Raw genomic sequence first — 144,179 nt, 5'->3', positions numbered from 1 at the left:
CCCACGAGCTGTCCTTGAGAGCCATTTGATAGTTCTTTGGTTCAATCTGGCTGATGAAGCAGTTGTACAAGCATTCGTTAATGATGCCTGTATCTTTAATGCTTATGTAAACACAGGTGTGCTCATTCAAGCTTTGTCTTGTTTGTACACCGTCGGACAGATCACCTATCACGTTCTCCAAAGAGTGATTTTTGTGAACTCTCGTAGTCGAAACCGAACTGACTTGCAGATTGTCTTCCAGGTTTGAAGGTAGCTCATCAATGGGTGATTGTTGTTGAGAGTGAAACGGATTGAAGAATTCCTCTTCTGTAGAGGCAGCAGGGGTATCAACAGCATTTGACGAGGAAGGCTGACATTCATCGTACTGCGGTCGTTGCACATAATTGTCTTCCTCATCATAAAGCATCTTCGTAGCAATTCCCTCATCAACTTCTGCACAATCCAAGTAAGGCATGTTAAAATATTTAAAAAGCCTATCATAGTCGAAAGCCCCAGCGGGTCCCGTGCTTGGTTTTGGTGATTTGTAACTTGTGATATCAGTGTTACACACCACCTCAACCTTGCTGGTCGATGTATTAAAGACTCGTCTGTTGGGAGTCCCAACAACATATCCGACTAAAATACCTTCATCGGCTATTTCACCAAATTTTGAGTTTGTCTTTAATATCGAACACGGGGACCCGAATGGTTCGAGACCACTCAAGTTAGGCTTTCTCCCATGTATAAGTTCATAACATGTTTTATTCAATCTTTTAACAGTTAACACTCTATTAAGGATATAACAGGCTGTTGCAACAGCTTCAGCCCAGAACACCACAGGAAGTTTCGAATCAGCCAGCATGGTTCTGGCTCCTTCAATTAACGTTCTGTTATCCCTCTCATCCACCCCATTTTGTTGCGGAGTATACGGGGCACTGTACTGGTGGTCTATCCCTTTCTGTAAGCAGAAGATCTCCATCTGATAGTTTTTGAACTCTGTCCCATTGTCACTCCTGATGTATTTAACCTTTTTCCCCATAATATTCTCAACCTTGGTAATCAAATTTATTACCATCTGCACCGTTTCATCCTTTGTCTTCAGGAAATATACCCAAGAATATCGAGAGAAATCATCAGTGATCACCAAACAGTATGATGTTCCACCTAGGCTTTTTACATTCACGGGACCGAAGAGATCCATGTGAAGTAGGTCTAGGGTACTGACTATTGAATTAACCTTCTTGGTGTGATGGGATTTCTTGTGTTGCTTTCCCTTTTTGCACGATAAGCATTGGTCTTCAAAGTTGAAATTTTTCAAGGGAACACCCAGCACCAGCCCATTCTTGACAATGTAGTTCATTTTCCGAAGATGAATATGCCCCATTCTTCGATGCCATAACTCGGACTCTGATTCAGTTGCTTTTGACAGAAGACACGATTCTTCTGTTGCCATCTCAGTCGACCTCATGTCCATAACATACGTATTCTTTTCCCTTGGAGCCTTCATTACTATCCAATCCTCTGGTATCTTGAAACCAGGATACAGTACGATCGCTTCATTCTTGGTAAAGTGCACAGTGTAATCTTTGTCACAGATCTGCGATACACTCAGCAGATTATGCTTCAGTTCTTCAACGAAATTCACTTTCTCTAACGTCATTTTACCATTAGTCACCGTCCCAATTCCAGTAATCCTTCCACCACTCTCTCCAGCAAAACTCACTCTTCCTCCCTGAACAGGTTTCCATTCGTGTAACAAATTCTTGTTACCCGTCATGTGCCGGGAACAGCCGCTATCCACAACCCATAGATTGTTTGCAGCCCTGTTCAACTGTTCCTGCACGATTAAAGCAGAGGATTAAAATCTGGGGACCCAAGACCTATTGGTCTTGGGTCGATACATCCCGTACTTTGGCTGTCCAAAGTTAGTATTAGTATGATTTCTGTAAGTCCTAAAAGGATACCTTCTTGTAGATTGACTATGAGGCCATCCAAACCTTCGTGAATTAAATGAATTATTACTAATGGTTTGGTTGTTAACAGGGAAAAACTGAGATCGATTTCTTTGAAAACCTGGATTAGTCCAATATCTGAACTTTGATGAATTTTCATTTTTACAATTATAGTGATTACTGTTAGCTCTGTTCTCAGTTTTCGAAGGCCTCATACCTCTGAATCTCTGCTTCAGAGGGCAATCAGCAATCAGGTGTCCTATTTTATTGCATCTGAAACAACTCCTGTGTTCAACTTTCGTCTCAATAGTTGTTTTAGATGTTGAGGCTGCATTACTGCCCGTTTGTCTAACATATGGTGGGACATACGGGTTTAGTGGAGAATTCTTTTCAGTTGGTTTATGTTCCTCCCCACGTTTTGGTAACACTGCCTCTTCTTTTGTCTCACTCGACTCGGATGACTTGTCCGAATTTGATGAGACAGGACTAGGAACAGAAATCTTAACATTAGAAACAGGCTTACTCGTTTCGCCTTTACTAACTTCTAGATCTTTAATCGTAACCTTAACCGGAACTGTCTGGCCAATTTCAACATCAACGGATTTCTGATTACTAGGATCATAAGTGTAGTTATGATTATAAGGTGGTGGAACTTCATTATATCCAATTCCTCCCCTTTTAACTGGGGAACGTTGATCACTTACAAGGTGATCAAGTATAGCAGAGGAATTTCTAAATTGCTCAAGCTTTCTGTTAAGTTCCACCATTTTCACCTGGTGATCAGCTATCTGTTTATCCCTTTCAGCTATTAGTTTGGTTTTCTCTTCTAACACTTCATAGCTAAGATCAATTACTTGTATTTTTTCAGCTAGACTGGCTTTAAGACTTCTGATATCTTTCTCACTAACTTTTATTTTTACCTTGTAACTATTTTCTCTAGCTTTAGTGTAATGATGATCTTCTTTTAATGTTTTAAATTGAGCATCTAAACTAACAAACTGATCAGTTATTGTTTTCAATTGTTCAGACAGATTTTCACATTTCGTACAAGGGAGTTTAGTACTTACCTCGGAGAGCTGATCTGTCACTTCTGGCATGTAAGCTTGATTTTCTCCAGTTAGTTTCTCACTTCCTGCAGTTTCGATGTTCGCCAAATTGGCCTGTTCGAACACTTCCTCAACATGCAGATTCCAATTGTATTCTCCGTTCTGTCTGGATATCATTGCCCTATTCTCACTACTTCCACCACTCTGTTGTGTAGAATTGTTCTGACTACGTTCAACTCTGTCATTTGTGCATTCTCTAGCAAAGTGGCCATTCTGTTGACAGTTGTAACACCGAACCTTTGACTTATCAAAACCTGGTCTTTCACCAACAAACTTTCTACCAGTCTTCTTCATAAACCTTTTAACCCTTCTTACAATCATCGCCATCTGCCACTGCAGATCCATCTCTTCCAGATCATCAGCATCGATCTGATCATAGTCTTCGTCTAAAGTTGCAGGATCAACAATCTTGCCTTTAATGTAATTTTCATATGAAGCAATGAAAGATGCATAGAGAGCAAACTGCTGTTCAGCAGATTTAACACTCATGGGCATCTGAGAGTAGTTGTTTTTCGGAACACTTGAAGAGAAACTACCCTTGGTTGCTTGAGGTTTACAAGCATTTGTACCACCAGCTACAAAACACACATCACCATTCATGTTGAGAGATACATGACCTTCATGTGTTGAGTTAGTGCCTGAGTCTCCTTTTGAGTAGTAAGCAGATGATTCAGACTTCGAACTTGAACTTGAGTTAACCTTTGCACCATACATTCTCGGATCCTGAACCTGATCAGTTGGTGTCTCTTTTCGAACCATGTTAAGTTCAAAAGTTCGTAGTTTGTTGACTGCTGTTTCCAAGTCATAGTCGGCAAACTCTTTATCTCCTCTCATCAAGACAGTGTACATCTCCCATTTCGGTGGGAGAGCATCAAGAAGTTTTTCCACGATCTCCTCTTCTTTGTAAGCGATGGAATAATTGCTGAGTTCGGTCATCAGGTGATAATATCTCATGATGATATCATCAAGTGATTCATTCTTCAAATACTTGAACACCGAGAATTGGGTTTTGAGTAGTTTAATCTTGGATGCACGAATCCCCACATTACCTTCAAATCGGTTTTCAAGTGCTTCCCAAAGCTCTCTGGCGGTTTTATACTTCCTGAAGGTGTGAAGAATCTCTTGTGGAAGAGCCATTGTTATCGCTGCATGAGCTTTGCTTTCAGCCTCATACATTTTCTTTTCTTCCTCTTCCATCTTGTTGTATTTCTTAATCTGTTCACGACCCTCATACAGAGCAGTTGGTGGAATGTATCCATCTTGAATGCACACCCAGATCTTAGCATCTTGGTATTTAACATACTGCTCAAACCGATCCTTCCAAGCCACGAAATCGGTACCCTTTAGCATCTTTGGTGCCTTAGTAGCTGAACCCGCTTCCACTTCCATCTTCACCAGTTCCGTAATATTTATTGAAGTCATCTTTTACGAAACGAAAACACAAAGAAACCTGAAAAATAAAAATTTTATCCTTAACAGTACTGTAGGCGAAGTTGTGGATAACTTCGCTTGAGTCTTAACTTCGCTTGAATTCTTAACTTCGCTCCCTTTTTAAATTCGCCTGATTTGGCGAAGTTGTGAGGTAGGCGAAGTTGTGGATAACTTCGCTTAACCTTATATCTTCGCCTAAACCCTATAAACAGTAGCGGCAACTTCGCCTGATGAACACGATGATTTTGCAGGTTTGATTTCTGGATTTTGCGAGGTATGCGAAGGTGTAATGGGTTGTTTTTGATGGTGGGAGGTGAGTAGGACACAAAAACTCGGTAAACTCGTCCCGCGAATAGTCGAACGGAACGATTTCTACACCCGCGTGATAATCCCGAACCACACAATCACGAGCAAATGCTCTGATACCAATTGTAGGTTCCCAGCCGGATCTACACGGAATATCTCGTTCTACGTAGGTGCCGAATCCCTACGTAAGACGTTACGAGCGTAGAAGACGATACACGTTAACACGATCAAACACACGTTACAATAAACAAAGACACGTTGTATTGCAACTGGAAACACGTGATTCACTGATCACCGATTACACAAACTGAATAACTCATAAACTAAAACTCTTAACTCGTCTCACGATCTAGTCGTAACCTAGCAGTTTATATAACACGACAACTTCGCCTAGCATGTTTAGGCGAAGTTGTCCCTAACTTCGCTTGTTCCACAAGTTCGCCTATATCAGCGAACTTGTGAGAACTTCGCTTACATCCAAATACAAATCCAACTAACTCGATTACAGACATTAGACACTGAACTACTGACATCATGTACCAACAAATGTGAATATCAAACCCGACTCGTCATATTTGAACAATTCCGATTACTCAACCGAATAACCAACCCGAACAATTGTCTTAACCCACCTGACAACTATAATCCCAGAGTAACAAAAACTAATCTGCCCATAACCCGGTAACTCAACCATTTTCACAAATTCCATATCGATCCTAAAATCCCTCCATCTACTTTAACAAACTAACACACGAACCCAAACTTCTAAACAACCATCCCGCAATTACAACTCAATAAACCGAAATAAAATAATATAATAATAATAATAATAATAAAACTTACCTCGATGTCGGTGCGGAAAGTAAAAAAAACAAATGATAATAATAGCGGAGATGGCGGTGGGCAGTTGGTGGGGTGGTGGTTGTGACAGTGAGAGGGTAATGGTGAGTGGTGGTGGGGGTTGCGGTGTTGACTGGATGGAGATGGTGACAGGGGAAGACGGCGAGGTGAGGTGGCGGGTGTATGGTGGTGCGGTTGAATTGGTGGACGAGGTTGGACGGGATGGTGGTGGTAAGTGGGAGGTACAGTGGTGGAGGTGAGTGTTGATGGTGAGGGTAGCGGCGGGGTGGCTGTGATGATTCGCCGGAAAAGAGAAAGAAAGGAAGAGAAGAAGATGGGAAAGAAAAGGAGAAAAAAAGAAGACGAAGGGCTTTATAAGGGCCGGGTCAGGCGGTGCCCCATGACCCATCGCATACCGCGATGGGTTCACATGAACCGGGCGCGTACGGCCGCCTACCACCGCCCAAATAAAAAAAATTAGGGTTTTGCCCCATCGCGGTACGCGATGGGGTGATGTGACATGCCCATCGCGTACCGTGATGGGTTCAGACATCAACTTTGAATTTTTTTCAAAAACGCGCCTGTGTTGGCATCCCGACATCACCCTGGACACGTTCAAAACTGAAAATACCTTTACATACCTGGATTGACGTGTGCTAAACCCATGCTTACCGAATTTCTCTAATTTTCCATTCTTCAACGAGCTTTCCCACACTTGGTGTTTACTGCACAAAACTCGAGACGACACTAAGTACAAGACTCAATAAAATAAAAACAAAACTGGACAGACACTTACAAACCCCGGGTTGCCTCCCGTAAGCGCTGAATTTAAAGTATACAGCTCGACAGTGCCTCGAACTCAGTTATCTTCATAAACCGGTGAAGTCACAATAAAATTCACCGATTCCTTGTACAGCTCATGTATGTCCTTCATCTCCAAATACGGCTTCAGTCTATAGCCATTTACCACTTGCCTCAAATGATCATCAAAGTCTTCAATCTCGTACTGACCATTCAAATACGGGCCCGTCCACTTACTTTTCAACTTACCCGGGAAGAGTTTCATTCTCGTGTTGTACAACCACACTCGTTGACCAATTTCAAATTCTTCAACCGGATATTAGCATCATGAACTTTCTTCATTTTCGCCTTGTAAGCGGATGCGCAATCGTACGCCTTGTCTCTCAATTCCTCAATCTCGCACAAAGCCAATTTTCTTGCTTTACCTGCATCATCATAATCCATGTTAACCTGTTTAGTAGCCCAAAACGCTCTTTGTGCAATTTCAACCGGTAAATGGCAATCCTTTCCATACACAAGTCTATAAGGAGTGGTTCCAATTGGCGTTTTATAAGCGGTTCGGTAGGCCCATAAGGCATCGGTCAACTTGGTTGACCAATCCTTTCGGTCAGTCCGAACAGTTTTCTGTAAAATCTGTTTAATTTGCCTATTGGAAACCTCAACTTGTCCACTCGTTTGTGGATGGTAAGGAGTTACAATCCTATGATCAACACCATATCATTTAAGCAATTTCACGAATTTAAAATTCTTGAAGTGGGATCCCCCAAAACTAATGATGGTTCGGGGGATTCCAAATCTCGAGAAAATATTAGATTGAATAAAGTTGAAAACGACAAGATGATCATTCGTCCTAGTGGCTATCGCCTCAACCCATTTAGACACGTAGTCGACGGCCACTAGGATGTATAAATTACCATAAGAGTTCGGGAATGGGCCCATGAAATCGATCCCCCAAACATCAAAAATATCAACAACGAGGATCGGGTTCAAAGGCATATCATCCCTCTTAGAAATACTCCCGAGTTGTTGACACTTTAAACAGTGTGTCGCGAACTCGTGAGCATCCTTAAACAATGAAGGCCAAAAGAAACCACTCGTTAAAACTTTTCGAGCGGTTTTCTGGCCACTGAAATGACCACCACACGCAGACGAATGCGCGTGTTCCAAAACTGATCTGAAATCCTCCTCGAGTATGCATCGTCTGATCATCTGATCTGCACCAGTTTTAAACAAATCCGGATCGTCACAGATGTACTGTTTAGCTTGGGTCATCAACTGTTTCTTCTTTCTCCTTGGCCAATGCTCTGGTAAATCACCTGCAACTTTAAAATTAACAATATGAGCGAACCAAGGATTTTGCGAAACTGCCAGAATATGCTCGTCTGGGAAGGACTCGTTAATGGGCCCATCAGTGTTCCCATTTTCCACCATAATTCGGGATAAGTGATCTGCAACAATATTTTCACTCCCTTTCTTGTCCCGAATCTCTAGATCAAATTCCTGCAACAGCAAAACTCATCTGATAAGTCTCGGTTTTGCGTCCTTTTTGTCCATGAGGTACCTGACAGCAGAATGGTCAGAATATATAATAACTTTACTACCCCAAATATAAGACCGGAATTTATCTAGAGCATATACTACTGCTAGTAACTCCTTCTCGGTTGTGGTATAATTTAATTGAGCATCCGAGAGAGTTTTACTTGCATAGTATATAGCAGCGGGTTTCTTTTCAAGCCGTTGACCCAAAACAGGCCCGGCCGCATAATCACTTGCATCACACATTATTTCAAAAGGTAAACTCCAGTCGGGTGATTGCAAAATCAGGGCTTCAACTAATTTCAATTTCAAAATGTCAAAGGCCTTAGCACATTCATCGTTAAAATCAAACGGGGCATCCTTAAGCAATAAATTACATAAGGGTTTGGTAATGTCACTAAAACCCTTAATAAACCGTCTATAAAACCCGGAATGCCCCAGAAATGATCTAATGCCTTTAACATGCGTGGGATGAGGTAAAGTGGAAATAACTTGGACCTTAGCCCGGTCCACCTCAATCCCTCGACTCGAAACAACATGGCCCAATACAATTCCCTCTTGGACCATGAAATGGCTCTTTTCCCAACTAAGAACCAAGTTCGTTTCGACACATCTTTTCAAAACTCTTTCGAGTTGGTTTAAACATGACTCGAAAGATGTGTCGAAAATTGAAAAATCATCCATGAAAATTTCCAAAGACTCCCCCACCATATCTGAAAAGATACTCATCATGCACCTCTTAAAGGTGGCAGGGGCGTTACATAACCCGAATGGCATTCGCCTAAATGCGTATGTGCCATACGGGCACGTAAACGTGGTCTTTTCCTGATCTTCAGGATGAATAGCTATCTGGTTGTAACCGGAATACACGTCTAAAAAGCAATAAAATTTTTGACCAGATAGCTTTTCGATAATTTGATCGATAAACGGAAGCGGAAAGTGATCTTTTGATGTTGCCGCGTTCAGCTTACGATAATCAATACAAATGCGCCACCCGGTTACCGGCCGGGTGGCGACCTCGTTACCTAAGTCGTCCTTGACAACTTGGATGCCCGCTTTTTTCGGTACTGTCTGTGTCGGGCTCACCCATGTGCTGTCTGATATGGCAAAGATAATGCCAGCATCTAACCATTTCAGCATCTCCTTCTTCACCACTTCCCTCATGTTCGGGTTCAACCTCCGCTGAGCATCATGTGCGGGTTTGACAGCCGGATCTGTTAAATTTTGTGCATCACAATTGAGGGACTGATTCCCTTCAAATCCGCTATCGTCCACCCGATTGCTTCTTTATTCGCAACCAGCACCTCCATCAAAGCATTTTCCTATTTAACAGATAAGTTAGAAGCTATAATAACAGGCAATGTATTATTCTTACCAAGAAAAGCATATTTTAAATGCTTTGGGAGCTCTTTCAGCTCGACTTTCGTTGCTTCCAGCATTGACGGCTTCAACCCGGTATCAATCTTCTCGGGAAGCGGTTCCACCTGAACTGACCATGGTGGACGGTCTCCTTGCACAGCTGCGATCTCCATTTGTTTCTCTTCCTCTTCCAGCAACTTGTCTGTTTCCACCTGTAATCTGTCAAACAAAAAACACGTCTCTGCTGTGCCATCCGAACTGACGACAGAGTCGTATAGTGGAATGCACTCGTCAATGACATCGGCCATAAAGCACTCGTCATCGACCGGAGAGTTATCTCCACGTGTGAAAACATTAATTCTCAGCTTACGGTTACCGAATGCCATGTTAACAGTACCATTTCTACAATTAATGTTGGCATTTGCGATAGCCAAAAATGGTCTACCGAGGATAACCGTAGGCTGTTTAGTCCTCTCACCCGAAACATAATCGAGAACTAAAAAGTCAACTGGAAAGTAAAAGTCTTCCACCTTGACAATAACGTCTGTCAATATTCCTCAAGGCAGTTTCGGTGTCTGGTCAGCCAAGACAACCGTGGTGGCAGCCGCACGAAGCGACCCAAAATCGTACTGGTCGTATAAACTGCCTGGGAGAATACTGATGCTAGCTCCAAGATCTAGAAGCGCCCGAGTCATTTTAAAATCACCCACTTGAATGGGTATAATGGGCGTTCCCGGATCTTGTAGCTTGGGTGGAAGATCACCCGAAAGAATTGCACTCACATTGTCGGTAAAATCAATCTGTTTAGGAATCTTATGACTCCTTTTCTGTGTGCATAATTCTTTTAAATACTTAGCATAGGCTGGAGTTTGTTTTATGGCATCTAAAAGAGGAATGTTAATTTTGACTTGTTTAAACGTTTCCCACAATTCTTCTTGTTGCGGGCCTCGTTATGATGCCATCTTCGCCTTTGATGGCGCCAACAAAGCATCGGGATATGGAACAGTTTTCACCTTTTCCTTATCCTTGGAGTTGTTGTGTTATCCTTCGGAACCGATTTATTATTTTTAATTTCACTTTTGTTAGGTTTATTTAATTCAATCGGTTCCGGCTCGTCATCACTAACGAGATTTTCATCAATCTCTTCCACCACCCCATCAACCAAAGGTGGTGGACCCCCAACCTTGTTATCATATTTCTTACCATTACGTAAAATACTTACCTGGTTGACGTGCTTTTTCGAACTGGAACTGTGATGATTCGGGTTGACTGTGGTGTCACTCGGAAGTTGGCCCGCATTCTTTTGTAATTTCGCCATGTCTGAAGCGAGCTGACCAATTTGCTTCATCATTGCTTCCGATGATTTATCCCGTAAATCGAACTGTTATTTCGTCTCGGCCTTTTGATCAGTCATGGCTTTCAATAATGCATCCAACTTCGAGTGTACTGACTCGTCCGAATTACCCGAGGACCGTTTCTGCTGATCATGATTACCCGAAATATTTTCCCCCCGGTTACCGTCTCTGTTATACCCCCGATTCTGATTACTCAAGCCCTGCTGATAACCGCTCTGGCGGTAATTACCCTGCGATCTGTTCTGACTCGATCCCTGAAAGTTCGTGTTCAACTGAGAAGACGCTTTCTCGTAACGAAAATTCGGGTGGTTCCTCAGGCCCGGGTGATATGTGTTAGAATTGAGCCCTTGGCCTTTGGAATCCCCGTAAGCATAATTAACTTCCTCGGTGTCATCCTCCTCATCATCATCATAATACTCGGGGCAATTACACGAGGCCTTAAGATGCTTTCGGTCCTCGTACGTCAAACCATCAACACAGCACTTTACCAGTTCCCACAGTTCGATATTGTGATGTGGGCATTTTCGGATCATATCCTTATACCTGGTAAAAGCTTCATGGAATAACTCACCCGGTAACTGTGAAAAGTGACGAATGTCTGAACGGGCCTCGGTAGTCTTCGACTGTGAATAGAACTCGTTTAGGAAGACTTGTTGCATCTCGGCCCAGTTTATGATACTGTGTGTTGGTAACGAGTTAAACCACAGTTTCGCTTTGTCTTTTAATGAGAACTGGAATAACCGCAACCGGACTTCATCCTGATCGAACGTACCATCACCAATAGACCCGCAAACAGCCGAAAAATCGATCAAGTGCGAATACGGGTCTTCCGAAGCCATCCCGTTGAAATGAGGAACGATGTTGATGTTGGATGGCCGGGACTTAAAATTTTGATGTCCCTGCACTCGTTCCTGTGGAACCAACGGGGATGCTCCATCTGAGATAGCCGGTCTAAACCGACTGTTAACACCATGAGCCGGGGCTATGTAATTTCTCCTTTGCCCCCTGGGGTTTCCCATACCGCCCCGGTTAACCGGAATACCACGAACTCTTTCGGGCCATTCCACCCGATTAACCCTGTCTCGATCCCTTCGATGTCTGTTAACGGGTTCAGCCCGTATTCGAATTACCGGCTCTTCCACTTCTTCTTCGTAGTGATTATCACCTTCAGCCTCTGGTTCATCAACCTCATTCTCGGGCTCAACCGCTCGATTCCTCCTAACCCATCGATCAACCTCATCATCAGCTGCCCGAAAACCCTCGTTTCCATTATTCTCTTCACCCTCATCCTCATCTTCAGTCGGAACACTCGATCTGACATCATCAATATTTAACCTAACTCGACGGTTGGGGTTATTATTTGGAGCAGATGGTCCGGCTTGGTCAAAGTTGAGGTTTAAGTTTTGGTTAAGGTTTCGGTTTCGGTTTTGATTTCGGGTTCTAGAGGCATGAGCTGAGTTGTTTTGGTTATTCTGGTTATTGAAGTTTGGTGGGTCGGGTATATTGTCTGGGTGAAACATGTTGGTTCGTGGAAGTGGATCTTGGTTCTGGTTATCGTTATGGTTCTGGTTTTGGTTTTGGTTCTGGTTTTCGTTTTGATTCTGGTTCTGGTTTTGATTTTGGTTCTGGTCTTCCATTTGTGAGTTTCTGTTTTGTACTCGGTTCTGCCGAACTACTCTCTCGATTTTGGGCTCGTAAACTAACAGAGACTGTCGGCCCGAATGGCGGGTGCGCATAAACCTTTAATCTGCACAACTAACACAACCCGCGTAAAATGAAAAAAATACAAATAAAATAAAACTTAAACTAAAAACTGAAAATTAAATAAAACACGAAAATCAAATAACACAAAAAACAAAAGGCGCACTAACTCCCCGGCAACGACGCCATTTTGATGACCGTCGTTTGAGTCAATCAAAAACCTAATTATTCTAAATAGATAGAGAAAGTAGGGTATCGTATCACAAGGAGTATGTGGTCAATGCAATTCGTGTAACAGAATTATAATTATGAAGTAACTGGTTTTAGTGCTGATCACACAAGCAATATTTTGAATTAAGAGAACTATGCAACGAACAAATAAACGAGTTGTAAACAGTTAACAAAGCAAATCACACCCGGGAATTCAAGTAAGCAACCAAACAGTATCTCATGTAACCTAACAGATTTATTATTAATGATTAACTGAAAACTGATCAACCAGAAAAAACCTTAGACGTCAACAATTACTTTACACACGACACTGGTTATCAAACAGTCATTGCCAGTGTGACTCAGTTAAGGATAATTGTACGTTTTATCGTATTCAATCTATCCAAACAGTTATATGACTAATTATCTAGCAACTGGTAACAGATCGTTCAGACCAACGTAAACCTAACCGACCGAACACACAGAAATACTAAACATCAATAATCATATATCAATCTTTCAATAACAAAACATAAGTATTCTTAATCACATGAGAAAAACTGTAAATGGTTACAAACTATACATCCCGCGTGCGATTCTAGGAGATTAGCCGAGCCGAGACATCATCAGATCTTCGATACGGATGATATGGATCATGTGGAAGGTCTTGGCACAAGCTATAATGGTGGAAATCGCCTGTTGGAGCTGCTGGAATCGCCTATCGTTCGTCAAAACGGAGTTAGGGTTTCATATGATGGAAGATATGATATTAACCAAAAAATCATGTCTACACACCCGTCGCGGTACGCGACGGGGTCTTCTAGGGCCTATCGCGTACCGCGATTGACCATTAGTCAACACATCATTTTATCTCCCATCGCGGTACGCGATGGGGACTTCAGCGCACCCATCGCGTACCGCGATGGGTCTCTGACACAGCAACCTTCACTTCTTTTATCGTTTTACGTGCTGGACATCCCGTGTCTTCATTCCGTGTCACAACAGGTCCACAATGAGTACTTTAACGCCTTTGACCTGAAATCCAATAATACACGTATGAAGTATCGATAGTTCTAGAATAAACAGTTAAAACTAAATAATAAACGAACTAAAACCTAAATAAATTAACCGACCATCAGTGGGGTGGGGGAAGGTTAGTTCTGATTGCTGGGTTTTTTATTTGTTACTTTTTTAATAATAATAATAACAATAATAATAATAATAATAATAATAATAATAATAAGGTAATGATTGTTGGGGTTCCATCCACTACACCCATTTTAACCATAAAGCCCCTATTATGATGTGACGTCACATGACGCGTAACGCCTCCATAGAATTTCATCCACTATACATGGTTAAATAGGATAATTTTGGCTATTCTTAACACCTACTTGGACATTCTTTCAGAACTTCTCTATTATGACGCTCTTATTTGGTCTAAAGTTTTTCTACAAGAACTTGAAAAAACATGTTCTTTGCGGTAAAGTAGGATGCAATGTTTTAAAAATCGGTATTCTACTCGTATCGGATTTAGTTTAAAAATGGTACAACCGGTTGAACTGGAATGTAACGGGAGGTTCAACCGGGTTGAATAATTTACCTTGTAATTCGATATAAATATAATTTCAACTCAAAAAATAACCCGAAAGTGCATTAATAAGCATCACACTTGAACCAAATATCACACATAAACAATGGCCAAGTTAAGTAGAAAGTTTGTACTTTGTATACGAGATTAATCAATCACAAACAATGTAAATAAACCAATATTGAATTTGCATGATTCAAAATTGGTTGATTAACGAATTATCGTTCACCGTGTTTACTCTTTTCAATTTTATCTCTCTATGTTAAAAGTCATTTTTTTAAAAATATGGGTCTAAAAAAATATCAAAAATTTCTTGGATTCAAAACCGGTATACCGGTTGAATCCGGATTAAAAAAACGGTGGTACGATGTTTTAGCAAACCGTCTTTAAATACCGGTTGTCTTACGAAAATCCAGTATAACCAGTTGGTACGTACCGGGTTTTAAAACATTGGTAGCAGGTGATGGGCCAAAGGTTGAGTTTTAAACTTTTAATTAGAAAGACCAACATATAAATTGTATATGAATATATATATATATATATATATATATATATAAGTTATAAACAATAGATTGATACATTAAAGTAATTAACTAATTTAAGTTTAACTTAATATTTTTTATTAACAAACACATACTTTCTACTCTAAACCTACCCTACTTTTAAAATATTTTTTACTTTTAATAAGAACTAAAATTTCCCTTAACATTTAAATATTGTTCTATATGGTTTATTAAAATAAAAAGATTGATAATTAAAATAAATATTAAAAGTGGTAAAGATGTAGCAATATTTTTGGGCTTCTTTATTGGAAAGATTTTTAAAGATTTAAAAGAAATGATTGTTTTTAACGTAACAGCTGATAAAGCACGTTCTTAGGTATTCTTTAGGTTCCATATTGGTGATGCTTTAATATGTGATCTAGAAGTACTTTTTATAAAATTAATATAAAATTTTCTAAACTTTTACTATCGATCAGACACTAATTACCTACTTTATCTTTTAGTTCAACCTTTTAACTTAGTGCGACTATGAAAATCTACTTTTTTTTTCTGTTTGATGTGGGCGTTCCAAACTGGCACACAAGACCCTACCATGGGAGCTACCCCCTTCATCGAAAATCTTAGTAGTCTTGAAAAGACGTCTACTTTACAACTTCTAACTCTTATTGATGTTTAACCATATGTCCTTTGATATTAAGTAAAGTATGTTACACCCCCAAAACCCAAGGATGTGACCGACAATCCGGTTTACTTAATAACACGAATTTTTATTACAAATCACACCGGAAGTCATAGGTCCTCAATAAGAAAAGTACAAAAAATTCTTAGTAGGTAATTAGGCTATGTGTAGTGTATGGGCTACAAAATAGGGCGACTTGCACCATGTGACGCCCAGTCAGCAAATGGTGAGTTTTTGTTTTAGGGGTGCAATGGTGTTGTAATACAAATACACACACACACACATATATATATATATATGATGTATAATTATTTATACATCTTTATTGCATCATTTTATACTCGATTCATGTTATTATCATGATAATATTATTGAGAATCGGTTCTAATAAGCCTCTATTTGTTTTTGTAGGAAAAATGAGCTTAGAAAACCAAACATGAAGAAAAACAAAGAAAAAATCAAGAAAAATGAGAATCTGTCAGCTAAGCATGGGCCAAGCCTCAGCCAGGCATGCCCCATTTCCATCTGAAGACACATCAGCTAAGCATGAGGCTGTGCCTCAGGCAGACACGCCCCACGCCTCCTCAGAAGATGACAAAATAAAGTACACAGTACATTGTCCCCCTTTTTGAAGACACACAGGGTCATGCCTCAGCCAGACATGCCCCATGCCAATCAAGTCTGCCAAGAAAGTACAATCAGTAGCATGCGCATTTAATGCTTGGGAGACCAGCATAGCCCATGCCGAGACCAAACATGCCCCGTGCCTAGCTAAATTCCAAAGAGAACAACCAGGGAGCACGTGGTGTACTACATGGGGACCAACATGGGTCATGCCCTACTAAGCATGGGTCATGCCTTGTGCACATTTAGCCTAATAAAGACCATGTATGTTGCTCATTTGGAGTGCACAATTTTGGAGAAAAACACTCTAATTTCTACTCTCATAATCCATAGAATTAAAGAAAGAGAAGCTCTTGAATCCTTCATACAACATCAAGAAGAAGTCTTAGCATCATCATAATTATCTAGCTTGGTTAGATTATCTTAATATTAAACATGAATGCTATATTCTTCTATTTTTGTGTATCTTTTATAATTATCATGAGCTAAAACTCTTTATATCACCTTAACCCATGATGAAACTTGACAACTTTTGATGGTTGGAATTAATATATGATAATTTTATGTTAAAATAATGACTAGTTCTTGGTTATCTTTAGATGAAATATTGTGTTTAAACAATTGAAAGTAACATACAAGAATTATAAATGGTACATCTTGTTATGTTGAAAGACTCTTGATTTTATCATTTATTTATAAATGTTGTTCATACAACTTTATAACTTTTAATCTAGAAATAGTTAAAATAATTATTGTATGCTACATGAAGATTGGTTAAACACATATCCTCATGTTTAGATTTGAAAAGATTGAACATTTGTTATGAATTGATATTCTTGTTAAGTAATATTATAAATAATTTGTTAACACAACTATTTTAATATTACACTTGGGTTGAAAATTCATAAATCAAAGGAATACTTGAACTTAGTCTAATTTAATCAACCATAGGTGGATTATGTGTTGTTCATGTAATCTTTCCGACCGGTTGTTAGATTTGAGTTTCGTAATTGAATGATAATCTATATCTTTAAATTTCAACATAAAGGTTCACTTACATTATAGTATGATTTGAGGTGATTAGTTCGTATAATTCGTACTAAGTTTTCCAAAAAATCATTTGGATGGTTATCTATAACTAGAAACTATTCTTTTTAAAACAAAATAGTGAATTTATCATATATTTAAGTTTACCATCATTAGGAGTCAAGTGGATTCTAAGTTAAGGTGATAGCTTCTTAATTCTTGTTTATCTCCATTATCGTGTTACTTGCTTTAATTTATTGTTACGATTTTTTCTAAAAAATTAATCTTAAAAAAAATCAATTAAGCTCATTTCTCACGGTTATTATATTTGCAAAGGTTTGATATTAAAATTTACGTGTCCATGGATTGATACCCGGTTCTCGCCGTTACTATATTACCACACGACGGGTACACTTGCCTTTTGTGTGTGTGGTTAAGTCTAGGTGAAAACCATTTTTAAAACCCGACAAAGTGTGATAAATCTTTAATAAAAATATATATATCTCACACCACATCAATATATAACACAAACAATTATAGTAATAAAAAAAAAGCATGCAGGGCGGCAAATAGACACCCCCCCCCCCACCCACACATACATTTCGCCCTATGACATTCGTCATTTTCGGTTTAAATTGTATTTGTATTCGTATCGAAAACCCGGCCCATTTTGTCTTTTGGATCATTCGTTATTAATAAAATATTGGGTTTTATGTTTCATTTATGTTTCACAATTTTCGGATCAAGAAAACACCCTTTACGGTGCCTTAAAACACCCTTTTATTATTAAAAACGACTTAAAACGAACTTCAGGGACCCAAATCGCCAAACAACCAAAGCTAAATGGTGTTTTAAACTAATGGATAACCCTTACTTTTTCCACCACCATCCACCTTGTTTGACAATTTTGACCAATCAAATTGCATGCATAACTTTTATGGGTAACCTTTGCTTTTTCCACTATAAATACATGTCCAATGCACCCATTTTGGTTTGCTCTTTCTTCTCAAAACTCTCCCAATATAGATCTAAGTATTCATCTTTCAAATTCTTGATAGTTTGACTTCTTAAGGTTAAACTAATGCTAATCTTTGTGTCTAACTAATTCTTGTTACTTAAAGCTTGTTATTATAGTTTGTTTAAAACATATTCCCTTTATATCCTTGGTTTTCCCTTCTCCGGCGATAGTCGGTTTAGGTGCATTGCTAAGCAAGGCTACATGGAGGACTATTATAGTCCTTGTTAACACTTTAATTCGTTTAAGCTTACTAACATTCGTTTAAAACATATTCCCCTTGTTTCCTTTGCTTTCCCTTCTCCGGCCATGGTCGGTTTAGGTGTATTGCTAGGCAATGGCTACATGGAGGACTATTATAGTACTTGATAAACACTCTAACTTATTTAAATTTATTATTATTGTTTAAGATTATTATTAATGTTTAGTGTCTATTCATTTTAGTTTCCAAATCATTTAATGAGTTCTATGGTATTGGGTATATGGCAACCATCCTTGGTTTCATTCTGTTTCAAGGACCGAACCAAAACCGAACTCTTGTTTAAATACTTTATTGTTAACATGTTGTAAGTAAAACTTGAGTATTATCATTTCTAAGTTATTTTAATAAGTTCTATGGTATTGGGTATGTGGTAACCATCCTCGGTCTTATTCCAAGTCAATGACCGAACCAAGACCGAATTAAACCGGGTTCACTCGCTTAAGACACACTAGTTGTGTTTGGGCCACCGAACCTCATATTTTCCTTTAAAACGATATTATAAACTAATTTTAATTGTTTACTCAAAATACTTGGTATGTCGGATCCAACTTGATCTTATAACAAGTTTGGACCGACAAAGCCAAACACTCGCTTAACGGACGTTAAGGTTCTTCCTAATAGAACTACACACTTGGTTAAGCTTCTTTTGATTTCATTGAGTTATCTCATAACATTTGTCACTTTGGAATCTCGGCTTCGGGCTTGGTCAATTATCAAAACTCGAACTGACAAATCCGAACACTCGTAAAATCTCGTCTTAGTATCTATTTAACAAAGGGTCTCGCAATATCGCAATTATACCCAAATATTTATTTAACAAAGATTAAGTAAAACTAATAAATAGGATACCGAGACCCGATTTTGAGTAAGCTTACTTTTCTAAAATCATTACTTTAATTCTTATGTATCTACAATTTAACCCTCAAACTTTAATTATTTATCTGACTTGTCATGTTATTTTACTTTAAAGCTTTTAAGACCATCTACTAACTCAATACCCTTTTTTTAAATCTAGGTCTTGCTCGTTGAACTTACCTTTCCATTTTATCGCAAACTAAATCTTCAAGTTACTTATTTCACGTGAGTACATTTCATCCCCCGTTTTCATTGTTATACTTTGGGGGTAACATGCATAATTATTCAAAACAAGAATGATTTAATATACTCTATCCTCAAACCACAAACTCTAGGGTGTATGATACTTAAAATACTTGCTCTATTGTGTTTTATATGTTTCATATGTTTTACGTGCACGGGTGTTTATTTTATTGTTGTTGAGCCTCAATAAGTATGATCATACGCACCCCTAACTATTTTAGCCTTGTGCTAGTAGAATAGGGCCTCATTATCCAAGTATGCTAGTTGTTACCAATTAGAAAGGATCCTCATTTATTTATGATTTATATATCGCAATGGTTTCTTTTATTTATAGTTTCATATCCGAGTTGTGGATTTTGCCTCATATTATATGTACTCAAAACTATGAAATTGCTCACCAACATATGTGTTGACATATTATATTTTATGCATTGTTACCATTTTTATTATTGGTTGACTGGAGTTTGAAGACGCTATTTTATTTTGAGACCGTTTAGGTTATTAGAAGAATGAAACAATTTATTTCTTACATGTGGTGCTATTTTGTATGAATGATGTTGTGTTACTTTTGATGATTAAATGAAGTGAATGAGTTCCTTAAATATTGTCACTTTAATAGTGTCGTGTGTTCTTGAGAAATCCGTTAAACCCCTGCATGTTCCGCCGGCTTTGGTCGGGGTGTGACAGATTGGTATCAGAGTCATGACTATAGATAAGCGATTAGACATAACGGCCTAATATAGTTTTTGCTTTAGGGTCCTTATACGTGTTACCATACTTGATTGTTCATTACACTTATATATTTATTTACTTATTTATTTCATTTAATCCCAAAAATATACACATGCACACACTCTCATAGTATTCCAAGGTATCCTTACCTTACCGCAAAAAGTAGAATTTTTTATGATGTTTTTATGGATCACAAACTTAATTTGGATCCCGATATTTATAATCTCCTTAAAGCTTGACTCAATGACGGGTTTGTAGCCACATTAGGGGGCGAAATACTATGAAACGATCATTTGACAAAAAGATTCCAAGAATCGAAGGTGATTTACTTACCTGGGATGATTGAATTGTTGTGTTCGTTTTCTAGGCCAACAAACCATGTTATACATGTCAACGACTTTAAGTTATCGAATGCAAGCGTTCCAGTTGCCGACCTCCTTATATTTTTTTGTTGGAAGCATAAGAGCCACGGTGATATGTGGACTAATGTTTTCAACACCTCAATTACCTCATTGTTTACTTGTTACTGTTATTATTATGATATTTGGGACAAAACGTGTAAAACATGGTGATTACGTGCACGTATTCAACTCCCCACTTTACCATGATTTTTAATATTTAATATTGGGACAACAAGTCATGGTGATTCATGCAAGTTTTCCCGATTTTAAATCCTAACACATTATTTTCAAATTTCAAATATTTAAACTATTTAACATTTCATCTATTTATTTGATTTACTAACAAAAGGAAAAACAAAATTTAACATCCCCATCCTCATAACTCTAGGACTCACAATCATTTAACACCCCATGTTTACATATCATCCTCATACTTATTTCAATTACTCCAAACTTATATCATTTCTCTTTTATTATTTTAGAATGCGTCCTCTACGTCGCCACACTCGCAAGCTTAACTCCGGTCGTCGGATGGCCGCTATGGTTGCTAAAGAGATCGCCGTTGTGATTCCCGGACTGATAACTCAATTTCAAGCCACCCAACCCACCGTTACCCAAGCCACACCTAACCCCGCACCTTTCGCCTTGAAATAATTCACCGATGCCAACCCATCCTCATTTATGGCAAGAACTGTGCTACTACCTTGTTGCAATGGTTCGAAAAGATGGAAAGCGCTTTCAATCTTTGTGAATGTACCAAATCCAATAAAACCACGTACGCCTCAAGCATGTTCGAGGAGACCGACTGCACTTCGTGGAATAGCAAAATGTTCACCAATTGGACGGAAGTAGCTATGGCCTACTCATGGACCAAGCTCAAGGAAGTCATGATGAAGAAATTTTGCCCAAAACATGAACTCCAAAAACTCGAATCCGAATTTTGGGAACTTAAGCAAGAGAGTGGTGACAACTCCGCCTACTCCAACCGCTTTCATGAGCTTAGTCTCTTGGTTCCTCACTTGGTCACTCCCCTCGAACGAGCGATTGACAAGTATGTCGGCAGTTTGCCCATGCAAATCCACGACTCGGTGATGAGTAGTAAACCGCAAACACTCCACGATGCAATTATCTTAGCCGGTGCTCTTTCCGAAAACCATGTCAAAACCGGTACCCTCACTATCAAAAGCTCCAAGAAACCCAATGAAAAGAGTACACCCGAACCATCAACCCTCACCAAAGTTGACCCTCAACCTCAATCCATAAACTACTTCAACTCATCTCACCACTCCAAGAAGAAAAGCAAACCCAACTACCGAAACTATGCCGTCACTCACCCATCTCAACCTCAATCTCAATCCCAAGCACCTCAAAACTGAAAACTGTATTCCGGATCTCATCATTTGTGTAACACTTGCCAACGCCATCATCCCTCCTACTCAGTTTGCCGCCATTGCACGAAGTGTAACCGCTACGGTCACCTTAACAACGTGTGTCGGGAAGCCTTCCATGGGAAACCCGCTCCACCAAGGTTTGCTCCATCTAACCAAAACCGCCCCGCCCCTTTTGCTCAAAATCCTCCTCCTTAACCTAGAGCTTGTTTCAATTGTGGAGCCCCGAGTAATTTCCGCAATGCTTGTCCTCGACTTGTGTTTGTTAACCAAGCCCAAATCATGCTCACACCATATTACCAAACCCAAGCCTATCAAGTTCAAACCTATCAACCTCAAGTCCTGCAACTCTTGGCTCCTCCGGCTCAACCGATCCAAGCGATGCAAGCCCTCCCGCAAGCAATGCAAGTTCTTCCTCCTCCTCTGGCTCACAAGTCAACCACGACCGAAGTCGTAGTAGGTATGATCATACGCACCCCTAACTATTTTAGCAATGTGCCAGTAGAATAGGGCCTCATTATCCAAGTACGTTGGTTGTTACCAATTAGAAAGGATCCTCATTTATTTATGATTTATATACCGCAATTGTTGCTTTTATTTATAGTTTCATATCCGAGTTGTGGATTTTGCCTCATATTATATGTACTCAAAACAATGAAATTGCTCACCAACATACGTGTTGACAAATTATATTTTATGCATTGTTACAGGTTTGATTATTGGTTGATTGGAGTTTGAAGACGCTATTTTATTTTGAGACCGTTTAGGTTATTAGAAGAATGAAACAATTTATTTCTTACATTGGTGCTATTTTGTATGAACGATGTTGTGTTACTTTTGATGATTAAATGTAGTGAATGAGTTATTTAAATATTGTCACTTTAATAGTGTCTTGTGTTCTTGAGCAATCCGTTGCACCCCGGCATGTTCCGCCGCCTTTGGTCGGGTGTGACACGCCCCTTTGCCCTCATCGCCCCTATATTATCAGCCACTACATATGACCTTACACAAAAAAGCCCATCTATGACAAATACTGCTCCTGCTAAATAGCTGACTAATATCTTCTAGTACAACACAATATGTCTATAACCTGAAATCACATGCTTAAAGGCTTTAGTCAAAAAAGATGATGAGAGCCATGTAGACAGACAATGAGCAGTTAGTTTAATATAATATTGCAATCAAAACACAAACATGTTATCAATTTAATTCTCATTCCTCAAGAAAATGTGTAATGGTTTATATACTTTTCATATGGCTCTTAAGACCAGAACAATCCCTTGCAATGATATACGTAGATGCGGTGCCATACTACAAGTATTGTTGCTCGAAGTAAACGTGGAATGATATTATATTTGTATAAGCTTCCACAACATACGAGTGTCTCGTAAACATCATTAGATTCCTCATAAAATGGTTGTACTTGAAATAAACATTTTTGCATGTATTCTTGTCCCAAAGCTATAAAACGGGATTTTGTCAAGAAACACCTTATCTTCTATTAGCATTTGACTAGTCTGTTCCATAGTATCCTGATTACCTATAGCTAAGATATCTTAACAACGTCAATCAAAAGTTAGCTAAGTAAAAGTATCTTTACAATGATTTTTCCTAAGGATCAAGTCCACAGCTCAGTTATCACCTACGGTTTAGTTCAACATTGTCTTTACGTTAGACTACGCATCTATGCATAGTCTAAGCACTATAGGCACAATACACATGTCTATGCGCAAGCGATCAACTACAGACATGCATTTGACACAGTCGTTCCTACACGTATGTATGTGCACAACCAGACTACTGCTGGCACAATTGGCCATTTAATACTACATGCACATGCCGATCTTTAGGGCTGCGTAACACTGTCGGTACTTAATGCACAATCGTGTTCACACATAGCCCCAATCCCCAACACAACCCAGCCATAGCCTAGATACCATACTAATACTAATTATCTAAATTAAATATAACCTACAAAGCCTAAGCTAAAGGGTTTCTTGCCTTCCAATACCGCTCTTCACTAATACCAGGGCCGGTTTTTGGGCTGTGCAGCCCGTGCAGTAGCACGAGGCCCAAAATTCCAAAGGGCCCAAAGGTTTTAAGTTTGTTTTATTACATATGCTTTCCCAAAAAATGTGAAAACTAGGTTACCAGGAGTTCAATCATTGAAAACTAAGTTACCAGGGAACGAAGTATGATTTCATCGATTGGAGATTTGGAGATAAAGGTGTAGTGATTAGGTCACGGGAATCAAAACCTCGAAGGTATGATTTCTCTTTATTTATGTTAGTCGCGAGTTTGACCTAATTTTCTTTTTGCAAAATTGAATCTGGATTTTAGGCGTTGTTTGATATAAATTCTACACAAAAGTATGATTTTACTTTTAAATTCTTCTTAATTCTAGAAATAAAATGGATTTTTTGTTTATCCGGAATTTTATGATGAAATTTGTATACTTCATTTTCATCGAGGCACTTTTGTTCGATATTTAAACTGGCCATTTTTTTGGAGATTTTTTTTATTATCCGGTTATCGGGATTATTGGACCAAGATGGTTTGGCGGGATTTTGATATTTAGTGTTCACAAAGATTAACTGTTTTTGAGAGAAAGTGTTTTGTTTTTGTCTAATAGGAGTTTGTCTATAAATTGCTTTTGATAATTCAGTAACAGCGGATAAGCTTTTCAAAATTAAAGTTGTTGAAGTCTTAGATACGAATAAAAATTAACATACTGGTAATGATATCACACCCCAACCTAAGGCGGAAATGTCGGAGCGTGAGCTGATTGCTCATAGCTCTCAAGATACTATCATGCAAAATTTAAAATGATAACATCTATTATCCAATTCAATAATCCAACAAATTTCGAACAACCAAAGTACATAATTCCATAAATAGGAGAAGTAAAGATAATAAAATTTTAAGTTCTTGTATCTTCTTCTCTAGCATGCAACCCTAAGTTTCTTCTACAAACTTGATAATCATATCATACGTTGACCTGCATATGCGTTAAAAATACAATAATTTTGTCAACACGAGGTTGAATGAGTAAAACACCATATGAGTGTATATATAATAAGTATAGAAAAAATGTGCAAACTATATCAAGTGAGATAAACAATTTAACCAAATGAGCAAATAAATATGTTGTCGGTAAGCACGATGCGAGATGAACTGGACGATGGCTAAATAAATTATCGCTAAGCACGATGCCAGATGAACTGGACGATGGCTACTCCGACAGTCGTATGATCATACTATCCTGAGATTATGATGGACCTCTTCGGAATGTATTCAAGTAAAGCATATAAGCATATAACACGTTAGGCATAAATTGATAAACAAACATGATTAGCAGTTGCAAGTTGAGTATTAAATAATAATAAAGTATTTAGAAACACATATGTCCCCAAAACAATAAAAATGAGTTAAACGGGGGGGGAGTGAGATACTCACCTGATTAGATGAACGAAATACAAATAAGGATGATGTAAGAAAAATAAATCATTCGGGATATACCGTCAAGGATTCCTAGTTAAATAATAATAATAATAATAATAATAATAATAATAATATGAGTTTGTTATGAAAGATATAACACGAATAGTGGATTCAAGATTTCGATGTGAATTGAATCATATTGTGATTAGAATGGTTAATGTTTGATCGATTGATTTTTATAGTTAGAATCATTAGTCTTATTAATTATAAATTCACCATTTATTATCCTTGATAAAATATATAATTAAATACTTAAATAATTTAAACAATTAAGATATAAAATATTCTTGTAATAATAAAATCTAAATAAATAAATAATTAAATGTACAAATTAAATAAAATAATTTGATTAAATATAAACTAAGTTATACTTATTATTACTTGAGTAAATAAAATACTAATATATAAATAAATAGACAATCATAATAATAATGTGTAATTATTTAACTATAATATGTAGTAAGATATAAATAAATATTTTATTTAAATCTTTTAAGGAAAATCTATTTAATACGTTTATTATGTATAATATATATATATATATATAGGGGATGGATCTTGCGAGAAGTGATATTACAGCGAAAAGTGCGAGAAGTGAATATATAACCCCATTAATCTCTAATTTCACTCATTTTCATATGATGTTACATACATATATGTAGGTTGATTGTATTTATTTCTTAATTACACATTCAAACCTACCTACAAACATATAAATGTACCGAGCCACATTCAAACCTATGTACCTACACACATACAAACATACATACACATATACAAACATACGTACACATATACAAACATACGTACCTACACACATACATATGCACCTACACAACGCACCTACACATAAGAAATGGAGTGAAATTAGGGATTAATGGAGTTACACCTTCACTTCATGCACTTCTCGCTGTAAAAAAACTTCTGAAATGATCCAATACCTAGGGGATGGTTCATAGAGAAATCATTTTAGTGCGAGAAGTATGAGAAATGAATTATGACCATTGATTAAATTGATCAAGGGCCTACAGTTGTTATGGTAGATAATTTGTAAATATTGGTAACTAGTTTTAATGACTTTTAATTAAAAAGGTCAGTCTTGTAATTTTGTTGTTATGTTAAATTAAGAAACCTGATTATAAACAAAGAGGATCATTTCCTTCATGCTAGTGTCATGTGTGTATAAGTCCAATAAAGTAAAAGCTTTATGTATACATACAAACGTTTTCCATGATTGATAATTCATGCCTAAATTAACTCAAATTATATTATACTCTAAAATTTATAAACTTTTTTTTAATTTTAATACAGATCCATAAATTCTTCCTACATGACGTCAAGTTCTTCCTACATCTCTGAATTACTTCCTACTCGTTTATATTGTTCCAACAGACTTCAAGTTTTTTCTACATCTCTTCAAATTCTTCCTACACATCTGTACATTTTTCCTAGATACCGTAATTTATTCCCACATAACTACTATTTCTTCATATACAACTACGATATGTTACTACACAACCATAATATCTTCCTACATTTATATCCTACACATGCCAAGGAAGTGTAGGAGTTTTTCTCTTTTATAAAAAAAACTAATTCTTTCATTAATATAAATTGATTTTTTTTTAAAACAAGGCACCGGCAATATTATAAATGGATTATCTAGTAAGACTTTTTGATGATTAAAACCAAAAGAAAATCAAGAATGAAAATTCTCACTATATGAAGTCAAATTAATTTATAAATATTTTATTCATGCAGAAATAATGAATATATACATGTAACTCAATTCAACATATGATTTGAGCTGAAATATGAAAGAAATAATTAATTTATACAACAGCTATCATTTTTTTTAAATAAACGTATTATGATTTCTAATTAAAATTTCAATATCGTTTATGAAAACAAATAGTTTGAAATTTCTAATTAAACATATTAAAAGTTCTAAAAATAAGATTAACAGTTTTCATATAAACTTGTTAGGAAGTTTTATCATCCTGCCCCTATAATTAATTAAAAGAGAAAAAGAAAAAAAAAAGCTGATTGGCTGCATTGACTTCTCACACTTCTCGCAATAACTTGATTTCCCTCCTGAACTTAACCCTATACACACACACACACATACGGAAACTTGTAATGAGATTAATTGACAAGGAACTCCAACTTAAAGGTGTCGATTAATTGACTCGGACCCGCGACATCAGATAAACAAACCTTAACCAAACTTGCACCTACTACTGAGGCAGGTGTTTAACATGGTTAGGGAATAGAAATAAACTTTTAAATACAATAACTGCTCACACCCATATGATTATAAACCCTAGAAAACTTAATTGTTCAATCTGATAATGGTCTGGAAAATTAAGGTTATGGTTAATGGGGAACGTATCAAGACGAACTGTATTCATATATTAATTACCTATAAACGCGCTCTTGTTTCCTAATTCATATCATCGGTGGGCCGATTAAGGAATGGAGAATCGTATGCACTAATCAATTCCTTGTTTAAGACGTGAATTAAGGTTCAAGAAAGCTAAACGGGTGCGATATGGGTCGGGTTAGCAGGGTTGGTAACGGTAAATAGGTTTGGATTATAATATTTCCAAATTTGCAGATTAGTCCCTAAACTAATGAGGTGGAAACAAAGTGGGGTTAAAATTTAGTTTCGGTTAAAAATATATATTTTTCAAAGTTGTTTTAGCAATTAAATAAATATTTAAATAATAATATTAATATAATAATAATAGCTTGATACACGCGATATTTTACGGATAAAATTTCCCGAACAATAAAAACGGGTCGGGTACTGGATAAAATGTTTAAACGAAAAGATCCGAGTTGTTACAAATGATATATATTGAAAACGAAATATTTGAAGGTATGGACATAAAGACATGATCGAGAGTTTTGCTTCACAGAGCGCTAAGAGGGCCTCAAAATTCGCTTAAGTAGGTTCGATCATTTTCATACACTACTTTTGTTTTGTTCATGATATAACAATTGTATTCGTGTTTTAGTTTTTTGATATATAATTGACGAATTTATATTATAAGAAAGAGGCCCAAATTTTTTCTCGCACGAGGCCCAATTTTTTTTTGAACGGCCCTAACTAATACAATCTAATAATTTCACCATCTCATAATTCATACCCACACTTTCTATGTAAAAGGGATTCTTAGTATACTAAGAATGTTTATCAAGATGCTTTTCATTTGTCATAATATACACACTATACCATGACACACAGATAAATGGATGCCATATTAAAAATGGTTCCAACACTCGCTCTAGCGTTAGAATCAGAAAATTTCTCAAAAAGAAGCTTTTCCTCACCCTCCCTAAGATAGATTTAGTTAAGGTTGTGCCACGCTCCGATAGTTTTATTAATTGTTTACGCAAAGCTGGATACTGGTACACTCATGCGTGTCTATAAGACGCATGGAGACACATGGTCAATCATGTGTGCTTAATGCATGCTTGTGCCAAAATTCTAGTTCCAACTAATTAAAATCACTTAATAGAGCTAAAATCATCAGACGGTATCTGAAAATTATAACTTTCAGCATCAACAATTACTTTTTAATTTATGTCAGTACTGTTGAAATAGATTTTTTTTAAATGTTTTCTTCCATGGAGGTGTTTGCATACCGGTTTGTAATCATTGTTTATGGGCATATTTAATTATTATCCGTAACTTGATTTTTTCTTTTCAATTCCCACATGTATGTATATTTTATTTCTCAATAACCAATCGTTGTGCACGCCAAACATCTTCTTTTTTGCATGTTAATAACACAAAACATCTCGCAGAATCCTAGGCCACTTGTATGGTTGTACTATGCCAATTTGCTTCACAAAAGTCAATTGATATTGTTAGAAGTCATTTTTCTTAATGACCAACAAGGCAAAGCCTGGCTTCCGGCAACCCGTGTACACCCATCGATGAAATGCCATCCACGCCCGCTATCAATTCTTATGGGAAGCCCATCGTCAAAAGGCTTACTACGGTAAAACCCTTAGCTCGTGTATAACATTTTGTCATGAACAAAACTCGAACCGTTGACATTTTCTAGAGAAAGTCACGAGAGTATCACTAGAGCACTACTCTTTTAGTTCGAAATTATAAATGGTTGTTTTGAATAAAATATATTACAAACTTTATCATCATTTTTATGTAATGAAATCCCTAACTTGGTGTTTGATGCAAAAATACTTAGTTCATTATTATTTTCGGGTTATATAGAAAAGATACGATTTCAAGTATCAACATTGTATAACTGCAATAAGTCATATGAGGTGGTGAGGTGGTGAGGTGGTGATGGTTAACACTTGAAATCTTAAGGTCTTAGATTTGAAACCTAACTTAAGGTGTTTCCAACACTTATAGGTTTCTTTATTGATAGTGTTCTTGAGTGTGCCGGGTCTGTCTGGAGCGTCAAAATCAATATTAACGGTTGACATATATCTCAAGAAGACTGTATATTGGTGGTACACGTTGTTATAAAAAAGAATTAAAAAAACATTGTGTAACTTATTTATTTCGTTATTGTTGAAAAAGAACAAATTTTAAGTGTTATTTCCCCCATCGATGCATGTGCATGTCAATATGTTGTCACCGTTTTCGTGCATATATATTAGTTTATTGTTGGTAACTTGATTTTGTTTTTCCAATTCCCACTCGCCAAATATCTCCTTTTTGTATATATATACCACCTTGTATTATGGCAATTCTTCGTAATTTGTCTGGTTCTATCTTCACCCAAACACAATGACGTTTTCAGGAAAACAATTGTTATGGTGTAACCATAGGTGGATTCATTCATCAAGCTTAATATGTTAGTGAAATCCAAAAGAAACCGCATGCCCCTCAAGACAAAATTAAGAATGCACCTTGGCTTTTAGAAAGTCCAAATGGAAATGGAAAATATCAAATCAATTTCTTGTTTTTTTTAAATGAACTGGCTATAATATCAACCCTTAAAGCAATAGCATGCATTAATTATTACTTTTCTTCATATATATTTTTGATACGCGGGTAAGTGGGTAACTGACGATGGAGTATATAGGTCTATACAACCACAGGGCTCTTGAGTCCGGATATAGTGGCTATTCATTTTACATGTTATTTTCTTTAAGTTGAATTGATTTATGCAATGTAGCTTTTAAAATCAAAACTTGGACAATCGACATGCTTTGACCCATTATACTCGACCTGTTTTAACCCGTTACAACCGAGTGTTTATATCAAACATAATTTTCCCCCCACTGGTGAAAGTTCCTGGATCCGCCACTGGGTGTAACTATCCATTATATAAAATTATAATTTATTTAAACACACATTATTTTTTCTTAATTATACAAGTCAACTAAATCACTATTTATGCGGGAAATTATAAACCAGCTATCTTAGGTTGCGTGTTATGAGATAACTAGCAAAAGCTAGTTGTTGTGCCACGCCAACAAGTAGCTCCTCCTTGTTTTTTGCGTTGTGGTATAACTAGCATTAATAATAATAATAATAATAATAATAATAATAATAATAAAGGAGTAATGGTTGGGATGTGTAAATTAAAAAACGAAAAAAAAGGAGTAATGGTGCTGTTATAGGGATGGCCCAAAGCCCCATGGCGCCTCCCATTTGTTTGGCATGGCGCGGTGTGAAGTACGTCAGCACACCCACATAGTATGGATGATGCATCCACAACACATTACCGTAGCAATAGCATATGTAACTTGAAAACATAACAGGAGTCTTCACAAACTTATTTGACATGAGGATAACTAAAATTTTCACATAATGCTTTGTGTTATATATTTTTCCAGTTGGGACTGTAAGCATTTTAATTATAAAAGTATGAACATCCATACGTAAGCCAGCTTAAGAAATCATGGAGTCTATCTTATCATATTACATATATATGACATTGGAACTTCAATATACAAATATTTAAATCCATATCATTTTGACCAAGTATTGGGAATGCAAGTTGCTATGTGTTTTGGATGTTCTGTATATAGTTGTACGTATGGTGCAATATTAATACAACATATATTTAGATAAACCGTTTCCGTATATTTAGAATTATTGTTGATTTTCTATCTTAGAAAAGTAGGAGATTGCAATGTCATTATTATAAATAGTGACTCAACAGGAAGACAAGGATAACTAACTAAATTTGTGGGTATAAAAAATTGCATTTACTAAGGGCTTCTAGCTTATTAGTATTGTTGTTATTAAAATGTTCCTCCCCAAGTTATGACAAACATATGTATAGATTTAATACTAGATTTAGAGTATGCAACTATGCAAGTTAGCCTTATAATAACATAAATGCATTATGGTTTCTTCATAAAGATGCCTCGAAACTAACTTTATGATTGGGATCTTATTGAGTATGTTTGTTTCTTAATAATGTTATAACCGTTTAAATTATATATATATATATATATATATATATATATATATATAAAGTTAGTTACATAATGCACCCTTATATAATGATGGCTAGATATAAGTAAAATCATAAATAATGCAAAATATATTAGTAAATATATGTTATCGTGGTTCTCTACTTAAAGTTATATGTATAAGTTTATTGTTAAAATAACTCATTCTTCAATTTAATAGCAAACACCCATGGTTGACTCAACCCTTTTGGAGGTTTAAAACAAAATGAGAAATCTAAGCATTTTTTAAAATTTATTGTTATAAAACAAAACAATTAACCACGAATATGTTTGTCTTTCAAAAACTTAATACTCATTTTGATAATTTAATATGTTTATTTTGTCTATTTCAATCTAATTCTCATCATGTAGTATGCTTTTAGTCTAATTTAAGTATAAATTGGTGGTTTTATTCAAGTGGGGGCCTAAAACCCTAGCTTGATTTTAACCCCCCCCCCCTAAAGACGACACTACAGACACATTTTATCTACATTTTCTTTTTTTTTATTGTTTTTGGTTTATTTTTTCATATTTGTGTTGCTAAGATCTTTATGAGTTTATCTATCGTTTGGTTGGCTAATCAATACTTGTTAATGGGATCAAGAGTGCATTAGTGTGTTTATTAGCCCATCTCTCAAAGACATAATATTAAAAGAAATAGACGTAGTTAGCTATTTGAAAGACATTAGCAACAACCGGAAAACCTTGGATGAAAGTGATAAAAGTGACCAAACCTCAAAGACGATTTTGACTACTTACTCTTTTTCTTTACACCTTCAACTATTTCGAACATTTATCTTTCAACTCTTTTTTCGCTTTTTCAATTCACACACAACTCATGAGCTATAGTGATAATTGAACTCCGCTTACTTCACTTTCCTCAAATATACCATTTATTAATTCAGCCGAAATGTTGTTAGAAGAATTGATGTTTGATCATTTTGAAAAGCTACACCATATCGTCGAGCGGTCAAGTTCTATACGGCCAAGAAGGAAACATAGATTAGTAGTAAGGAGTATTAATGTAGTTTGAGAACCGTCTTCGGATGACCACTTTTCCCCTGTTCTAGTATGCCCTGATAGTTATTTTAACATAATGTAAAATGATACTAAAAGACCAAAAATATGTAATCAAGCCAAATCATAACTCTAGACAGTAGGATGACAATTGGATCATTTAACACAGTGTAAAATGCTATTAGAAAACCAGAATTATACTATAATTTTAACATGTAATCTATGTAAATTTGTGCAACGGTAATATTAAAATCCATGACATTGGAGAATAAAGACGACATGTAATGAATGTAGATGAGGTTAGTTATATGAGCCAAGCTCATCGTCTTCGAACTCAAAAATATTCGAATTGATTTCAAACAAACATTTTATCATTGGAAATTTTTTTTAAAAAAGTACTCGGTCCACATAAGTGTAAGCTTACAAGAACAAGTTCAATCTACAAAATTGAATTCACACAAAGGGATTCTATAAACTCAAAATTCTTCGAGATTTAATAAATCCAAAAGAAAACTAGAGCAAAAACATATAACAAATCCCCACTAAGATTTACACTCTTTTAAGTGCAAAAACCCTAATCTTGATTAGAGTTTGCCACCTTAAATAATTACAAAAAAAGGAAAAAATATTGTGTCAAGAATCATAGCATGCACAAAACTTGCTTATTGCTTCCTACTTTTGATAAATGCATGAATTCTTGATAGTGCAATTTCAAGGGTTTCTTCACTCATATTCGCAAAGCAAACTCTAAACCACCCTGGCTCGGAACAATGACAAGACGATCCAGGTGATATGTTTAGCCTTACTTCATGCATAATCGTCTTCCAAATCGCTAACTCCCCGTTGACTGTGGGTTCATCCAAGTAAGGGCTCAAGTTCATCCAACAAAAAAGCCCTGCATTCCCTTTTAAGCACTCGATACCGGCCTTTTTCAACCCATTGATGATCATGTCGTATCGTTTCTTTAATCGTTCACGGTTTATTTGTATGTATTTCCGGGTGAATTCTTTATCCGACAACATAGATGCCAACAAAAACTGTGTTTGGGAAGAAATTAAAGTGAAACTAGACATTCTCCTTGCGGTTGTCACAACTTGATCATTATATGAATATACGGTTCCCACTCGAAACCCTGGGAGACCAAGATCTTTTGAAAGACTGTAAACAATATGACATCTTTCCGCGTCCTTATAGTTTCTTGATTCAAGAACTTCTGCAATGCTAACGAATTCGTCTGCGTAGAATGCGGATCCCGAATAGATTTCATCGGAAACTAGATGAATGTTCTTTCTTGTTGCGAAATCTAGGATCTGTTCTAGAACCTTTCGTTGGATGGTTGCACCAAATGGGTTTGAAGGGTTTGTAATGAGCACTCCTCTCACTTTTATATTCTTTGATGTCGCATGATCATAAGCTGCTTCTAGGGCTTCTGGAGTGATTTGAAAATTATTTGAGCTTTCACAGTGGATTGGAACAATTTGCACACCAGTTCTCCACCTTAAATCTCTATCAAATCTGCAATATTTAAAAATAAAAAGTTAGAAAAGACTGTAATTGATCAAATTTCATATTGAACTCAAAATAATCTTAATATAAAAGGCTACCCACCCTGGATAGTAAGGGGTTGGGACCAACAAAGCATCACCGGGATCAGCCAAGATAAAGGTTAAAAGCTCGTTAGCCGCGGTTGCTCCAGCGGTCAAGACAACGCGTTCGGGGTTGAATTTTGCTTTTCCTCCCCTCACTTCTTCCATGAAACTTGCCATCGCCTGAAATAATCAAGAATTTAACAAGTTAGACTTTTTGTTTCTTGATCAGTCTTTATAACATAAGACTACAAGAGTATTAATTTTGGGTTTGTATATATAATTATCAAAAAAGGTGGTACCTTTCTAAAAGATAGAAGCCCATGATAATCTTGAAACAAAGCATTCTCTCTAAAGCCAGAAACTTTTTGGCCCCAGTTGGTTGATTCAAGATTTGTTTCCAAGTATTCTTCAAGCAAGTCAAAAGACACCTATGGAATTAAAGAGATTGTTAGCTCACTACAACAATTGATATTAAACAAAAGAAATGGATTCTTGTAAAGTAGTGTCATTGCTTACTTGATTTTCTGCTAGTCCCATCTGAATGACCCCAGAAGGATTATTTGTTTCATGATAAGGGTTTTCATCATAAGCCTTCCATCCTGCAAAATAAGGAGAGTCTTCCCCATGGGTTTCTGAGAGTGCTATCTTTGATAATCCAACACTATGTTGTACAATCTCTATTGACATCTTTACAAATCTTTTGAGAATTCTTGAATTCAAGTTGGTGTTTTGGGAAATTTAGAGAGAAGAGGAGAATGGTCGAGAGGCTAAGAGAGAAGAATAAATGTGAATAGAAAGTGTTTGATGATAACTTTGTCAAAGTCACCCTATATATAGGAAGTGTCTCAGCCCAAAGTATGCAGGCAACTATCAAAAGGTACTGTGGGGCACACTTACAACATGCCAATATAACTTCATTTATAAATAACTTGGAAAAAGGTACGTAGCAATGATTAATTGTTTAGAATAAGGTAATAAGATCAAAACCAAACTCTTTAAAAATGTGTTATTAATAATTTTCATTACAATACATATTACTCCTGAAAAGGTCAGCATTAATATATTTTTTCATATTCTTCTATGTGTTCTAAATTGTGTGGAATCAAATGGGTTTTGGCTTTTCTTTGTTTTTCTTTTCTTTTATTTTTTGAATCTAGGTTTGTTTAGAAAATAGAGGAATAGGAAAGTTTATATATCCACTCGTAAACGATGACGAGTCAAGGAACTTTTTACTATAACTTTTGATAACTAATCGTTGTCAATTGAATGTCGTATGCATAAATGATAAATTTATTTGTCAACAACTCTATCTAGTTAAACCCGCTTTGGCCGGTGGCCTTTAGCCCATAGCTAACTTCTTTGCTAGATGATATCGAATAGTACGACTAGAAAATCATAGTATGGCTACATGGAAAGATTAATATTGATAACAAGTTGATGTCACTGAAAGCAAGGGAAAGATTAATGTTGAAAACAAGTTGATTTCACTGAAAGCAAAAGTTAATGTATTAGTTAATTTTATTGAAAACAAGTTAATGTGTTGATTTAAAATGCATGGTATATTCGATTAGATGATGCTTCCCATGCCAAACGAGCCCATTCTATATTTTATTTCATACTTATCAAACTCTTAATTTACATTATATGACAGCAATATAAAACTGGTGCTTCGAGCTTGACATTCTAAAATTGTAGTAGACTTTTAATTAACTAATATGTTCGTGAGCTTACTCTTTATAGATTATTTAATATCATAATCTTAATTAATAAATTTGCTAAACCCATTATAGTATGATTACGTGAAGAACATTAACACATAATTTTCAAACATTTTAATTTGAAAAATAATCAAACTCAACATGAGAAAAACAAATAATAAATCCATTACGTACTTAAACATACATTTTGAGTGTGATGATTGTTTATATGTTTTTCAAATTAAAAAAATAATATGTTCAATTGACAAGAAGTTTGACATCTACGAAAACTAATAACATAAGATATAGAATATGCAGATCATGAGTAGATAAATAATCACGATTTATAATAATTATTTTCTTTTAAAGTCAAGAGGATTAAGTATTGGAAATTAAAACTGAGGTTTCAAATGGAATAATGACAGGTTAGTGACAGTATAAAATTAAACCTTAAAATATACGAACTAAATATATTTTGTAGTTAATTTCTTAACATTGTGATAAATCACTCGTAATGCCAATGAACTTTGATTCAATTGACATTTGAGTGTAAGTGAAGATTTGGGCTAGAGGATGCAATGTCTTAATTTGAATCGCATTCCAACGAGGTTTTACCATATTAGGCATTTGGGCGAAGGGTATTTCCCCGGAACAGGAGATATTGGGTTCGGACTACCTACCATTGTCTATGATCACGAACATTTGGGGTTGCATTTTGCTATTTGGTTAACGCGGGTGACAAGACTTTATTCGTTAGTTGGTCAAAAAAATTAATAATAAATCACTCTAGTTTTTTAGGTAAACAGCCATTAAAATTCATTACCTTACTTAAAATTCGTACTTGATTATGTCTGGGGGACAATAATACATTTGATTTGGTTGAAAGTTAGACAGGATTTATAGTATCAAAACTTTTAACCAAACATGACAAATCTAATAATGAACAGCTAATTATGTGTCCTTGATTTGAAGTCAAAGGACAAAGTTAGATTCCTTCAATTATAATATGTCATGTACTTTTTCTTAGGATCTCCAACAACAACAAAAACACGCTTCAAAGTTCAAATCCCTCATAGATTTGTATCAAGTAGACCTATGGTTTTGTTGGTAATTATGCTTTTCTGCATAGAATCAAAGTGAACTTTTGAAATCAAATATTGAATGTAATTAAGTTTAATTAAATCACTATTTGATAATAAGAGGAGGTGCTCTGATATGCATTTTTGTATCAACTAGTATTAAACCCGCAAGCACTTATATATTTTGTTAAAACGTGAACAAAAATAATGTATTATAAAATTTATAAAAACAAAACTTCTACACAAACCCACTCTAAAAAACACATGGAAAATTGGACGGGTGACATATTGTAATTCTAAAAACAATCATTGGCAATCACAATCCTTGCAAAGTTTAAAACTCTCAAAATCAAATACATAATTTCTAGTGATTAAAGAGGATAGCATATGAATCTTTTAGATAATCTTTTTTAGATAAATTTTGATTAAAATAACTTTGTGATTGTCCGTAATAATAGTTACTACGTATCTTGCAACAACTATTTAGCTATTTCTTCAAAATCCAAATGTTTTCTTAAAAACTGGATGTGACTTAACTTGATGGAAGAGAATGAATACTTAAAACTTCATGTCGCAATAACCACATTCAAATAACACATTCAAATGGATATTAAAAGCACTTGCATAAAAGCACACTTACTAGTTGAGATCTCTAGATATTTTAGGTATAAAGATCACTTATTATTGGAAGATCTAATGGTTTTTAAATTGTGTATTATCATAACAACATATAAGCAAATATAATGGTTTAAAAGGCGATGAATATCTGATTTAATAAATAAACAGGATCTTGTGGCAGAGATGGTGTATCTTCCAATGGAGCATATCTATGGGTGGTTAAAATATTTGAAGAAATACGGATCCACTCCCCGGGTATGGGTCCTGGATCCAATGAGTCCACAAGGTAGGATATGATAATTACAACCAAGATATGAGTACAACCTTCCAAAGTCCAGTGACCGGAACCTGCAAAACAGACACCGTGAGTCTCGTTACAGGAAGGACAAGAGGGGGGGATCTTCCTGTAACCACCCTCCGGCGTGAGAATCAGTAACCTTCGTAATGGAGAAAGTACTGAAGTATATAGACTAACTGTAGTCAGAATATAGGTGAGTGAATGGATACCCCCATACCGTTTGACAAGGTATTTATAGCCGAAGGATGATGGAAGTTGATTGGGGCAGCTGTCTTCTTCCAGAAGACCTTTGATAACCGCCTAGACACGTGTCCTCTTGTGATAGGTTGAGCTATACGTCTCATGTGCATGAGCATAACAACCTGGACACGCGTCACCAGCTGATAGGATGGATCGCGCCCTGGCCATGTGCACGGTTATAACAACCTGGCCATGTGTCCTTTGTTCATTGGTTAGCATGTCACGTATTCCCCAAGTAAGAATCATAAGCCTTCTTCTAGAGAGTACTTGAATGGTGACAGCTGTCCCGCTGGCATTATCCTCCAGTTGTTTTATGCGGACAGATGTCTTGTCCTGCGGATGACTTTTGAGGATGCCCGGATGCTTCCGCGCGTGTTATGAGGACGTTCCTCCTCTATCGTGATATGCGGGTGATCCGTATGTCCCGCGGGTGACTTATAAGAACATTCTCTGTGACCCGCGGGTGGTACTTAAGGGTATTTGGGTCTTTTTGGTACCCTACCTCTACAAGTCCCCCCAGTCCAGTGTTTCTTCCGTGTGAAGTCTTTGTGCCGGTGAAATTATGGACTTGATGTATGTTGGGGATTTTTGTTGTTCGGAAGTTAGGTAGGAAATATCTTCTGTTGGTATGGATAATCATGAAAAAGGACAAGTTAACCACTCGCAGACGCGTGAACAGATGATGGAACGTTTTTGACGGATGTCACTGTACCCGACTGTACAACTTTTTCTCTTTTTCGAATTTACCGCGTGACGTGGCAAGTACTGGTTGGGTGGTGTTTTTCTCTCTCTACTGTTTATATCCCATCGCATTAATTGCGGTGGGTATAAATAGGGAGATACTCATTCTTTTTGAAATTTTATTGCTCTTTTGTTCTGATTACCTTGTTAATTCTCTATGAGTTTTCCATATATCTTTCTATAATGTCGAACGTTCAAACTGATGTTGACGAGATAGAAGTTTCATGGGACTATTCTGATTACGAGAAACTGCTAGAGACTTACGGCATTCCACCAGAGTGGGAACCAGAGTTCCCAGCCCCTGGTTCCATAGCCAGTTTCCCACCGCCTGGGAAAATGGTTGTGTATGCTGATTACTTTATTTATGGGAATTTCCGTTTACCCATTACGAGATTTCTCCAGAAAGTGTTAACTGCTTATGGGATCCACTTATCTCAACTACATCCCCGTGCTATGATGCGGATTCGTCATTATGAATTTGTATGAATAGCACGTGACATGGTGCCACATATTGATCGGTTTCCAGTTTTTTACCGTCTTACTATCCGCAATGGTTGTACACGTGTCAAGGGTTTTCTGATCGAAGTATCGGATATGAAGTTGAAAAGGTATCCAAAAACTGGCGGAGTAAGTTCTTTTGGGTTTCTGAGGACGTGGTACCATTAAACATGGTTCGCCGCCCGGTGAATTCTGCCCTTCCTGACGTTGTTACCGCTGCTCATGAGGGTCAAGAATGGTATCGTGTACTCACAATGGAACCGACACCCATGCGGGCCTTGCCGGAAGAAGCTCTAGTGTGGGCAGGCATGAGCCGTTTGTGGCCAACAGAATTTATGGAGCCCATTTTCGTAGACTTAAATGAGCGTAAGTTACCTTTTACTGTCTCTTTGCTTGCTTGAATATTTTTATGATTAAGCTCCTATATTTTTCAGGTCGGAGTTCTATGGAACCATTTGAGGACAGAGGGTGCGTCCGAAAAAGTATCCGCGGGGCGGGAGACCAGCCTATTCTTGAAAAAACTATGTCTCAATTTTTATTTCCGAAAAAAGTTCGCACTGAACCTGTAACCTCGGATGCCACCTTTGAAACAGGTGCGTATGTTCTAAACGCTCTTCCCCTTACTGCCGTTGCTTTCGACTGAACGATTGTCATCTTATCATCAAGTGATGATGATGACAATGTTTCTCAGTTTTCTGATTCGGAAGAAGAGGGAGATTCTGATGAGGGTGCTTCTGAATTTTCCTCTGTCTCATCTTTATTAGCAGAACTGGAGAAAAAGAGAGCTTTCATAGCTTCTCAAACAGGTCATTCGGACGTGAAGGCTGCGGATACTGAGGCGGGACCATCTAAGAAAAAACGAAAAGTGAAGGCTGCGGATCAGCAGGATATTCCTGCTGTTAATGAAGAAGGTTTGAGGAATACGGAATCTCCTCCTCGTCCTCCTCCACGACAACCTTTTTCTACCCCGTTTCGCCATAAGCCTTCGAGTTCCCGCTATTTTGGGGATATGAACCTGGGTGACAGTCTTGATTTGTTTGTCCCCTCATGGGACATTACAAATGGGTCCCGGTTTTCACACCCTGGGACTTGCATGGATTTTGTTGAACATTGTATGCCGCCTACTGAGATGGCGTATCAACTTGATCTTTCCCGCCATAACCTTCATACCAATGTGGCCTACCACCTGGCCAATGCTTTAGCCGGTAGCCAAGAAGTCCTAAATGAGTGGCGTACTCTAGGCGGGAAAGTAGGAGAGGCTCGACGGGCCGCTGAGGCTGCTAAGAAAGAGGCTGAGGAGCATCGTATTGCTGCTCAAACTACTAAGTGGAAGCAGGCTGATGCGGAGAATGCCCTCAAAAGTGAGCAAGATCGTAATGCTAGTGCGGCACGTCGATGGAATGAAGCTTGTGAGAAGCAAAATTCCCTTCTTGAGGCTGCTCGAGCGAAAGCTCAAAGGGAAAAAGATAACTTGGTCCGGGCCCAAGAAACAAACTCAGCTCTGGAAAATCAAGTGGCCCTTCAGGGTGCACGAATTTATGATCTTGAGACGGAGCTGAAGTTACAGAAGGATCGAGTCGAACTTAAAGACCAAAGTGCTGCTGAAATTCAGACTGCTTATGACTCTCTCCTTCAAGCCCATGAGGAAGCCATTGCGGAATCAAAGGAGTTTCGAGCGCGGGCGGAACATGCGGAGCATGACCGCCAATGGTTCCTTACTCGGGGCGTTGATGCTGTAAGTTATTCTTTATTGCTTGTTATTTTACTCTCACTTTTTGATACTGGGGAACTTATGTTTTTGTCTTACCAGGTCGTCCGCCATATCAAAGGAAGTAAGGAGCTAAATGACAGTTTTGCCAATGTGATGGCTGCTTCTTCATCACTTGGGCATGTTACGGGTTTCCATGAAGGAGTGAACTACGCGCGAAGTAACCGCACATTTAAAGGTCATCCGCTCTATGGCGTAAATGTCAAACAAGATCGTGTTGACCGGGTCATGGAACATGACGCTTTAGTGTTTCCTTTACAAGATATGCTTCCGGAGTTTGCTTCCGTATACGACGGCGTACAACATTTAAAGAGTTATCTTGGGGAGGAGTCTGAGGACGATTCTTCAGAAGACACATCATTGAAGGCTCCGGAAGACCCAGCAGCCTCAAACCCTTAGGGTAGGCTTTAATGTTCCTTATCTTGTAATATTTTCTTTTCCTTCTTGTAATTATTTTTTGGATAATTAATGAGGACGATTTCTTTTGTCATTTGTGGATATTTTACTTGTCTGATGGAAATATCTTTAGAAAATACTTTTGATAATTTACATCTCTTTTTTGAGTGTTTGAAAGTTTGGATAACTATGGTGACGTGGCGGAGAGAGAAGTTCGTTGAGGACAACTGATAAGACGTGTGTGACACTTTTGACAGCCTGTTTTCATTATCTTGAATTTCCCGCCTGACGTGTCAGCCATCTGGTGGTCCGCGGTTTCTCTCTCCTCTGGCCCTTTATTGCGATGAGTATAAATATAAATATAACCACTTGTGGATTTTATTCAACTTTTATCGCTTTCAAATTTCCTTCAAACACTTGAGACTTCTGAATCTTCTCTGAGATTTCTTCACCCTTCTAAGAGTTCTTAATCTTTTCTGAAATTCCGATGACTAAAGAAAAGAAGAGTAACCCCACTATCCACGAAGTTGTCGTCTGCCTTAAAGAAGAAGACTATAACGATGTTGTTAATGTTTATGGATAGACGACAGAGTGGGAACCGGAACTTCCTGCTAGTGGTTCTATTGCTACTAGTCCGCCTCCGAAGAAAATGGCTGTATACATAGACCACTTTACAACAGGGAACTTCCGAATTCCGGTGACCAAGTTTGTTGAATCGATCTTGACCACTTATGGGATTCATCTCTCCCAGATCCACCCTTTTGGAATGTTGAGGATTCGACATTTCGAATTCTGTTGCCAATCTCGCAAACTTGATCCGACTGTTTGTATGTTCGCCGTCCTTTATAAGATGACCTTTCGTGATGGATGGTACAGTTTTGCATCCATCAAAAAGAGGACTATCGGCACGGAGTGGCTCCGTAGCCCTCATGGTTGGAAGCTGAAATTCTTCTGGATCCGAGAAGACGTCATTCCTTTCAAGATGACGAAACGTAAGGCGGACGCTCCCATGCCCGTGGTTCTTGCCAGTGCTCATGAGGGTCGGCGTGGTATAAAACGCTTATCTCCACGCCAACTCCTCTACGCCTAATTCACGAAGGGGCCATGGTGAGCGCCAAGATGAGCCGTTTATGGCCATTCCCCAAGTTAGAACCATATTACGAAATGACCACCAAGAGTAAGCTTTGTGTTACATTTGTATTATTGTTTTATTGCAAAAACGCTCCCTTTCTGACTTGTTTTATTGTTTGTACAGGCGAGGGTTCCGCCTTCAGCACTTTGTTGGATCATGAAGGAGGGATGATGGTGCGCCGCCCCATATATAAAAGGGATGCGTCCTTTCTTGAGCGCACCAGTTCCAACTTTGTGTTTCCCACAGCTTTCCGCCCGGAAACGAAAGTTTCCTAGGCGATGTATGCCAAAGGTGAGGCATATGTTACAGATTGCATCCAGATAGGTGAGGGCATTTTAAAACCCAAACCTGTGACTGCTATTACTTCTAACGGAGTGATTGTGCTTTTCTCGTCTAGCGAGGAGTCATCACTTTGTGGAGAAATATGTTCAATTGATGTTAACAAAGTTGTGGGCTCAACTGCAGGTCTCACCCATCAACGAGCCACTGTTAGCCAGGCGGCGGGTCAAGATGATGCTGATACTGCTGCGAGCGTCAAGGGTCCAGAAGCTGATGATGTTGCCGCTGAGGGTATACATCCGGTCATTGGTGCGGGCGCTTCTAAGGTGGCGGGCAAACGTAAGGTTAACCCGGTAAAGATTGTCTTAAAGAAGAAAAAATCCAAAAAGAAAAATCATGCCGCCTTGGAAGCGCGTTTGGAACAGCTTGACGCTGAAGACCCTTCGTTGGGTATGCAAACCTCTCTGTACTTTGTTATTTTATTTGCATTGGAATATTCCTAACCTTTCATAAATATTTTTACAGTGAACCTAGATAACCTTTCTGAAGGTGTGTCTGGTCTTAAAGATTCACCTGTTCGTCCGCCACCGCCGCCTCCCAATACTGCTACGGATCCGGTTTTGAGGCAGATGATTCCCCTCTGAAAAATAAGGAGGCCGACACAACTGATCATGCCAAGAAGTCGCCTTCTTATTATGTTCATCATTTCAAGGATCAAGGGGGTGCAAGCATGTTTCCTCATGCTCCTCTAACTTCCCCTTATTTTCAGGAGGAAGATCCCACTCCACATCAACCATATTGGTCTTTACGTCGGGATTCTACATTCCGTGACGTGGACCTTTGTTCAGAATTTCTGCGGGAATGTCTTCCGCATGGCGAGAGGGAAAGGCGTCGCCGGAGTATTCGCCAAGAGTTGCTGAACTCCCATTCTTACTACTTGGCGAATACCATTTCTACTAATCATGAAATAACCAGAGACTGGTTGGCGATGAACGATCTATGGGATGAACTGACAGCCGCTGCCTCTAATGCCAAAGATGAAGCTCTTAAACCTATAAACGAAGCTAGGGAAACTAGCCAAGCCCTAGAGGTGGAAAAGGCTACTCGGCCCGCTGCTGAAGAAGCCAAGGCTGTTCTCCAGAAGCAATTGGATGAACAATCCAAATTGATGGAGGCCCTTTGAGCTGAATCGGTGGCCAAGGACAAGCGTCTACTTGACCTTAATGCTAAGAACCGTGATCAAGCCTTGGAATGTGCCAAACACAAGATGGAACTTGTCCGGACCAAGGCGGACCAAAAATGGCTATTGGCGAAAGCTATTCCCAAGGTAAGTACCTTTTACTTGCTACAAATAATCTAAGTGTTTTAGAGTTATTTATACATGGTTATTTCAACAGGTCATTGATGATGTTCGAGCAAGTGATGAGCTTGGGAATTGTGTTGCTATCCTTCTGAAAGCTTCCAAACAAGTTGGTCGCCAACTGGGTTTTCAGGAAGGTTACCAATTCTGCTCAACTTCCAGGCTTCCGGAGGAGTATGTCTTAACTGGTCAGGATACTGTAGCCATCCTTAAGCAGAAATCAAAGGATTTCGATTCGTTGAAATTCTCTTTGACGGATGAGATATCCGAGCTTGCTGATAAGGAAGACAGTATCCAGCAATTAAAGACTCTTCTTGAACTTGATGAAGAAGATGAAGAATAAGAAGATGCGGGAGGCAATAATGCGGAACATGAAGATGTCGCGCCATAGATAGAGTTTTCTTTTTTCTTTTTAACTAGGCTCCTCCATATTTTGTAATCCCTTTTTGTATGAATAAAGAAGGTTTTTTATTGCATCCGGCACACTTTGTTTATATATTTTTTTTATGTTTATATAATATAAGTGTTTTCAGAGGATCTTCTTTGTGTACAAATAAAGGATTATATAATAATACAAGTCTCAAATGACTGAAAAGGAAATTTTCATAACTGAGGCATAAGCCGAATTACAAGAAACGAAATTACAAAGGTTTTTAACATCTAGTTAGGCTCGCAGGCCAAAAGACAAACTTACTAAATGTAGCATTTCCTCAATTGGGCCCCATTCCAAGTTATAGGGACCTATGTCCCGTCCAACCTTTCTAGTTTTTAGGCACCTTTAGATAGAACTTTCTGGATTCTATAAGGTCCTTCCCATGTAGGGGCCAACTTGCCCGGAGGCTTCATTATTGCGGAAGACAAAGTCTCCCGCGTCGAATTCACGTCTTTGAACCTGCGAGTCATAATATTTTTGCAACTGTCGTTTGTAATTATGCTCGCGGATCGATGCCATTTCTCTCCTTTCCTCGAGGAGGTCAAGGTTCATCCGGAGTTCATGATCATTATCCTCAATCATAAAAACTCTGGCGGATGGGATACCAATCTCGGCGGGAATCATGGCTTCTGTGCCATATGTTAAACTGAAGGGGGTTTCGGAATTACTGGAATTCCTTTGAGTGCGGAAGGCCCATAGTACATGGGGCAATTCGTCCACCCATCCCGTTCGTTTCGTTCCCAATCTCATTTTGATTCCTTCTTTGATCGTCCGATTGGTTCTCTCGACTTGACCATTCGCTTGCGGGTGGGCTACAAAGGTGAAGACTTGAGAAATGTGTAACTCTTTCAACCATTCTTGCAACCCACTGTCCGCGAATTGTGTCCCGTTGTCACTAATGAGCTCTAGAGGGAGGCCAATTCCCACAAGAATTTGTTAACACTTGCTGCTGTTATAGAAGCAACTGGTTTGTCCTCCACCCATTTTGTAAAGTAGTCAATGGCTACTATCAGGAATTTGACACGTCCGGGGGCTTCAAGAAAAGGTCCCATTATGTCAACTGCCCATTTCTGGAACGGCCAAGCTGAAGTGACTGGGACTAACTCGTTCTTTGGTCGAAGCGTGTTAGGAGCATGGCGTTGACATGAATCGCACTTCCTGATTTCACGTACAGCATCCATATGCATCCCCGGCCAGTAATATCCAGCGTTCATTACCTTTTCTACGACCATCCGCGGACCCGCATGAAGACCACAAATGCCTTCATGAACCTCTCTGATTAAGTAATTCGCATCCTCGGCATCCACACATCGGAGTAGTGGGCCGAGGAAGGAACGTCGGTATAAAACACCGTCAAGTATCTGGTAGTTCAAGGCTTTATGCTTTATCTTCCGGGCCGCTGCTTTTCCTTCCGGAAGTGCTCCAGATGACAAGTATGTTATAATGGGTGTCATCCAGGATTCTACTCCCGTTTGGATTACTAAAACCTGATGTTGCGTAACAGACGGGCGATCTAATACTTCGATGCGGATTTCCTTGGCTAAATGTTCGAAGTTCGTTGAAGCCAATTTACTGAGAGCATCCGCTGATTTGTTTTCACTTCTCTTTATATGAATGACTTTGCAAGAAGAGAACTGGAGCATCAAATCCTTTGCCTGTGACACATATGAAGCCATGATATCATTTTTTGCTTCGTATGTGCCATTAATTTGTCCCGCAATCAACATGGAATCTACCCGAGCTTCCAAATGTTTAACCCCAAGCTTTTTGGCTACCCGTAAGCCTGCCAAGAAAGCTTCATATTCTGCCTCATTGTTGGTACTTTTGAAATCCAACTTTATGGCATATGTAAACTCATGGCCTTCGGGATTGACTAGCCTGAGTCCTGCGCCACATCCCTCACTGCTTGAAGCTCCTTCCGTGAATAAAGACCAAATCTGTCCTGATTCCGGAGGTACTTGGGGTTGTTGCTCGATTAAACATTCTTTTTCTTTGTTATGTGGGACTTCTGTGATGAAGTCCGCCAATACCTGCCCTTTGATTGCTGGCCTAGGTCTGTATTCTATTGCGTGTTCACTTAGCTCAATGGCCCATTTGGCCAAGCGTCCAGACAATTCTGGTTTACTGAGGACATTTTTGAGCTTGTATCCGGTTAAAACATTGATGGGTTGTCCTTGAAAGTACCTGCGGAGGCTTCGGGTGGCATAGACAAGCGCCAACACAAGTTTTTCAAGCATGGAGTATCTTGTTTCCGGGTCCGATAGTGTTCTGCTGACATAGTAGATCGGCGTTTGAACGTTTTTTCGGTCTGTCAAAAGGACGGCCCCAATGGCAATGTCTGAATACAACGTTAAAGGTTCTCCCGCGTGAGGTGCTGTTAACGTGGGAAGCTCCATTAAACATTTTTTTGACCTCCAGGAAAGCCTGTTCCGCCTCCGCGGTCCATTTGAATTGTTTTCTTAATGCAGTTTCTTAGTGTTGAGATAAACGGATGTGATTTTGCTGCATGGTTTGCCAAGAATCGATTCAAAGCAACCAATCAACCATTGAGCGTCTGAACTTCCTTGAGAGAAGAAAGAGAAGGCATGCGGGCTATAGCTTGAACTTTTTCTGGATTAGCTTTGAAGCCCGCATCCGTAACAATCACTCCGAGAAACTTTCCTTCTTCCATTTCGAATGAGCATTTGGCTGGATTCAGCTTCATGTTAATACTTTTTAAAGTTTCGAATGTCTCTTCAATGTCTCTCAACATCTGGTCTTCCTCGGCACTTTTGATCACGAGTTCATCCATATATACTTCTAGATTTCGCCCAATTTGATCTTTAAATGCTATGTCCATTAGTCGTTGATATGTAGCTCCCGCATTCTTTAATCCGAAAGGCATCATTTTATAACAAAAGGTGCCTTGATCGGTTCGAAATGTCGTTTTGTCTTCATCACCCGCGGCCATGCGGATCTGATGGTAGCCTTTGTAAGCGTCCAGGAAGCACTTGAATTTGAATGGTGCCACAGCATCAACTTTGAGGTCAACTTCTGGCAGAGGATAACAATCCTTGGGACATGCTTTGTTTAGATCTTTGAAATCAATGCACATCCGCCACGTTCCGTTGCTCTTGGGAACTATGACTTGGTTAGCAACCCATGTCTAGTAGCGGATTGGACGGATGATCCCGGCTTGTAAGAGGTCCTGGACTTGCTCGTTCATTGCCTTTGTTTGTTCCGGACCCATCTTTCGTTGTTTCTGAACAATTGGTGTAAACAACGAGTTTACCCTTAATTTGTGTCCCGTGATAGTCCGCGGGACGCCAGTCATGTCCGTGGGCTACCATGCGAACACATCAACATTTTTTGACAATAACTGTTTCAGGAAAGTCCGCACTATCTCGGAGATAGCAGGTCCAATTGTTATAGTTTGATCGGGGAAATCTTTGTTCAAGACCCACTTTTCTGGTTCAGTTCTCAAAGTTTGTTTTAGGATCTTGCTGGGTTTTGAGCTCTCGGTTGCAAAGCAATGTCGATTGACGTGAATTATTGCTGTACCGGTGCAGGTCGGAACTCCTACTGAACCGTGTGCTGTGGACGGATGAGCATTGAAGTCACCAATTGCTTCTCGTCCGAGAATAATGTCATGTTTCGATATTGTTGGCAAAACCATAAATTCGACCTCCTCGGTCCTCGAATGAATTCCGTCGCTCAAGGTAACTAGGAATGAAATTACCCCTCGCGGATGCATTATTTCCCCTCCAAATCCCGACACTGGAGCGTGGATGGATTTCAATCTTTCTTTATCTTCTTCGTCAAGCTGTTCAAAGCATTGTTCATACATGATGTCCGATGTGCTGCCAGTGTCGAAGAAGACGTAATGAGAACGATAATGCCCGAAAAGAGCAGTGATGATCAGGGGATTCTTATTGTTCGGACCTCCTTTAATTCGAGGGAAGATCACTGGCTCATTCTTCCACTCTTCATCATCAGATTCTTTCCTCTTATTCCCTGTATGGGACTCGCCTTGTATCATATGAACGTTCAAATCTTTAATTTGCTTCTTACTCGAGCCTTGGATGTCCCGAACGGGCGCTTTACCATTATCAGGTTTCCCATTTTTTACCAGGTGCCCGTGTTTTCCAGATTTAACAGCCGCCTCAAGTTCATTTCTCAATGATCTACATTCATTCGTATTATGACCGATGTCATCATGATACAAACAATGCTTCTTAGCATCTAAGAATGACCTTCTTGTTAGTGGTTGTGGCTTTCTGAAACTTATATTTTCTGTAGTGAGAATTTCAGCAGGAGTCTTTGAAAGAGGATTCCAATTGTTGGGACCTCGGTTTGCGGGTCCCGCTTTTTTCTTGTTGCCTATGAGGGATCTTGCATCAAATGGTTTCGACACTTCCGCACTTGGCTGAAGTCTTGACCAGATAGGGCCTTTCGCCTGTCTATTAGGTCTCGGATTCTGAAATTCGACTTTCAATTTTTGCTTTGGGTTACCATTCCTCAATGTTTTCTCAGTGTTAGCATACACCTTTGCCGCAGTCATAAGATCGTCCCACTCTTTTGGCATTCCATCTCTGCCAGTGAGGGTGCGGACTAGATCATCGCACTTGACGTTTTTTCGGAAGGCACCACGGAGCATGTCCTTACTTATCCCACCAATGTTCAGGCTTTCATCGTTGAACCTGGTGATAAAATCTTCTATGGATTCGTTGTCGCGGCGGACGACATCCAAAATTTCTGACTGGTCTCGCGTATGCTTCTTTTGCTGGCTAAACTGCTGAGAGAATTTTTTCACCAGATCGTCCCAACTAGAAATTTCACCGTCGGGTAACTTTTCAAACCATTCTCTTGTTGCCCCTGTTAGTGTCAACGCGAACATATGACACCAATAAGAGAGCGTCCAACCACTGACACCACCTACTTCCACGAAGTTCTGGAGATGATCACTTGGATCAGTCATACCATTGTACTTGCCTACTGATGTAGGTATTTTGGCATTGACAGGGAAGGGTGCGGTGGCAATTGCTGCTATGAATTTCGATTTTTCGGCAAAGGCCGTCGGGCGATACGGTTTAGTGAAGTCTCGTTCCGCATTGCTATGGTATTCGGTGTGGCGGACTATGTCATGCGGACGGCTGCTTTTTGCCTGAGAACTCATCCTACTGTCACCGATATACATACTGTAATCTCCTGGGTGGTAGGATGAATCGTAACTATCAAACTCTTCCAAGTAAGATGGCATCCGCATATTTATACGAGGACGAGGGCGTAACCTCGGTAATTCACCAAACTCTGGTTCCGTCGATTGGCTGTAACGAAGCTGACTTCCTCTTACTGTTGGTGGAGGAGAAGGGGATCTCCTAAGAGATTCCTCATAATTTAAAGTGCGGGCATGAAATCGTTCATCACGTTTTATGCGCTCATATTCAGCCACCAAACTTTGTTGTTGCATATGAAGCCACTCCTCAGGAGTTAAATGTCCTCTAGATTTGGAATTATGTTGATGAGATCTCGCCACGTCAGAGTCACCTGAATCATCTTCCAGATCCAACACTGACCGCTTTCGGCGAGTTTCTTCCGTAATCCGTCTGAGGTTACCCAGATTTGAACCTTCTGGTGCCGAACCACGTCCCATATCTGTAGGAGTGGGACCAGTTGGTGTTGTAACATTCTCTAGGGTAAAACCCCCAGGTGTTACATTGGTGATTCTTGACCCCGGAGTTGTGACACGCTCAAGAGTACGGCCACTTGGAGTCGTAATACGTGCAAAAACACTAAGACCCGGAGGTGCTTCTGTGTTAGTTACACGTGAATCAGGTGCAGGGGTTCCCGTCGGCCCTTCAGGAAGTTTACTCATATCAAACGAACCAAAAAACCAACGAAAACTATTGTTGTTCTAACAAAAAACACGGATGGTGCCAATGAAGAAACACGGATCCACTCCCCGGGTATGGGTCCTGGATCCAATGAGTCCACAAGGTAGGATATGATAATAACAACCAAGATATGAGTACAACCTCCCAAAGTTCAGTGACCGGAACCTGCAAAACAGACACCGTGAGTCCGTGAGTCTCGTTACAAGAATCATGAGCCTTCTTCTAGAGAGTACTTGAATGGTGACAGCTGTCCCGCTGGCATTATCCTCCAGTTGTTTTATGCGGACAGATGTCTTGTCCTGTGGATGACTTTTGAGGATGCTCGGATGCTTCCGCGCGTGTTATAAGGACGTTCCTCCTCTATCGTGATATGCGGGTGATCCGTATGTCCCGCGGGTGACTTATAAGGACATTCTCTGTGACCCGCGAGTGATACTTAAGGGTATTTGGGTCTTTTTGGTACCCTACCTCTACAATATTGGTTATGTCACAAGATTTCATGGTTTAACAATTCAATTTCCTCTTATCTTCTTATGTTCATATCCCTCACCAAATCCAACGGGAACATCCAGCCTGTTTCTAACCTTTAACCTACGAAATAAACCAAACAAGGTAACATGTGCATACAAATTTCGAGTTATAAAAATGCACGATGCTAACTTTTTACTACATCAAACTTTTGGTAACATGTGATTTACAAGCACCCTTTATCTTTTATTGATACATTAAATTGAAATTTTTAATCTAGCACAACTATAAGAAAATCATTAACATGTATAATTAACATTAACATGCTTGTTTTATATGTTTATAAGTATTTTTACTTTTCTTTTAACATATAAGCATTCATAACGAATGTTAAACATGATATGAACAAAAAAAGAAGAAGCACATTTTGGAGTAATTTTAATTGTGCATATATATTAAAGAATGTGTTACACTTGTAAGAGAGATAAATGACTAATATTTTAGTGTTTCATCACAGCATATATTCCACTTTTAGGTTTTATAGCTTGTTACTCTAATTGTTTGGATAACTCTTTAAATCACATAATTCATACTCGGTTTAAAATATTTAAATGGTACTCTTAAAATTTTAATTAGATAATTCAGAAAGAAAACAAAAATGGTTGTGTGTTTCTTCTGTTATAAAAACTGGAGTAAAAATATACTAAAAAAATTTGTTTTACAGTCGGGGAAACGTCTAAACATTTAGTTGAAAACTTGAAATGACATAATGTTTCATGAAATAGTGTGTTGGTTGGTTATTAAAACAGTTGACATTCAATTCGCTTAGTGTTAGTAGTAACTTATTTATTGCTAGCTGATTTGGGCTTCTATGGTTAGCAACTTGGTTATTATTGATCGAGGTTAGCGTTAGTTTATATTAATCATCTAGTAGTTGTTAATAGCATAGTTATTGATGACCACACAGATCCTACTAATAATAAGTTCCTATTAATTATGAGTTCCTACTAATATAGTGCTAATCTAGTTTGACCAGAAGCATATTTCAAAGGCTTTCAATTTTGAAAATATTTTTTCTTTCACTCTATTGTGGGAGTTGTTGAATAGCCAACTAAGACCCTACCAAGGGTATTAATCCCCTTTGCCGAAAATCTTAGTAGTCTTGAACAGACGTTCACCCTACAACTCCTAACTCATGTCGATGTTTAACCAAATTTCCCTCTGATATTAAGTAAATATGTCACACCCCGAAAACCCAAGGACACGATCAACAATTCGATTTTTTCAAAGGCAACTTTATAAAGATCACAAACCCGGTTAGCCAAAAGCTAACCCGGGACAAAACAAAAACGTTTACATGATAAGGAGAGGATTTTTAATCCACTCAGTCCAACCAACAAAAAATTAACACTACGACTAGAACACCACAAATACGACAATGAAATAATGGAATCAAATAGTTCTCTGTTTTGACTTCCCGTTGACCGAAAACCTTACCATTTCGAAACCTTCGAATACTCCGCCAAGCAATATAAATAATCGCCTCAATAACCTCTCTCTATTTTTCTTCGTAAAAATAAGTGAATCTAACCACAAAATCATCAAATGAGGAGAACGGATAACCGGAAATGAAATATCCAATCATCTACCAATACAACTACATATCCTATTTGCAAGAGTACATTCACCAAAAATATTATCCGAAGATTCAATCGTAGCTGAACAAATAGAGCAAACAATATGTTGAATGTCAAAGCCCCTCTTACTTAAGTTTAGTCTAATCGGAAGACGATCCAAAAGAATTCTCCAAACATGAATGTTTACCTTCCTCGGGATAAATCTATTCCATTTAGTAACATGACTCCCATCTGAAAGATCTTTACTATCGATTTACTCGATAACACAGGTTTTATTACCAATAACATAGGAGGTCATAAGTCCATAACTTGACAATACATGCTTAAATGTGTTAATTAAAAAGTTGGTGAGAGTCGTATAGACATACAATGAGCAATCAGTCTAATATGATGCATACAATTTCAAAACACAAACATGATATTAGTTTAATTTGCAATCCTCATGAAAATGCATGATGGTTTATATACTTTTCATATGGCTCTTAAACGAGAACTATCCCTCGCAAGGATATAGATAGACGCGGTACCGAACTAAAAAAATCCGGGCCTATGGCCGTCGACTACCATGCCATACCTTAAGGTCGGCCCTATTCATTTGTCATAAAATCCAACACTTGCGCCGGTGTTAAAACCGGAAAGTTTCTCTAAAATAAGATTTTCCTCACTCTCTCTAAGATAGATTTAAGGTTATGCCACATGGCAGTGGTTTTACTTATTGTTCATGCAAAACTGGGTGTTGGTACACCCATGTGTGCATCTAAGACGCATATAGACACCTGATCAACCCTGTATGGCTTAAGTTAAGGCATGGGTGTGCCCACATTCCAACTAATTAGAATCACTTAACCATCGAAACATTACATGAAAGTTGTAACTTTCATCACCAACAATTACTTCGTAATTTATTTCAATATTGTTGAAATGGAAAAAAGAAGGTTTTCTTCCACGAGCGTGTTTGCATACCGGTTTGTAATCATTGTTTATGACTTTATACGCATATTTAATTATTATCCGTAACTTGATTTTTTCTATTCAATTCTCACATGTATAGATACTTTATTTTTCAATAACTAATTGTTGTGCATGTCAAACATCTTCTTTTTTGCATGTTGTTAACACAAAACAAACTTATAACTTTTCTAGCAGAATCCTCGGCCACTCGTATGGTTGTACCATGCCAATTTGCTTCCAAAAGTCAATAGATATTGTTGGAACTTGGAAGTCACTTTCTTTAACGACCAACAAAGCCCGGCTTGAACCCTCTGGTATACCGATTGGCAAAAGGCCACCATGCCCATGAGCACAAACAACTTTGATGACCCGGCCCACCAGTAATTTCACGAAAATCCGAATACAGAAAACCCATTATGGTAAAAATATCTTACTTCATGCAACATTTTGTTATCGAAAGTAAAACAAATTTCTAAAAGTTATTTCCTCCATCGATGCATGTGCTTGACAATATGTTGTCACCGTTTTCGTGCATATATATTAGTTTATAATTGGTAACTTGATTTTGTTTTTCCAATTCCCACTCGCCAAATATATCCTTTTTGTATGTACTATATTCTTAATTAAATTATACCACCTTATATTATGGCAATTTGCTTCAGAAATACCGGATCATGTGTCTAGTTTTGTCTTCACCAAACACGATGACCTTTTCAGGATAACAATTGTTATTGTGTAACAATCCATTATTTAAAATATCATTTATTTATTTTTATCAAACACATATTTACTTTTTCTTGATTATAACAAGTCAGCTAAATGATCACTAATTAAGTATCTGACCCACGGGAAGGCTATTAACCAGTTACCATAGTGTGTGTATATATATATATATATATATATATATATATATATATATATATATATATAAGGGTTCAAATAAGAATAAGGAGTTTCTTAAGAATGGTAAGAACCAACAAATTTTTGACATTTGGCATTACAAATTGTAGTGAAAGAACAATTCTAGGAAACTATGTCGGTTATTATTAATTTTAAATCTCAACCATTGATTAACATGATCCAATGACTATGATTTATTCCTAGTCTTTCTAGGAAACTATTTATTTTTAGGATAACCCTCCCCTATATATATATATATATATATATATATATATATAAAGGATCCAATACAATAATGGTTTATCATACAATACGTACGCGACTCGTATACCCGTCGATCTTCAATTTAACGCGATGGCAGTTTTGTAATTTTCGTCAAATCTGATCCACTGCTCCCATTGATTCCGTCCACCTTCATCGTCACCATTCAGCAATCTTCATCGTACAACGATTTCGTCCATTGTCGAAGCCACCATCCACAATCATCATACATCGTCGTCTATTATTTGTTCACAGGTTTGTTAATATTTTGATAAAATTGAAATTGAAATTGATGAACCTATTTCATCAATTAACCTTTAAATTGATCTAATTAATCATCAATTTGAAGATTCGGTAGTGGGTTATGCCTGAACGTTTAAACTCTTTTGCCTGAACGTTTAAACTCTTTTGCTTGAACGTTTAAACTTTTTTGCCTGAACGTTTAAAGGTTTAACATTTGGAAAAATACAACATTTAACATTTGTTAGTTTAGAAGTTCTGTTTAGAAGTTCTGAACTTCAGGTGTTTAATTTTTTTTTGTTAGTTTAGAAGTTCTGTTTAGAAGTTCAGAACTTCTAAACTTTTTTCAACACCCAGAACTTTTTAGAACGTTTAAAGATGTTCATGATTTTTGAACACCCATAATTTCATTGAAAGTATTAGAACGTTTAAAGATGTTCATTTTTTTTAACACCCAGAACTTCATTGAACGTATCAGAACGTTTATAGGTCTTCAGTTTTGTTTCAGAACATTTAAACATAACATTTTGAACCCTAATAAGAGCTCGATTGAATGCGTTATTTTTGCAATCCCATAATCGTTTGATGATTCTAAATACTTCTACACATCAATTCGATTGATTAAAATCATCATTTTGGTGTTTATTTTGGTCAGAACGTATAAGCTTTGAGTAGAACGTTTAAACATGAACCCTAATAATAGCTCAATTAAGTGTGTTAATATGTATTTTCATAATCGATTGATGATTCTAAAGCCTCTTACACATCAATTCGATTGATTAAATCATCAATTTGAAGATTTTTAATGTCCAGTGCCGTTCTATTTCAATTTTGGTTTTTGACTTTTGAGATTTCATACTGTAAGCTGTGATTAGAGTTTAGAAATTGGATTAGATTGAGCGACAAGTTCCGAATTTGGATCAGAGTTGATTTGTAATCGACGAATTTTGATCGCGAACTACTGTTGGGTTATTTATGAAATATCAATACTCATAGATTAATCAACAATAGTTACAAAGTATGTGTTCTTAATACATGAGAAAACTGAAAGTAATACAAACTTTACATCCCGAATATGATTCGAAGTTAGCCGAGCCTCGACATCACGAAATCTTCAATTATGATGAAATGTAACATGTAGGTGATCTCGGTATGAACTAATATGATGGATTTGCCTTCTCTTTGCTATGATAAACTGCCTGGAACGAGTTAGGAGAAAATAGGGTCGTCCAAAGAATAATATAACAAAAACCCTAATTTTCCCGTCTTCTCCACCCATCGTGATACGCGATGAGATCTTCTGGGGTCCATCGCGTATCGCGATGGGTCCCTTCACCAGCAATAAAATATCCTTTTCATCTTTTCACGTGTTGGACATCCCGGGTCTTCATCATGTGCCTCAACATGTCCAAATTAAATGCTTTAATGCATGTGACCTGAAATACAATAAACATGTATGAAGTATCGAAGTTCCCACAATAAGCAGATAAAAATAGGAAATAAACGAACTTAAATATATACAAATTAACCGACCATCAAGGAATTCAAGATTAACTAGTTAAAATCTCGAATCGAGTCTACTTTATTATTTATATAATTTTATTTAATATGTAGAGTTCTTTTTTAACAATAGTAATGAAATTAAACGATGATTTCTCATTAAACTCAAAACGATTAAAATAAAGTTTCAGGCAAACGGTCAACAAGCTGCACCGCAACCCCCTTTTGTTAGCAATATTGTTATATGTTACACTTTATACACATTAATTACATGTGTCTTTTTATACATATTTTGATAGCATAACACAATTCCATAACATGCTCAGGACAACTAAATTTATCATAGTGTACAAAATGTTGATTACAAACAAAAAGGAACGTTACAAACATGCCTTGTGTTGTTGGAAATTAATTATATATGCGGCCAACGACAATGACCCAGATGCGGAGAGAACATGATCACAAATTTTGAGCGAGAGGTTGTACTACTGTTCCACAAGTCCACGAATTATAATCCACAAGTACTACATTTATTTTCATATATACCACGTCTAATGAAAACGACAATACCTTCTGCAGTTTCATCTCATTTACTTATAAACAGATTGCTTTTATTTTAACTGGTCAAATTTAAACACCTAAAGACAATAGGTTGTGAAGTTTCAGCTTGTTTACTTGTAAACTAGGAATGTTTTATCTTAATGGAATAAATAAAAACATCTAGCCATAAGGTCAAAAGTTGCCCAAAAAGTGCTTCTAATACATGCCTAGATTTTATTTTTAAGAAAGGATTTAGATTATCATTATCGTAAGAGAGTTTTTAAGAAAGGATTTTAAATTGCCAATTGAAACGACGAAACTTAAGATAATTGTTTAACCCACCAGACAAGTGCTGACACGAATTACAAACATTTAAGGTATTGCCGTTTCAAATGGCGAGTGAACTAGAACCCAAAAGAACATTTTTCTCTCTCCTAGTACATATCTTTTTAAACTATTAAAAAAAATTCATGCGGGCTAGTGCATATTTTTTAGTTATGTTTTCACATGGACATGTTTACTATGATCATCATGTGTATAAATAATTAAATACATAATGCATTCAAACATGAATGAATTACATTCTGCAAGTGATCACATTTAGTTATTTTCAGTCAAATAGATATTCTACCTGCAACCTATATATAAGTATAATAATATGACTATATAATCATCAGTTCTTTTCTACAAACTATAGAAAAATAATATGTAACTAGTTAATCAAAAGTTGAGATCGCCGAGTTGGTCTAAGGCGCCAGATCAAGGTTCTAGTCCGAAAGTGCGTGGGTTCAAATCCCCCTCTCAACAAAACGTTTTTACTTTTCTATTTTGTTTAAATTGATTATTAACGGTGTGTTTTCTACAAATATAATGAATCATTTTTACTTTAAACACCTTTTTTTTGTTTCGTGCGGTTTGGCCCATGTGGCATGGCAGGCCATTTCAATTTGATGTAAGGTTCCACATATTCACATTTAATATTCGAGACCTTCACCAACATAAATTCACTACGTTCCCGATGAGGAAGGCGAAGACGCATCATGTGGTGTGTTGTTTCGTGTGATGTTTATAGAAGGCGAGAAATGGTGTTTAATGGATTTGTGGTTACAGTGACAAGTGTGGTGACGATTTTTATTGCTTAACATTTGGGTCATAAATAGGCTGCGCGGTATAGTGGTGTTGTGGAAAGATTGGCACAGATTAAAATGTAGTGTGGTGCGGTGGCGTTGTTTTCTGGGTGTATTTTGTCGGTTGTATTTGCATTAAGAAACTCCAAACACAGCCACACTATCAACGGGTGATACTATAACAGGTAAAACACACAGCTTATTTATAAAATTTTACCCAGAATATTTATAAAACACTGCAAATTTAAAGCAAGAAATGTTCAACTCCAACCGAACCACCCACCCGTTTTACCACATCTATCCCATAACAGCATATAAAACTAAAACAAGTCAAACTGTTGTAGAAAGTACACACTTGCATCATAAGATTACCATTCAAAAATCACATTTTCACATAACTCAAAATTTCAAACTCAGTGCAAACAACACCATGTCTCATTTGATGCTATCTTTAACTTAACACCAATAGCAACTACCGAAAAATTCAAACCTTAGGTTTTCCCAGATCTTCAATCCAATTCTTCACAAACTATCACAAACCTTCAACTTTTATGGTGTAGATCATGTTGTTCAAGCAGCAGCATTAGCAGCAGGAAGATTGCTTTCAATATTTGAAGGCATTAAGATGTTGAAACCATCAGCAGCTGTAGATATGAGCATTCCAGGAATCTGTGTGTGCCAATGAAGTTCTTTCATGTCTTTCTGACCCTGCTCATGTACAACCAAAGAAAAAGTCAATAAAAAGTCAAAATGTTTTAACTGGTGACATTAAGATTCGAAAGGGTAATTAACCTGGTGAACAAAAATAAGCTGTGGTGGCAAATCTGTAGGTGCGTGTACTTCCTCTTGCGTTTTGGCTTTAAACTCAGCTTCTTCTTCCTCATCCCGTTCTAAAGAAAGATCCCAAATTCTGGCATTTAAACAAAAATAATGTTATGTCACGGTCATATTGTAAAAATCATTCAAATAATTTTTTCAAATTTACTTCAAAAAAATACTTACGTCAGCTGATTATCAGCTGATGTAACTGCCAGGGCGGACGCTTCAAGTGGGCTCCACTCAATAGATGTTATTGGATGCTTATGGTACTGAAAGTGAGCCACAACAGAATCACCTTCCTGCACACACAAAAAACAGTTTAATTATATTTATTGGTGTAATAATAAAATAGTAGTAACATTTACCGTTATAGAAAACAGTTATATAACTAAAGAAACTACCATCTAAAAGAAGTTTTCTAACAACATACCTTAAGCATTCTAAGATCACGAATAGAAAACGCACCATCATCACTACCAGATGCCAACATACAGCTTGCAAGCCTAATAAAAATCAGCAAAACAAAGCGTTAGATTATCATATATGTTCATAAAACCTTTAAATAAACAATAAGCGTTACAAACCTGTTCCAAGAAATAACATTGACATCTGTTTCATGTGCCTTAATAGTAGTTGCTGGTGATTTCCCCATGCGGGTGTCCCATATTGCTATAGTTTTATCAACTGAACCGGAAGCAAATACAAACGGCTCCGTAGGGCTCCACTGCATCAACAAAAAGTTAAAAATTTAATTTCTTTTACTAGATTTTGGAAATATATTTGCATATGAAGTGCTAAAAAATTGATAAGATACCTGCAAATCTTCAACACTGGCGGTATGTCCAACAAACGGTTTACTATCAACATTCCATGTTGTGTCGGAAGCGGGCTCCCATAAGTGAATGGAATTCTTACAGTCCCCTTTTAAAAACCAAATAACAAAATAAACTGTTAATTAAGATATTGAATAAAATACATTCAAGATTCACTAGTTTAGTTATTTATAGTTGATACCAGAAACAAGCCTGCCAGGGACTAAAGGACTCCAATCAATTGCATAGCCTTCATCTTTGTGACCAGTAAATTTAAGTAAAGGCGGTTCATTAAATATTGTGGTAGCATCTTTGCTAACATTAGTTTCTGATTCCGCCATTGCATTTAGATGAGAGCTAACATCCCAAATCTGCATGATATTGGAAGCAAAAATTTTGACAAAGGACCAAAGGGGTATATTATAATCTTTTTGACATTAAAAAAAATATGAAAGAAATACACAGATGACCCCTATGATTGAAAGAAATACACATGACCACTATCTCCCCAAGATGCATATATATGATAATTTCACAGTAATCCTTTCATAATGCAAAAGAACTTCACATCATCATCATCATCATCATCGTACTCAGTATATCCCACCAATAGCAAAGCTATGGTAGGGTCTGAGGAGGGTAAGATGTAGACAGCCTTACCTCTACCCCATAAGGATAGAGAGGCTGCTTCCGGTGAGACCCCCGGCTCGATAGTAGTTTTGCATCAAGCCTTGGACATAAGGCACATAGCACTCAATCATCGGGACCGGCTGATCGGTGCATGTACCCTTGTCTTTCGGCTATCAACGCCACTACATGATGCCTGATTAACCGTCCGTCACTTTTAACGTTATTTTCACGAGATTAGTAAAATAACGTCAAAATTAGTGCAATTTCACTTTTGCCCACCCGAGGGTTCACACATATATACATCATATGTGCGCACCGCAAGCAGGGCTAAAAGTTAAAACACAAAAGAACTTCACAGTAGATAATTATACCTGCACATGACCAGTATCTCCCCAAGATGCACATATATGAGGCTTTTGTGTCATAGCACGAATCCTGTTTACACCGCCTTCATGAAACACCTTACGCACCTATAAAACATACAAAAGTTAAAACACAACCAAAACTTTAAAAAAAGATGAAGTTAAAAACCTCAATGACAGCATTATTACCTGAAAAACAGGAGCCTTTGGTCCATCATTCTCATCATCATCGTCACTATCACTACTGTCACTCTCCATATCCGTGTCAGCATTGGATGTTTTCGTTGGTACCAATTCCCGCCGTTTCCCAGAAATATTTGATATTTTAAATATTCCAATTGAATTTGGAGCATTGTGTGCCTAATAGATTAAAGACAGAATACCATAAATGAATATACAAAGAGATATATCGTAAAGCAACATACTAACCAAACGTATTTAATAACAATACAACATACTTCATTATGCATTTATGCCTACAAAACATGAAGTCAAAATACAAAATAGGGTGCAAAGAGCCGAGCCGCTCGCTGCTCGAGATCGAATCAATAATAAGATCGAAACAGGCAGTGCTTTTTCAAGCTCGAACCAAGCCTGAGCCTCAAATTAACGTTGTTTAGCTATCAAGCCGAGCTAAGGCTCTTTTAAGGTTTTTCTCATAATAATTTAAAACTAATATAAGTAATAAACGGGCTTAGCAGAATCTTGAAAAACCGAATCACGAGCCAAGCTCGAGATTTAACAAAAGTGATTAGCCGACGTCGGGCTGGTTTACACCCCCTGAATACAAAGAAAGTTGAGAGCTGATAATTAGCATGCATTACATTACCTGAGTTCCAGTGACACAATAAACTGTGTGAGGAAATTCAGTCCGGACTAACCCGAGCGAATCGCGCACAATATCAAAGCTGAGGAACACATAATAAACAAACAAAGTCATAAATACAAAATTGAGAGTGTGAATAATAATAATAATAATGAATAGTACCTTAAGCATGGCCAGCCAATGTGAAAAGCATGAAGAGAATTGTAAGCAGAAGGATCACACTGCAGCTCTTCACCTTCTTCTAGAGCATCAACACCTGGCTGCCATACCTTTGCAGGCATCGAAGGTACAGATGAAGAAGAAGATCCATCTCCTCCTGCTTTCTTTGAACCCTAATCAATCATAACAGAGGATTAATTCATTATTATATCAATTGGAGAATTAATAATAATTAGTACTACTACCTTGTTCTTCCGCTTGGCTTTCTTAGGGTTTTTCAAGCTTCGAACCATCTTTGATTTTATTAATTTCGAGCTAAAAGTGATATGAAGAAGGTTATTATTATTGCTGGGGTTTTTGGTTATTATTATTATTAGGGTTTTAAAGGTTCTTTCAGAGGCTGAGAATCGAAAATTATTGGCGTAGTCAGGCCCAGCCCATTTCCGATTTATATTGATTATGTCATGCCCGATATAATAATTTCTTCAATTAAATAAATAATGATAATAATAAAATCGAAGGGCCTAATCACTAATGATCCAATCGTAGCTCAGTGATTTTTCTTTGTGTGTTCCAAGTTTCTTTTTATAGGCTATATGTAATGCGTTAGTTATAGTTTTATTTTTATTTTTTTAATGGGTCATAGCTATGGTCTTATTATAATGGGCTTTTAGACGGTGGGTTTCCCATGAAATTGGTGATGGGCCAGGTCGTCAACGTTGTTTGTGATCGCAAGCGAGGGTGGGGCCTTTGTCCGATGAGCCGTTTGGCCGGGCTTTGTTGGTCAATTAAAAAAGAAGTAGAAAATATGTAGACGGAAGGAAATTATACAAACAAATAGTTGGTTTTATTTCATTGTTGAGAGTGAAATTGCTTTGCTAGCACAAATCTCGCAATTAGAAATTTAGAATGACTATGTGCTTATATTGGAAATTGCCTTGGGAGTTTAACATAAGTTAAGGTCTTGTTTTAGTTAGACATAATGATTTTAAAAAAGTTACAAATATTTTGTAGGCTCTCTAAGATACTCCAAGTCAACAAAATACATAACTTCTTTTGAGCAACAGCACATACATCTTTCAAGTGAATTTTAGTCTCAATGAACATCTCTATACATACTACCTTTTATTGTTTTTTTAACATCAAATGTTACCCATATTACTCCCTTGTCCAAGTTTTTACCTAGGCTAGTCCCATATTGGCTACCTTTTGTTACTCATACTACTCCCTTCCCGTATTTAAAAATGCAACCTCCGTTCTAACTACCTTTTATTCTTTTACATAGGGTTATGCAACGTGTACAACCCAGACCGAATTCGAAATATATATACAAATTCTCAGAGAAAACATGAAAATATGAAATTATTTTATTGAACCATGCCTAATACATGGTCTCAACAATTTTGTTTCTACACATTTTGGCATGTTAATTGTAGTTAAATTAGAGGTTCCTTTTATTATTGAACTTTTTTGTTATTCCTACTGTGGTTTCTAAAATTGTGAGCATTATTTTTTTAATGTGCATTTTGTTATGAGGTGTTTACAAAATATCTTAGTGTGCTCTAGCAAAACAAGAGTATATTGTTGATGGATAACAACTATCCAAATATGTCTATACGTGACATGTGAGGGTTAAAAGATGGAAACTGATGGCCTACATTAATGTTAGCACAGTGGAAAAAGTTCAAACCTAGTTGAAACATGAGCACAACAAAACACACGCCATGTGACATAATTTTTTTTAACGAAATAAAATAAATAACAGCCTAACATAAAATTATATTATTAAGCTTTGTAGGGAACCATAAAACTTAATTATCAAGCGTAAACAAAGTAATGATATCCTAACAACATTGAGTTATCTTAGAGGGTGATTGGGTGAGCTTTTAAAATTGATAATTTGCTTATTTGTTTTTTTTTAAAGCAAAAGTCATTTTTGAAAAGTTTCAATTTAAAGCTTTTTGTGGAGCTTTACTAAACACATTTTATTTTTAACAAACAGATAGCAAATAAGCAAGTTTTAGAATCTCACTAAAGCACCCCCTTAATGTAACTTGCAATCCAATTGACGAACCACCCACCCAATACGTCGATTTAAGATGGACCTTATTTTAACAAAAAAAAAAAGTTGATAAGTCATACCGCCAAATAATCGTATGTGATCATCTCACTATATTATTGTTACAATTAGGCTATCACACTTTTCACCCGCTGAAAACGCCATGTACATGATTATGGTTTTAGCGTGTCTGTATTTGTTTATTTGTTGTTTTTTTGCACAATTACTAGTTCTTTTTTGGTTTTTAACAAAACCTAATCCAACCGATTATAGAAAAACCCAAAATCAACAAGACCTTTAATGTTTATTCTATCGATATCAGATTGGATATCTAGTGTAGCCCGTTATATGTTTGCCCCGATTTTCGTAACACATTTAAATAATTTGGTACGCGTATTTGTTTGTAAATATGCATCATAAATCATAGTTAGCAAATGAAAATTTAATATTAAAGTTTAAACTAATCATAAAAACCTAAAGTTTGACTTTTAATCTCAAATAAAATAATGAGATTCAACCCGTGCGTTTATTGAAACTCGGCGGGTATTGATTTGATTCATTGTGGAACATGTACGACACTGTCACTCAGTTAGCAATCGAAAAATAAAGTAGTAATGAATGTGCTAAAAGTAGTATAAATTTATTAACTAAAAATACGTTATTCTAAACACTAAGTAATAATTCTAGACTTTTAAAACATAACTAAACTACTAGCTCGCAAGTGTACCGATCGACTCTAGTACAACTAGGTGAGTCCGGATATCGAACCAACAGTACTCTTTAAATTACGTAAATTAGTTAATTTGACTCAATTAACTGACACAGCTATTTATTTATATTATTTTAGGAGGGTTTTACTAAAAATTAAATTTAAACTAATTAAGAAAAACAAGTTAATTAAGCAGAAGACAGTTTATATGATTTAATCAGATGATAATGAAAAACCACATAGGCCATAATCCTCAATGTATCAGTTTTCAATTAACATGAAAATGTTATGTTATGGAACTGAGATCTTAAAATAATTACTTAATGAGAAACCGAACAGAACCCTTAACCCTTCTCAAGGAGACACCTATGGAACCATAATGAGTTATTAAAATTATCAGTTTAATTAGACTTCCTCATGGTCACTTATTTATTTTATGACAGGTCCTTTTATACGAAATCCTACCTCTCAGCGCAGAATTCAAAGATGGTTTACTGCACTCACTCAACTAGATAGACAAAACTGATAAATCAAACTTAAACAGACTCCTCACGAAGAACTAAATCTAGCAATTTAATCAACCAATACATGTCTTATAATTTATCACATCACAACTATTTATATTAGCAACACACTTAGATCTACTTGATTAACTATATTGTTTCTATGATTTTATTGCAAATCAACTTCAAACTAGTCAACAACACACTTACGTTGTGTTCCTGAATTCATTTATGAAAATAAAGGCAAGGAAAATAAAGTTTTCATTTCTTATCTTTTCTTTTGGTATCTCCTCTTTCTCTTCAATTTATTTTCCTTCCAAATTTTTCCAGTTTGGATAGATACATATTTTATTTTATTTTACTCATCATTTTCTCTTCTCTCTCCTTCTTTTCTTTCTTTTAATGAAACTCGAAAACACCTCTTTTAATTTTCCTTCCTTTTCCATTCTTAAATGAAACTCGAGAATACAACATATTTTTTCCATCCCTTATTTTCCTTCCCTCTCCTCCTTTAAATGAAATCTGGGAACTCAGTGTAAATGACCTAAAGAATACTGTTATATGAAAGACATTCATCAAAGACTTTGTGAAACAATAAAACTCATCAAACAAACTTAAGCACACACATGCATCAAATGAATAACAATAAACCTTTTACTTAGTCACAAAGTCATAATCAAAGGCATAATCCAAAATAAAATCAAACTTCAACAATAGTTCATCATAAGTCTGTGCAATTTATAAAGTTTAGCCTAGCATGATTGAATCAAATAAAACAAGAACAAAAATCATGGTGAACATTAAATTTAAACAGAAAATGAAGGAATGATGCTAGACTGTCGCTATCTAGTAAAAGTAATTAAAATTGGTTCATAATCACCTAAGCAAGCTAGGGTAAGTAGGGTGTCGAACCACGATGAGTATGCAGTCAGTGTAACGTGCAACCAATTTTATAATATAATGAAGTAATAAAGTGTAGTGCTGATCACACAAGCAAATAATTTGGTTTTTAGAATGATTAAGCAATTTAACAAATTCAAGCAATTAATAAAAGCAAATCACACTTAGGGTTCAATAACACAAACAAACAGTAATCTCATGCATCATAACAGATTAACTATTACCGATTAACGCATACTGATTAACGAGCTAAACCTTAGGCATCAACAATCGCTAACACACGACACTGGTTATCAAACAATCCATGCCAGTGTAACTCAACTAAGGGCAATTGTATGCTTCTTTGTATTCAACTAATCAAAGCAATCATATGAGCAATCATTATAGCAACCGACAAACTAATCATTCTAATCAACGTAAACCTAAACCGACTGAATGCACAACAATACAAAATATCAATACTCATAGATTAATCAACAATAGTTACAAAGTATGTGTTCTTAATACATGAGAAAACTGAAAGTAATATAAACTTTACATCCCGAATATGATTCGAAGTTAGCCGAGCCTCAACATCACGAAATCTTAAATTATGATGAAATGTAACATGTAGGTGATCTCGGTATGAACTAATATGATGGATTTGCCTTCTCTTTGCTATGATAAACTGCCTGGAACGAGTTAGGAGAAAATAGGGTCGTCCAAAGAATAATATAACAAAAACCCTAACTTTCCCGTCTTCTCCACCCATCGCGATACGCGATGAGATCTTCTGGGGTCCATCGCGTATCGCGATGGGTCCCTTCACCAGCAATGAAATATCCTTTTCATCTTTTCACGTGTTGGACATCCCGGGTCTTCATCATGTGCCTCAACATGTCCAAATTAAATGCTTTAATGCATGTGACCTGAAATACAATAAACATGTATGAAGTATCGAAGTTCCCACAATAAACAGATAAAAATAGGAAATAAACGAACTTAAATATATACAAATTAACCGACCATCAAGGAATAATAGTGATAAAACCCATGAATCTCTGGTCCCACTTGATTAGCATTTCACCAGATGATTTCTAGCCTTCGAAAACTCTAATCCTGACTTCAAATTTTGTCCTTGATGGTTGTTGGATCGTATGATATATTAGGGTTGTGATAGTTGTGATTATTTAGGAGATTAAGGCCACAAAACCCTCACACACGTCCAAAAATTTCTGGAATTTTGGGCTCCCGCGTCCAAAAACAACAGAACGGCTCCCCTAGACCACGTTGCGTCGCGTGGCCTGGATGGCAATGTGACGTGGCTTGCCCATATTATCTCGATTCACGTGTTGGTTCAACTTGGATCTCTTCTGATTCTTTCTGGTTCTTGGTGTTAGCTCGTTTAGCCTCGTTACATGCTCTTTATAACACCTTTTAAGTCCCAATACCTATGAAACACAAGTTTATTAGCAGTATACAAAGTCTAAAAACGAACGAAAACTAATAAAATACAATACAAACTATACATGGGAAAATATGTGTATTTAGCAATATATTAGTAATATATTCAAAAGTATCTTGACACGTGTTCGGTTTGTAGGTATTTTAGTTATTTAACTTAAAATAAATAAAATTGTGTTTTCCTTTATGATGTAACTAAAAATATATTAATGTAAATTTAATTAATTCAACATTAAATTATCATTAAATTAACAAAAAGTTATTTAGTTAAATAATTATTAAAATTCCTTAATTAGTAAGAGAACATGACAATAAAATCCCAAAGTTAAAATGCAAATTAAGTTAAATAATAAAATAATTTAGGATATATAATAACCAATAAAAAAACATTTTCAAAATTATAAAAGTAATTTCGAGTTAAATATTAAAAGGAAAAAAATAGAGACCAAAATAAGTTAAATAATAAAAGAAAATAAAAAACATCCGGCCATGGGTAGGGCTTGAACCCTCACATAACAAGTGCACATTTATTAGCAACCAGGTTAAGCAAGCACTTATATCTCATATACTATTGTGACGATACTGTTTATACCAACCACTAAATTTAACAGGTTATGTAAAATATGATTAACTTGTCACCCTTATTTTTACTAACACATACAATATATGAGTATCCAATTTAATACAATTTCTTTAAAAAGAGGATGTGCTTAAATGGTCAAAAGGTGGATATCTTCTATAAACATGATTACAAATCATGTATTTGATAACAAAAAAATAATTATGTAGTATTAAAAAAATGTGCTCACACAATTAATTTTTAAAAAGAAAATACCATAAAACGTGTGATAATTCAACTTAAAAATAGGCAAACGATTTACAATGAAGTGACAGGTAAACGGGCAACAAGCTGCGTCGCAACCCCACTTTTGGATAGCAAAACCAATCCTATAAAAACAAAGTTTCCGTTCTTATGGGCCGATAAGTTACTATAATAATATAAATATTTATACATGTTTTAATTACTATGTGTATAGTTCTAACGTAACCCCTTACAACACTTGCTTTATGACTTGCACTAAATACATCGAATAGTGCATACATGTATTTTACACGGTTCTTGTAGATTTGTACGTAATTTAGTTTGTACCGGACATGACTCATGTTCTTTGTGAGTCTACCAAACATTGTTTACAAACATTTGATATCTTGTAGTTTTGTATTTAAGAATGATAAACAAATCTCATCTAATATTCTAATGTATAACAAACTAGGAAGCTCTCTCATCGATCTAGCGTGAAAAATGTATATAGCAAAACAACATAAAGTTTAATTATAACAATACTATATTTAATTACACAAAACTGTAAAAAGTGTCTTGTGTAAGCAATATATAAAGGCATAATATTTTAAAAAGAAACGATATGCGTGTGTTTTATATCAATTGAGTAAAAATATTAAATATCAAACATTAAATAAAAAAAATATGAAACACTAAGAAAATATTAAAATAACTTAAGAAACAGAATTAAATTATTATACAATATCTGAATCATTAAAGAAAATTAATGACGATATTAAAAAAGTAATTAAATTATTAAAATCATTATCTTAAATGTAAATATAAAGATTAGTAAAACTTTATTAGTTTTGAATTTGTTATTACTAAATTTTAAATAATACATTCTTCTAAACTAAAATGTTAAAATGTAAAAAAAATAATAAAAACATATGAGGTCGATGATTTCTCATCTAGTGTTTGAATCTTGTAACACCCCGGCTATGACAGTATAGATACCTAACCAACAAAACTGGTTTGTGTTTTGTTTGATTTTAACAAGAGGTGACATTTAAACAAACAAAAAATTACTTTTTACTTTTACAAAATTACTTTTTGAAACGTCAACTTCACATACGCTCTCCATCTCTACTCTTTTTATACCCACTCCTAAATATACACATTTACCATAAGAGACCGAGCACATCTTTACTACATTTGCTTTTGTTAGTAAAAAGAATTGCTAGTAATAATATAATAATATGGCTCAATGGTAGAGTACTCGTTTTATTAATGAGATGTAGGGGTTTAAACCTCACTACCACTAATTTATATGGGAGATATGAGGGATGACACTGGCTTGCCAGGGTTCGAGTCTTGATCTCACCCAGTTTTACTGGATCCTCGCTGTCGTACCGTTTGGCGGGCGTGGGGGTCGGGTTTTATCCGGTGAATCCCTCAATAGGTGGACCGCTAGGGGCTCCGTCCGTCCGGACTAGTGGCCGGCTCGGGCTACCTTTAGCCAATAGGGGCCGCGTACGATGTACCCGGCGTTACTTAGTTGGGGGTTAAAAATAATAATAATAATATAATAATAAATAATAATATTACATGTTATTACAATTTACCATCATTAATTACAAAAAAGTTACAATTGAAAAAATATTAATTAATAATAACTTTAGGGTAGTTAGAAATGAAAATGGTCTTCTTGACCTTCATTCCTCATTTTCATCAATCTTCTCTTCCCTTGATCTCCGGTGTTATTTATTAGGTTTTCTTACAGACACCACACCAATTCTTTCGATCACTCATATTCAGCTTCAGGTACGTCTTCAATTTCATATTATTTCACTCAATCAAGTTCAAGAAATAGATCTTATCGAATTCACGCCCGATCTCGATTAATCTTTCGTTTTAGATCATGGGTTTTGTTTGTTATCGATTCTTGTTGTGTAAAAATTGAATCTTGATTCGATTCAGTGTGCGATTGTTGAGGATTTTGAATATTTGTATTGTATTGAAACAGGGGTTTTGATGGCAACTCCCGGTGGACCTAGGCCTGGCAATTTACCCCCTAATTATAACCCCAATTATAACCCCAATTTGGTTACAGATAATATGCAAAACCTCCAGATTAATCTCCCCAACCAGCCCCCAAATTCCGGTGCTGGACCGAGAGGTCCGGTTCCTCCGTTTGGACAACAACCGTCGCCTTTTTCCGCTCCGTTTTCAGGGGCTACGCGTCCCGGGCCGCCACCGCCGGGTGTGGTTCCCCGAGGTGTAGTGCCGCCGGCTACTGGACCTCCGCAAGGTGCATTGCCGCCTTTCGTGGCTCCTAACCGTGGCAATGCACCTGCCGGTGGTGGTGGTGGTGGTCCGCCTGGTGGTAATCCGCCTCCTCCGTTTGCTTCAAGGCCCATGGCTTCTGGACCGGGACCGTTGTCTTCTTCGGCCCCTGGTGGTCCTGGTCCTCGACCTGGTCCTTTTGCAGGGCCGCCTGGGCCACCACCGAATGTAGGCGGCGGCATGGTGAGTAATGGACCTCCGATGTATGGACAAGGTGGGCCTCAGTTTCCTCCGGGTGGTGCTAGACCAAGACCGTCTGCTGTACCTTCACCTGACCCACCAAACATGGCGTCACCCGCGGGGCCCTTTTCAGGCCAACCGGCACCGTTTTCTGGCGGTCCGCCAGACCAGCCACCAAGAGGCCCTGCATCACTAGCACCTCCCTTTTCGGCTCCTCCGAGAGGACCGCCATCATTTTCGGCTCAGGCTCAAGGCATGCCTCCACAAGTTTCTCCTTTTGGGGCTCAACCATGGCAAGCACAATCTCGACAAGTAAGTATCTTATTTCAAATTTGAAATTTTTATGTTTTTGTGGAAGTTAATTGATGCTACACTTTAGCTGCAACTTGCCAATGATTATCAATTTATCATATTGAGATGTGGCGTGTGTGACTCGTTTTCATGTGAAGAAATTATTGTTGATACGTTATTATATTGATGATATCACACATTTTGTTATAAATGACTAATTTCATTGTTTCAATTACAAGTTAAGAATTAGAAAGATTATCATCAAGGCATCAAGCTGTATGAAAACGTTTGATGAGCATAAGCTGAAAAAAGAGGCTTAATTTAGTATTCCAGTTGTAGTTTTAAAATACATGATCAAGCAATTACTTGCTGTTGGCTTATCAAAGCAGTGGATGATGACCAATAGTTAGGCGTACAATTAAGTTGCCATGATTAGTAGAAGCGTTATGAGGATGTTTGATGCATAATGTTTATTTGAGAATTTGGATGATGAAATAATGGTTTAACTTCATTCTGAGATTATTTTGTATGTTATATGCAACAATTCTAATGACCTAGGTCCACCGCTTCAGGAGTACAAAGGTTTTATCATTCTTAAACAAATCCAAATATTATGTATTTAAATGCCCTATTTGTGAAACCTTGAGTTACATAACTGGGACTACGATATATCAGTAACACATTACACGTTTGACTTTAAACTTATGCAAAAAGAAAGGGAAAGTGGAATGGAAAAAAAATAACATCACTTTTTCTATGATGCACATTTTTTTCTTCTTTTGATCACTTCCATATCAAGATTGAGTTATGAATTTAAAATTGTATCAGAATGTACCACCTCCTCCAATCCCTGGTGCGGGTCAACCACCACGAATGTATGGCATGCCACCACCACATCCAAATCAACAAGCAATGGCTACAATATCACCGGCTATGGGTGCTGGAGGCACTGCAGTTACAGGACCATCAAAGATTGATCCTAACCAAATCCCCCGCCCTATTCCCAATACCTCAGTGGTTCTTCATGAAACTCGTCAAGCCAACCAAGCCAATCCTCCACCGGTATTTCAGTTTTTCTAGAATTCAAGCAGTGTGCTTTATTTACATTCATTATTGATCTTTTAAATTTTGCTTTATTCTAAAGCCTGCCACAAGTGAATTCATCGTAAGGGATACTGGAAATTGCAGTCCGCGGTACATGAGGTGCACCATCAACCAGGTGATTTATACTTCCCCTTATATACTTTCTGTTCAAACATACTAGCTAGTTGGTTTAATGTAAGATTGTTGTCTTGTTTCAGATTGCTTGCACTACCGATCTTTTGACCACTTCCGGGATGCAGTTGGCTTTGTTGGTTCAACCTCTGGCCTTACCTCATCCATCTGAGGAGCCCATTCAAGTAATTTTTTTTTCCTAATATTGTTTTTTTAATTAACTAAAACTCATCAAATGCATTGTAGGCATATCATATATGATACATCTAACATGTCTAAAATTATAAATACTAATATTTCTAGATAGTGGATTTTGGGGAAAGTGGCCCTGTTCGTTGTTCTCGTTGCAAAGGGTACATCAATCCGTTTATGAAGTTTGTTGACCAAGGAAGACGTTTTATCTGTAACTTTTGTGGTGAGTGTTGATATTTCCTGCTGACTGATGGCTGATTATCTTGTGTAAAGAGCATGCAGTTTTCACAGTGTGGTTTATGGTGCTTTTTTGCAGGTTTCACTGATGAAACTCCCCGTGACTATCAGTGCAATCTAGGTCCAGATGGTAGAAGGAGAGATGCTGATGAGAGACCTGAGCTTTGTAGAGGCACAGTTGAATTTGTTGCTACTAGGGAATTTATGGTGTGGAATTATACATACATGCATACACATATATTTATATTTTTATACATAGTGAATTATGTTTAACCGGTACCCTGTTTCTTGTATGTTCCCAGGTGCGTGATCCGATGCCAGCTGTGTTTTTCTTCCTAATTGATGTATCAATGAACGCTGTACAGACTGGCGCGACAGCTGGAGCTTGCAGTGCTATCAGTCGAGTTATTTCAGACCTTCCTGTAAGTCTGTTTTCATTATGCTATGCTCAAGGTTATGAAAATGTTATATGTAGGATTTGTATGATTCTATCCAGATAATATAAACGTATCCATGACTTTATTTTGAAATGGTCAACAAACTGATTATAACATGTGAACCTAATTGATGTGATTATAAACTACTTTTTAGTTCGTGTAGTTGACTTATATTAATCTGATTGGTGCAGGAGGGTCCTCGGACGATGGTGGGAATTGCTACATTTGACTCGACCATCCATTTTTATAACCTGAAACGTGCATTACAGCAGGTTTGATGCTTTGACTGTTAAAACATGAAGTAATAAAGAGAAAATACGAGTTTTGACTAAGTGTAGTTTTTTTCTTGATTTTGTTTTTGCAGTCGTTGATGCTCATAGTTCCCGATGTACAAGATGTTTACACTCCTCTTCAAACCGATGTTATTGTTCAGCTTTCAGAGGTTTGTCATACAAATTCTTTACATCTTTATGGGTTCTTTATGAAGCATAACTAATATTATGTTTTGAGGTTACAGTGTCGTCAGCATCTAGATCTACTGCTGGAAAGCATCCCAACCATGTTTCAGAATAATAAAACAGCTGATTCAGCTTTCGGTGCAGGGATTAAGGTACTAAGCTTTCGGTTTCATTTACAATATCATTCCTGAGAAAAGTTTTGTTGACTTTATGTTACATGCCTTTCACTTTATCACTCAGGCTGCTTTTTTGGCCATGAAGAACACTGGAGGCAAACTTTTGGTATTTCAATCAGGCAAGTTCATGAATTTCTGTTTAAATATCTGCAATTAACTATTATTGACAGAATTGTATATTGATCATAATATACCTTTGATGTATATAAGATGATCAAATTTTTGTTATGTTCATTACTTTATTCTACATGTGAATTATGCACACATGAATAAAGCATATGTAAATGATATTCAAACTTTTGTTTTGTTCTAATGACTGTTTAATATTTCAGTTTTGCCTTCTATTGGTATTGGGGCTCTCTCTGCTAGAGAAGCTGAAGGAAGAGCTAATATATCATCAGGAGAGAAGGTATGTATATAAATATTTTCAAAAACTAATTTCTTTTTAAAATTAAGTTTGAAATTGATCAGTTTATTTTTAAATTTCAGGAACCGCATAAACTACTCCAACCAGTAGACAAGACTTTTAAGACTATGGCTATTGAATTTGCAGAATACCAGGTGAAGCTTCACTAAGTTTCCCTTTTTTAAAGAAAAAACTTTTAGTTCTCCGTTGTTTTTAGATATTTATTTTTTTAATTTTCAGGTCTCTGTTGATGTATTTCTTACTACCCAAAGTTATGTGGACATTGCTTCCATCTCCATCATCCCAAGGACGACCGGAGGACAGGTAGTCATAGAAACTAATTAACTGACAAAAAAATCATCTAGTCAACGGTTAGTTTATGATTTGCATATTGATATTATTTTATTATTCACCCTTTTCAGTTGTACTATTACCACCCTTTTTCTGCTCTTTCTGATCCTGCAAAACTCTACAATGATCTTCGATGGAACGTAACAAGGCCTCAAGGGTTTGAAGCAGTGATGCGTGTTAGGTGCAGCCAGGTCAGCTTTCAATTCCTACACAATTACAATTCAATTTTCTTATTAATCATAAAAAAGGTTAATTATCTTTTCATTAATTTTTCAGGGTCTTCAAGTTCAAGAATACTCTGGAAACTTTTGTAAGCGCATTCCGACAGACGTTGACCTACCTGCGGTTCGTCCTATTCCCACATTTGACTTCACTTACAGGAGTTTTATTTATGCAATCATTATTATGTTTGAACCTTCTTTTTTTACTTTCAGATCGATTGTGACAAAGCCATTATGGTAGCTCTGAAACATGATGACAAATTGCAAGATGGCACAGAATGCTCCTTTCAGGTATGTATCTATGCATATGATATTATTCAATAACCTAGGAAAGTTCATATTGACTAATGTATTGTGTGTGTGTATTTATATTGCTTAGTGTGCACTTCTTTATACTACTGTAACCGGTCAAAGAAGAATACGTGTGTCCACCTTGTCGCTACCATGCACAACCATGCTAAGTAACCTCTTCCGGGCAGCTGACTTGGACACACAGTTTTCATGTTTCCTAAAACAAGGTAATTGATACATAATTAACACTTTATTAAACACTTGTGTCTGTTTATCTTAAATCTTTTTATTCGCTACAGCTGCAAATGAAATTCTTACAAGCCCGTTATTACACGTACGGGAGCAAGTGACAAACCTTTGCATCAATATTCTTCATGCTTATCGCAAGTTTTGTGCAACCGTGTCATCATCAGGACAACTTATTCTTCCAGAAGCACTTAAACTGTTGCCTTTATACACTCTTGGTACCTTTTGTTTTTATGTTTTTGATATAAGGTGCATTAAGTCATCTTTGATAATTGATGTTATTTTTTTGTTTTTTTTAGCTTTGATAAAAAGTATTGGATTGCGAACTGATGCGCGAATTGACGATCGGTCGTTTTGGATCAACTATGTTTTCCCTCTTTCTGCACAGTTGGCAATTCCACTTGTGTATCCCAGAATGATTAGTATTCATGATCTTGATCTAAAGGTAAGCATTTTGCAATTTTTATTTTGATATTTTTTGTACGGTGTTTTATTTGGTTTTTTTGTTTGAGGTTACAGGAAACAGAAGGATCTGTTATTCCAACTGTTATGCCTCTGTCAAGTGAACAAGTGAATGACAATGGAATCTATCTACTTGAAAATGGCGAGGATTGTTTAATTTATATCGGAGGCACTGCAGATCCTGATACAATGAGGCAACTGTTTGGCATTTCTTCTATTGATGTGGTTCCTAGTCGGGTACATCATATCTTCTGTTTTTATCTTAAAATGGTTCAAATAAAAGGTTAGCTAAAATAAGAAAGGTAAGGTTAAAATTTGCCCAAAGTGACGAAGTCTATTGTTAATGCATTCAACCATTCGATCATTCTTATTTAAAGATATGATTGTTTTTGTAATGATATATTGTTAATCATAGTTAATATGAGTTAACTATATAAGTCCTTTAAGATGCACAAAAGGTGATAAATTATCACTTTACACGCCCAACGTCCCTTTACCATACCGTATGATACCTTACCATACTTAACACAGCTTACTGCACTCTACGCCACCTTATCACACTGTAGGACACCTTACCACATTCAACCTTTTCTATATTTAAGCTTTCAGCCTTTTGATCATAAAAAGCAATTATTGATTACTTTTACTTCTCTATTCAGTTTGTATTGCAACAATATGATAACCCTTTATCCAAGAAGCTAAATGAGGTCATAAATGAGATCAGGAGCCAAAGATGCAACTACCTGCGGTAAATATGTCTTTTTTTTTGGGATCAATACTTAGTAAATTAATTACTTTCATGTTATTATACAACATATGTTCGTACGTGACATTGTTTTACTTCTTGCAGCTTAAAATTATGCAGGAAAGGAGACCCATCAGGTAACATAACCATTATAAAGCTCTCTTTTCTTTGTTTTTTCCCCTCCTTTTTTAGGCTATACCAAATAAATGTGTTTTAAAACAAGTAGTTATTCTTTTCAATGAAAAGCCAAATATGACATGTTGAGAAAGTCAAATCACTAATTTTCTTTTTGGTTTTTGTTACAGGAGCACTATTTTTCTCCTACATGGTCGAAGACAAGTCTCCGGGTGGTCTCTCCTATGTAGAGTTCTTAGTGCATGTTCATCGACAAATTCAAAGCAAAATGACTTGATATCAGTCAAGTCACTCTTTTTGTTCAAAACCAGTTGAGCTTGAGCAAGCAATTTATAGGCCTTTTGCTTACTTTTTGTAGCTTATTATTGTATTCGAATAAATATTTTGGTGTTTATTTATATACTCTTCAGACCTTATTTAAGCATGATGACCTTTATACCTTATCATCATTTATCTTTAATTGTGACACCTTCCTGTATTAAAACTTATAAACATTGTGTTTACTAGTACTTTACCTTACTATTAAACTAATATTAAATTAATTGACAAGTCAAATTTGCAACTTTATAGAACAAAAAAAAACAATTAAAGCCTTTGGCAATTTCAATATCATCATACACTAAATATGTAAACTCATACATCATACTCTGTCAGAATCACTGATTTGGATCATATTCTTCAAAACTGCTCTTAAATCTTTCCACCAGTTTTATTTCATCTTCTTTGTCAAGCTTACAATTCCGCCAATCCGCCTTGTCGGCCATATTTAACAAACCAGCCAAAACCTGCAAATCACAAAACATATATGTATTAATGGTTCTTGATCTACAAACCAGAAAAGCTAGGCTTGTTTCTTAATTTACAAAGCAAAAGAAAGCTTGTACAAACATATCTATATACTATACAATGATGCGAAGTAGCTCACCTCGCGACCAAACTGGACAGGAAATTTCTCGTTCTCTTCAACTGTATGTAATAATATTGTACCTCCAGGGAGTTCAACATAGAACAAGCTATAATTTCCATCAAACTGAGCGCGTAACAATCTTCTTCCCTCCAAACTATTGCCGCCTGTAAAGATTATATCAAGTTTAGAGCTTTTAAAATATTCTAAACCAATTTATTTATGCATATTAAATTACTTACTTTTTAACTCCATAAACTTGAATCCCAACTTTTCTGCAGATAAATTGAATATATCCTTAACAGCAGATGCTCTGTTTGAAGGAATTGGGATAGCCTGCAATAATAAAAGAAATTGTATTGAAAAGTGAAAACTCCACATTTTATGATATATACAGAAAAGTAAATTACCTGTAGATTAGCATGGCTTGTCTTTAGGTAAACCCACTCAAAGAAAACGACTTCTTTTTTACGGCTTTTGAAATAAGCTTTGAGACTGCTTTGAAATTTAACCAGCTCTGTCTCAAACTCTGGAGGTGATGAGAGTGTATTTGGTAAATGTTCAATTGGTAATATGAGTACATGATCTTGAACCAACGGTCCCTTAGCAAGTGCACAATAACAGTTTTCACCAACACTCGTGATTAGATGTGACTCCACATTTGGGCTCGATAGACAAAACCAGCATTCCTTTGATCTATAATATAATAGTCAAGAATATGCGAATACTATAAGATTAGTTTATTATTATAAAATCATAGAAACATTATATATCAACCTGGCTTCCTGCAAACTGTGCTTTCTGTTGCAAGATTCACCTCTTTCACATTTCCCTTTATTTAAAAACTCAAAACACACACCCCTCAAAGACTGTCCTCGTGCATCCATATCATGATTAAAATGGCATTTATCTCCTTGTGGACACGAACCAGAAGAAACAAACTTAAAACATAACCTAGCAGTGTCACCACCTCCAACCTTTTGTCGTTTCGAGACATCATATCGCCAATACTGTGAGTCATTTGACACATCAGCAGACCTTTTTTCTGCTTCGTGAGCATTAGCTGGTTTTTCCACGAATGTATATGGCAATAAGGTTGTATTTGGTGGTTTGGTTGATAACTCAGTGGGAGACATGGTAGATGCCGGAGTTGGAGAAATTGCATGAATAAATTTCTGAAAAGCACATTTAAAAAAATGAATTATATTCAATACGCTTTGCTTGGTCAACATATAGCGTGATAGCAAGAAAATGATTAAATATCAAACCTGCTTAGATGCATTTCCTACTGCAGCTAGTCCTATAAAACGGGTTACATGTTGAGCATCAACGTTCATATATGGTTCCCGAGCATAATAAACACCCTTAGCTCCAGCAATATGGTACCTAAAAAAAGCATCTTCAAGTCTTCAACTAAACAAAATCATTGACAATCATAATAAACAAAAGAACAGTTGGACTTATCAATTACCGGGGTTTGATCTCTGCAACTAACTCTGATATTGTGGCATCACTGCCAGATGACTCTGATATTCCTTCAGGAATATCAGACGTTGAAGCTCTATTTAAGACTCCATTAGGCCATTCATTAGTGAGCAGCAATTAAGGAAATGAAACAAATGATGAATTCAATTGCAACACAGATAAAACTATACAAATAGAAGTTAGTGAAGGATATGTTAAAAATATGTCTATAATTCCAGGTTCTTCAGCTAACGCACGCAGTGCATCAACATCATCTTGACTGTATGTTCCATAAATTGAGCCACTTGATGATTTCCTACCAGATAAGTATGCCACAGATAAACCTAGAAATAATTACAGTAATGAGTTCCTTAAAATCAATAGTTAAGTTAATGAGCCAAGACACACGAGAGCTACTTGAGACAAGATTGATAAAAAGCTCGAAGCTAGCCGAGCTTGAGCCTCAAATTAAGCTCCTTAAGTTATCGAGCCCAACTGCCCAAGTTCAAGCTTTGTATGGGAAGATCGTTTAGGCTCGTCAAGCCTTATCAAGCCTAGTGTATTTTTAAATTTTAACTCTTTTAGACTTCCATGTAGGGCTGTAAACGAACCGAATGTTCAGTGAACAGTTTGTGAAGCGTTTGGCGGGAAGTATGTTTACTAAATGAACGAAACACGAACAGGAAACTTTGTTCGTTTAGTTATATGAATGAACACGGACAAGAAACTTTGTTCGTTTGGTTAAATGAACGAACATGAACACTGGCTGCGTTCATTCATTTGTGTTCGTGAATGTACGATAATGTGTTCATTTACGCTCGTTTGTTTATGTTCGTTAGTTAAATGTTTCTTTTATATTTTTGTAATATTTTATTTTTACTAACCAACCTAATACTTAAATGTTATAATTTTATTGTTTATCTTTAGTCCAATTCATTAATGGTTTGTTTTATAAAGTCTAGCTAACATCAAATCAACCTTGTGCTTCGTTGACATTATCATAATAAAACTGCCAATTGGGGGATGATTATAATTATCTCAAGTGCATAACTTAATATATAATTAAGGTGATAATGTTTGATGTTTTGGATTAAGAATGTTTCTTCTTTTTTTCTTGTTTCCTAAACAGTACATGCTCGTTTGCGTTCGTGAACCGTTCATGAACAAGTTCAATTCCTTAACGAACGAACACGAACAATACTTTCCGTTCGGTCAGCGTTCATGAACCGTTCGTGAACAAGTTTAATGCTAAACGAACAAACATAAACAAGGCTTCATTCGGTTCGGCTCGTTTACACCCCTAATTCTCTGTACTAATTTCACACTACACCGCTGAGCTCGACTGCTTGAGTCAAGTTTAGGCTCGCTTTAAGACTATTTTCTATATATATAAATAATAAACGAGCCAAACTCAAGATCTTGTAAGTCCAAACGAGCCAAGCTCGGACTCGGTTAATCTCGGTTACAAACAATTAGGATTTCGATACAAGAACTAGTACCATGGAGTGTGAACTTCCCACTGCCTTTCAACCAGAACAAATTATCTCTAATCTTCAATCCATCCATCTTAAACCCTAGGTTACCAGGTTCCTTAGCAGCTGCTGACAAAACCTTAACGGCGCCAGCTCCATAATCTCCAATAAAATAAGTCGGTAACGGAATATTCTTCCGGCCTTCAACGTACTCCGTCAGCTCCTCCAACCGGTCAGACGAGTCCGGAAAGAACTGACCGACGCATAATAAGGCGTCAAATGGACCGGTTGACTTATTAACCTAATTACACAAATTCAAAACAATTAAATTATAATTTGACTGAATAAGATGTGTGTGATTGTGGTTGTGTGTGTGTTTACCGATGATACGCGTTTGAATAGCGGATTGAGGTGGCCACGTGGATCACCACAGAGGAGTATTCTCGGTGGTGCCATTAGAAAGATGAAGGCGGAGATCGACGGCGTTATGAGATTTACGCCGGCGACGGGCCCGAGCGGTTATTAGTTTGGGCTTAACCGAACATCAACATATTTTGGGCTTCGAGTTGAAGACTTGGTTCAACCCGACCGTTAATAACTCGAAAAAAGTTTGAGCCAACTGGTTTTCAGACCAACCCAACTCGTAGGTTCGTATAGCGGTTTGGACTTTGGATAATCAATTCGGTTTACGAACCGACACGATTTGGAAAAATATCGTTTTTTTTTGTCTCGAACAGGCAAATTGGTTTGATATGTTGGAATATTTTTCCTCCCAAACTGGTGGGTTTATAACCCGAACCAGTTTTGAGCATCTATCAACTAAAGCGGTCTAGTGTAGGCCCTCAAACCGGCTTGTACACCTCTAGTTATAGCATAAGTTACTATGTTTTTATTTGAAAGCTGATATAAGTATGTAATTGATGTGAAAACCATACACCAACCCTTATATAGGTCGTATTATACTGGTCGTGTGAGAGGGTTAAGTTGGCTATATGGCCCACATGAGAGTGTGCTTCAACCACATCATATGAGCCGTATGATAGTACAACACTGTAATTTGACTAGAAATGATTGCGTGACAAGTGATATGCCTCATACGACCAGCACGTATCACATTATGGTCTGTACGATGTCGCATGTGTGGTTGTGTTCATTATTTGGGTGATGCATCAATACAAAGACTTTTATTGATTGATTAATCATGCCAGCTAAACTGCTTTTAAAAATCGGATTACATTAAGTGTGTTATTTGCCTTTTAACAAAGAATATTATTGAAGATATAAAGATTTTAGAAGTTCGTTTTATATTTCTTATTTCTAAATTTGTTGGAAAAAATACACATAAAAGAAAAATAAATGTAGGACCAGAAATAAAGATATGTCGACTGTCCCATATCAAAATGGCTTTTCTACTTTTTTTCCTTTCTTAGTGGTGTCATATTATTGTTAATTGTATCGTATCATAATTTTATCTTTTCATTATTTGTAATTTGTGAACAAACCAATTAGAAATCCAACAACCTTTTTTTCCCTCTCTATTTCATTTCCAACGAGCAAACTAGAACATCAAACCAACACTCACCAGCCATCGCAGCCGTGGCTCAGTTACCTCAAGTGGTCCACGCATATAAAAGCTCCTCAAATGCTCAACCAGATCGACGGTGTATGCACTATGCAGTTCAATAGTTCATCAACTGGCCGCCCGGTTACAAGATTGTTAGCGGCCACGTCTTATGCTTACTCTTTTTTTTTTCTTTTTTAAATAATCGAAGTTTTATATAATTTACTATAAAACGATTATAATAAAGTGGCAGGCAAACGGGCAACAAGCTGCGCCGCAACCCCCTTTTGAACAGCAAAGCCAATCCTGCTAAAAACGAAGCTTTGAGACCTAGAAGCTGAAGAGGTTCTGTGTACGACGCGCTGAACCCTACTCAAAAATTTCACAGCCTCTGGAGCCAGAAAACCAAATGTATCAAAGGCAAATGGTAGAAAGACATGTTGATTATCTAAACAAGCTTTCTCGTGTTTAACAACTTTGCCCGATTCAGCCTTCAACGCAGCCTGACCCACAACAAACCCACGGTCCCTGAGCCCAACAAGAGGAGACACTCCTGTAAGATCCACACAAGCGTGTTTCCCCCCTGCCCACCCGAACACAAGAATATCAGCTGGTCGTAAAGTAGACCTCCCTTCAATAGGATCCGTGAGAAAGTTAACAGGGGCCTCCTTTTTAGCAGAAATCCCTGCCCGTTTAAGAACATCACACAGAACATCCCTAACCAGATCATGTCTGTATTAAAAGCCAGGCAATTCTTTGCAATGCACCGCATGGTCACCAAAAGAATCCAAACAGACCTTGCGACAAATTGGGCAAGGTTCATCCGTCGGGAACATAGGGATCATTAACCGGTACTTAAGGATAGCTCGATACTCCAAACCCGACATACGTTGGCCTAATCCTTCAATGGGGATAGCCGTTAGAAAATCCTAAGCCCGAGGAGCCCGAAGGCATTCAAACACCGCCTTTTGGCGAGGGGATAGATCAAACTTCACTTCTAAACTCTTGACGATTCCACTAAATAAGGCACTCGCCACAACATGTTGGGCTTTAGGGGGGGCGGTGTCCTTATTAGAGAACCCGCTAAGATCAAAATCTGGAAGTGAAGTACGTAAACGATCCATCGCACACCCATAATCAGAGTCCAACCTATGAATATCACAACCCCGAAGAATATGGTCTTGCAAACACCACGACTGTGCTCTCGAAGCCACAAAAGCATATGTAGATACATCCTCGGCCGAACAGAGACCCAACCCCCCATAACGAATCGGAAGTGACGCCAACCTCCATTGGAGATCCCCAAAGAACGGACCTCCACAAACCACGATGTCCTCAATCGCCCTTCGAAGACCATTGTCAAATATAGAAACAGCTTCCCCCACATACATAGGTTGGCATGTTCTCAAACCGAACAAAAGCTTTGCGACTCCCATACATGAGCGAAGCAAAAGAAGCTCGCATTGAGGATCCCGAAGTCTTGGGAGACAGCTCATCAGTTCCACAGCGCTAGATGCCCTTTTCATAGCCAAACTGCTGATAAACCCCGCATCCTGGCTTACAGCACCACCAAGGAGTTTCACGCCAAGCACCGGCCTTCCAATCCTGCAAAGGAACAACCCCTCCTGTGCCTTCACCCCATTGCATGTTGGCCAAAATAACTCTGTTTTCTTAACGTTTAATTCAAGACCCAAACGAGGCCCCTCAGACCTGATAATATCTAATGCTTTGGCTACCTCTCTAGTATCCCCGATAATCGTGCCATCATCCAAGTACCAAGCATGAAAGAGAAGCTTGCACCGATCTCTGATAATATCTAATGCTTACTCTTTCTTTTAACTAATTCCAGTTTTTTACATGTGTTCACTTTTTATATTTGAATTTGAACTCTTTTAACTCTACTGTGATAGTCCGTGAGGAACATTTATGTTGCTCGTAATATGAAATTTAAACTTTTGTTAATCATATTAAAAATCCAACACATGATTTTATATACAATTTGTTAAAGCCTTGTAAACTTGTATTAGAAAATACGAATAACATTCTACATATCTTTTTTACTTAATAGTTTAACTAAAATGGTTAGATTCAATTTAGTTTTAATGAAACCAGACACTAGTTCCAAAGGGTTTTCAAGTCAAATATTGAAGAAACACGGATCTACTTCCCTAGACGGGTCCTAGATCCGATGAGTCAACAGGGTAGGATACGGTTAACTGACAATACGATAGAACTCAATCACCCAAAGTCCAGTGACGAAGACCTGCAAAGCAGACACCGTGAGCTCGTTACGGGAAGGACAAGAGGGGGGGTGTTCCCGTAACCACCCTCCGGCGTGAGAATAAGTACAGTTCTGACGAAGATAATGCACTTAAGTAAATAGTGATAGTACAGTGGGAGTGAATGAATACCTCATGATGATTGAGAGGGTATTTATAGCCGAAGGGTGTGGGGAAGTGATTGGCCAGCTGTCCCTTTAAAAGATGTTCTTATAACCGTCTGGACACGTGTCCTCATACGATAGGCTCATTCTATACGTTGCATGTACATGTATAACAACCTGGACACGCGTCCTTGTCTGATAGGGTGGTATACACCCCCTGGCCATGTGCACGGTTATAACGACCCTGCCAGGTGTCTTTCTCTGATTGGTTGAGGAATCACGTATTGCTCAAGAAAGCATCTTGGAAAGTCTTCTAGAAGGTAATTAGTTATTGACAGCTGTCCCTGAGCATTACCTCGTAATCATTTACGCGGAAGGGTATTCCTTCTTGTGGATGACCTTTGAGGGTGCCAGGATGCTTCCGTATGTGCCATGAGGGTATTTCTTCCTCAAATGATTTATGCGGATGGTTCATATGTCCCGCGGGTAGCACTTAAGGGTATTTGGGTCTTTTTGGTACCCAACCTCTATAAGTCCCCCCAGTCCAGTGTTTCTTCCGTGTGAAGTATTTTATGCGGGTGAAATTCTGGACTTAATGCGTATTTGGGGGCTTTTACTTTTGCAAGTTGGTAGAAAATATCTTCTGTTGTTGTGGATAATCATGAAAAAAGGACAAGTTGACCACTCGCAGGCGCGTGTGCAGGTGACAGGACGTTTATGACGGCTGTCACTGTACCCGACTGTACAACTTTTTCCCTTTTTCGAATTTCCCGCGTGACGTGACGATTGACTACTGGGTGGCTTTTTCTCTCTCCACTGTTCGCATCCCATCGCATTAATTGCGGTGAGTATAAATAGAGGGAGTTAACTTCTTTTTGAAGTTTTATCGCCTTTGAATTCTGGATATTAACTTGCTTTTTTTTCTGGATATTAACTTGAAACAACCTAATATTCCATCAAGTGTTTTTGTAATGGCGACTGTTCAATATGAAGTTGACGAGATCGAGGTCCAATGGGACCTGGATGAGTACCAAAAACTCATCACGACCTATGGTATTCCGCCGGAACGGGAACCAGAGTTCCCGTCTTCCGGCTCTATTGCCAGTTTCCCACCCCCGGGAAGATGGCTTTGTATGCCGATTACTTTGATCATGAGAACTTTCGCCTTCCCATCACAAAGTTTTTTCTACGGGTGGTGAAAGCCTATGGGATTCACTTATCCCAACTTCATCCTCGCGCCGTCATGCGGATTCGCCACTTTGAATTCGTGTGTATGGCGCATGAGATAGTGCCTCGATTGGACCGGTTTGCAGTATTTTACCAGATGGCCAATCGGAATGGGTGGTTTATTTGTCAGTCTTTGCCTGATAGAATTATCGGTAATGTGATTGAAGTAATTTCTAAAAGCTGGAAGAATAAGTTCTTCTGGATTTCTGAGGATGTGGTGCCAGAAACCATGGTCCGTCGTGTTGTTAACGACGCTCTTCTCGATATCACTCCGGCTGCCCATGAGAAGCGTGACTGGTTTCACAAGCTAACTTCTTCACCAACTTCAATGCGGGCACTCCCTGAGGAAGCCCTTGTATGGGCGGGCATGAGCCGGCTGTGGCCGTCTCCATATCTGGAACTTGTTTTCATTGAGCTAGACGACCGTAATTTCTACTACTCTGTTCTTTGTCTTTTCGTTTTGAGGTTCTATTGTTGAGGTCTGCATTTGTTTTCAGGTCTTGGATCAATGTTAAATGCCCTAGATGACGGCAAGGGCTGCGTGGGTAGGAACATCCGCGACGCGAAGGATACGCCTGTCCTTGAGAAGACTGCGATATACTTCCTCTTTCCGGTTAAAGTGCGCGCTGAACCGCTTGTTTCGGAGGCTATCTTTGAATCAGGTGTGTATATCATGAACCCTCATCCTCTTAACGCGCTGACCACCGACGGGAAAATCGTCATTTTAAGTGACGATTCCGCCACCCTTGAGGGGGAAAGCTCGGATGACGCTTCTGAAATTTCATCAATCTCGCATTTGCTAGCAGAACTTTACCGGAAGAGATCCTTCCATGTATCCCAGGCGAGTGACGCAGGCACCAGTTTTGCGGACGCCGAGAAGGGACCTAAGACAAAGAAGCGACAGGCACATCGTCCGAGGAAGCCGCTACCCAGTCTTGCGGAGCGTCTGGGAACGATGAATGGTGAGCTTTTGTTTGTTAACTGTTATTACTTTTTGAAACAAGATCTAATTATGATTTTCTTATGCAAATCCGGCATTTATTGCAGATCCGACATTTATTGAGTCTGAGGACACTTCTCCTAATGCTCCTGAAGGCACATCAGCCCCCAACCCGTAGGTTTAGTTTGTAGGGCTTGTAATTTGTTCCTCATGTTTTGTAATCACTTTTGGATATCAATATAAAGAACTTTTTGCCTTATGAATAATATTCTTGCTTGTAGTACAATATCTTTACCAGATTTTTTTAAATTTTGAACTTGTGCAAGTTGGATAGTACTGGTGACGTGGCGGAGAGAGAATTTTAAGCGGTGGCTGACAAGACGTGTAAAACGCCTTTATACAGCCTGTCACGCTTTTTCGAATCTCCCGACTGACGTGTCAATCATCCCATGGTCCGCATTTTCTCTTTCCTCTGCCAGTCAGTCGGTCGCATTAATTGCGATGGGTATAAATAAGCCCTTGATGTCTCCAATCCATTCTTATCACTTTCATACTTTCTCTTTCGATCACATCAGAGAATTCTCTTTCGATCGTATCACTTTCAGATTTTCTCTTTCGATCATATGGCATGCCAGAAGAAAAATCCCCCCGCTATCAATGAAGTCAGGTGTGATATTAAAGAGAAGACTTCGAAGATGTTAAAAACGTATACGGTTTTCCATCGGAGTGGGAGGCCGAACGTTTGTCAAAAGGGGCAATTGCAACGGCGCCTCCGGAAAAGAAGATGGCCGTCTACTTAGACCACTTTACGACTGGGAATTTTTGATTGCCTGTGACAAAATTCGTGCAATCGGTCTTGAAAGCGTATGAGATTCACTTATCCAATATTCATCCTTTTGGGATGTTAAGAATTCGACACTTCGAGTTCTGCTGTCAAGCGCACAATTATGAACCGTCCGTCGGCATGTTTGCCGTACTTTTCAAGATGACCCTTCGTGAAGGCTGGTATGGTTTTGCTACCACCGGCAAGGGGTCTATTGGCTTCGAGTGGCTTCGCAGTATTCACGGGTGGAAGTCAAAATTTTTCTGGATCCAGGAAGACGTTATCCCGTTTACAATGACTTAACGAAAGCCGAAGAATAAACTAGCGGAAGTCCTTGCTTCCGAATATGAAGGTCGTTCCTGGTTCCTCACTCTGACCAAAACGCCGACACCCATGCGTCCTATCCATGAAGGGGCGATGGTACATGCCAAGATGAGTCGTTTATGGCCGTTCCCTGCCTTGGAGCCTTATTATGAAAATTCTGACGGAAGTCAGTTTGTACTTGTAATCATTTCGGATTCTAAGTTTTCTTTTTTGACATTTTGTCAATTACAGGTGAAGGTACGATTCTCTCCACTCTTTTGGACAAGGTAGGGGGCATGATGGTGCGTCGCCCGATTACACGCCATGACGTACCTTTCTTGGAACGTACACGGAATAACTTTCTTTTCTCCGCCACACTTACTCCGGATCCTGTTATCTCCGAGGCGATGTATGCTCAAAGTGAGGAGTTTGTCTCAAAGTGTGAAGGTATTCTTCAACCCCGACCTATAACTGCCGCTACTTCGAGCGGAGTGATAGTACTTCTCTCGTCTAGCGAAGAGTCGTCACTCTGCGAAGGAGGGTTATCAATTGGTGCTACTAACCCTTCACATTCGACTGTAGGTTTGACCCGCAAGCAAGATTCGAAGGCCACCACCGATCCGTCAACAGGTGAGGAAGGTGGTCCTCAATCCGTTGAGGGTGAACCTCAGGTTACGGATGCGGGTGTTTCAAAGGCTGTTGGCAAGCGGAAAGCACAACCTTCCGATGTTGCGCCTCTCAAGAAGAAGAAGAAAAAGAAGGAGAAAGCCAAAGTCCTGGATTTGGGGGCTCGCCTTCAAGAACTTTCCGCCCAAGATGTTTCTAAGGGTAAGATTATCTGTTTTGAACCCTCATGATTATATTTGGACTTATCGCTTCTCGGTGATCTTAAAAGTTTTACTTTGGAAATGTTTCAGGTTTAAAGAGTTCAACTGCTACACAACTTCCGACTCCACCATCCTCACAATTAAACACTGTTCCAGATCCAATCAATTTGTCGAATACTTCTCCTATCAGGGAGAAGGAGGTTGGTGAGTCCGAGCGTCTTCTCACATCTCCACCCCGTCACGAACATCACTTCAAAAATCAGGGTGGAGTTAGTGTTTTCAAATATGGGGGGCATACTTCTTCGCCTCGTGTGGATGAAGATACTGCTCCGCATAATCCTCATTGGACGCTGCGCCGGAACTCAGTATTAAGCGACGCGGACGTTTGTCATGAATATCTTCAAGAGAGTCTTCCTCCCGCCGAGAGGGAACGACAACGCCGTCGCATTCGCCAGGAACTACTAGATTCCAATTCTTATCACATGGCGAATGCTATTTCCACCAATCAAGAAATACGTCGGGATTGGTTGGCTATGAATGGAGAGTTAGATGAAACCAAGCTTAAGTTTCTTGATGCCAAGAAAGAAGCTCTTAAGACGTTAACTGAAGCTCGGGACAGTCATCGAGCCATGGAAGCGGAGAAAGCCAATCGCCTTGTTGCTGAGGAAGATAAGGCTGTACTCCAAAAGCAGCTGGACGAACAAGCTGAGCTAATAAAGACCCTTCAGGCTGACTCAGCGGCCAAGGACAAGCGCTTATCCGACCTTAACACCAAGAGTCGAGACCAAGCCCTGGAATGTGCTGGTCACAAAATGGATCTTATCCGGGCTAAGGCGGATAAGTAATGGATTTTGACGACGGCAATCCCCAAGGTATCAAATCTTTTTGTTAGTACAAACAATTCGGACTTGTCTGTGCTTACGTTTGTTTATATGTCTTAACAGGTTATCACTGATGTTCGGAACAGTGACGATTTTGGGAATTGCGTTGCGGTGCTCCTTCGTGCTTCCAAGCAAGCATGCCGACAGATGGGCTTTGAAGAAGGTTATAAGTTTGCTTCCGAGTAGGGGTGTTCAGGAAAATCGAAATCCGAACCGAAACCGAAACCCGATTAATCCGATTTAAAATCTTATTCGGATATTTTGTATCGGATGATCTGAATATCCGAATAACCAATTCGGATTCGGGTCGGATTCGGATATGATTTTTAAAAAGTTTCTGATAATTCGGATTATTCGGATAATCCGAATAATCCGATTAAATACCAATTATTTTCATTAGTTTTTTTATAACCCATCCCAACCCAGCCCAAAGCCCACTAACAATAACAAAACCCTAGCTGCTAATATTTATTCCTCACAAGTCACAATCCAAATATGACCTAGCTGATAATATTTCCACTCAGCCATCCACACTCCATCGTCCACTCAGCCATCCATCGTCCGGCGTCCTTAGCTCCGTCCACCGCCGTAGCTCCGTCCACTATCTTCCACCCGCCACCCGCCATCCGTCGTAGAGGTAATATGTTGTATTTTTCACTCTCTTATTCTGTTCATTCTGTTCGTTTTGTACATATTATTTGTGACTGATGATGATTGATGATGATGTTGTTCGTTCTGTCGTTGGTTTACTTTGTTTATAGATATGCTGTGTTTCCATGTACATATTATTATTATTATTATTATTATTATTGTTATTATTACTATAATCTACAACGAGTCAAGTATACTTGACTGATATACTTTGTTTATAGATGAAGACTAGTTTAGTTTCATGATATTTCATAATATATGTAATAATAATATATGCAAGCCTTTTCTTGTCTCTTTGTTAGTCTGTTTCAGTTTAGAATATTGTTTTGAGTTTTGTTTTATAAGTCAATGTTGTAACTGTTTGTTGTTTTCTGTAAGATTATTACAGATTTGTTAACTGTTTGTTGTAACATTATTACAGATTATTACAGATTTGTTAACGCGTCCTTGTCTGATAGGGTGGTATACACCCCCTGGCCATGTGCACGATTATAACGACCCTGCCAGGTGTCTTTCTCTGATTGGCTGAGGAATCACGTATTGCTCAAGAAAGCATCTTGGAAAGTCTTCTAGAAGGTAATTAGTTATTGACAGCTGTCCCGGAGCATTATCGCGTGGTCATTTACGCGGAAGGGTATTCCTTCTTGCGGATGACCTTTGAGGGTGCCAGGATGTTTCCGTATGTGCCATGAGGGTATTTCTTCCTCAAATGATTTATGCGGATGGTTCATATGTCCCGCGGGTGCCTTATGAGGGACTTCTGGTTAACCCACGAGTAGCACTTAAAGGTATTTGGGTCTTTTTGATACCTTACCTCTATAAATATTATCAAAACTTATCAACTTTGTGTCATAGATGATGCTTGAGTATATGCCTTAGCAAGGATAACAATATATAGACATTTTGGTGTTTACTTGTTGATATTATCAAAAGTGGTATTGACAAATTTGATGCGACATTTAGCAACAAGTTCATACAAAGCTGGGACGTCTGATTTCTCAACCACAATTTTCATCTATACATATTATTACAAACAAAATAAAATAAATAAAAATACTCAAGTACATATATTTTATTCTAAACTTATTTGTATCTTATAATAATATAGTCTTAATTCATATAAGTACTCTTTAATCTCTGCAATATACATCTAATGAAAATTCCTATAATAAAATTTTGTATTGAACTTGGGAGAAAACCCGTCGTATTGCTTCTTAGTGGTCATCAAGAGGCTGTCTCTTAATGGTTCATAATTTCTTACCCATTCAGATTTAAGACTATCCCTTAACCATTAAAAGGTTATAAATCATTAAGAGTTAACCTCTTAACGACCGTTAAGAAACTACCAAACAACCCCTTGGTCGGTACCAGTTAAATTTGTTATGACACTAGCACTAAATTTAAAAAATAGTTATATAAATGCCCAAAAAAATATCGACACAAGTAAAACTTATTATCAAAGTGCCACGGATTAGGTCAGTATGAAAATCAACACTGAAACCCCATAAAATAAACTAGTAAATGCTCGTAAAAGTAGTGACACTCGCATAATGTATGATAAAAATTAGCATCTTTAAAAGACATTTAACGAGTCGATAAATCTAGGTATTGTGACGGCGAGTAGACGTGAACTCAGTCGTATTGTTTACGTTCATAACGATATTAAAACTAAATAAAAAAACAAAATTGACAAATTAACATTTAAAAAAGCAGCACTCTTATAACTTATGATACAAAAGATAAAATATGCAAAACGACGTTTATTCATTCGGTAAATCCCGCGCTTCGCGAAGGCGAGTTGACACGAATTTGGTCGGTCGGTTGGTGACATTTGTTATGGTACCATAACTAAACCAAAAAATAAAAGTCGTCAACTTAACATATTAAAAAGAAAAAGAAAAGACAGAAAAAGCAATCAAACAAACCTTAATTGTCGGTAAAACCTGAGCTTTACAACGGCAAGTCAACACGAATTCAGACAATATCGGTAGTTTCGTTTATATGTATAAAAGAAAAAGAGAAAACAGAAAATAAACAAAAATTAAACATATAAAGCAAAAAAATAAATAAAATAAACGTATAGTTTGTTAAATTGGTGTATTAGTAAAAAACGAACAACAACAAAAATTCAACATATATTTCTTTTTCTTAATAATTTAACTAAAATGGTTAATCTAATTTTAGTTTAGGTGAAACGAGTTGTGCTTATATAGCTCGAAAATGTTTCAAGTTATAGAAGTTATCAACTTCGTCTCAAAGATGACGTTTAAGTATATGTCTTAGCAAGGATAACAATAAAATAGATATTCGTGTTTGTTGGTTGGTTTTATCAAAAGTGGCATAGACAAAATTGGATGTGACATTTATCGACGTATTCATAGAGTTGACGTGTGAACTCTCAACCGCATTCTTGGTCTTTAAAGGAACGTAAATTTCAAAAAATACTCGACCACACGCTCTTTGTATCTTAGAATTATTTGTATGTCAGAATGCAATCCAAATTTAATTGGTTCATTACACTATAAAGGTAACGTTTATTATATTTTCATAGAATTTATAATAGTTAAATCGATAAAACATATAAAAAGTTACAAGTATAATAATGGATTCTTACATAACTCTGCCCTAGTAATATTGTATTTTTGGCTCCTTGTACTATACCAAGCTAGCCGAAATGTAAAAATATCATCATATAACATAAGTTTATTGTGTCAAATGTTATTATGATCGAATTGTATAATTTCTGAATTTTTATGGAATCCATCAAATAACAAATATAATTAATTAGCATGATCAACTTTTCCTTGTGATTTTGATCTTTGAGATATATCAAGCTTCAAATCAATACATCATTTCATTCGGACTAGAACCCGTCACCAATAAAAGACCAAGCCATGACACAGGAAGTTGCCAATTTCAACTTGCCACCGAACATGTGGAAAAAACGTGATCATTAGTCTCCTAGTCTCATCAATTTATGTCTGAGGTGTATTGGTTCAAAGCTGTACAAAATCATAAAATACAATTAAATCTCTATCTGGTAAGAATAACGTATGGTTATCATTTATCAGTGTTAGAAAGTAAATTATCGGTATTTTGTGTGGTTGGCAAATTTAAAAATAATATAATAATAAAACACAAAATTCAAGTAAGTGGATGTAATCGTTTATTTTTTATTAAATCATAAATTGCAAAGCTTTGAGAAATGAAATTGAAAAACAAGTGTTGCTAATATTTTAAAAGTATTACAGTTTATGAACAATCACTTGCATAGCTTAAAATTTGATGGAACAATCATTCTATGCGCTGGAGAAATAGAATTATTGTGATTTGTTATAATTTAAGGCCATTATTGTTAACTATTGTGAAAAATAATATTAATCATTCATTAACTAAAAACAAATTCCAACGTATAACTGCACATCCAATTTGCTAAAACAAAAATTTTTTTAACGGAACTTGCTAAACAATAATTAACGAATATGGGATCCTATATAAAACAAAAGGCCGTTATAAGGCCATGTGTCATGGCAACACGGAGCTAAGCATCATCACCTCAGTAGCGAGGAGTCGTGGACGCATAACACCATCACATAAGAGTGTAAACTATTTATCGTGTCTCATAAGGCCCAGTGATAAGTTAGTTCAACACATGGAATAAGCCTTAACATATTTATTGTATTCTTTTTGGATCATGTTGATAAAACTATTTCAGTCATGGTTCAAAAATCAAAACAACAAAATAAACACATTTTAAGGTTCTACAGATCTCAAAAGCAATCGTGATTAACAGCATTCTAAAGCAAAAGGTTTAAAAATGAATAATCTTGCACATGATGTTTTCTTTAGATTTGCATGTGCACTCACTCAGTTCAGACCTAAAACGACAAACAAAATAAATATGTATCTTAGGTTTTTAACTTTATATATATATTTTTAAAATTGTGAAAATAAATTCGTGAAGCACTATATATATATATATATATATACGTAAAGGCCCCCCTGTATTTTGCACCATATCTCCGTTTCCAATTAACAATAATCAAACAATGGTGGAAGTGATGATGATGTGGCAATCCATGTCTGCATGGTTAACTCCCACAGTTCTCTTCTTTGTTACCAACTTCATAATCGCATCCATCTTCATAGCTTCAAACAAACACCATCATCAACATTCAGATCATTCACATTCAGTTGCTAGTGTTTCATCTTTTCTCCATCGAGTCAAATCCATTAAACTATCATCATCTTCCGAAGAATCACAACACCAGTCTCATCATCATCATCATCATCATCCACCTCCACCGGTTCAACTCACAACCCCTAATTACACCTCCACCAGTCGACTCGCTCAGTCGATTTTCAAGTCTTCTGATCACGTAACAGCCGTAACTACTCCTCCCGAGTTACCGAGTCCGAGTCAACTCGACCCAGTGGTAGAGCCTGGTGAACTCGTCCGAGTTCCGTCGTTCTTCGACCGAGTCAAATCGTTCAATATATCTTCCGCCATGGAGAAGTCACGTAGCGAGGTGAGAATCGGTGGTGAGGATGACGTGGACTTACGGCGGCCGGAGACGGCGAGGGAGAGTAGTCGGAATGATGACGTGGACGAAGAAGTGGATGCGAAGGCTGATGATTTCATAAGCAGGTTTAAACAGCAGCTGAAGTTGCAGCGGCTGGAGTCGCTTGTGAGGTACAATGAAATGTTGAACCGGAGACGGTAAAAGTGATTGGAAGAGTTGCCGGAGAAGGTGGTGGTTGTATGAGTCATTGATACCGTATATTATTATTATTATTATTATTATTATTATTATTATTAAACATTTTCGTATGTGATTTAAAATATATGTTTTAGATATTGAAATAAAAGGGGTCCTAAGTTATAAATACTCATTGTGACACAAATATTACGTAAAGCATCCTAGAAGCAGATATTGAAAACCCGTTAAGACCATGTGTAGTCATAAAGCTCTATTACCAGGGGTTATGCATCATGTGGCGCCCAGTCAGAGTTATGGTTTTGTACAAAAACAGGCTGTAGTCATAACTCTCCACATCCAGGGGTTATGCGCCACGTGGCGCCCAGTCACTTTTACACTTTTTGTTTTTTTTTTTAATTTTTAATAAGAATAATCAAATAACAATAATATTTTATTAAATAAATGTTACAAGAAAAAATAAAAAAAAAACTATTCGTCGTCGTCGTCTTCGCCCTCTTCGTCGTCGTCCTCGTCCTCCTCATCGTCCTCATCGTCGTTTTCATCGTCGTCGTTGTCTTCATCATCGTCTTCATTGTTGCCCTCGTTTTGATCATCGTTTTCACCAGGCAGAGGCCGATACATCCAAAGATGTTGGACCAAATCCTCCTTTAGTGCGTTATGTATCTCTCTTGACCGCACGGAATCCGAGTTTTCGAGTCGTTGCTCCATACTTGCCGGAGTCCGTGGTGGATCCGGGTCCGGTATGAAAGTTGGACATATTGCTCTTCCCTCGTCCTCGATGATCATGTTATTCATTATGATACACGCATACATAGCACATCTCATTCTTTCTAAAGACCACAGACGACAAGGATTTTTAACATAATGCCATCGTTGTTGAAGAACACCAAAACACCTCTCGATATCCTTTCTCGCAGACTCTTGCACTTTCTTAAAATACTGCCTTTTTTCATCCATCGGGTCTCTGAATGTTTTAACAATTATCGCGAACTCTGGATATATTCCATCACCCAGATAGTACCCATGATCGTAGAAGTTATCGTTAGCCCAAAACGAAGCGACGGGAACGGTCCCAGATATGTAACTCTCCATCACAGGAGACTGCTCTAAGACGGTTATGTCATTGTTGGAACCGGGAACACCAAAGAATGCCGACCAAATCCAAAGGTCGTATGAAGCTATCGCTTGAAGGCTGACCGTTGGTCCCTTTTGGTCACCTCGTGTGAATTGGCCTCGCCATGCAGTTGGACAATTAGCCCATTCCCAATGCATGCAATCTACACTTCCTATCATGCCGGGGAAACCATGTACCCTTGTATGTGCCTCGTAAAGACGTTGTAGATCGTTAACGTTGGGCTCTCTCAGATAATGTGGTCCATATAGTTTAAATATTCCTATATTTTACAAAATTTTTATAAAATAAATTATCACAGTAAACAAGTGATAAACTATTTAAAAAAAAACAAAACGTACCGTAACAAAAATACTCCAAGGTGTCCCGAGTTGTTTTTTCGGCCATCTTTAAATACTCGTCGTTGATGTCGGTCGTGTTTCCGTAGGCGAGCACGCGCACGGCTGACGTAACCTTCTGAATAGCCGTGAATCCTAGCGACCCTCGAGCGTCAGGCTTTTGCTTAAAGTAATCAAACTCACGCTCCAAATCATTGGTGATGCGTTTTAGACATCCGAAAACGACGCCTAAAGGTCTTCGGGTTCTTGTATCTCGGCGTGTCGCAGAAGTGATCCGCCATCAACCGGTTGTTGGCTTCGGCACGATCTCGTTCGATATATGCTCTTGTTGAAACGGGGGGTGGAGAGCTAATCGCACCCGTAACGGAACTCATATACTGTGTCGCGAGCATAATCGCACTCGTAACCGCCCGTTCCTCCTCCACGTCCTCGGCTTGTTGGTCGGGCCCGAAAAACTGTTTATATATAGATTGAGGATCCATATATAGTGAATTTGGTGTAAAGGAATTTTTATAGAGTTGAAAGAGAATTTTTATAAATTTAATGAGGTTTGATTGGGGATGAAATAGTTTAATATATAGGAAATAAAATTTTATTTTTTTTTAATTCTCCAACGGTCAAAAAAGCAACGGTCAACTTTGGATTTGGTGCCATTCTCAGCGTTTTATATACAACGCGAGCAAAATTGAAATCAACATAACGCAGGAGGGGGGAGGGGAGGTGTACCTCCGCGTTTGCGCCATAACGCTGATGGATGGTCTAAGTAAAACATAAAATTTTTTGTTCTATTATACAGTCTTTTTTAAATTTTACTTAATGATTTTCCAGGCATATAGTCTTTTATATTCTCAAATTGTGTTATATTATCATTAAACACGTATATATATATTAATGATACATTTTTAGTTGGCCTATCAAACAAAGAACAAAAGAAAATGAAAAAATTATTTTATTTGCTCGTTTTTACTCCAAGAAGCAGACATAATAAAACCAAGCATGAGTTTGATTTTGCACATGGCAAAAAAGTCACTTAGCCATTTGAACTTGAGGTTTGAACACAATAAAAGGTTGGTTAATCTTTAAATACTATTAAATCAATACAATGTAAACACATGGCCTTTAACTAGGCTGTTTACATGTGCATCCAGTCATCAAATAGCTCTAATATTGTGTCATGTGTCATGTTGATCAAACACCAAAAAACCTATTTAAAGCATAATATTTTTCACCAAAATCATTGTAATCTCTCTCTCTCGACTTACTAACTCCACCATCCACCATCTTCTATATTCCGGTAATGTAGATCGGGATTAATCGTTTTCCGGTAAGGTTATATATTATACTTTAATAGCCAACAATGTTATTTGATTTTCCGGCAAGGTAATATCTTTTTCCGGTAAGGTTTTCCGATATGGTTTTATATTTATTTTAATTGTTATATGATTTTGTAATAATCTCTTTAGGTTGTATATCAAAATCCAAGATTGAATTGATATTTTGAAGCTATTAGGTTTTCCGGTAAGATTTTTGTTTTCCAGTTTTGTTTGTATTTAAACTCTGTCTCTTTCTCCCTATCTCTCTCGGCTTACTAACTCCACCATCCACCATCTTCTATATTCCGGAAATGCAGATCGAGATTAATCGTTTTCTGGTAAGGTTATATATTATACTCTAATGGCCAACAATGTTATATGATTTTCCGGCAACATCATATTTTCTTCCGGTTATTGTAGATCTAACATTTTTATCTTTGTTTTCATTGTTAACTGATTTTTTTAAAATCAGTTTAGGTTCTAAATCAAAAACGGCGATCAAGCTAATATTTCTACGTTTTTACGTTTTTCCGGTACGTTTCGAACCACGATCTGATTCAGTTGAAACCGTAAACACCAATTTGGAGTAAGAATTTGGAAGGTTACGACGTTTCTATAAATTCAATTAATTGGCCCTGTAGTTACAGTTTCCAAAAATATAATTGATTTACGCCATAATTACGAATTCTGGAAGAAAAATGAAGAGCTAAAATTATATTTGTTAATTCTACCATTTATTTATGGTTAAAAATTTATATAATTAAACAGAACAATTAATTTTGCATTAATTGAGTTTATTATTAATTAGGAACATTAATTTATTGACGCCATAATTGCATTAATTATATTTGTTTTTTTATTTCATTTTTTTTATTTATAAAACGATTACAATTTCGAATTTTAAATTCCAAATTTAAGTTAAAGTTGAAATTTGTAAATGGTTGGTCAATATTCCATAACGTCTAAACTTACCATCATTACAATTTATTATTTTTTAAAACTATTTGATTAAAAAAGTTTAAATTTCTAAATTTAAATTTAAGTTGATTTTTTTTAATTGTTGGTCAAACGTTTAAGTTGGTCAAACATTTTTAAATTGTCTGGTCAAACATTAAAGTTGATTTTAACTTTAAGTTGAAATTTTTAAATGGGTGATTAAATAAACATTCATAATTTCTAAAATTACTATCACTAAAGATTATTATATCTAAAACGATGCAATTTAAAATTTATAAATTTCCAAATTTAAATTAAAGTTAAATTTTATGAATTATTGGGTAAATTTTTCATAACATGTAACATTACCACGTTTAAAATTTATTATTTGTAAAACGAATACTAATATTTAATTTTCTTATTTCAGGTTATGTTCCCAAGTTGATATAGCTAATTTCATGGGTTGAAGAATTGTTGATAAGATATCTTATTTTTTTGTTTAATATTGATGTATATTTTTGTTATTATTCATGTATTTATGTATTTTTCACAATTCATGTAATTTATTTGATTTTTATATAATCAATCATATATAGTTGTTGGTTTTGTCCATTTAATATATTTTAATCAGAACCGATGTATTAAAGAAAATTTTATTTTTGTATAAATTCAATTAATTGGCCCTTAATTACGGTTTCCAAAAATCCAATTGATTGACGCCATAATTACGAATTCTGGAAGAAAAAGGAAGAGCTAAAATTATATTTGTTAATTCTACCATTTATTTATCGTTAAATATTTATTTAATTAAATAGAACAATTGATTTTGCATTAATTGAGTTTATTATTAATTAGGAACATTAATTGATTGACGCCATAATTGCATTAATTATATTTGTTTTTTTCTTTCATTTTTTTAATTTCTAAAACGATTATAATTTTGAATTTTAAATTCCAAATTTAAGTTAAAGTTGAAATTTTTAAATGGTTGGTCAATATTCCATAACGTCTAAACTTACCATCATTTCAATTTATTATTTTCTAAAACTATTTGATTAAAAAAATTTTAATTTCCAAATTTAAATTTAAGTTGATTTTTTTATTTAATTGCTAGTCAAACGTTTAAGTTGGTCAAACATTTTTAAATTGTCTGGTCAAACATTAAAGTTGATTTTAACTTTAAGTTGAACTTTTTAAATGGATGATTAAAGGAACATTAATATTAAACATGACAAATTTTCATAAAATATTAATGTCACTACTGATTTTAAAAATTAAATTAATCACATATTAATTTGTTATAGTTATTATTTGTAGTAGATTCAATTGATTATGAGATTCCACACCGGAAACATAAGTTTCTTTTTATATTCACCGTTTTAAATTTGGTTATGTTTGTCAATATTTTTTTTTTTTGAATTTGTGTTCACAGAATATTAATGTCACTAAATTTCTCAATAATATATAATAAACACGTATTATATTTTTATTCATTTTAACTAAAAAGTTTTTTAAACATAATATAAATATTCTAATTATAACATCCAAACAATTTGATAGTCTAAGTCTTCATAATGTTTTCAATGAATATTAAAAATATTTGATAATTTAGTGACAAAACTTTTATATTTTGTTTTCATTGATTTTCCCTCATATTTTTTCACGTTTAATTATTTTCAAAGTTAACATAAAAATTTTTAATCTTTCCAAAGTTATTTGAAAATTCATTTATTGTAAAATGTTTTCAAGTTTTCAAATTTTAACAAAATATTAATGTCAGTGATCATTTAAAAATTTGTTGCAAGATTGGTCAAAAACAAGTTGTTTTAAAAGAGTATAAAATTTGTTAAGTATAAAATGACGGCCAAAAAATGTTTTTATATTTCAACATATTTAGTGACAAGTTATTACACTCGCATGTCACGCGGGCCTATACCCTAGTATTTATTAGATCCCCACGGTACTAAAAGATAAACAGGGGATGCACTCAAAGAAAATACAAAATAATATTTTTATAAAATGATCATTAATTATAAATAAATTATTAAGAAATTACAAAAACACCTGAACGGGATCTAGACCTGCAGCATGCAGCATAATTTAAGCGCTGACGGTATGCCACGGATTGTATTATTTAGTATTCACATTTGAGAAAAGTATAATACAATTATTAACACATTAATAGTTTATTTCTAATATTTTAAAATTAAAATACATACTTTTATACATTGAAAAATTTTAAATAAATTAAACTAATGTAGGTAGAGATGAACTAGCTTTTTCAGGAATTATATGATCAATAAAACATCATATAATGTGTTGATACAAATCTTATTAGCAAACTGAACCCGGCTAGAATTAGTCGGAGACCGGAATTAACCATATTATAGACCCGACCCCAAGCGCTTGGATCTTTGCAGAACAAAAAGTCTAAAACTATAGACGATCTTGTAGTTGAACACTAATCATAAGATTTGCCTTAATGCCTTTCTTAAAAAAATTAAACACTAATCTTAATTCTTAAGTGTCATTTATGATAAACCAACTATCATTTTGACACACATTTATCAACAATGAACAATTAAGGATATCGTACGTGCTAAACCTTCTCAAAGTTAAATCTGTCACGTCAAAAATTTGAGATTCACAGCTTACTGAATAATCCACTTAAATCATGATTTCATTGAATCTCGTCACTTTCTAACATCTAGGCATCATTTAGAATTCCACCCCATGTTATTCTTATATATAATCATTATTACTATAATTTCTTCATTACCTTTAATCACAAATCAAACCTATCAAAAGAAAAAATGTCTCTTAAAAGTTAAAAGAGAAAGTGACACAATTCCTAATCAGCAACTAAAATTCCAAGAGAAAAAATCAATGATCATTATTTTACTTTGTGATAAGATTAACACTAATGTAAATTACTGGAAAATATACTGGTGTTGTTTTAATTGAAAGAACATGTTAGTTTTTTTATGGTATAACAACAAATAAGTTAAGCTTTCACATGCAAAGTCTCAACAGTCAATGGTATTTAACAAAAACTATCAAATGAAAAGAGCTTAAGTTTTGTAAATAATAGGAATATTGGTTTTAAACCTCAACTATGCCTTATTGGCATATAGCAATCTCAACTTCACTCTTGGCTAGCGACGATCCCAACTAAAAGTGTATTTTTTACCAGCGATCCGCGACTAACGGGGTTAACCATCCGTTAGTCTATGCTTACGTCCTAACTCCTAGATGTCAATAAACATCTATGTGTCTACATTACGTGGCAATAATCATTTGTCACAAATAAAACTTCGTGTGAAATACAGGGGAACAATCATGTACGTTTTTAATAAAGCTGGACACGCTAAAAAATGGAAGACACGCCAACTTTCTTCCAGAAAACCGATTTAAATAGACCGGACAGTTGCGAAAACAGGTCGGATGATCCAACTGAATTCAAGCAGACTTTTGTGGTTAGATTTTGTATTCAGTTGACAAACAACCCAGTAACTTTATATCTAGTGATATGCAACATGATAAATAGACTTCTCTAAATTTAATAACCAATTCTATGACTATCACCTTCATTTAAATGGTGATGCATACATTATAGCCATAACTTGCATGCATTTGATATTTGCAATTTTCGAAAGTGAATCCAAAGCTTTGAACTTTTAAACTTCTCAAATCACATAAAAAGTTTAGCTACTGCCTTACACTGAAGCATTTTTCATTCAAAAACTTCGATATTCACGATACAGATTACACCAATAAGAAAGTAAATACTTACATGCCGGATTTATATGCATTTTGGCCCAAAAGTTAGTCATAAATCAAAGCCACCTTCAAAGCATTTCCCCCTTCCCCAATAAGATACACCATCCCTCTTTAAATACTGATATCACGTTTAATCAAAGTTAGACTCAAAATTAAGAGAGAACAATCCAATAGAAGGTTAAATTGGTAACTTCAAGTTCAGGCTTCCACTGCAGTTACTTCTTCTTCAGTTGAATCAACGGCAATAATGTCTTCAGTATCCGTTGCCTCATCAACCTTTTTTGGTTCCTCAACAAGCTTTTCCCTTAACTTGGTCTCTAGTTCCTCACGCTCGATTAGGTTCTCAGCTAAATAACGTTTTATAGCATCTTTGCCACAAAACTTCTTTTCTCCCATGCTATAATATGCACCTCCCGCTTTCATTATGAATTTGTGTTTTATGCCCAGCTCTATAAGCTCAGATTCCCGACAAATTCCCTTTCCAAATTCCAGTTCAAATTGTGCAGTTTTGTACGGTGGAGCAAGCTTGTTTTTCATTATTTTGACTAAAACTTGACTTCCGAGTGTCTGTAAGACGATAAATAATGTAATGATTAAACAGCAAATTAAACGCAAAATCTGCAATATTCAAATTCAGTAAAAGTGGTACCTCTTCACCCTTCTTCACAAGTCCTATTCTCCTGATATTTAAACGTATTGAAGCATAAAACTTCAAAGCATTTCCACCACATGTGACTTCAGAAGGTGCACCAAATCCAAAAGTAGCTAGCTTTGACCTTACCTGAATAACATGCAAGAAATATTATTAAAGCCCGAAGTTAAGTTAGGAAGATAACATATAAAATTAACTCATTAGAGCAAGAAACTTGGATAAATGATAAAGATAATATCTTTGACCTGATTTATGAAGATCAAAATAGTCTGTGACATCGATAATGAATGGCTCAGTTTACGAAGCGCTTGGCTCATAAGTCTTGCTTGCATTGCCATGTGTGCATCGCCCATTCCGCCATCTAATTCACTTTTAGGCACAAGGGCAGCAACCTAACAGTAAAATATAATACAAAAACCATAAGCAAAAAAAAAACAACAGAGTTTTTTAAGAAAAAAAGAAATGTAAGGCATTGACTGCTGAATATGTGACTGGTGACTGAAACAAATTATTAATAGAAACCTTACTTACACTATCAACAACAACGACATCAACCGAACCGCTTCTGATAATTGTGTCTACAAGACTCAAAGCTTGTTCACCACAATCTGGTTGTGATAAAAGCAAATCACGAGTGTTCACACCTATAGCTTCAGCTAACGATGGATCAAGAGCATGCTCAGCATCAACAAACACACAATAGCCTACAAAAGACATCAGTAAGAACATTATCAATTTGTAAAAAAACCATCATTCAAATACATGATTTGACTTCAAAGTAGATATTAACCTCCTTGTTTTTGAGCTTCTGCAATTACATGCAACGCAAGCGTTGTTTTCCCAGATGCTTCTGGACCATATATCTCCACTACACGGCCCTGAAATACAAGTGTTCAGTTGATTATAACACAAATCATAGGCAAATATACAACAAAATACCTTTGGAAAGCCGCCAACTCCTAGTGCAATATCTAATGAAAAAGATCCAGTAGAAACTACTGGGACTTGTCTAGGAGAAGCACATTGACCAAGAAACATGATAGAACCTTTTCCGTGTGACGTATTGATTTGATCGATAGCTTGCTTTAGAGCCAGATCTTTTTTAGACATATTCTCTTCACCTGAATCGCTTCCATCAGATTTTGATTTCCTTTTACCTAAAAGTTGAACATACTGATAAGCTCATTACCAATTTAACTGAAATGTTTGAAAGACATTATTTATAACGACAAGTAGATTACTTAAATAACTAGCACCTAAGTGAAAGATTCTGCATTGGCTTAAATTATTTGGATATATGGAGTGTAAACTGTAAACAAGCCTAGCCACCTGAGAGCAGCTCGAAGTTGGCTCTAAAAAGCTCAAATTGAACCGAGCCTTATAATCCCAAGCATGAGTTTCATATATTGAGCTTGAGCCGGCTTGCAAGCCTAAACAAGCCCATGAATTATATAACTTTTATCAAATACATTTGTTACATATTTATTTAATACCTTTTTTAAATACAAAATTATGATAATAAAAGCTAAATAATATATATCATGTTATATACCAAATTAAAACCAATAAATAATTAAATATAAAAAAAGATAACTACAAATTAATTAATAAATAATAAACGAATCGAGTCCAAGCTTGAGAAACTACTTACAAGCCAAGCTTGAGATTTAAACACAAGGCTTGAAACGAGTTGAGCTCAACGCGCTGAGCTTGGGCTCGGCTCATTTACACTGCTAGTTATACGGTCATGTATAGATGAAAACAAAGAGTGAGTTTATTGATAGACGAAATAAATTAAAACTTTATTATCATCCATCTTTTAATCATAATATATACATCTATATCTAAGAACAAGCGCTCAGCTTTATATTTGTATGGTAAAGTTATAACAGAACAGCAGTCACTACTTGCTCATAAAGTTTCAGCACTATAAAATGTAGCATAGAAAAGAAGATATACACAATCAAAGAAAACCATTGTCCATCTAGTAAATATACCTTCAGTAGAGAAACTGCTAATCTGAGTTGATGATGACGATCCCAATAAACAACTCATGGAAGCCTCCTGCACACCAATTAAAAGATTTAACCTAATAATTAATATATGCAAACCCTAAAATAAATTACATGAGTAAACAAGAGATGACCTCAAAATAAGATACAGAGCGTTTTAGAATCGATAGTAGCCTCGACATTATCGTATGCTGTTGGATGAGGGGTTTTCTAGGGTTTTACATTAACACACACTAATTACTAATTAGTTAGTTTCTTCTTCTTTTGCCCTCTTTTGATTTTTAGGGTTTAAGGACTCATTTGTTGTATTGTGTTTTTCCCTCGTGTTTTGCATCCCTACACTAATACTTATAGCAGCTATGATTTAGTTTTTTAGAGCTTGAGGTATGCAATAAAATAAATGAACAATTGTAATGTTATTAAACATATGCATCTGATGATTTTTTCATGTGTTGCCTTAGTTACAAACATATGCAGATAATGAATTGTAGTTAATTTCTAAAGTCTGTATGTGATATGAGTTGAGATAATTAATTATTGATGTTGTTGTTCTTAACACTAAATGATATAATAGCTTTCATTGTGTTAAAAGTGATGTTAAGTTTTTCTTTTTTCTAAATTGAATTTTGGCACTTTGTTATGGATGATCAAATACTTCGTATAATTCTAAATGACAAGAATACCCCTGCAATACCATTAAAGCAATTTGTGATTTTAGTAACTTTGAACCTATCCATTTATTATAACATTGATGCTCTGTAAGCCATTAACATATTTACAAATGCAAAATTTTATTTTTGTTACCATGTAGAATGTTATACCGAGCAAAAACGAAGCAACCGGAAAGAAGGATATATAGAAAGTGTGTTTATTGGACATAACATGATCAATTGTGACCATAAATAAGCATACAGGAAGACTCATATAACTTGCAAAATTAATTTTGTCACATGCAGATCAATAGATCAGGTCTGATCTACTTAATAATTTTGACATGTGTAGTATGTGTGTGTGTGACTCATATGGCCTGCAAAAATATTTTTGACCTATAGATAGATCTGATCCGTTTAATAGGTTAAACCAGTGAAATATTTTCTCTTTACTGATTAGAAAAAGAGCTCCAAACGAGCCGAGCTCGAGCTCTCGTAAGTCAAAACGACCCAAGCTAGTTTTTCATTTCAAATTGGTATGCAACATAGTCTGCAGTTGACTTTTTGAATTAGTCATTCCTAATATTGATTCAATATTGATATTTTTATTAAGCACCAAAACTTTTGCACTATGAAAATTTTATTATAGTTACATGCATACTTGGTTACAATGTTGTAAAAGTAGGATTACAAGGCCGAGTACTCGCTACAAGGTATGTCACCGAGGCGAGTTTCTGGAAATCCGCCCAGTTACTAAAAATCGGTCAAATGTGGTCAACCTAAGCCATAATCACATCTTATCAGGGAACTTGGACCGATTTTGACTAAAAAGAATAAAACATAATTGTTATTTCAATAATATTAAAGAACAAATATCATTTTTTAATTAATGATTAGTAATTTTTAAAATATTTTATATTTAAAAATGTATTTCTTTTATTTATATTGATATTCACCTATTTTGTTATAAATATTAGTAAACTTATGATATTTGACATATATATAATAACCAAATATTAATTTTCTTTATATTTACCATGTCCGAGTACTCTCCGAGTACTCCCCGAGTACTCCGAGTACTCCCTCCAAGGGGGTCGGCCTCCTAGGGACCGCCTAGCGACTTTTACAACATTGCTTGGTTATAGTTATTCTTACCCATTTGACCTTTCTCATGAAAATTATTGCTCTATGTGAAAATTATGAAGTGTTAATGTGAAAAACTTGATTAAGGAAAAATTATTAAGTTGTTAGACGTGAGATAATGTGATTTGGTCAAAGTGCAATTTGTTTGACAAAAAGTTAACGAGAAGAGCCAACAAATGCGATTCCATGTATGTATTATTTTAATTTCACTTAAAGGGTATAATAGTAAAGTTGTAACTTTCTTTTCTTTCCCCCCTTAACTCAGGAACACATAAAACATTTAAATTCATTTGTTTTCCTTTCCTTTCCACTAAACTCAGGAACACGAAAAAATGCTTTTAATTTCATTTCTTTTCTCTCCTATTTTCTTTTACTTCCCCTCCCCTCGTTAAATGAGACTCGGGAACACAGCGTATGGAACACATTTTACACTACCCACTATGTTATGTTTCAATTATTCATTCAAATGATTTTAATAACCGTAAATGCGGCTATTGGTTAAATTTATCACGTTAGGATACACTCGTAAGTCCAACAGCGCAAACACTCACATGAAGGCATGACGATGCGATAAGATCAACCATATACATTAATTATTCATTCAAATAATATGCAAGGTTAAAATCATATGACAAAGGAGTTGTAGTGGACAACCGTTATCATAGGTCATTTTTATGTTTTTTTCCAAAAAAAATCACTAAGTACAAGAACTTTTACATACAACAAAAAAGTGTAGGAAGTTTTGCAAGAAAATTATGAAAACATGTTGCTTTTTTTTTGTATTTGCCTATAATAATATTATAAATTTTATATAATTACAAGCATATACTTTACAGCATAATAACATATAATATATAGATAATATTGTGTAATCAAGTTAGGTATCACCTAACACCATACTCATCATATACCCGTGAATATTTTTGGAACTAATTCAATAGGGCGTCGGGTTTAAAGTGTACCACCTCATATGCTTCGGGTTTCGTGTATACCTTCAAGCTCAGGCTTTTTTGCCAACCCTAAACTTATTGTACATTTACGTGTGTTATTTGGATGAATCGTTTAATCCAATCCATTTATAATTGATGATGCTTAATATTGTAATTGGTTGAGGATGGAGATTAAATTGAGTTTTATATGATAGCTTGAAAAATGGTTATTGCTAAAGGGGGAAAAAGGTTGAATATTTATAAGATTTAAGAAGGTAAAATAAGGAAGGACAATCTACTAAAATGACCGGCAAAGTGCACACACAATGCAGACAAGTTAAAAATGGTTAGTTTGGTTCCTTCAAACACAAACTAGAAACCTTAAATATGAAACAAGAAGCATACACAGAAAAGCATCTATGTTCAATCCAAGAATGCATGCTAAGAATATAATTAAAGCAACTACACTTTATGTCCAAGAAAAGATGTTTAAGCATCCATAAAGCATTAAAAAAACACAGAATTACCAGTAATGAAAAGAACATAGTTCAAGAAATGTTAAGTACAACTGAACCAGAGATACATGCATTGTTTATCCTCATGAATCTGTAGGTCCACTTGAAGGTGATTGCAGTTTTACAGAGCTAAAAGAATTCATATTCCGGATTGAAGCAAAACTCAGCACTTGTATCAACAGACCGTAATAGCCAATGCCTAACCCTGCGGTATGATCTCTTTGCTTTTAATATCATCTAATCTTGTTCTAGGATTTTGTTTTTCTCTCTTCAAAACTTGGCCTTTTCTTATCCTGTACAATTACTAGACTTGTAGCAATTAAAGAATGTATGGCAATGTAAACAACATAGATATCTTAAATCTTTGAGAACCATGGAATGCTTCATTCCCATGCATATATAATGAATCTGTGCACTGTTTCAGCTTTGAACCATTTTTCAATATAAAAAAAAAACAAATTTGCACATTGAGCGTGCTATATAAATCATAACTTTTAACTGACCTCAATCACGATTACGAGCTTTCTGTAGCTTTTTACTAATGGAAGCTCGCAATCCATCCTTCTTTGGTGTTTCAGCATCTTTATCAGATTCTTTTTTTGACTGAATCGTGTCAGCAATGGCCTGAATCTCTTCCTTAGCACGATGAAAGATGTTAGGACCTTTAAACTCACTTGCCGGGGTGTCTGTATCAATATCTTCCCCCCTCCCATGAGTCTCCTTACGGTGACTGGGACTGCCTGCTGCCATCAACATTAAGAAAAACTGGTTAATAGAATCTTTGTCTGGAGGTGGCAATCCATAACATATTCTTCTAAAAACGGATTGATTTGGGCAGAAAGAGTTTACATATGGGCTCATTTTGGTCAACTCAAATTAGACAACGAATCAAGATGGGCAACTCAAACTATACAGCGGGTCAGAACGGGTCCTCCTTATAAAAATGTTAATTTGAAACGGTTTCAAATGGGTTAAACCCGCTTTGACCCGACCAAATTGGCATTTTTAAAAGAATCCTTTTGGCCCGAACTCATTTTGGCATGAACTCATCCCACCCGTCACCCAACCCGACCCGAACTGCCCATTTTTCAGGAACAGGTGAATCGAGTGAAAACTGTTGAACATTCAATCGGATCAGAAACTACACATAGTAATCGCAGCCCACCTTCCAAACGAATCGGATAGAACTGACCCACGAGGCTTTTTAAAAACCACACCAAAAAAACAATAGACATTTATCCCTTATTTATGCTAGACCCAAACACAAACCTGCTATGACTCTAATTCCTAACAACTAAGAATATTAACACTACAAGACAAATATCGCATTTATCTTGAACCATACTAGATAAACATAATGAATTAAACCTAAAAATAAAACTCATAACTGATAAGACTCACAAATCAAAAACTAAACCAGCTTAAACTCCAAGTAACTCACTTCACATACAAACCGCAATTAGGATTAATATTAACAAAAACCTAATGCATATAAAAGAAAACAGGATGATGATGTACCTGTAATTTTACTTTTCTTCTTTGCAGCAGCACGATCAGATTCTCTTTTCGATTGAACTATGTCAACAATGGCCGCAAACTCTTCCTTAGCACGATCAAAGACGTTAGGACCTTTAAATTCACTGATTGGGGTGTCTATATTGATATCCTCCCCCCTCCCATGAGTCTCCTTACGGTGTTTGGGACTGCCCTTATCTGTTGCCATCAACATCAAGAACAAAACGGTTAACAAGATGTTTGACATGTACACATATAATCAAAGAAAACAGGATGACGATGTAGTTTCAGATGTACCTGAAAGTGAACTTCGTTTCTTCGGTGATGCAGGATTTTTATCAGATTCTCTTTTAGACTGAACTATGGCCTCAAACTCTTCCTTAGCACGATGAAAGATGTTAGGACCTTTAAGTTCACCGATTGGGGTGTCAACATCAATATCCTCCCCCCTTCCATGAGTCTCTCTGCGATGACTGGGACTGCCTGCTTCCATCAACATCAATGAAATGACGGTTATATAGGCGTACACAGGGCCGGCTCAACGTTCTCGGAGGCCTAAAACTAACTAACATGTTGAGGCCTTTTTCTTTTCTTTTCATTTCTTTATGCTTATATCGTTAGAGAGTATACAAGAATTACAGAATATGAATGATATGCAGTGATAATGGATATGAAGCAATCCTTCTTAGCTTGTGGCCCATCAATGAGTTATTCTAAAAGAACTCTACATTTAAAATCTCATAATACATAAATCCTATTATTTAAGATGGAGGCCCTATAAGACTGGTGGCCTAAAGCCTTAGCCTCATTTAGCTTACCCACAAGACGGACCTGAGCGTATAATATAAAACCAAGAACTTTTTAGTCTCAAGTTCATCAATCAGCACATATCTTGAAACACCCTTGTTTTATATACTTGTTTGAATCCTGTTATGGGATCGGATTCTTACTTGGGCATTTCCACAAACACTTGGTGAGCAACATAGCAAAACTTGGTTAAACAGTAGAAAACAATTCATAATTATTTTATAAATATACTTGTTTGAATCATATGTTATGGGTTCTAATTCATACTCGGGCATTTTCACAAACACTTGGTGGGCACCGTAGCAAAATTTGGCAAAACAGTAGAATCAATTCACAATCATCATATCCTATAAATAAATATACTTGTTTGAATCCTGTTATGGGTTCTAATTGATACTTTGGCATTTCCACAAACACTTGGTGGGCACCATAGGCAAAACAGTTGAAAACAATTAACAATTAACGGGTGTCTGGGATGAAAATGATTTAATATTGTGAATTGGCATGCGTTTAAAAATGAATAAGCAAACCATGCAGGGGTATAAACAATTAGAAAGATGGGTACCTGACGATCGATCAGGTTTGGATTCATCCATTGAAGAATTCGATGATAGAAGAATTAATTCTTGAAGATTGTGGATTAGGGATCGGTCACATTCTTATCCCCAAACAGGCCAAACAAAATGAATAAAAACGAACGTATTCTCGCTTAACACGAAACTAAATATAACCTTGTTTGTTGTTAATCAACGTTCTGACTTAGGGACATGATCGGGACCGTATTGTACCCGAGAGTATCCGTCCCTAAAATCAGTAAATCTTGATATTCATACTGTACCCGAATTTTATGGTATGGGTACGGATACATGTATTTTGGGTACAGTTATCGCTTTAGTACGGCATCGGTAACGGTACGGTACCGACAATCAATTATTAATAATAACAAGAGCGTAATACTACTACCAAAACCGTAATACAACAACCAAAACTAAAAATAAAACAAATCAACCATAATATAAAATCCATTCAAAATCAAGTAATAAATACCAAAACATGCAAGGTATTACAAAAAAATTTATCAAAATGTTTAAAACAAAATTAACTTATACAAAGAAAGTCAACATTTGGTTAATCTTCGTTAGTCGTCTTTCCATTTTTCTTTTTCATTTAATTTCTTTGTTTATTGTTTACTCAATTTCTATAGAAAAACAAGATATAAAGCTAATACATGTTATTTAACGATATACACAATTAAACATACATTAGGGTGGGGTTATCATAAGAAGTGGAATGCGTCTAAGAAGTGTAAAAAGGAATCTGGCGCGTTAGATTTGTTGATCTGACGGTGGATATGGAAAGTGTGTTATTGTGCGGTGTGTTTTATTTTAGTTACAGGGTGTTTATTGTGCGGTGTGTTTTATTAGATCTAATGGTTAAAACACACTTTCTACACTTCTTAGGAAAAATCTATTTCTTATTATAACCTTGCTTATATTGAGAATGAACTTATTCAACTAATATATACTATGTTTTTAAAATCATACTTGAAAGTTAAGTCACGAATGTTGGAAACCTAATAAAAGCCCCTACATATTCTAAACGGGTACCACTACCTGTAATACCCGTACATGTACCTGTACCCGAAAGTACTCGTACCTATAATCAGTAAATTTGGGTACCCATACCCATACCCATACCCAATAGATACGTATGGGTACAAGTACGAGTACTGAACATGTACGCGTACGGGTATTCGGGAAAAAAATCTCATCCCTACTCAGAATTCGTTACTTCATAATTCATAAATACTTTTATACAAGTAAACGTCCTTAGGCATTGCGGGAGCTGTTGCGAATCTTAGACGAAAACGTCTGGGAGGCCTGACTCAATACGTATAAAAATCTCGCAAATGACGGGGTCAGACTCATTTTTGTGGACGAAAAACGATAAATTTGTAATACCATGCGAAAAACCGAGGGGGGGGGGGCGTTGATACACATAAACTCGTGTGTCGAGATGAGGACGTTGATAAAACATAAGGTTAATAAAGTATGCCCACGAGTTACAACGACTTGGTTTCGAATAAAATTTATATCGAATTGTAGGTAGATATAAGCATGAAAATGAGTCGAATTACTGTGTAGGCATCTAACTGTAAATTAATTTTAAACATAAAATATAATTAAAATCAAACTTGAAAATGAATGTATTAATCTTGTACCGGATATTGCTTAGCAATGAAAATTAACTTCAAACACAAAATGATGTTAAATTCAAATTTAAGATTAAGTTTTGCTTCATCTTTTGTTTTTCTTTTCTTTTTGTGTTCTTACAATTCAAACTTATTACCTTTATTTATTATATATAGTTTGATTATAAAGAAATGAGCATAAATGATATGTAGTAAATAAAAACAAAGTAAAGTGATGCAAAGTTACAACGATATGTTATAGTCAACGTTATATGAATCTTAACAGGGCACATACATAGAATAAGAATGTCACAACTAACTAACTTATCAAACTGATATGAAATCACACTAGGTTGGGCATGTTCTACATACAAAGAGTTACATGGTTACAATATGTTTATTGGATAAATGATCTCGGTACACAAATGTTACTCCTGTTGGTGTTGGGAACCCCAACGCGCCATGCGCTGGTGACGGTATGGCGTTGAATTGGGCAATCGTTCCTCTGCCCAAGATCATACTATGGCATGAAGTGGTGGGCAAGACCAGGAAGTTGACAATTTCAGCTCGCTTGTGCTTCTCATCCCCCATAGTTAGTTCGAATTGTATCTGACCTAGGGGGTGAATAATTTCGTTTGAAACACCCGAGATTGGTGCACTCACAACTTCAAGCCTTGCTTGGTCTGCTGGATCCAACTTCCTGAAACATTGCTCATACATGATGTCTGGCTCACTACCGGTGTCCACCAGGACTCATGACACCTCATAATGAGCGATGTGTGCAGTGATGACTAGAGGGCTGCTGATAGATGGGCCTCCTCTGATTCTTGGAAAGATTACTTGATGCTCGCGCCAATCCCATTGGATTTGCGCGCTTCTCTTCCTCGATCTTTGCCCTTGCCTTCTTCCTTCAGCTACACAGATTCTTTTGAATTTTTTACTGGCTGAGGCTCCGTCTGGTTGTTCGTTCTCTGGTCTTGGATTTTTTACCAGGTGAGCCAACTTGCCTGATTTCACATCTTTTTCGATCGCATCCTTCAAATGATGGCATGTATAAGTGTTGTGCCCTGTGGATTTGTGAAACTCACAATATTTGCCACTGTTCGGTGTTCCCTTATGGAGTAATGGCCTGGGGTTTGTAAACTGGATATTCTCTGTGCTTAACACTTGCGAAGGCGTTTTGGTGATGGGAGTCCATATTCTTGGTAGAGGTCTGTTAGGCTCTCTGCCGCCTTCCTTCTTGTCACCTTCTCCGCGATTAAGAATGTCTTTTTGGGGTTGGGGTGAACTTTGTTGCGCTTGCTTTTCTGTAGGAGAATAATTGGTTTGTTGCAACCTGGACCATACGGAGTTTTGTTTGCGCCTCTTTTCATTGTTGCGTGGTGCTTATGTTTGATGCCCTTTATCTCTTGCTCTGTCTTGGGCAATTTGTTTTTCATTTCGCGCGAAGACTCGCGATGCTTCCATAAGCTTAGCCCAAGTGGTTGGCATGCCTTCTCTGCTTACGAGAGCTCTGCGGAGTTGATCACTGCGCGCACCTTGTATAAAGGCCACGCGCAGGAGTTGTTCAGTGATGCCTCCAATTGCAAGAGATTCCTGATTGAAACGAGTTATGTAGTCTTCAATAATTTCATCATTCCTGCGTACGCAGTGCATGATGTCATCGGGGTCGCGCGTGTGTCTGCGCTGCTGTACAAAGTGAGCCTGGAACTTTTCCAATAGCTCTTCGAACCCATCGATTTGTCCTGTCGGCAAGCTTTCGAACCAGACACGCGCTGCGCCCGTGAGGCAGCGAGCAAACATGTGACACCATGTTGGCATCGTCCAGCTTTCTAAGTTTCCAGTGTTATAAAAACCTTGTAAGAAATCATCTGGATCTGTTGTACCATCGTACTTGCCTAAACCACTTGGCATCTTGGTTTTGTGTTGAATGGGAGCCTTCGCAACGCGCTCAGCGAATTTTGAATGTTTTACCAAGATGGCTGGCCTATATGGTGTGGTTACTTCCACTTGCTCTTTCGCTTGTGGGTTGTATGGTGTGTATAAATCCATATCAGCTTTGGCTCCAGGTGCTATGTGCATGTGTGCGCGAAGCTGTGAACCTCCTGCATGAGTATCTCGCGTCTTCTTCATGCTGTGCACCTCTTCCTCATCACTAATATCAGCTTGTTCGGTGTGAACAGAATGACCGTCTTCCAGCGCGCGCGTCTTTTTTGTTGTTCCTTGAATGGTTTGTTTATCAAATGCGAGCCTTTGTGTTAAATCGGCTAACTTTTTGTGTTTTACCAACTCATTGTATTTGTCCATTAAACGCCGTTGTTCGTTTATGAGCCATTCTTTAGGGTCATTGGTTTCAACTTCCGGGCCCATTGGTCCTTTTTGTTTTGCACCAGTCAGATTTTGGAACGTGAGATCGTCTGGGGGAGTTTCAGTTTGACTATGAGGTGTTGTGTTGAAGGGATGGTTACTGGTGGCGCGCGCAGTGTCACGCGGCGCCCTCAGAACCTGATGTCCCTCATTAACATCCTCAAGCTCATTATCCTCCAGAACTTGATCATTGTTTCGAACACCGGAAACCATGGTGAAGAGAAAATTAATGAAATAGTAGTTTTGTTGCCGTTGTAACAGGTGATGGCGCCAATGAAAAAGTGTGTATCGACTTACTTGTATACGATCAACGTTCCTCGGGTACGAGTGTGCTATATCACCGATGGTTTTCCGAGATACGAGTTCTTCCACCTACAAAACGAACAGCACCGTGAGCTTACCCTTCAGAAAGGGACAGAGGGGTCCTCTTTGGGGTAACCCTCCGGTGTGAGAATCAGGTATTGTAGGAGAAGATAATCAAGATGTGAAAATGAGTAAAGGACTTAGAGTATATTTTCTTGTCTGCCTCTAACTGTGGAGGTGGTGTGGTATTTATAGTATTAGGGTTTCCAATCATTGGGCTCAGACCCAATTAGGGCCTTTTTGGTCTCCTCCTATTGCTTCGCGCCACGTGTACTTAGGACACCTGGTGCTTTTTCATTGATTATTCTCTGACCAAGGTATTTCACCTGACCCATGTGCCATCACGTGGTGGCACATGGGCTTTGCTGAGTTGTCTACCCTTCATTGGCAGCTGTCAACATTAGCACATTCTTTATTCCTTAAAAGATACCTTCTGAAGGTTGCCTGATGAGTACAATCATGGTTGTCCTTATCCTGATTTGGATTAGACTATTGTCTCATTTGTTGTGTGTCGCTTACGCGCGGCCTTTATGCGCCTATCCCGGGGATGCGCAATGTCTTCTCTTTATTATCACAGATGTTTCATGCGCTTGCGCGTATGTGATATGCGCCACGCGCAGATGTTTCATGCGCTTGCGCATAGGTTTTGGCTTTGTGTCTTCATGACATCCTGATTTCAAGCCTCTTGTCTATATCTTGTGGGTTGACCCGCCCCGCTCGATGTTAAGGCGGGTGCATACCCCTTCATTGGATAAACAAACTCTTTCTATTATTAGACTTAAAGGCTTAGATGCCTTACTCTGTCCGGATAGAAAGACTGTGAGGGCATGATCATCCCCATCCTAACATTGGGGAGCTACAGATCCTATGTTACGTCATGCATGAAACATTAGTAAGAGAAACTTATAACTTATGTCTTTCACGTGTCTCATATGAGCTTACTTTTTTTGTATATCAACCTTTATTAGTCGTTATATCTATTATATTGAGGCACTAGCCAAACAAGTATCCTAAAATGAGCTGTGATGGTTTTTTTTGAGAAACTCTTGGGCTGGTACTTGATAGTCGTCATACCTTGTTCGTGTGTGGATATTGTTAAAAGACAATACATCGACTACCTTAGTGTCTTCATTCACAGGTAACAAGTTTATTTACTTAAAATTTATTTACTACTTTATACACCTTGTGTTATATTCTTTTGCATACATACGTTGAATCCCATTTCAACTTTGTTCAAAATATATTTTTTGATACTCTTACTCTGAAGTATTATTAGCACAGTCCTTATAAAACCTAACAACGATACCATAATCACTTTTTGATCTTGGATTTTAAAAGGTTTTGTGTTTAATCATTCGTAAAAGGGTTTACATATCTTCAATTGGTTTTTATTAATAGAAGTATTAAATTAAAACCTATAAACACATTTGATTAATACTTGTGATGAAACTTTTTCAATAATCATAGATCAAGAAATATTTAAATACATCAACTCACATAGAGGTGTAACAATTAGCGGCCCCATGGAACTTACGTTTAGTTGTTGGTTAAAATAATGTAAATTACTTGGAACATATATGTTAAATTGTATGTGTGTTTGCATGGCACATAACCTAAGTATGAGACCTTGTTTTTTTACTATCGTGGTTTGTTGAGTGTACTTGGGCACTTGGCTAAAGGGTTGAACTTCGGTATAACTTGTATACTATTTATTTTTATTTAATTATAGTTTCCACGGTTCGGTTTATGATAGAAGCCAAGTTTGAGATTGGCTAATTTCTTTCTAAAATAAAATAACACTAAATGTAAAGAGACTTGTTTTGATCAAATTGTTCATGTTCTCCATTAAAAACCAAATATGCCTTTTATAGGCTTACAAGCAACGTAAGTATGCATGAAATAAGGAAGATAGGTTAGTTGTATAACTACCCACTAATACTTCTAGGAATTGAAACAACTAAAACAAAGGAGTTAACCAACTAATGCAAATAAATATGGGATTGACTAGAGAACATGAAGCCAATAGTTGTGCATCATTGGGAATCCGTATCAGTTTAACTGTTGGTTGCTTATATTTTTCAATGCAACAATAAAATTCTAAGTGTGACTCATAGATATGCAAGCATACATAAACAAGATATAGGCACAAGATTCATCTTAATATGCATTGTACTTATTGCCACATATCACTAAGATCATTTCATGAATAGTCATACTATATGGGTATGTTATTACAGGGATGCATGTCTTTTAAAATTAAAAATATGTTACAGAACTCCAAATACTGCATAATGCACTTTTATAGTTTTACATAGTGTATTTAAAATAATCAAAATAGTAGATAAGAGAAAATATAACAATTACATAACCTTTTTTATACCACATTCAAAACATCATGTACAAGTTATTATATTGTATTTATAGTCGTCAACCTATTATTGGTTCTTAATTGAACGCTCATCTATTATTTTATCCTTAAAATCATGATATTACCTTGATTTGACATTAACAAACGTGAAGGACACTTGTCTAACACAAGTCGTGATTTACTTGATTCCGTTAGCAGGTGGTTTTGAGACTTTTGAGCATTATCGTATAATGTTTGAATTTTTATGATATTTATTTAGTACATGATGATATTTTGTAAATAAACAACTTTTTTTTTCATTTTTATATTTAGACCCGAATCTATCTATTCTAATAAATGAATACCCATTTTTATAAATGAATACCCATTTTTGTCACTTGTCACTCTCATAGCTCTTTTCATCTTTTTTTTTTCAACTTTTCAATATTGATCCTTATATTTTAAGTCATTTCAATATATGAATTGAAGTTTATTTTTCTTGAGTGTAAATCATATTCGATTCATTCATTAACATTAATGGTGAAAGATAATAAAATAAGGAAATATCAAAATTGAAGTTGCAGACCTATTAGAATAAAATTTTAAAATCATAGGTAATAAAATCAAGGTAAATATATAACTTGTTTTTAAGCTGGGATTTGAGCAGCAATGCATAATTTTTTTTATATAAAGATTGATTTCAAATTTGGATTTAAAATTTATTTATATGTATTTGAACTCAGGAAAATGTGTATTTTCTTAATTTTCTCCACCATTTTATATAAATATTGCAAATATGAAGAATACATTTTATATATATATCTCGGTGTTTAGCATTAAATCATTGAAGTTGAATATTATACTATATGAACTACTATCATTTATTTATATGACATTTTTGTGTGGTATAAAAGGTTAGCAACAAGGAGATCAATATTTAGTTTTCAATATTTAGTTTTCAGCATTTTCTTTCATAACTCAAGACAAATATGTTTCAGAAACACATATTTTATTACTTGATTTATACTTTTTTATACATTCAAATATATTTAATTTAATATGTCTTATAATACAAATTACTTAATTAAAAACATTCAAATTTTTAAACAAAAAAAATATGTTTCAATCCATTTCCACTATTTTCGCTTTCCAAAAATCATTTAGGATATGAAAACCTAGAATATCGTTTTCATCAGTTATTTAAATTATTTCAATATTATATTAACTTAGTAATTTTATTTTTAGACAAATACAATGATTTAAGGTTATGTTAGTGTTACCTGTTGGGTAGTATATAATTAAAGTGTCTATTATAAAAAATATTTAAAATAATAAAGCTATATACAAATTATTTTTTTTTTTAAAAATTTTTTACTTTGAGCATGACTTTAAGGTTAGTATGTCTTTGTCATTTTTCATTCATATGAAATAAAAAAATTCATTTTGTTATATTTATTCTTGATTATACAATTGTTAATTTTAATATATAAAATTAATTAAAATTTGTCGTATGCAGAATATTAATCACAACAAATAATTTATCATGATTAATCAATTTCAGATTTTAAGAATGATTATATCATCAAAGTTCAAATGACATCATATATATTAACTAGATAAAAAAGTATGCTATTTTATGTGAATGAATATTTTTTTTTTGTTAGTTTCATGGATATATATTATAATTTATCTAGGGTCGCGGTATGTACTTGAACAACCTAATTTGTCACACAGACAGCTATGCATGGCTATATCAAGAGTTATAAGCAGACATATATATTACCTTATAAAGAGTCATAAGCAGACATGGACTAAAGATTTTGATTTTGATAAACGAAGTATATCAACCAATACAATCACAAATGTAGTGTACAAGGAATGTTTTATTCCCTCCGTCCAATTAAAAGTGTCAATGTTTCTTTTTTGTTTGTCTCATACAAATGTCCACTTTCAAAATTTATTAGTCAATTTCCAAATTTACCCTTAAACACACACAGTTAACATTAATAACCAATATTGATGGACCCAATTTTCTAGTGCATTATTGTCATTTGGTAAGCAAGAAAAGTTATCATTCAATCTACCTTAAACTTTATGTTTTTCAAACCATGACACTTCTAATGAGATGGAGGGAGTACTTATTTGTAACATATTTGTGTAATCTTAGTTATGTAATTTCTGTAATTTTCATATAAATTGTAATTGTATTAATATATGATTATTTTGTTGACTGTAATTCACTTAATGGTTAAAGTTTAAAATTTTCATTAATTACCCGTATAATACACGGGCCTCAATCTAGTAATAAATATATTTAGACCCGAACCTAACCAACCCAAATTTATATGGGTCAGTTATCGGGTCGCTCTTTTATGGGGAAAACCCGAACAAATAATCAAGCGTCTTATTATGTCTCTAGTCTCTAAATTCTTTTTTGTAAGCGCGCCAAATTAACCGTTGATAACTGATTTATAAAATCAGTTTAAAGTTTAAACGATCCGTGAATCTCAATTCTGATGCATATAAACTGTATCTTGATTCACTCCAACTGATTACAACCATCGTCAACCACCCTAAACATTCATTCATGACGAATAATAATCAATCATCGCTTATCCTTCACAAGAAGGTGATCGATCGCCAAGCCAACATCACAATCGCCTTGTCAAATTCTTCTATTAACCAACCCAACAAACTCCAGAAATCACGATTCAATTCCACTGAACAACATGGGTTCAACTCGAATTCTGGGTCCAGTTCAAGATCATAAGAGGAAGTGTTTCGAGAAATCGGTGGTCATCGATGATACGGCTTTAATCGAGACCTCTGGTTCGATTACTGGGTTCAAGAATCGTTATGCAAAGCATTCTGTTGGTGTTGGGAGTTCAAAGCAAGAAATTGATGCCAAGATGAAGAGAAACAAAGGGGTCAAGAAGTTGCACGGAAGGTGTTCGATGAAATGCCTGAATGAGAAGAAGTTGATCGGTACAACCGAGAAGAAGGTTTCACAAGTTAAAGGTCAAAAGGGGTATCCAAAAATGCCTGCTAAAGTAAAATTTAGTTATCAGATGAAGGGTATCAAGAATCCAGAGATATTTGGTGAGACCATGCAAGAAACCGATGCAGATGTGAATGTTTCAGATGAGATCAAACAAGAATTGGGGACCAAATTGGTGGAAACTGATGTGAATTTGAAGGGTTCGGTTGGAACCGGAAAAGAATTGACGACCAAATTGGTGGTAACTGATGTGAATTTGAAGGCTTCGGTTAGAATCGAAGAAGAACTGACGACCAAATTCTTGGAAACTGATGTGAATGTGAAGGTTTCGGTTGGAAACGAAAAAGATCAAATGACCACCAAATTGGTGGAAACTGAAGCTGATACTGTAAAGTCAAATCCTATTATTGCAGTCAACACCGAGAAAATTGAAGCAGAAGGTCAAACTGTGCATGAAAACACAACTGTTGGATCAAAGAAAGTTGCATACTCAAGGGAGGAGTTGGAGGTACTCAGGTTTGTGGATGCAGAGGGGCAAAAGGGTAAATGGGCCGAGGTGTTTTCGGGGTTTGCACCGTCTGTGGTTAGGGAGTATACCGGGCTTGTGGTTGATGCTAACAATCGGCCAACGCAAAGGTACACTCGTATGGTAAACTGTCGTTCTACTCGTGGTGGAAGTGCTATTCTTAATGTGCCCCCTGTTTTACCTTTGTGTTCACCATCAAATTACGTGTAGTTCATGACGTATAACCACCGTCAAATTGCATAGATGTTAGGGAAAATTTCAACTGGCATTGGTTGTATGTTGTGTTTCATGATGTCATCTGTGTAATTGTCATTTGAATAGAATGTAAATCAATTAGGAGAGTATAGATGGAAGCTTGTGCATAATGTACAAAGTATGAATATGAATAGAAAGCCATTTGTTGATTGTCACATTTGTGTTTTAATGCTCAAAATCCTCCAATTGCATAAATTTATCTTTTTGATTTAATGTTTGTAACATTGTCACAACTCATATTTGAAATAACGTGAAATCAAGCTTTACTTAATACATCTTGAAGTTTTATTCATGCCCATTTAACCGACTAGAAGCCTTTAACGTTAATAACATTGTATATCTTGTTAAGTTCTGATTCTCGAAAAACTTGAAACCATGTAACGAGCGCATATTCAAGTGAAACAGTTTGTATCATATAAGACTTGTGAACTCTTTAGTCAAAAGACTATTTTCTTGAATATGTTTGGTTAAAGTGACCATCTGATTAATGTGTTGTAATCATATTTCTTCACATGTGGTTCATTTGTATTCCAGTAATGTAACTTCTTGAAGTTAAGACTAAAGATTATTCTGTTTGTATCTTGTTTAGTAGGAAATAAATATATTAGAAATAGATCATCAACGTGACATTAAGTTTTATAAATATTCGGCACGTTTTCTTAGGCCTGTTTGTTTTTGCCTCTTTTCTATGAATAGAGGAAAACGTCTGATTCGGTCAGACGTAATCAGACGTGGGGCTGTTTGTTTTTTTTCTGGCATTAAGAGGATCAGCGTCTTAATAGCATCTGAACCAGTAAGAGCTTTTAGTGGGTCTGAAAACCTCTTAACCCAAAAAAAAAGATACGTTTTGTCTCCGGCATCCATTAACTTCTAACCCGGAGACTAGGCTCCATCTCCGACGACTAGAGGTTCGTCTCTAGCCTCCACCTCTTAATGATTCAGATTTCAGACATTTGAACCACCTCTTAACATTCAGATGTGGTATTCAGATTCAGACTTAAATCTCTAAAATAAACAAACGGGGCCTTAACTAACTTTACAAATAAATATTGAATTGTATGTCATTTTCATATAAAGTAAAGTATCAAATTTTGCATACACTGAAAAAGACTTTTTTTTACCCTTAAGAGAACTATGTTTGTGAGTTTATTGATATGGATAAAGATGTGGAGATGATGCATGACGATTAAATGTCATTTTAGTTGTTCGTGGGAGAATACACAAGACATGTCTAAGTGTACAATCTTTTAGGACATGTAACCAGATTTTTTTAATAAATATCAATAATCCATTTAACTAATATAACTTAATTATCATTCAGTTAGCCCTTAAAAGGTTGTGGGGATTCTTTTCATTTTTTTTTCTTTTTGTGTTGGGGTGATATCGTCTGATACGAAAAACAGTTATATATGAGCAGACGAGCAGTTAAGTTTTTTACGTATTTATTAAGATCCTTTTAGACCAAGTTATTGATATATAACCGGGGTTGGTTACTTGGTTATATTATTTATTTTGATAAGACATATCATATTTGATGAGAAAAAATAAGCTTATAATAACTATATATTTTGAATTGTAAACAAAAGTACAAATAAATTTAACTAAAATGTTTAATCGAAGAAAGAATTGAAAGCTACGGAGAAAAAAAAAACCCAACTTTATTGGGTTTTTAAATTTATTAGTCAATAATAAACATGAGCATCTTAAATTCTTAATTAATAATTTATCAAGGAAAACTTTCGGTCGATTAGCAAAAAGAAGCGGTGGCATACAATTGATAATATTTTTATTTACGTGTTGGTGACATGTAATTGATCATGTTTTTATTTAGAGAAAATTACCTAAATAACCCTTTTGAAGAGAGGGGAAAAGAATAGTAGCTCGTGAGATTTTATTTTCCAAAAATAGCCCATCAAATCCAACTTTCACGTGATATTTTGATATTCCCTGTGAGTTTTCGTGGACCAATCAAGATCTGCCATGTGTTTTCCATTCCCACCCACCACGCTAGTATTCATCCCTAATCTGTCTTAAGTGTTAGTTTTGACATCAAATATAATCTGAAGAAAACCAACTTTAACGTGATGTTTCAAGTTATTTTCATAGGCAACGTTAGTTTTTAAATTTATGGTTTTTAAAGTTTTTTTGAAATTCATCTCCAAAGATGAATTTCAAATGAATTTCAACCTCGGAGACGATTTTTAGAGTAGTTGAAGTTTATGCTAGTGAAGTTTTGAAAAAGGGTTAGGTGGATGGGGTCCACATGAAGTTTTCTCCTCAAAAATGTCTTTGAACATTGAATATATAAGAATTCCAACTTTGACTATGGTTTTCAACATAAAACCAACGTGTTTTAAAAAGGGTTAGGTGGATAGGATCCACGTGACATTTTTCTCCTCAAAAATGTCTTTGAACATGGACTTAATAAGAATTCCAACTTTGACTTGGGTTTTCAGCATAAAACCAACGTGTTTTGAAAAGGGTTAGGTGGATGGGGTTCACATGAAGTTTTCTTATAAAAAATGACTTTGAAGATGGATTTTATTACAATACCAACTTTGGCTATGTTTTTCAACATACATCTCAACGTATCCTGAAAAGGGATGAGGTTCGCCAAACTACTTTGTCTCAAAAACTATCCGTGAAGAGTGGAACTCCGGTGAACCCATGGTGGTGGTGGTGGCGGGTTCTAGTGGGTTGATGAGTGTACCAAGGTAAAGAAACTCGGTTCTTGGAGTTGAGGCGGTGGTGGGTAGTGGTGGTGGTTTGTCGGAGGTGGGGTGGTTGGTCGAAAACAGGCGGTGGCTGTCGGAGGATGGTGGTTTGTGGTGGTGGTTATGGCGGTATAAGAGGGTGGTGAGTATGGTGGAAATAATAAGAATGGAAATAAGAGAGTGTGAGTGAAAGGAATAGTATTTTTTTGGAAGTGTGTGATTTGGAAGAAGGTGATGATGGGAGGGTAATGGAGGTAATGTTTGCCGGAAAAGTGGGGATGGTAGTGGTGGTGGGGAAGAAGGGGTGGTTGTCAACTCCGAAGGTAAAATTCATTTGAAATTCATCTTTGGAGATGAATTTCAAAAAAACTTTAAAAACCATAAATTTGAAAATTAACGTTGCCGATGAAAACAACTTGAAACATCACGTTAAAGTTGGTTTTCTTCAGATTATATTTGATGTCAAAACTAACGCTTAAGACAGATTTGGGATGAATACTAGCGTGGTAGGTGGGAATGGAAAACACATGGCAGATATTGATTGGTCCACTAAAACTCACAGGGAATATCAAAATATCACGTGAAAGTTAGATTTGGTGGGCTATTTTTGGTAAATGAAATCTCACGGGCTACTATTTCTTTTCTCTCTCTTCAAAAGGGCTATTTAGGTAATTTTCTCTTTTACTTATGTGTCATTAATTGTTACAAATTTCAACAAAGTTAAACTATAAAACAACCAGCATCATGATTATTATTTTATGCATTAGAAATCATTTTATGATAATATAGCATGATAAAACTAATTTAGAGAAACAAAGTTCATAATATATATAGAAGCGGGGGCCATACTAATGGCGGGCCATTTCTGGCCCAATATACAACCACATTTATCAGGGTGACAAACTGACAATGATCTTTCATCTAACCAAGTTACCAAGAGCATGGATACTTGTTCTGTTTAATAATTGTTTAGCTACTATATGTCGGTATTATAATGCTAAAAGTGTATAGATTTTTTAGCACAAAAGAAAAGTTATAAAGACATCTTCACATTCGATGTGAAAGTATAAGGGATAACTTTATTAAACCGGAATTACAAAACGCTTCTTTTGATAATCTGCTTATTATTATATTGGAGAAATCTGCATTTTGACTCCCTGGAAAATAACGTCGCGATATGGAATAACCACTGAAAAAGAATTTGCGAACTTTGACTCCCTGTGTTACTCCGCGGATTCTTCTGACTCATGCCGTCAGTTGACCCGTCGTTGACTGACCAAAAAAATGTTGAAATGACTATTTTACCCCTGAGCCTTTAATTAATTCTAAAACTAATAATCCAAATCGTGTAGAGGGTGGGGTTCGAACCGGCGACGTCACGGTTAACAACAAACAAAACAAACCATTTGAACTAAACTAATGTTTGTTATAACTATGTAATATAAATATATATTACCACTTTATAACTTCGTCAAAGGTTTATCATCATCATCATCATCTCCAGATTTATTAATCCAAAAATTCAAGTTCATCATCATCATCATCTCCATATTTTATCATCATCATCATCATCACCATATCTTCAACATCTCAAGTTCATTATCATCTCCATATTTACAAAAAAATTAAGATCTAAATATCAATATCCAAAAATCCAATAACAACAAATATGACACAAGAATTAATAATTATTAATAAATTTTTTGAAATAACCATAGAGGGGAGGAGGGGTAGAGGACGACCGAAATTGACTTGGGATGAGAGGATTAGGCATGATTTGATAGACCTAAACCTCTCCGAGGACATGGTTGAGGATAGGAATTCGTGGAGAAGTAGAATTAAAGTTAAGGATTTTTAGAGAGAATTGAATACCTTAGGGCTTAGACTTAACTTATTTAGGTCACATACCATAATGGTATTTCCCTTACATATATTATTATTATAATTATTATTAGCTTTTATATAGCTGTTAAACTGTTATCTTATTATTAATATTATTATTAATATTATTATAATTAGTAGTAGTTTTTATATAGCTGTTAAACTTTGATTTCCTTTATTTTGCTTCATACACATGTACCTAGAGCCGAGGGTCTCTCTGGAAGCCACCTCTTTATTCCTTTGGATAGAGGTACGGTGTGCCTACATCCCACCCTCCCCAGACCCTACTTATAGCTTTGCTGTCGGTGGGATTTTACTGGGTATGATTGATTGATTGATTGATTGATAATAAATTTTTTGAAATAGAAAAACAAGATGGCCGGAATGTGGGTGCCATGGCGGTGGCTGCCGTGACCGGAAAAACGAGATGGCCGGAATGCATGGCAACGATGGCTGCCGTGGCGGTGGCGTGGTGCCGGAGGTTAGGGGTTTTGATTGGAATGATTTGTGGGTGTGGTGGTTGAATTATTGAAGCGATTGATGGTGGGATTTGAGAGATTTGAGGGTTTGAGTGATGAAATCTAGGGTTTGAGGATGTGAGAGATTTGATTAGTTGTTATGAAATTGATGATGAAGATGATGATATTAAGAGGGATTACTTGGTGGTGAGTTTGAGGATATGAGGTTGTTGATGATGAAGATGAAATGATGTTGTTGATGAAACAAGTTGATGAAGATAGGGTTCTTGAGGTTGTTGATGAAATGATGATGAAGAAGATAGCCTTCTGATGTTCTACGATTATTATTAAAGAATTATTATTATTTATTTATTATTATATTATTATTATTAATACTATTATTTTTATATTTATTATTTATTAGAAGAATATTACTAAAATACCCTTAATATGTTGGTATTATTACTAAAATACCCACCGGAGTAACACAGGGAGTCAAAGTTCGCAAATTTATTTTCAGTGGTTATTCCATCTCGCGACATTATTTTCCAGGGAGTCAAAATGAAAATTTCTCTTATTATTGATATTTATTTCCCTTCATTTTTGACATACTTATTGAAAACGGTTGTATCAAAAATAAAGTATATTTTGATATTATGAGACACGACCTTTTATTTTAATCATTAACAAAGGTTTTAATAAAATTTATAATAAATTAGAAATTCTAACATTGTGATGTGAGTTTGTAGTTACTAGTTAGATCATATGTAATCATGAAGTTCCTTGAGGGGCATTATGCGACATGTAACAGCCACCTCATCAAGAGATTTTGTAACCAAAAAGTGATGCAGTGGATAAAGTCACAGAAAGCCCTCATAAAGTCCTCATCAAAATATGATGATTGGTCCAAGCTTCGCCTAAACGGCGCCTTCAACAAAACGAACCAGCCAAAAAAACCAAAACAAAACAAAGAGCTCTGGGCCAACGATTTGAGGCATTTTAACCCATTTGCGGTGCCCACTACACTTGCTCTTAGGGAGTGAATACTTTATAAGACAAAAATGTATACCAATTTGACAATTTTGTAAATACTTTAGTAAACTTACTACTACATCTTATAATAAGATAGATTGTCAACAATGAACTTTATGATTAATCGTTATCTTTCACTTTAATATGTATAAGATAATTTAAACATCAAAATCACTTACCAATATCCTACAAATACGTCATGCATGGCGTAGTAGTTGATAGAATATTATCCGTGATCGTAAAGTTTAACAAAATTACTTAATACATAATAAACTTATAATACGAAATGATTTATCTATGCTCAATTTTTACATTCCGATACAAAGATGATATAATGGTTAACGGACTATTACTCAGGCTCACTAGAAAGTGACAAATGAGTAGTAAATAATCCAACTCAATAATAACAATTTGTTCTTTGTCTAGGGTTATTGGAGTAGTATATTAGCGTATTAACTCTTGAATAAACTTACTTTGCTACAATACTAGTGTATGATTATATTATCGTTTAAGTGTGTAACAAGTAATTTTAATATATATCATGGTATTATCGTGTAACCACTGTTTTACTAAATCAAACCAGAGCTATGTTTAACATTGGGGTTGTGGTTTCGTACACGCTTTTTAGAAATGACACATCCTTTGTGTAGTTGTGTTGTGTGTACAATAAAGACAAATTTTGTATTATTATATTTCTCTTATGATCAGAGAGCTAGTTGTGACGTTGTCGCTAGGGCATCGCTAATTTATATTGAAATTTGAAAATGAGAAATAATCCAAGTAATATCACGTGACGAGACTTTTGTATAAAGACAAAATATTTCAGTGTCAATGAATGGGTCATCAAACTACGATTTTTTTTTATTTCGTACCATGTTTCAATTTTTTATTACATAATTACGGGAACTACAATAAACAGGTATGTGTATTTTGTAATGTTAATCAAATGTAAATAGAGAGAAGACGGTTATGTGTTTACATTTTACAGGTGAGTTATTATATAATAATGACTTATCGTACATTATGTGTGCGACCCTGCAGAGGGTTGGATTACAAAACACACAGTGTCAGTTTTGTAAATAGCCAAAACTAGTTTATGATCAAATTCATCGATTACAAATCCATTCCGATCCAAATTCTGAATTTATCGCTCTATCTCATCCAATTTTTAAACTCTATTAAGAGCTTAAAGTTTAAAATCTCTAAAGTAAAAAACCAAAATCAAAATAGAACGTCGTTGAACATAAAAAATCTTTAAAATTGATTAAAAAATGATGATTTAATCAATTAAATTGATGTGTAGAAAGATATAGATTCATCAATCGATTATGAAATTGCATAATAATACACTCAATTGAGCTCTGATTAGAGTTCAAAATATTACGTTTAAATGTTCTGAACAAAACTGAAGATGCATTTAAACGTTCTAACCAAAACGAACACATTTAAACATTCAAGTTTAGAGAGGTTTAGAAGTACAAAACAAAAATCCAAGAACTTCAGAACAAAAAGTTTAGAAGTTCAGAACAAAATTTGAACACTCATATGAAAAACTTCAAACACTCTAAACAAACCTTTAAATGTTCATAAGCTCATATATGAATTTAAACTATATGTAGCATGAAATTGAACGTTGAAATCACTTCATATAATCTCGTAATCATCAAGAAATCATCAATCGACCATCGATTTCATCATATGAACAAATCTGGAACGTATTTTGACTTATATCAGTTGAAATCAATTTTCAATTCAATTGAAGTGAAGTCTGCAATGGAGTCGGTGACGATGGTTGAATGATCGTAACGGTTAATTGGGATGGAAACAAATTGAAAGAATTTACAATATTGCAATCACGTGTTTTTTTAAATCAATGGTGTAAAGATGTCGCGTATGTAATTGTAACACCACGTCTCAAACCCTATAGGTTTTAGCTTAAAATACTAACTTTTATAAGTATAGGGGCTAAACTGTAAATTCTGAAAATATTCTCCCGTCGCGTACCGCGACGGGGTAACAAATAACCCATCGCGTAGCGCGATGGGGTTATTGAGTCAGGGGACACGTGTTGAACACCGTGTCGACACGAGGCGTAATATTACAGGCCATGTGTCACAACCGCATGAGGCGGCGCAATATTGCGGCGCCGCGGTACGCGACGGGTCCCAAAGGAACCGGTCGCGTACCGCGACGGGGTCCTAAAATGGCTATAAAAGGGGGGTGACGGGCATGAACCCCATTCATCCCAAACACACTTCTCTTTACACACACATAGCATTGGAAAGCGTGCCCCGTTGCCGTAGCAAGCCGACGTGCTGTTTTCTCGTAATTCGTGCAAGAAACGACGTGGGAATTAAGCTAGCAATCACATAAGCGAGTAGATCAAGTCCTGCATTTTTCTTATTATCATTCTAAGCATCCAATCTAAGGTAGGAGTTACGTTTAAGTTATTTAAATTATAGCTTAGACTATCAATCGAGGCTATGGCCTTTAACCTTGATTGTGTTTTACAAACATTCATTCACAATCATGTTTTTATAAACGTTACTTCATGACGAAGTAATGTTAAACGAAAGATATATTTTGACTGGCATGTAGTAACTGGAAGGGGGATATCACTAGTAGTAAGTTTCTTGCCTAAGGAAAAGTAATTCGCATAAATCCCAATCAACCGAGGGACCCGTTTACTTACCTGGAGAAACTTACCAACGTGTTAGAACCTATTTGGCCAAAGCATGCTATATCAAACGTCACATAAAACCAAGAGTTTTCAATCACAATCAAAGATAAACGATTTCAAGGTTAAGCTTAGCAATCATAGCTTAATCAAGAAACACCATTCAAAAGCATTCATACAAGCCTATTTATGTATAGGTTAATATCATTCACAATCAATCAATCAGCCAAGGTTTTCAACACCGACAGTACCGATGAATACGCTAACCTTTTTAATCAGTCAAAACATATTTATACTCAATAAGACGAACGGGTGTCTGTCTTAACGAGTCAATCAATGTCTACATGAGATAATGAAATCTCTAAAACGTTATAATACAAAGTAGAGAATAATATCAACTCAGACCGAATACGCATGTGTATGGATCCAAACATAACCGTTAAAGCTCAATCAATCAATCAAAGGTAATGAAGCCGCGAGCTTAAACGGTCATGACCAGTTCTCAGTTCAGGGCCGTTTGGCTCGGGGAATACCGTTGTGTGTGTAGGGCAGTGGTACATATAACAGAAGTAGAAATGCTTCCGCTGAGATTGTCAAGAAAACTACGTTTGTATTGTAATCGTCATTCAAAATATTTTATTGAGTCATACGTGTCCACCATCATATAGCTGACGTATTTTTTCCAACCCATTGCAGGTAATTAAGCATATTTAACATTAACAAGGATTGGAGTCGTAATGAAGATAGAAGCGCGTACAAGATGGCTCCGTTTTTTATATATAATCCTTGTAATATGAAAACATATCTTTTGTAAACCAACACTCGGGTATTTAAGTCCCGAGTAAATTTTCAATGTAAATTAATATTATATTCAATCTAAAGTCTTCCGCTAAAATTAACCCATAAACTCTGATATATTTACAAAACAGGTACCAACTTGTGATCACATGCCTAGGCCCTAAGTCGAGGTGTGACAGTAATATATGATAAGAGATTATTATATTGGATGTTTTATCTACACCTTACATACATTTTTTTTTATTTTTTTTGTACGAAAATGGTTCTATATTTAACATTCCTTTACAAGTCACTAATACTTATACAAGATTACAATTTATAAAATATTCTTATAATTTCCCGATGCTTAAGTTTCAAATTAGGTTGTAAATTGTCAAAATTACCTGTTTGTTTTGGTATGTTACACACTTACACAGCCATCATCCTTTTAGTAATGGATGGAGTTCACTTTCTTTTTCATCAATCCAACCATTTCCCTGACAGAGTGACAGCTGTCATAATTGTATTTATTGAAGGACATTTAGCCCAAAGGAATCTTGATGTGTTATAAAACTCTTTCTTCGTTAGAGGTTGAGGGTTGAAGTTCAGTTGCATACGTTGGTATGGTGTTATTAGAAGTAGATCATGCATATTGTTGCTCGAGAAAAAAAATAATAATGGATGGATGAAATATATCTAATAATTTTTTAAAGTCACTTAAAAATTAAAACATAGTTAAATTTTACTAACGATCTAATTTTGTTCGAATCTTAAATATTAAAAGTTACCTATTTAATTCTCAACCATATTTTTCCTTTCTATCCACAGTTCAAAAAATGAGTTAGTTTTGGGTGTAAACCACATGTAGTAATCACGTTTTGGGAGGAAAATGAGCTCCACAACAATATACCCCCCCCCCTCTCTTGTTTTTGTGATCGTTTTGTCGGTGCTCCTTATATATAGTATACACAATGAGGTTGTATGGGTTGGTTGTCTCGTCGCATAGTTAGTTACAACATCAATTAGTTTTGAGTTTAGTTATTAGGTATTTTATCACCATTTTACTTTTTGCAAAACTATTCATCGTTGACTGTAATGTCATGTGCCATAAAATGGCCGGTTGTACTTAGTTATCACTAGTGTGGTCTTAAATCAATGTTAAGACCACGCGTAGTGGTAACTAAATACAAAGAGGTGTTTTTCAGTTATTTACTTTTTTTTATTTCTTAATTAAAATTAAAAGACAAAAAATGTGATTGGCCCAACCCTCCCACCACCACCATTGTCTACACAACTCTCCGGGGGGGGGGGGGGGGGGATGAAAACAAGGGGGTTGATGTTCACCGCGCTTTATACTCCAAAACAAGCTACTACGCGTGATCTAATTGACCTTATTATCATTATCCAAAAAATTTTTATAAATCAATACAAAGATTAAAAAAAGTTCAACGTCCCTTTTGTGTATACGTAGTTAACTTTATGATGTATTCATATTTTTTAATTAAAACGAAATAAATGTTAGTTTAAAAATTAATGTAGGGGAATTAGTAAGGACATATTGCCATTTCAAAATCATCAAATATTTTATGCATATATAAAGCTGGTATTGTGTGAGTTGTGACTTCTTTAAAAAAAACTATTCTCATTCAAATTTAAGTTATATGGTTTAGTTAAGAAAAATTATGCTGACTATACTTTGTAACAAAATATCTTTTGTTGTGATTTTAATAGTTTAGACTCGAACCTTTTGAACTAAGTTAAAATTCAAAATGTTAGTACATCAATTTTACCTAACTAACTTTACACCTACATGCCACCAACCATGGAATTAACAACTATTCGCAACAATAAGCTATTTTAAACGTTTAATAAGACACGATCAGTTATTTTAAAAAGTTGTACCCAAGCATAACGCCAAGTAATTGGAATAGTTGACTTGTTGTGTTTAAAAGTTATGGTAAAATAACCACCATTTAAATTACTTACTAAGAGGAAACACCATATTTTTATAAAAATATTACAAGCATTATCCAAATTTACTATTTTGATCGAAACAAACACTGCAACAATTTTAAATTCTTAAAAAGAATTTTAATCTTTTTGGAAAGAATACTTTTAAATACATGAGTGTGTTTAGAAAAAGGAAAACCATATAAATAAATAAAAAGAGTTACGTGATTGAAAGTTTGAATATAAAAACATGGCAGAAAAGTCCTGATCTCACACTGTTTTACCGGCTCCTCGCTGTCGTGCCGTTTGACGGGCGTGGGGTCGGGTTTTATCCGGTGAATCCCTCAACAGGTGGACCGCTAGGGGCTCCGTCCGTCCGGGCTAGTAGCCGGCTCGGGCTACCTTTAGCCAATGGGGGCGCATACGGGGTACCCGGCGTTACTTAGTTGGCCGTTAAAAAAAACATGGCAGAAAAGTTGACAAGCAAGAAACCGTGTGGAAGGTCGGAAGTTGTACTTTTTTAGTTTTGTGGTACGACTAACAGTTGCATGCTGCCAGTATTGTTTTTTTTTTTTTGATATATTTAAATGAAATAAAGTATACGATACAATAATTCCATGTTAAAAATAGATGGTGGTATATTGATGCTCTCGGTAGTGGATGTTGGGTACTTGGGAGACACTTTAGCAAGAGTAGAGTAAATGAGATTTTAATATTTGTGTAATTGTGTTGTAAGAAACGTATCTTATTCTATGATTCTTACTAAATCTGACACATCTATCTACTTTTATTTAGTATGAATGTTAACATATAGGGTGGTACATTTAACCCCACCCGTATATTAGTATGAGAGTAGAGAGATAGGGCTAGCAGAGAGATTGTAACTGTATTATTTATATCCGTTTAACTAATTATTGACTAATACTTTAAAAAAATTAATTAGTTGATGGCTTAATTCGTCATGTCCAATGCCCATATACTGGAAGTCCATTGTTTGAAACTTCGTTTGAAACTTCTCTCGTATAAACAACCTATACTGGAAGTCCATTGTTTTATTATCGTCCTCGGTGTCTAACTACTAAGGAATTAAAAAAATAAGTATGTCTGCGTATAGGAATGGGCGACATGAATACCATTCCAATCAAATGTCTTTTGTTATTACCTTCATGCATATTGCCTATCGGAGTCGTCATTAATTTGGAATATACGTGGTCATGGGTAGACGAGAATTGGATGCCTCACTGTTTGGTTTGCATAAATTATACCAATATGGGTGAGCTACACGCCTTTTGATTTCATAGTTGATGCGACGAACAAATGATTTCATATTAGTCTTGCAAGATGGGTCGGGTTGAACCTTGTTCAAGAAACTTATTACTTACGTGTTTACGGAGTGGGAGATAAATACAAATTCTTTACCTATTGATCAATGTTGGACAATGAGATGAAACGTATGAATGTGAATCCAACTTTTAAAAATTGGAGACACGTGATACCAACTATAATTAATCCTAACAACACTTATGTACCATGTGTTTCACAATTTTCATTTGAACTATTCCAGCAATGTAACTTCTCGGTAAGTACACTTTTTTTTTCTCTGTGCATTTCTCACAAAACACAATTTTATTATGTTTTTATTTAGTAAAAGCCAAAAGGTGAAAGATTTTAAAGGTAAATGAAAGTGACATGTAACATTTCAATAACTCCTTTTGTTTTGTTTTTTGTTTTTGTTTTTGTTTTTCAACAAATGACTATTTCTTTCAGAAAGTTCATATTTACAAGTTACATGCTTGATGCTTCAATTAGCGATTTCTTGTATCCTTTATATTACTCTTTGTTACTCTATTGTGATTCTTCCATATTAATATATGAACTAAAGTTGTAAAATTATAATCCATATCCGAACAAATAATATTAATACAATCTATCTATCTATTCTAATAAAAGACTATCTATTTTTGCCACTTGTCATCCTCATAGCCCTCTTCACATATTTTAATATATGATTCTTAACTTTTAAGTCATGTCAATATATGAATTCAAGTTTGTTTTTATTATATATATAAATCCTAATTGATTCATTCATTAACATTAATGATGAAATAATAAAATAAGAAAATATTAAAATTGACGTTACAAGTTTGTTAGAATATAATTTTAAAGTCACAGGCAATTGCAAATAAAAGTGCATTATTGTCGAAGAATTTAGATTTGTATGGTAAGCTACAAAATGTTTTTTAAACTGGGATTCGAGCAACAGTGCATAATTTTTTATATAAGATTGGTTTCAAATTTAGATTTAAAATCTTCTTATATGCATTTAAACTCGAGAAAATGTGTATTTTCTTAAGTTTCTTCAAACGTTTTGTATAAATATTGCAAACATAGAGAATACCTATTATATATCTTGGTGTTTAACATTAAATTATTGAAGTTAAATTATATATTTATAATCTACATGTATACCGATTTACTATATGAAGTATATGTCATTTATTTATATGATTTTTTGTGTAATATAGAGTTTTAGCGATAAGAAATCAATATATAGTTTCAATATTTTCTTTTATGATTCAGACCAAAATGCTTAGGAACATATATTTTCACATTAATTTTAAAAAAATAGTTAATCCGGTTAAAAGTAATTTACCATGCTTCCAACAATCCGAAATCTTTGCTTTTTTTTTTCTATAAGTTTTTAAAATATGTATATCAATTAATTAAATATTCCAACAACTCCAATAATATTAACAAATAACAGGGGATTAGTATTCAAAATTTAAACATTCATTATTCAATACTTTCAAGTATTATAAATAAGAATCACTATCATCACTTTATGCAACTTTAAATCTTCTATTATTCTACTAACTCAGAATAATCACTTTTATTTGAACATGACTTTACGGTTAGTATGTCTTTGTCATTTTCCAGTAATATGAAATGAAAAAAAAATCATTTTGTTATATTTTAATTTCCGATTTTATATGTTGCTTGATTATACAATTGTTAATTGTAAAATATAAAATCAAGTAAATATTTGTCATACACAGAATATTAAAGACACCAAATTTATCATGATCAATCAATTTCAAATTATAAAAATTATAAAGATGACTATATCATCAAAGTTCAAGTAATCTGGTTTTTTGGATAATCATGGTTTGGGATAAACATGCGCACATGATTTAAAATGACACTATATGTATTAATTGATTAACATGTATGATATTTTATGTGTAAGAATATTTTTTTTGTTAGTTTCATGGATATATTACCATTTATTTATGGTTGGCATGTACTTGAAGAATTTTATTGATCACACGGATAATTATACATGGCTATATCAAGAGTTATAAGCATACCTATATGTTACCTTATCAAGAGTTATAAACAGGCATGGACTAAATATTTGATTTGTGATAAACACGAACACTCACAAATGTAGTGTACAAGGACTGTTTTACTTATTTGTAACATATTTGTGTAATCTTAGTTATGTAATTTATATAATTTTAATGTAAATTGCAATTGTATAAAATATATGATCATTTTGTTAACTATATTTCACTTAGTGGTAAAAGTAGAAAATTTTCATCAATTATCCGTATAATACACGGGCCTCAAACTAGTATAGTATATACGCAAACATTTTTTTATTTAATTTTATACTCGTTTTAGTATAACTACAAGTTTTTTTGCGACACTTTTTCCGAATCTTTCTGTAACATGATTTCAACCGCTCTCAATTATTTAACGTTTCATGCCCGACTCTTTAACTTACCAGGTGTGATTCCGCCAAAACATTGAACGTGACATGGCAGGTGGGTCACCTACAAAGAACCACCACCTGCATTCTAAAATGATACATGTCAGCTTCCTAGCTATATACACGTGGAATGTAGATCCACACTAAATATGACTCATTGTAAAAATAAACGTATTTGATATGTTTATTTAGATTTTTGTTTTTAATCGTTTTGCTATTTTATATTTTTGTTTTTATTATTTAATGTAGTTTTGTTTTGACTTAATACATATATATTAGTTTGTTATGTTTATTACAATTTTTAGCGAACAAACATAAACAAACACGCACATGTTGATTTTTTAAAACAAACAAACATGAACATAATTATTTGTCTTGTGAAAATAGGGCGGTTGATGCAAGTCACGGCGGTGGTTGATGCATGAGAAGGGAGGTTGACGATGGTGTGTGGTAATCGGAACTTAACTGGTGATGGATAGGATAGACCGGCGACGAAGAATATGTAAATAAGAGAATTTAAATTAGGATTTGATGATGAAAGTGTTTTATAAAAAAATGAGATGTTATAACCCGTTTAAAATGTATCTAGGTTTGGTAAGACCCATGACCCGCAAAAGCTATTCTTTGATGATTAAGGGGTTATTTCACAAATAAATGAGATGTTATAACTCGTTTAAGAACTATACGGGTTTGGTGAGACCCGTGCATGCGTATTCAGGTTAAACATATGAGAAACCTTGAATCACAAATCAAGTAATCTGATGGTTTAAAAGGGAGCGGAAAACAATCAGTAGGTAACAGAGAGAATTTTATCATAGACATTAATATAAAATATAAAATAGATAGATTCTGGGAATTTTATAATACTAGTCAAAATTGGAAAACAAAGCCATCTGTCTCTAGTCTTGCCAACAGGATGCCGGATGCGTCTCCTCTGTTTCCACCATTGACAAAGAGCTTCAAGCTTTCAACAGCCTCCATATTATTCAAACCTAACATCAACAAAACAAAGCTGATTATAATATCTATATTCAACTCTTTTTTTATTTTGATACCATCTATCCACTTGTTGATGTTCATTCTTCCTATTTTATTTTATTCTTTTGTCAAATTTTTATTTCAACTCACACGCTTTAATACCATTATTATTCATGTGCAGGCTCACTGTATTATTCTTTTTTCACTGTATTAAATAATCTCACTTAAAAAATATAAAAATAAATACCTAAACCGGGCACAGAAAATACCGATACCGAATAGGCAAATATAATACCGATACCGAATAGGCAAATATAAACAAGACTGCGTATCGAATACCTTACCAAATTTATCACAAGCTTATGATAAAAAACAAGCAACTCAAGTAAGATTTTTAATATGAATTCCTTAATGTTTTGCAGTGATATAAGGTGCCAGTTTAGGATTCCATTTTCTAGTACCATGTCCAAACGGGTACCGTATATTGTTAAGGTACTCACGTTGGATCTTTTTTCCTCTTAAGGCCTAATCTCTATTTCTTCTGGTACGGGTACCAAATATAGGATAAATCAAAACAAAAACTAGTACATAATGAGTGTCAAATAGGCTAAATCGGTACCAAATACCTTGTTTTCAGTTAGTTTTTACCGGGGATGAGATTTAGTATCATATACTAAAATACTGGAAAAAAATAACGGTACTGGCGCAGTGTTGTAAAAATCGTTAGTCGGACGGTTGCGGACTAGCGATTAATCGGATTGGACTTTAATGTATAATTTTCAGTTTTATATACACACACATATTTCTATATGTAATTTTTAGTTTTACACATACACAAACACATTTTGGCCAGAATCTCACCGGAAATCGCCAGTTTTGACCAGAACCTTATCAGGATAAGCCGTTTAAGTCCGATTAATCCTGATTTTGGATTTTACCATTAACCGATTACTTGGCCGATTAGCCCAAAATTAATCAATGAAGTGAGAACCAACGATTAATCAGGGATTAATCGGCGCTTAGTAGGGATGAGCACGGTACCGGTACCGAAAATACCGATCCCGAAAATCGCTAAATCTTGGTACCGCTACCGGTACCGACAGTACCAAATCGGTACCGATTTTGCTCATTCCTAGCGCTTAGTCAGGATTTCTGCAAACTGGGTACCGGTACCGAAAATACCAATTTAGAAAAGTGAGTATCAAATAACGTACCGTATTTATTTGTTCGGTACCAATACCAGTATCGATATCCGTACCATACCGTATTTAGAGAAAAAAATATCTGAAATCACTAATAAATACGTAAATAGTGAACCCATTACCCCACATGCAATTCATAGCTGTACGAGTTTTCATGGAAACCAGACACAGCTTCCTTTCTTTGACCATTTTCAATCTATCTATCTATCTACTCCATTATATATATATATATATATATATATATATATATCTATCTTCAAAATCCATACACAGATAAAGAAGCAAACTATATACGAAATTAAATAAAAAGTGCATTCCACATTCTCAAGCTTTGAATCACCAGAAACGTGCACCCAGGGTTTGAAATCTCATTTCCATAAGTCAAAATCAAAACCATTATTTTTTAATTTTTATACAGTCAATCTTTTACACCAGTAAAAACAATTCAAAGACGTGTGTGCGTGTGTTAAATATTTTTCCACAAGGCTTTTTGTATAAATAGCTGAGGCTGAGATTTGTCATCATATTCATCATCATCATCATCATCATCATAAACATTCAAGCACCAAACACACAGATATTCAACTCCATTATTGTACAAGTTTATACAAAAACAGAGCAAGTGTTTCAAGATTCTGGAATCTTGATCCAAGGTGAGTGTTTTTGGTTTTCCTTTCTGGGTTTGATTCATCATGATGATATCTCAATTGGGTGTCTTTTGTTTTCAATTGGGTGTCATCATTTCTTGATAATAATTTGATCTTTATTAAAGGTTATGTGTGTTTTACGTGATTAGTTTATGTTCAATTATTGCATGCTTAGACAAAAATAAGTCGTCCATTGTGACCTCACAAAAAGCAACTTGATATCTTTCTTTTCTTGGCATCAATTTAAAATAATAATTTATGGTTTAATCATCACTAATTTATTAAGTTTGATTATGATTGTGCAGGGTATATTAAACTGGTATGGGTTTATCCTTGTCATTTTTATCATCAGCTTGGGAAGTAATCTTAAGACATGGGTTTTTAGATCTACCATATGATATTAATAACCTTGAAAATCGATTACGATCCGATAGCTTCAAGAAACTCGATTCAGAACCCGAGAGTAGCGTAAAAATATCCGGTGATTCGCAAGATTCTAGTCCTAGAACCAGAAGGAATTCAATCAGTTTAAACACTTGTGAACCGTTAAAGATAATGCTTGAAACCTCTCTTTCATTTAAGAATTTGGTTCAGGATTTTAGAAAGCCTGAACCTGAAAACCCGAATACTGAAACGGGCCATGTGGGGCCAACAAATCATGTTTCTGAACCCGTTGTGTTCTTTTCGCCTCGGCCCGTTAGTGAACTCAATGCTGCAGCCACTACGGTTCAGAAAATTTACAAGAGTTATCGGACTCGAAGAAATTTAGCCGATTGTGCTGTTGTTGTTGAAGAGTTATGGTTAGTTATTTAGTTAGTTAACCCTCATATTATTTAATTATTTTGTTCACTTTAAAGTTTTAACATTATCAAAATATTTTTTCTGAACTTTTTGATGTTTTGTAGGTGGAAGGCTTTGGACTTTGCGGCTTTGGATCGAAGCTCGGTTTCCTTTTTCAAAGTCGAAAAGCATGAGACCGCGGTGTCTCGGTGGGCCAGGGCTCGAACCCGGGCTGCCAAGGTTGGAAAGGGGTTGTCAAAGAATGAAAAGGCTCAAAAACTGGCCTTACAACATTGGCTTGAGGCTGTAAGCACCGAAAACCTTTTAGGCTCGATTTTATGCTTATTTCAAGATTTCTTGAAATGTTTTTTAGGATTTCGTCTGATAATTTGTTCGTAATTGTTCTTGCAGATTGACCCACGACATCGTTATGGGCATAACTTGCACATGTATTATGATATCTGGTTCGAAAGCGAAAGCAGCCAACCATTTTTCTACTGGTAAGAACTTGTAATCAATAATAACAATATTTTCTGTGTATTGAACAAATGAGTACCAAATCTTTTTATATAAAAAGATTGCAAGAAAAAGATAATGATAAAACATTAATAACATCATAACATTCAAGTCACATATAGAATAATGGCTAAGAAACAAACTTAAAAGCAGACGATAATCAAATAATAATAACTATAAACGATAACAGACTCAGACTAACAATTTATATTCTTTAAAATGAAGGTTGGACGTCGGAGATGGCAAAGAAGTAAACCTCGAAAAGTGTCCGAGGTCACATCTACAACGTCAATGCATCAAATATTTAGGACCCGTAAGTAGCATTCCACGCTCATTTTCCTAAACACAACCTTAAAACTCCATAACCTTAATCAATGTCGTATTCTTTGTATTCAACAGAACGAAAGAGAACAATACGAAGTGATAGTCGAGAATGGGAAGCTCGTTTTCCGTCAAAGCGGTTTACCATTAGAGACCATTGAGGGTTCAAAATGGATATTTGTTTTAAGCACTACAAGGAACTTGTATGTTGGCCAAAAAAAGAAAGGCCTTTTCCAACATTCAAGTTTTCTAGCCGGTGGGGCCACCACCGCTGCTGGACGGTTAGTCGCGCACGGCGGTGTTCTCGAGGCCATATGGCCTTACAGTGGTCATTACCTCCCAACTGAAGAAAACTTTAGGGAGTTTATTTGTTTCTTGGAACAAAACCATGTTGATCTCACAAATGTAAAGGTACAAATATATATTCAACTTTATAATGTTTTGTACACTTTATAGTAATTGAGTTCTTAAGTTTTATTACAACATTTAATGCAGAGATGTTCGGTTGATGACGATAACGTGAGCGTGGGCTTTTCGTTTAAGGTGCCTGAACCCGAATCGAAACCTAAACCGATTGTTATTCCTCCAAAACGAGTTGACATCCTTCGTACGCCTACTTTGGCTAGCCGTTTGTCATGCAAGTGGACATCAGGAACAGGGCCACGTATCGGGTGTGTTCGTGACTATCCAGCCGAGTTGCAATCCCGGGCTCTTGAACAGGTCAACTTGTCTCCTCGGGTTGGTTCTACAAACTTTGCGGCTTATGGGCCTGTCCCCTCACCAAGACCGAGCCCAAAGGTTCGGCTCTCGCCAAGGCTTTCGTACATGGGCCTTCCGAGCCCTAGGACTGCCGTGGCTACAACTAGCTAAGCTGATCAAGTTAAAATTATTACTCGGAAATTAACGTGACTTATTGGTTCATTTTTTTGTTTATTGTGTTTAACATGAATTATGTGTTACAAGCTATAACCAATTTTGAGAGCTGCTTTTTTTAGCAGTTTTTATAAGTTGATTATTTAATCTCTTTGTAAAGAAAGTTGATGCATATCTAATGAAGAAACAAAACTTCTTGGTTTATTTTCGGTGCAAATATCATGTATATGTATAAGTTTATGATCATCTATGGCCGCTACAAGAAAACGATGTTAAAAAGCTAGTGGGAAGTCACGAAAGTAGTCACTCTAGCATATATAGTTATGACTTACGATCGGCTATCAACAAATTTTACTCATGTATCATTTTTCACCATGGATGACGGCATAGAAAAATACACATGAAATAAATGTTAAGAGGATAGTATATGATATCTACCTTATGTGATACTCGCGCACTATTAACAAAAATGTGTTACACCTCCGCATTTCATCATACACGACATAATGACTATGATATGCATATAATCATTTCCTACACATATCATATATAAAATGTCTAATCAAAAAAAGTTTTAGTCGCGCTACAAGTTTACGCATCGCATTTTACTAGCTTTATGAAACGAGTTGTTTTGTTAAGTTACCTATTTCACTGCTTAAGAAACATTCTAACGATGATTTTGATTTTTGATGCAGCTGATAGTTAATTTATACCATTGAAGAGAAGCTAAGTAGCAACGAGACGATAGGTGTATAAATTTATCAATACATGATTGCTATATGGGGTATACATTTATGATATACTTTTAAAACTAACAATGGCAATAGCTTAATATAACCACGGGTGTAACTTTATTCGGATTCTAAATAATTTCTAAATAAAAATATATTATTGGGTAACTAATAAAAACTACATTGTGATTTGTGTGTGATATTAAGTTAAGAATTTATAATGTTATCTTGAAAAATAATAAAATAAATTGATATGAATCTTTTAATACTATTTTTATCATATTCAGTTATTGTGTGAGCTACTTCGATAAAAAGGTATGGACCAAGGAGAATATGTTAATAACTGAAACTGAAATCAATTATATTCTCAGAACCTCATGTGTTCCGCCAGTGCCCCCAAAAAAAAGGTGCCTCGGACGGTCGTCCGGCTCGCCCATGCCTAGAGCCAGCCCTGCTTAGCATCCAGGGTGTTAGAGCAGTTTTGACATAGGTTAATGAGTGGGAAGCCACTTCCTTTATGGGTTAAGATGAGTTAAAATGTTAACGGGCTTTAAAATTGTCAACACTCACACATAATAATTTAATTAAGAATTGTTTTTAAATTAATTGAGGGAGATTAAGTGGGGTTAAACCATTTCCTTTATATGAGATTGAGTAAAAAAAGTAAAGTGAGTGATGTGACGCTTATGTGAAGTTAAGGAGTATGAATGTATATCCTATGACCTAATAACCATAAGACCATCCGTAACCGTGCTTTTGTGCGGCGTTTTGGGCCATAACGTCGGGGGCACACCCCACCCCCTCCCTTCGGTGTTTTTGAGGTTTTTTTAAGGCGTTTTGTGTATAACGTTGTTGTGGCACAATTTTCCAAAAAAAAAACTAGCCGTTAAACCCAAACTAGCCGTTTGAAAAAAAAAAACCTTTTTTAACACAAACATAATATAAAAACAAACCCAAACCTCAAATTTTTATACACACTTCCACTAAATCTCTATAAAACACTCACATATATATTCAAGAACACACCAACTAAAATGTTTCCGTTTAACAACCAAAATGTTCTC

General features: G+C 36.1%; 7 protein-coding genes and 1 pseudogene across 10 annotated transcripts; 3 read left to right on the top strand and 5 right to left on the bottom strand.

The window, feature by feature from the left end:
- Nucleotides 1-33,514: 33,514 nt before the first annotated feature.
- Nucleotides 33,515-35,139, bottom strand: LOC143579349 (1-aminocyclopropane-1-carboxylate synthase 7-like). The gene is made up of 4 exons (XM_077062687.1): nt 34,969-35,139; nt 34,752-34,880; nt 34,472-34,632; nt 33,515-34,378 (listed from the first exon to the last, which is right to left on the bottom strand). Exons 1-4 carry the CDS (start codon nt 35,137-35,139, stop codon nt 33,526-33,528), a joined length of 1,314 nt encoding a protein of 437 aa, XP_076918802.1. The 3' UTR covers nt 33,515-33,525.
- A 23,717-nt stretch (nt 35,140-58,856) lies between these two features.
- On the bottom strand, nt 58,857-62,463 carry LOC143579343 (protein HEAT STRESS TOLERANT DWD 1-like). Its single transcript, XM_077062681.1, has 12 exons — nt 62,342-62,463; nt 62,100-62,269; nt 61,941-62,019; nt 61,301-61,471; nt 61,121-61,219; nt 60,322-60,490; nt 60,122-60,228; nt 59,892-60,031; nt 59,738-59,810; nt 59,491-59,606; nt 59,281-59,398; nt 58,857-59,196 (listed from the first exon to the last, which is right to left on the bottom strand). The coding sequence occupies exons 1-12, from the start codon at nt 62,387-62,389 to the stop codon at nt 59,059-59,061; spliced, it is 1,428 nt and encodes a 475-aa protein (XP_076918796.1). The 5' UTR covers nt 62,390-62,463; the 3' UTR covers nt 58,857-59,058.
- Nucleotides 62,464-70,190: 7,727 nt separating this feature from the next.
- On the top strand, nt 70,191-77,302 carry LOC143579342 (protein transport protein SEC24 C-like). The gene is made up of 25 exons (XM_077062680.1): nt 70,191-70,315; nt 70,518-71,329; nt 72,137-72,370; nt 72,453-72,527; nt 72,610-72,708; nt 72,827-72,938; nt 73,032-73,159; nt 73,255-73,374; nt 73,581-73,661; nt 73,754-73,831; nt 73,907-73,999; nt 74,088-74,142; nt 74,356-74,432; nt 74,513-74,584; nt 74,670-74,753; nt 74,852-74,971; nt 75,057-75,125; nt 75,215-75,292; nt 75,381-75,519; nt 75,592-75,756; nt 75,838-75,983; nt 76,058-76,237; nt 76,660-76,748; nt 76,851-76,882; nt 77,051-77,302. Exons 2-25 carry the CDS (start codon nt 70,526-70,528, stop codon nt 77,155-77,157), a joined length of 3,237 nt encoding a protein of 1,078 aa, XP_076918795.1. The 5' UTR covers nt 70,191-70,315; nt 70,518-70,525; the 3' UTR covers nt 77,158-77,302.
- Nucleotides 77,303-77,487: 185 nt separating this feature from the next.
- Nucleotides 77,488-81,230, bottom strand: LOC143579340 (zinc finger CCCH domain-containing protein 64-like; annotated as a pseudogene). Its single transcript, XR_013143442.1, has 9 exons — nt 81,102-81,230; nt 80,748-81,021; nt 79,463-79,592; nt 79,256-79,375; nt 79,053-79,170; nt 78,195-78,959; nt 78,027-78,120; nt 77,806-77,951; nt 77,488-77,665 (listed from the first exon to the last, which is right to left on the bottom strand). The product of XR_013143442.1 is annotated as a zinc finger CCCH domain-containing protein 64-like (transcript).
- A 13,087-nt stretch (nt 81,231-94,317) lies between these two features.
- LOC143579348 (uncharacterized) lies at nt 94,318-95,106 on the top strand. The gene has a single exon (XM_077062686.1). The coding sequence runs from the start codon at nt 94,366-94,368 to the stop codon at nt 95,038-95,040; it is 675 nt and encodes a 224-aa protein (XP_076918801.1). The 5' UTR covers nt 94,318-94,365; the 3' UTR covers nt 95,041-95,106.
- Nucleotides 95,107-102,530: 7,424 nt separating this feature from the next.
- LOC143579347 (DNA repair protein recA homolog 3, mitochondrial-like) lies at nt 102,531-105,228 on the bottom strand. Its single transcript, XM_077062685.1, has 7 exons — nt 105,186-105,228; nt 104,128-104,345; nt 103,979-104,066; nt 103,720-103,892; nt 103,434-103,580; nt 103,186-103,317; nt 102,531-103,103 (listed from the first exon to the last, which is right to left on the bottom strand). Exons 2-7 carry the CDS (start codon nt 104,296-104,298, stop codon nt 102,735-102,737), a joined length of 1,080 nt encoding a protein of 359 aa, XP_076918800.1. The 5' UTR covers nt 104,299-104,345; nt 105,186-105,228; the 3' UTR covers nt 102,531-102,734.
- Nucleotides 105,229-108,328: 3,100 nt separating this feature from the next.
- On the bottom strand, nt 108,329-111,498 carry LOC143579339 (uncharacterized). Of its 3 annotated transcripts, none has more exons than XM_077062677.1 (5): nt 111,325-111,498; nt 110,250-110,435; nt 109,956-110,150; nt 108,947-109,180; nt 108,329-108,732 (listed from the first exon to the last, which is right to left on the bottom strand). In XM_077062677.1, the coding sequence occupies exons 1-5, from the start codon at nt 111,353-111,355 to the stop codon at nt 108,686-108,688; spliced, it is 693 nt and encodes a 230-aa protein (XP_076918792.1). In that variant the 5' UTR covers nt 111,356-111,498; the 3' UTR covers nt 108,329-108,685. The 3 variants fall into 3 exon arrangements, with proteins under 3 accessions (XP_076918792.1, XP_076918794.1, XP_076918793.1); XM_077062679.1 differs by having other exon boundaries at nt 108,329-108,730; nt 108,941-109,180; nt 110,250-110,438; nt 111,325-111,425; XM_077062678.1 differs by having other exon boundaries at nt 108,947-109,177; nt 110,250-110,438; nt 111,325-111,425.
- A 27,947-nt stretch (nt 111,499-139,445) lies between these two features.
- LOC143579338 (IQ domain-containing protein IQM1-like) lies at nt 139,446-142,588 on the top strand. Its single transcript, XM_077062676.1, has 7 exons — nt 139,446-139,900; nt 140,200-140,694; nt 140,800-140,980; nt 141,086-141,174; nt 141,416-141,503; nt 141,590-141,922; nt 142,007-142,588. Exons 2-7 carry the CDS (start codon nt 140,216-140,218, stop codon nt 142,379-142,381), a joined length of 1,545 nt encoding a protein of 514 aa, XP_076918791.1. The 5' UTR covers nt 139,446-139,900; nt 140,200-140,215; the 3' UTR covers nt 142,382-142,588.
- The last annotated feature ends 1,591 nt before the right edge of the window (nt 142,589-144,179 follow it).

This window comes from Bidens hawaiensis, unplaced genomic scaffold (genome assembly GCF_021521415.1).
Source record: "Bidens hawaiensis isolate Kalapana, Puna unplaced genomic scaffold, B.hawaiensis_p1.1 tig00029667_1, whole genome shotgun sequence".
NCBI classification, from domain to species: Eukaryota; Viridiplantae; Streptophyta; class Magnoliopsida; order Asterales; family Asteraceae; genus Bidens; species Bidens hawaiensis.
This window is presented reverse-complemented; position numbering and strand designations above follow the sequence as displayed.

Coding starts and splice junctions, on each gene's coding strand:
- LOC143579349 (XM_077062687.1), bottom strand. CDS start 35,139: ATGTCAATAGAGATTGTACAACATAGTGTTGGATTATCAAAGATAGCA. Junction 34,881..34,968: donor TGGGACTAGCAGAAAATCAA/GTAAGCAATGAC, acceptor TTAATTCCATAG/GTGTCTTTTGACTTGCTTGA. Junction 34,633..34,751: donor GGCTTCTATCTTTTAGAAAG/GTACCACCTTTT, acceptor TGATTATTTCAG/GCGATGGCAAGTTTCATGGA.
- LOC143579343 (XM_077062681.1), bottom strand. CDS start 62,389: ATGGTTCGAAGCTTGAAAAACCCTAAGAAAGCCAAGCGGAAGAACAAG. Junction 60,491..61,120: donor GAGATACTGGTCATGTGCAG/GTATAATTATCT, acceptor AATATCATGCAG/ATTTGGGATGTTAGCTCTCA. Junction 60,032..60,121: donor CCAGTGTTGAAGATTTGCAG/GTATCTTATCAA, acceptor TTGTTGATGCAG/TGGAGCCCTACGGAGCCGTT.
- LOC143579342 (XM_077062680.1), top strand. CDS start 70,526: ATGGCAACTCCCGGTGGACCTAGGCCTGGCAATTTACCCCCTAATTAT. Junction 73,662..73,753: donor TGAAACGTGCATTACAGCAG/GTTTGATGCTTT, acceptor TTGTTTTTGCAG/TCGTTGATGCTCATAGTTCC. Junction 74,433..74,512: donor ATATATCATCAGGAGAGAAG/GTATGTATATAA, acceptor TTTAAATTTCAG/GAACCGCATAAACTACTCCA.
- LOC143579348 (XM_077062686.1), top strand. CDS start 94,366: ATGGTGGAAGTGATGATGATGTGGCAATCCATGTCTGCATGGTTAACT.
- LOC143579347 (XM_077062685.1), bottom strand. CDS start 104,298: ATGTCTAAAAAAGATCTGGCTCTAAAGCAAGCTATCGATCAAATCAAT. Junction 103,893..103,978: donor AGAAGCTCAAAAACAAGGAG/GTTAATATCTAC, acceptor TGTCTTTTGTAG/GCTATTGTGTGTTTGTTGAT. Junction 103,318..103,433: donor TTTTGATCTTCATAAATCAG/GTCAAAGATATT, acceptor CATGTTATTCAG/GTAAGGTCAAAGCTAGCTAC.
- LOC143579339 (XM_077062677.1), bottom strand. CDS start 111,355: ATGGATGAATCCAAACCTGATCGATCGTCAG. Junction 110,151..110,249: donor GAAACGAAGTTCACTTTCAG/GTACATCTGAAA, acceptor TGATGGCAACAG/ATAAGGGCAGTCCCAAACAC. Junction 109,181..109,955: donor GAAGAAAAGTAAAATTACAG/GTACATCATCAT, acceptor TGTTGATGGCAG/CAGGCAGTCCCAGTCACCGT.
- LOC143579338 (XM_077062676.1), top strand. CDS start 140,216: ATGGGTTTATCCTTGTCATTTTTATCATCAGCTTGGGAAGTAATCTTA. Junction 140,981..141,085: donor TACAACATTGGCTTGAGGCT/GTAAGCACCGAA, acceptor TTGTTCTTGCAG/ATTGACCCACGACATCGTTA. Junction 141,175..141,415: donor AGCCAACCATTTTTCTACTG/GTAAGAACTTGT, acceptor TTTAAAATGAAG/GTTGGACGTCGGAGATGGCA.